The following is a 144,179-nucleotide window of genomic DNA, read 5'->3' as shown; positions in this document are numbered from 1 at the left end:
TAACAGAAATGTGAAAAAAGTACTGCACACAGTATACATTATTTAATGTTCTTATTAAGTGGGATTTGCTATACTTACAGAGAATTGAGAATTTACAAACGTTTTCTTAAATTATCCTCATCCAATGGTGTACCACATTATACCACAAGGGGACGGTATTTCTCTAAAAAAATTCACTGTCACAGACTAATGTAATTCACTGAGGTAGTGAGGAACACCTTTTAATGATGTCAAGATCAAAATAATTTAGCCTCCATGTTCAACTATAACTCAGAGCTATTGAAAAAAGTCAGTCTTACATTTCTGGAAACACGAATAATTCCTAAAATCAAATGTTCATGGGTTAACCCAGCACTAGAGATGGAATGTTACCAACCAGAACAGAAAAAACAAATAGGTAGTTCTGGCCCCAGCATAAAGCTGTCTTCATGCTAGAAGGAGGTTAGGGAGCATGTTGCTGCTTCAACAGCAGTAGCAATTAGGTGTAAAAAAAAAAAAAATAAAGTGTTACCTCAACATGCTAATAGAGTCCATTTGGGAAATATCAAGTAGACAAAATGGTTGTTTCCCCAGAAACAGGCAGCAGGAATCCTTGCAAAGAATTCCCTACTCCATGCTTAAAGCACTGGATTATAGGAACTTCAGTTTACTGTACACAACTACCAAAGATATATAGCCCAATACTTTTTATGGCAGCCCTAATGGCATTTTATTCATGGGTCGAGTCATAAGCCAATGAGAATAAACCTCTCTAATGGCCTGAAAAAGTAGAATACATAACACTATAGCATGAGATGGAACTACCAACAGCTTAAATGATTCTAAATATAGGTCAAATAGCAAAGCAGACCAGCCTTCTTAAGGCAACATGGTGTCATTAACATCTATAGAGTTCTCACTATGCCAGGCTATCTTAAGCTTCATTTAACTCATGTATTCTCACCAAGACTGTGAGATAGACGCTCGTACTGAGGCACAGGTTAAATAAATGGCAAGAGCTGGATGGAACCAAAATTAAATCTAGAAGGTCTACCTCCAGAGCCTGTACATTTAAATACATGTTATACTACTTATCACAAGGCTGAATTCTGGACTAGTATTTTTAGGTAGCCTGGATTCCAATCCTTCACTGCCACTACACCTCTGACGCTGGGAAAAGTGCATTGTTCTGCGGTCTTAGGGTCCTCTACACCCCCACTCACCAACTGCCCACCACCTTCACCCCCATAAAGGAACTGAACTAGATAATGTACAAGGTCTTTCTTTGGTTCATCAATTCATTACAATATTATGAAAGCAGCTATCAGATTGATGCAAAGTGTAAGGTCTTATATGTTTAGATATCTGCCTTCTATGATCACCAATAGCAGCAAAGAAAACTTGTTTTATAATATCTGTCAAAGGCATACAATGAATCACCAGTTTGTTTAAATAAAAGTATGGCTGTCTCTTATCTGCAAACAGATTTTTATATAGAGGGCTATATATGAGCATTATATGCCTATAAAGAGTGTGGGTGTACTGCCATCAAGAAAGTAAATGGAGAACCAAATATAGAAGTTCTAAGCAGAACTTCACAACTCTGACTTTAGCTGGCTCCAATCCCTCCACTGTGACTTAAGTAATGAGATGACTTTGAGAAGCTTCATAACATAACAGAAATTGCATGTGCTTTAAAGGCATTCTGACTACAGCTGGGCGTGGTGGCCCACGCCTGTAATCCTAGCACTTTGGGAGGCCAAGGCGGGTGGATTGCCTGAGCTCAGGAGTTTGAGACAGCCTGGGGAACACAGTGAAACTCCGTCTCTACTAAAAACACAAAAATTAGCCGGGCGTGGCGGCAGGAGCCTTTAATCCCAGCTACTGGGGAGGCTGAGGCAGGAGAATAGCTTGAACCCGGGAGGCAGAGGTTGCAGTGAGCTGAGATGGTGCTGTTGCACTCCAACCTGGGTGAGAGAGCAAGACTCTGTCGCAAAAAAAAAAAAAAAAAAAAAAAAAATTCTGACTACAATTGCTGACATTTTCATTAAAATTAGTATTAGGTAATCTTACAACCATTTTAAGAGGCCTTTGAATTTTTTTATGATTTTAGCTTTTATTTTAGATTTGGGTATATGTGCAGACTTGTTATTTGGGTATATTGTGTGATGCTGAGGTTTGGGATATGATTGATCCCATTATCCAGGTACTGAGACTAGATAGTATCAAATAGCTTTTCAATCTTTCTCCCCTTCATTTCCCAATCTAGTAGTCCCCAGTGTCTATTATTCATCTTTATGTCCATGAGTACCCAAAGTTTACCTCTCAACTTATAAGTGAGAGCATGTGTTACATGTTTTTCCGTTCCTGCATTAATTCACTTAGGATAATGACCTCCAACTGTATCCATATTTTTGCAAAGGACATGATTTCTTTTTTGTGGCTGTGTAGTATTCCATGGTGTGCATATACCACATTTTTTCTTTATCCAATCCACCACTGATGGACATCTAAGTAGATTCCATGTCTTTGCTGTTGTAAATAAAGGAGAGAGAGAGAGATTGAGATTGAGATTTGGTTGAATGATTTTCCTTTAGATCCCAGTAATGGGATTGCTGGGTCAAATGGTATTTCTGTTTTAAGTTCGAGAAATTCTCCATATTGCTTTCCACAGTGGCTAAACTAATTTACGTTCCCATAGACAATGTATAAGCATTTCCTTTTCTTCTCAGCCTCGCCAGCATCTGTTATTTTTTGACTTTTTAATAGCCATTCTGACTGGTGTGACATGATATCTCATTGTGGCTTTGATTTGCGTTTCTCTGATTAGTAATGTAGAACATTTTTTCACATGGGCATTGGCTGCTTGTATGTCTTCCTTTAAGAAGTTCAGTCTTTTGCCTGTCTTTAATGGGATTGTTTGATTTGTTTGAGTTGTTTACATTTCTTATAGATTCTGGATATTAGACCTCTGTCAGATGCATAGTTTGCGAATATTTTTTCCTATTCTGTAGGTTCTCCTAATAGCTTCTTTTGCTGTACAGTAGCTCTTTCATCTAATTAGATCCCACTTGTCAATTTTTGTTTTTGTTGCAATTGCTTGAGAACTTGGTCATAAATTATTTCCCAAGGCCAACATCCAGAATGGTATTTCCTAGGTTTTCTTCTACAATTCCTATATATTGAGCTTACATTTAAATATTTAACCCATGCTAATTTTGAATATGGTGACAGGTAGGGGTCCAGTTTCATTCTTCTGCATGTGGCTAACCAGATATCCCAGCACCATCTATTGATTAGGGAGTCCTTTCCCATTGCTTATTTTTGTCAATTTTGTCAAAGATGAGATGGTTGTAGGTGTACGGCTTCATCTTTGAGTTTTCCATTCTGTTCCATTAGTGTATGTGTCTGTTTTGATACCAGTATCATGCTGTTTGGGGTATTGTAGCCTTATAGTATAATTTAAAGTCAGGTAATGTGATACCTCTGCTTTGTTTTTGCTTAGGATTGCTTTCAATATTAGGGTTCCTTTTTGGTTCCATATGAACTTTGGAATAGTTTTTTCTAGTTCTGTAAAAAAAATTATGTTTGAATCTATAGATTGCTTTGGGCAGTATGGCCATTTTAATAATATTGATTCTAATTCGTGAGCATGGAATGTTTGTCCATTTGTTTGTGTCGTCTATGATTTCTTTCAACAGTTTTCTGCAGTTTTCCTTGTAGAGATCTTGCATTTCCTTAATTAAATGTATTCCTGGAGTTGTTTGTGTGGGGTGGGGGGGGCTACTGTAAATAAGATTGCTTTCTTGATTTGGCTCAGCTTAAACGTTATTGGTGTGTAGAAATGCTACTGATTTTTGTACATTAATTTTGTATCCTGAAACTTTATTAAAGTTGTTTATCTGTTCCAGGAGTTCTTTGGCAGAGTCTTTAGGGTTTTCCAGGTATAGAATCATATCGTCGTCAGAGGAAAGATAGTTTGATTTATTCTTTTCCTATTTGGATGTCTTATTTCTTTCTCTTGCCTGATTGTCCTGGCTAGGACTTCCAGTACTATGTTGAATAGGAGTGATGAGAGTGGGCATTCCTTGTCTTGTTCCAGTTCTCAAAGAATGCTTCCAGTTTTTGCCTGTGGTCTTCAGCTATTCTAACAGAACATCAATTCAGCATTAAATTATATGTTTCACATTTATCGTGAGTATTAAAATTTTTTAAATCTAATTTCAAACTAGACATTTCTACAAATTGAAGGAAATACTTCCTTAAGATACTGTAAGTTGAAAAATGTATTAAGTCTTTTAAGATTTTTATACGTTAAGTCAATTTATTTCTGCCATATTCCCATTCTGGCCTCAGATGTTGCCAGAGGCTTGTCCAAAAACAAAATATTTTCAAACAAAAATAAAGACCTCTCAACTAAGTTTCAAAACTGCCAAAATTTCAGGGTTGAAATAAATGCTAGGGATTAGAGAAAAATCCAAGGAATAATGGTTTAATGAAATTTAAAAATCTTTAGTATTTACTACTCTATATATGAAGTAGCAATATCATCACAGTAGACTTTACGGTTTGATTTATAAATTTACTTTGGCCTTTTCCCCCCATAATAAAACTACTATTGAGAAAACTAAGTATAGGGCAACTAGCTTCATTAAAGCTGAATAAACTTCCTTATTTCTCAATAATTCACTTCTTGGTGTTTGGTGCATATGCAAAATCAGGAGCTAGCTCCATAAAAATTAGTCCTATATGATAGCTCTAAGAGCTAAAGATGTTCTTTCAGAGGCTGAATATCTGTAGAAATTTTGCCATTCAGCTTATGTTGTATTTTCCTAGCTGTAAATAAAGAAGCATATTGTCTATGACATAAAAGCAAAAAGAACCATATTTTTTTATTATCAGTATAATTTTCTGTCAATCCTACAAATGTTAGGAAATGGTCAACATTTTAATTATCTTAAAGATTTGCATACATACTGGTGTCTTTTTAAGAGTAATGCAGAACTAATGGTCAAAATGTTCACAGAATTCTTCTCTGAAATCCATGTTTCCTATTAGTTCTCAAAAGGCACATTAGATTAGACCATAAAGCTTTTTCCAGAGTCAAACTAAACTAGAAAATAGGATCCCAGAGAGTAAGGATATAACAAGCAAACTATCTCTATTTGTGCCAAAATGAATTGAAAAAGTTTAGATTATTAGCTTCGTTTGAACTACTTTAAAACAGACAAACAACAAAAGTATATTTTAGGCAAGAGTAATCAACCTTAATAAACTTCAAGCCATTTTGAATTTTATTATCTTATTCTCGTCTTGTAGATTATGCTATATTTTTTTCATAAGTTGTCATGTTTGAAAGGAGAAAAGGAAACTAACATTATGTTTCAGCAAAGTGCCAAAACTGAATTCTCATTTAACACAACTTTCCAGCAAGGGATACATTACTTTCCAGAAATTTCTGATGAGGGACTTCACATTTAAAATCTTGGTGCTATACTATTTATTGATGTGACTAAAAAGGCTGACCTGGGAGCAACAATCTTTCCATAGTATATTTCTGAACTCTATGTGGAAAAAATGCCTGAACCAAGCTATTAATTCAAACTTTAAAAGCCATGGCATTCACTGACAAGAGCTTACCATTCAAATGTCTATTGACTGCCCACAGAGGCCCTGGTTGGGAACTGGAACAAAGGTAACACACGGTCGCAGCCCTTAAGGGGCTTGTAAGTTAGGACATGTGCATAAGCTTAAGACTTATGCACTTGACTTAGGTTACCATAAACATGTGTCCCCAGGAATGTTCTAACCCAAATTTCTCCCAAGTGCTTTCTAACTACAGATAACTAGAGCAAAATCTCAGACTTACTACTGGTTTTTAATATTTCCTTCTAGATCTCTTACATATCACTATAAACTGCCTCTCTTTGAGCCCTGTGCTGTTCCTTAGTGGTTGCAGGGACTTAGATCTCTTTCCCAATTACTGGGTGATGGGGTCCAGTTATATGAAATCAAGGCTTTCTGAACTAACTACAAAAAAAGCTTAGTGCTGCTGCTGGTGTTATACACAACTTAGATATAATACTGTAATGGTGGTTGTGTGGTATCATTTGAGGACTACCACAATAGCTTATTCTCTAGTTCTCAGAATTCCTCAATTCGCTTTTAACAGTGCCTGCAACTGCAATTGTAGTCATGCTTTTTAGTAGGCCTAGAACAGAGATGATGAATACCTGTTCTTTCCCCCTGTGCCACAGCAGGCATTATTCATTACAGCACTCCCTCCAGGTGAGGATTCTACCCTTAGAGGACTTCCCATTATAGCATTACACCCATCTATTGAAGGAGGTTCCTAGATATATCCTAAAGGTGGAGATTGTCACCTACAGACCAGCCCTGGCTGAAAAACCCATGTTAAAATGTAAATCTTGAAATCCAAAAGGGAATTGCCATAAAAGACCCCAAATGAGGGCAGTGTTGCCAATGAGAGAAACAGGGCATTACCCTAGTTCACTCCAGACTGGCACAAATAAGCAGAGATCTGAAACTCATTTTCTGACCAGGTCTATGTTTTCCTCAGGACACTGGAACTCCAATCTCGTAGCTCAGGAACTTGATGTGAAGACTGGTCCTAAGGGCAGTTTTGAGGGGCAAAGGTCAGCCCTCCTTCAATTCCAGAGAGCGCAATGGGAGTCAGCACAAGGAGTGCTGGGGGTCCCACTCGGGGAAGGCAATGAAAGAGATCTCATTTGCCATAACAATTAAGTAATGCATTATGATATCGCCTCTGGCTCCAAACAGCCCCCAATCTCATTCTCCCCCCTCACCGTCTAGGCAAAACAACCTTTAATCCATCAAAATAAAAAAGTTTTAAGTGTAAAATTTTCTCCTCTTGTTTGGAAGTAAAACTTTCATTAGAAAGTCATACAATCTCACTAGAACCAATTGTAATTCCCACTAATAGACATCTCCACATAAGGATAAACACTAGCATATGAAAAGCTTCATTAAATGAAAATCAAAACTCTGCCTTTTTGACCACATCTCCTTTACACTCTGTTCCAGGAACTTTGAACATAGCATACATGTTTCCCACCATGATTCTTTGGAGACGGCTCTTTCTGTAGCTATCCACATGGCCCACTGCCTCACCTCCTCTATGCCTTTGTTCAAGTAAACTTCTCAAAAGAAGCCTTCCTTGAAAGGCTATCTAAAATTATAATCTCCCACTGCCTCCCCGCCTGGCACCTCCAATGCCCTCTTATCCTGCTTTGTTTTGTGACATTATATTAAACTGTAATATTATGTGATTGTACAGGAAACAGTTGACAAAGACGACCTGATACTGTCCTTCAGAAAGACTTGCTTGGTGGGGGCTAACCCTTGGCTGAGCCTAGGAACTTGAATTTTTGAATGCTGTTTTACTAACTGACAAGGCTGCTTTGTGAGCCTGAGGCACTGAGCTCCGTTTGCCTGAGCTGTTTGTAAAAGCAATGATTTATGGTGAACATCTACTTTCCTTCAGGGAGTCTGGAATCTCAGTAATTGTGGCTGGTTGCACAGGCAAAGAATGCCTACATAATGAGCCCCTAATAAAAACTCTGCACTCAGTCTCAAGTGGGATTATCTGGGAGGAAACAATGCCACCCAGCATGTGTTGCTGCATTTCATTGCTACAGCAGGAAGTGGGTCCTGTGTAACACCTTGTACCTCCCACCTATTCTACCCCTCCCACTAGGCAACCCCTGGGGGAGAGAATGTTGGGAGGCTGTGTCTGAACTCCTATAGGGTCTGACTGTTGTCTTTTCTTCTTGCAGATCCTGATATGAATCCATAGCTGTGAATAGAATTACCTCTGTGTCCTCTGAGTCTTCCAAGCAAGAGAAACTTGAGTGATCATGGAACCCTCAAAAAAATATGTTCATTGTTCATCATGTTTCTTTCCCTGTTAGAATATAAGCTCCTCAGGGCAGGGATTTAAGACTATCTTTAGTTCACTGACATATCCCCAGTGCCCAGAGCAATACTTCACATAATAGGTATTCAGTAAATATTTGAATGGATGAGGAATAAAGCACATATTCTCCATTCATAATTTAAAAAATCAATGTTCCCGAAGCTATTTAAGGGGATATTTCGTCTACAATAGGAACACACATTCTGCTATCAAGAAAAGCTGCTTTTAAATGAAAGGCAAGAGCTGAATTACAAATATTATGGTGACAGTAAAAAGCAGATTGCACATTGCAGAAATGGCACAAACGAGAATGAGATCATTTGAAGAAATTCTCTTTAAACTCAGAAGAATAATGAGATACAAAAGATTTTGACAATGTTTATCTATCAAAATCACAAGAATCCAAGGAGAGATCCAGTTACCTACACTATACATAGTAGGCTCACAGTAATTGTTGAATGAATTGAAATAGAAAAAAAAAGTTGGTATTAATATCTCCTCAAATATAAGAGCAATTGGAATGTTTTAGGGAAAAAGATAATGAAACAAGAATTCAATAGACTAACAAGAGATCATATGTGATAACAAAAAGATTCCCAGATATTTGGTAATACAGAAATTATAAACTCTTTTTAAAACATTTACTCAAACAAATAATCCTGCTGACTAAAAAATTAACCAAATAAATTCAAGTCACAGAATAACCAAGATAAAATTATGAAATCAACAGCATTTCTGTCATATTAAGGAATAACACGGGAATTTAACTATTGTGACTTTAATTTGGTTTTGGCCAGGCTTTCACCTTTGTGGGTATTAAAACGAAAGAACAAAATGAGGCCTATAGACCACAAGACTACATAATTAGGAGTTACAAATCAAACTAAAATGATGCTAATTCAAATATGTTCTATCCCATAGCTTGACAAATATACCACTCCAAGTGAGTGAGGTCCCTGGTTTAGGGTGCTTTTTAACACAATGTTTTAGTTTATGAAAAGTGACTCACAGGGCATCCATAGTCTAGAACCTATTTTGGAGTCCCATCTACTTACCAGCCCTGGTAACAAAAAATATATAAAATCATCGGTTTACACATAGTTTATAACTTATAAGTTATCAAAATATCAAAGACAGTTGAGCTTATTTATACAGCTATCTTGGTATTCTATTGGTGAAATAAGATTTAAATAAGTAATAAAAATATATACAGTTTATAAATTATGGATTTATTCTAAGAATTCATTCCCTTTAGTTTATTTCAGTAAGTTACTAATTATATTCGGTTTAATACTTTAATTTGTATTCTATTGGCAGTAATACCAAATTAGACAACCTTCCTTGAGTCACCGTAGATCTTAGATTTTTTTTTTCAACAATTTCAATTTGGAGAATTTCACTGCAACTGGAAGTGTCAAAAATCTTAAAACAATGTTTGGATTCAGAAATGTGAATTCTCCACATTATGTTAAAACATTGTAATGGATCACATATCACAAATTAGTATCAATACTAGAAAATACTTATTTTCATCATTGCAACTCATCACATTTTAATTGCAATTTTCACTATTTTTAAAGCAATAGCTGATGTAAAGAATCATATTAGTTTTCACATTATATCTAGATCTACACATACATAGAGTAATATGAATTAATATTGTAGTATCCCTCCAGCTGCCATCAGCAACTATAGCAAACATTGTGCTAATTCATAAGTACCTCCAGAACTGTGAATGAGAGAACATGAAGAGAAGAAGACAGATGCTCAGTGATTAGTGGTACTGATAAATAATTCATTACACAAAATGCAATATATCTGTTATGACAGAAAAGATTTTAGTTAATGTGTCCTATGACCAAGAACTTACATTGTTCAAAGCCTCCTTTCACTCCAAAGCAGTGTCCATTCAATGTTAGTGGCATAATCCTCAAAACTTTTTATTGACTTTTGTTTCAAAGACATGAGGCAGGAGTTGGGGAGAAGCATCTCTCTGCTAATTGTGTTAGAAAAGTGGGCTGCTATAGTTTGGATGTGGTTTGTCCTCACCAAAATTCATGTTGAAATTCAACCCCCAATGTGGCAGTTTCGGGACATGGGGCCTGGTGGGAGTTGTTTGAATCTCTCATGATTAGGTTAATGCCCTCCCAATATGGAGGGGATTTGACCTCCCAAATCGCATCTTGAATTGTAACTCCCACCATTCCAATGTGTCATGGGAGGAACCTGCTGGGAGGTGATTGAATTATGGGGACAGGTCTTTCCTGGCTGTTCTCATGATAGTGAATGAGTCTCATGAAATGTGATAGTTTTAAAAACAGGAGTTCACCTGCACAAGCTCTCTTTGCCCAATGCCATCTATATAAGACGCAACTTGCTTCTCCTTGCCTTCTGCCATGATCGTGAGGCCTCCCCAGCCACGTGGAGCTGTAAGTCCTCTAAACCTCTTTTGTAAATTGCCCAGTCTCAGGTATGTCTATCAGCAGCATGAAAACAGACTAATACACCTCCCACAGGGTTAGTGAGTTCCCACCCTCACAGGAATAGACAAGTTCCCAAGAGTGGGTGTTAAAGAATTTGGCTTCTTTAGTTTCTTTTTAAAAAAATATGAGCTTTTTATTTGTTCACTTCTTGCATTTGAAGTACTCTTTGATGACATCCTTAGCCTAAGATTCTTTGCTATAAATTATTTATTACTACACAACTGCAACTAATCACTTTACAAGGTTTGCCCACTCTGTCAATTTTTCAGAGGTATAAGCATCTAGACATAGATGAATTTAGTGCCAAGCCCATCTTTGTGTACTTTCACCTAACTGTAATGAGCCTTGGTTTCCCTCTTGCTTGTATCACTGGGTGATCTCTGCACACGACCACTCCCTGCCATGAGTGGAAGCAGCTTAAGGACCTCACCAGAAGCTGAGCAGATGCCAGTGCCTCACATCTTGTATTTCACAACTTGTCAAACTGTAAGCTAAATAAACCTCGTTCCTTCATAAATTACGAGATAGGCCCAGGCTTCTGTTTTTCACAAATTACCCAGCTTTAGATATTCTGCAACACAAAATGGGCTAAGACATGGACATTTAAGTTCACAGATTATACTAAATCAGCATTGAGTGTAGAATCTCAAGTGACGTGGCAATCAAGCTCTTCAGTAAATTTATTCTTGTGTGTTCTTGAGATAGGTAGGAGCCATACAAAGCATGAATCTTAAGGAGAGGGCTTCCTTGGCAATGGTAACCAGTATATCCAGACTTTAAAAATTTATTTACATTTTTCTAAGAAAAAATTCTCAATGTCTACACATGAATGTCTGCCTAGAAAATACAATTGTATTGATGAAAAGACCATAATTAATAACCTGCTTAGTTATATACATTTTGAATGGCACTACATAACAAAAATGCCAAAGAAGCAATAAAGACAAAACCTTTTTAAACATGTGTGAATAAAAAGAAAGTCATATGAACAAAACTAATAGAACACTTCTAAATGGTATAAAAGTACACCTGAATGGAGAGAGATGCCATATTTTTGAATAGTGTGCTGGACCACTCTATTTTTAACTTGGTTAAGCTAGAGTCACGTTCCCAGATTAGAATTGGCCAAGCGAGGTATTTGCATGGGATTTGGGAAGTGGAAATGGATCAGCAGCTATTGCTCTTTGAAGCTGACAATGATTATTTGCAGTGATGGGCAGAGGTTTCAATGAGTTTCAGCTTGTCCTCCCCTTCTCTTCTGCTCCATGACCTGCTCTTTGACTGCTGATCCTACTAGCCAATATGAGTCCCAACCTATCAACCAGACACCTGGATATAGACCCACGTGACTGACAGGTAGTCCCAAAGAGAGCCACCATCAATTCTCCCCTCCCTGGACATGTTATTTTGCTCCTTTAATCAACAGGTAGAATTTGTTTCTCCTCCTTTTGGCATTGGGATAGACTTGTGACTTTATTTGACCAATAGAATGCAGTGAAGGTGATGCTTTGCAGCCCTGAGCCCAGGCTTTAAGAAACCCATGACTTCCACTTTTACACTTAGAAGCATGCTGCCATGCTTTAAGGAAGTCCAAGCTACCTAGCTGGACAGGAAGGCCCTGTGCATAAAGACTTGAGGCATCTGTCTTTGTCAGTTCAGCCTTCTATCTATAACGAAACACCATAGACTTAATGACTTATAAATAGGAATCTATTTCATACAGTTCTTGGGGCTGGGAGTCAGATCAGGGTGCCAATATGGTCAGGTTCTGGTGAGGGCCCTCTTCCAGGCTGCAGACTGCCATCTCTTTGTTGCATCCTCATATGGTAAAAAGAGAATGAGAAAGTTTGTTGAGGTACCTTTATAAGAGCACTAATCCCATTCATGAGGGCTCCACCTTATTAGCTCCTGAAGGCCCTACCTCCTGATATCATATTGGGGATTAGAATTTCAACTTATAAATTTGGGGGGCATACATTCAATCTTTGTGCTCATTGTTGCTAGGATGCTGTTAAAGTCTCCAAATATGTGAGGGAGGTCTTCTTGGACTTTCCAGCCCAGCTGCAGCAGAACTCCAAGTTAAATACAACCGCATGAGCAACTATCTACACAACATGGAACACTGGGCCTGTTCATACATTGTATTGAATGAATAATTAGAACTGAAGAGGCTTCAGCCTTTGAAAAGTTTCCCAAGGAATCTAGAACAATCTTGGCACTCATCTTAGGGAAAAAGTTAGGAGAAAATAATAAATACTGGATGATTTCAGATGTCCTAGCACTTTGCTCAGTAGCATAGAGCAAGAATCAGGGCAGGTAAAGTAAAATTTCTCTGCCTAGCACATAAATTTTGCTTTCAGAGTTGAGAAAACTCATTCCTTGGGACAAACAGCTACATTCATAAATTATAGCTGAAAAAACCTTTGAGCTCAAACAGAAATACATTTATTTCACAGATGAAGGGACTGATGCCCAATGGGTCATGTGATTTGTGCAGGGCCATATGTTGGTGCCATAGCTATTCCCAAGACCCAAATTCCACTCTATCCCAGGGTACTTCCCTCCCTATACTCTTTCCACACCAAACCCACTTAAGAATCAGCCTCTCCAGCTCCTGCAACTTTACATTTATGAACTGAAAGCAACTCAAAGGAGGTAAAGCACAGAGGCAGAGTGTGGTTCACATCATCTCCCAGAGCACTGTCCTCTCCACGGAACACACTCAAAAAGCAATGATCAAGAGAAGAAAGTGAAGTGCTTACTTGCCAACAGTTTTCTTCAGCTCTACTCAGCAAGGGCAATCTATTTACAAAAGTAATTTTGTTGACTAGATTAACATATTGACATGTTGAATCCGTTAACACACAGTTATTGATTTCTACCTATGCTACTAAGTTGTATGACAAGATTCCTATTCTTTGAAATTAAAGACTTATTTTCCAGTATAACTGAGGGGATTTGTTTGCTTCCTTAATTAATATGGTCATAAAATAGGAAGAATTTCTATTTGTCACCAAGAGAACAAAGTGTTTACTTATAAATAAAATGTTCCAACGTGGACAGACTGCACTTTGAATTGCCGTTTCATCTGCAGGAATGCTACTCCTGTTTCATGAAACCAGATTAAAGCCATGTTTATTTAAAGATGCCTGTTCACAAAAGGCAATGCCAGCATAAAATTAAAAAATTCAAAAGAGATCAGAATGTATTACTAACAAAAGGGTGCCCCAAGGTCATGGGTTTTTACAACACCCTAAACAAAATTCCCCCTGAAGCCTTTAGACCGGTGAAATTATGCACCATGTCAGAATATTTTCTTCTCTAAGTATGTATGCTGCTCATGTTTCTGGGAATTGTTCTGTCCTCAGCGTCACAGGGTCAAAGTATGGAGTCTCAGACATTTGCTAACCCTCCTTGGCATTCTTAGCAGTGAGCATCTATCTGTTTCTCACCAGTGGCACCTGCACAATTCCGCTAGAAAAACTATTCAGGACTATCCCATCAACTGCTGTCCACTAGATGTCTACAGCATCCTCAGTCATAGAGGCAACCAAACATTCTCATTCCTCAATTCGGCAGTCAGCTAGGCTATTCCAAGTTTCCACCTCCCAGCATGCCATGACCTGGACACTCTCTCAAGGCAGTAAATTTGGGCAATTGTAGGGCTCACCTCATTTGTTTCCCATTTCTCAGAAATTAATGTCTTGTATCATCTGATGTCTTGAAAAAACATTTCATATTTTTCCAAGTTTATTTCAGGCATAACTATAAATCAAGTCTGTTACTTCACCTTAGCTAGAAGCAGAAGTCAGTTTTTTTTAAACTTAATACAAATATGATTCTGACTTTAAAAAGCAAGATATAGGATGTGATGGAGATAAGGAAAAAAGACTTGTGGTTCAGGGTACGTGAGGGGGAGAGGAGACTGGGAGTAGAAAAACAGGAAGGCATTGAACACTAACCTGGCTCTATCCCACAATTTTTTCTAGGCATAGCCTGGAAAAGAGTTCAAGAACTTCAGGGTTATGTCAAGGCTTATATTTATGATTCAGCATTTACAGTAATAAAGTTATTTCTAAGACTACCCAGCTTATGCTACACAAAGAAACTTACATCAAGCCACCTTGTTTGTGACTGGTGCTCTGTCAACTGTCTCTAGATCTGCACTTGCAGATAGCAGTTCCCTGCAAGGCATCCACACTTTAATGTGGAGACAAGGCCATCAGCTCCCAGGAAAGATGAGATTTACAGGCACCTCATGTTCTGCATCCTGACTCCCACCATCTCCTCCCAACAACCTCCCTCAGGTCACAGAGCATAGAGTTACTGACCAAAATCAATCCTGGAAAGATGACTGTCACTCTATCCTCCATGGACTCATACCCCATTCTCTTGGAGAATTAAGTAGGTATGGTATGAGTTAAGATGAACCTATATATTCCAAAAGTAGATTTTTCCCAGTGCAGTGAGCAGAGGGAACATTTGAGGACACTTTTTAATTAGTTGAGTGCAATCTTTAAGTAAGAAACAGTGTTACACACCCTGTGATGTTTTCTTTGTAAAGATACTAGGACCTTGGCTTAAATGCATTGTAAGGCTAGATGAAAAACCTTTGGTAAAATAATGGACACTGATTAGTTCCAATGAGATGGGAATCTTCCACTGGCCTGTGGTTAAAATGAACTAGTCCTTATTTCTTTACTTGAATAAGAACTAGATTTCTGTCATCTGAATGTTAATCCATGCAAATCTCAGATGTTATTTGAATGAATAGGAAACTGTTTGCATGGCTGCGATTCAGACAACCTGTTTCTTGGACTTACATGCATGAGAGCCAGGCTGTAGTGGGGCAGGTGTGGATACGCCAGATGACACACTGAGTCAGACCATGCTCAGGTGATAGGTCCGATGATGTCAGTCATTGAGAGGGAAGAAGAAATACTAAATATATATGTTCTCCTTAAAGCAGTCTTAATCACTTAGAAGAGAAAAAAAAATCATGCCAAAGAATTCGGTTAATAGAGAATCTGCTGGGAAACAGCATAATATAAGGAGGTCTAACCTGCTCTTCAACTAAGGAGTACAGCAGCACTTACCATACCATTTCTGTATGAAGTAGCTTGATGTGTGGCCTTTTATGTAAGGGGGAGAGCTACTTCCAAACCTTCTATACAACTGAATCCAAGTGCATAGCCAGAAATAAAATGTACAAGCACCAGTAACTCTTCTCATCTTTAGCCATGCTGAACTGCAGTCTCTGAAACTCTACCTATAGGTTTTTAGCTTAGGAATTACCAAGACAAGTATAACCAGGGCATAAAGTGCTAAAAGAATATCCATCATTGTAAATGTAGTTTGCTGCCAAAAGTATGGTACATGATCAGCATAAACCTTTAGCTTCATTTGCCCTCCAGGTAGCACATACTCTCCAAATCCTTGCTGGGTTAGCCCAGGCTAGAAGATTTGGCTCAATTTCCTGCTTTGTATTCTAGTCAACTATTAGGGCTGTCCTGTTTAATAATTGTGAACTGTTTAATAATTAACTATTTGAAGCTGCTCATTTAGAGAGAGATGGAGCCCACTCTCCTCCACTTTCAGCTGCAGTCTGTAGTCTGATTAGGAATATGATCTAGAGAATTTGTCACACGTCTAGCTATGCATGTCAGCACCACCTACCTTGTCCTGCCACTATTTTCCATCTTCCCGAATAGACCACCATGCAGCCCGAGTGTATGCTGGGCATTCGACCGCCAACTTTGCTGGGGTGATCAGACCCAACACCAGGTCATAGGGGTGACGAAGTCCAGCGGAGTCAAAGGATTGGGCGGGGCGGGGGGGGAAAGGTGGCACACTAGGGGGCCATCGCTATTGTATGGAGGCTGCGAAGGCCCCGAGCTCTGGGAGCCCATGGTATTTATTGGTAATGCAACGAAGAAACAGGTGGTGAGAATGTGGAGGTCAAAAGTGCACATTGCGTTAAGCACATGATTTACAGCTGTGATCGTTTAGCATTTATAAGGAACATGTTCTGCTACTTGAGATAATGGTAACAGGAGCCTAGGAAGACTAGAAACAAGGAGCCAGTAAGTCTAGACACATTCCAAAGACATTATGCAAGCCCTGCCTCAGTTTCCCTCCCAACACTCAGCTTTTTCCCCCAACATGCCTTTTTTTGTAAGGGGGAAGGTATCATTACATTACTAGCAATTGTTAGCAAGGCGATTGCAGGCTGTGTAGTCCTTAATTGCCGGTGACCCAGCTTTTTTCTTTTAACCCTTATTCAAACTGGAGTCACTCTGGTTTGAATGCTTCCCACATACCTCCCCCACTTTGCCTTTTACAAGGGGACCCTCAATCCTAGGGGTTGCAGGAGGATGAAGGTCCATCTTCTGTAACTTCTTCAAATGCTGAATAGGGGCAATGATACTCCTGCCTAACTATTAGGGTCTCTTGTATTCATGGTAGAGAGGAGTCAGAAAGCATTGGTCCATTAAGCATTGTGACTCTGGTCAGTCCTTGTTCCATCTTCGCATTCAGATTCAACTGTCTCATGGCTCATACTGGGGGAGAACCCGGTCCATGGTTGGGATCCATGGGTTCCCCCCCGCCCCAGTCTCCCCAATTCTATGGTCGTACACATCTTGAGGTCATCCACACGGTTCGTTCATCTCCTGGCAAAAGCATACCCTCAATCTCCACGTTAGTAAATCTACTGAAATAGAAGCAAAAACTTTTGTGGTTGTAGCCAGGCGGCCACTGATGAGACAGGCCTTTTGTGATTAACTGAAGGCATAGAGAAAGCAAATCGAGGCTTTTCAAACCTTCAAATTCGCACTGTACAGGTGGGTCCACTAGATGCTGTGGCTCATGATAGATCTTCAGATGTTTGGTGGGCACCCACACAGGCACCTGAGGCAAGCAAATCCTCTTCCCCATAAAATTATCTTTAGGCAGGGATCAGAGGAAGCAGACTCAGAGGTAAGGAGAATTTTGGGGTCTAAAGGCTTCCTGATGTTTGATAGGTGTTCCCTCAGAAGTTATGAATTCCCTTTCTCTCCATATTGCTGCATGGGCATGGAGGACTAGGTAAGCATACTTAGAGTCTGCATGTATATTTACCCTTTTTCCTTCTCCTAATTCTAGTGTATAATGGCCCCTGCTTTTGCTAGGATGTCTCTAACAAAGGAGTGAGGTTTTCAGGCATAATTAGAAAGGCACGTGAGAAGAGTAAAGTTCCCCAGTCACAACTTAGTGGCTGGAAGATCTAGTGACTGCCTGTCCTAGGACCCCTCAGATAGTGACAGATCTGGAGGACAGTTGTCCGGGACAGGAGAGTAAGACTGAGAAGACCGTGCTAGTGTCCAGGAAACAGTTAACCTCCTGGACCTCAATGGTCAAGCATACCCAGGGCTCTGTGGCATGGGCTGGCGCTTACCCTGGGCACCCTCAGTCCTGCTGCTGGGTCATCTGGTTAGTGGCTTCTGACTCACAGGTCCTTTGTCCCCCTGGGGCAGAGGGCCTTCCAGCGACTCCTTTGACATAAGGTGCGCAGAAATAAGGGGTACGGGTGGCTTATTTCTTATTCGGACAGTCTTTTTGAAAATGTCCTTGCAGACTGCACTGGAAGCAAGCCCTATTAAAGGCATTCAATTTGCCCAGCCTTTCCCTTTTCCAGAGCCTCCAAAGTCCGCTTGCCTGAGGGTCATGACTAAAATGGTGGCTTTTTCTTATCCCATTTGTCCCATTCTGCCTGCTCCTCCTGATCTCTATTATAAAAAACCGAGGTTTCCAAGTTCAATAGGGTTTCCAAGTTTTGCTCCGGGCCCTAAGGCGGACTTTTGAAGTTTTTTCTAATGTCTGCAGCTGACTGAGTGATAAACTTATCCTTAAAGATTAGTTGGCCTTCAACATAGTCAGGTGACAGAGGTATGCTCCCTCAATGCCTCCCTTTGTCTCTCCAGAAAGGTAGGATTTTCTTCCTTTCCTTGCATTATAATGGACATCATTGAATAATTCATAGACTTTTTCCTCTCTTAGTTTTCCTTAGTCCTTCCTAGCACGCAAAAGTTAGCAAGTGTCTACAAGCACCAATCTCCATGTTCTGATTTTGCATCCTAATGAGGGTCTACAGTAGGAACTGCCTGCTGGCCTGTGGGGAATTGTTCTTTCCTCTGTTGTCATCCTATCGTTGACCTGAGATACCAGAGATCGCAAGACTCTCGGGGCTGCGGTTACAGTGGCACTTCTCTCATTTGGGGTTAGTGTCTGATCTAGCAGTAACATTAAATCTCTCTCCATGTCAAAGGATTATCCTAGCCCTTATAAAACATCAATATAGCCATCAGGGTTATCTGAGAATTTACCTGGGTCTATTTTGTTTGAAAGTCTGAGAGGGAAAAAGGTACTACACTCTGACTGGGCCGATTCTCCAGGATACACTTAGGGGCGTTTTTGCCTTGTGGGGAACGTTTCCCATCTGAAAAAACAGGGATGCCAGCACCCCTAAGTCGTTTTCCAATGAGCATTAGTCCTAGAGCGTTCCCTACGGTCCTAATGCTTATTCCTTTCCAGGGTGCGTAACCACCCATAGACCTCTGCTTATCAGATTAGTTACTCTTACCAATGTAGCAGTCCGGCACCTGTTTTCCCACCTTTCTTGACCACAGAGAAATGGGTCTGGGCTGCTAGATTCTAGTGGTCCTTTACCAGCATGCCCAACATTGCCTTTGCGCTCACAGGTGAGTCCTAGAGCTGGGCTGGGTTCCTGAGTATTTCATACCCACCCAGCTGCCCCATCAAGATTCACTCCCATGAACAGTTCTTAGGCAAATTCATTTCAGAGGGTGTAGGTAACCTTTTGAGTCAGGATTGGAAGTTTTTTGATTCTGAGTGCAAACAGCTCGCAGGTTTGAGCAGACGAATTAGGCAATTTTCTTAACTCTGCTTCTATAAATAGTCTCCCTATCAATTACTGAATATACTCATTGTGTTTTCACCCCCTCCCCCGTCACCCAGGAGAAACCATCTATTGTCCTGTCCTGAAGGGAGTTCCTCCTAGGGGTCTGGTCGGGCCTTTGTATGGTAATTAAAAATTTAAATCCCTCATTACAAAACCTGCTGGGTTAAGAGAATTTTCAGTGGTTAATGTTAAATCTTTTTTCCTAACAGAATAGCCCTATACTTTTAGATTTGAGTTAGTAAGCTACCTTTTTGTTTGACTTAGGATAGCTCTGAACTGGTGAGGTGTGCTCACAATGAAGTTTCCACTAAACGTTTTTCTACTTTCTTCTGTTAGCAAAGCAGTTGCTGCTACCAATGGAATGCATTTGGGCCATCCGCGGATTACTGGGTTAAGGATTTTTGATAGGAAGGCTACTGGTTGTCCGTGGTCTCAGTACTTTCGGCCTTGTTTACACTGATAAGGTAGTACTGGAGTGTTACAGGGCCACGGAGACCTTCAGTTATAGGTTTTTAAATTTACCCTGGCTTTTAAAGAAAAAAAAGTGTACCCTATTCCTTTAACTACTTGTGTATCTTTCTCCTTTGTAGATGGATTTTGGAAACACAGTGGAAGGACGTTTGCTATCCTCCCTGCTGGATTATAGTTACGGGAAATTGCATGCTTCGAGGTGTCCCTCAGCTGTAGCCTTTTGAGTAGAATTTTGTATAGCACCACCAATTGTTCCAGGTTTTAATTTTGCAACTATAGGAGCAGTACGTTTTCTAGCTAATTCATCTCCTAGCCCATTATGGGGAGAGGTGGCCTTTCACTTAATTCAGCAGGTGGAGCCGACGGTCTAGTAAGACCTACTTTTTTCAGTTTCCCTTTTAGTTCTCTCCGTTTCCTGTTCCTCACATTAAGAATCTAATTTTTTACACTTATCCTCTTCTTCCTCATCTGAGCCTACCTCATCATGTTTGAAATGGCTCAAGAGCTGCCTTTGTTAGTGTCCACATTGACCAAACAAACTGGAATTTCTGCTCCCTCTTCATACGCCTTTTTAAAGTCTCTTCCAATTCTCTCCCATTCACCCAATTCCATAGTCCCTTATTTTGGAAACCATGGGCAAAACTTTTACTGTAGGAAAGAGTGATAAGTTTTGAGTACTAACTTTCACTTCCCCTCTTCGTAATAAATGCCTTAAGAAATTTAAGCAGAATGTCTGCTTTTCCTTTGTCCCATTATTACCCTGCTTCTTCCAAGTGCTCAGCTTTCCCGCTGAGCTTCTTTTAGACATTCTCCGCTTTCACACGCTCATAGCATTCCTTCACCGGCGTCTTTGTCGCCCCACACTGGGCAGCCAGGAATGTTAAGGTGATCAGACCCAACACCAGATCGGGGGGGGGGGGGGGTGACAAAGTCCAGCGGACTCAAAGGATTAAGAAAAAGAGAAAGAGAAAACAGTGAGAAAGAAAAAGGTGGGATGCTTGGGGTGGGGGGGAGGGAATAGCTATCGTACGGAGGCTGCGAAGGCCCGTAGCGCCGGGAGCCCACGGTATTTATTGGTAACCCAACAAAGAAACAGGTGGTGAGAACGTGGAGGTCAAAAGGGCACACTGATTAAGCACATGATTTACAGCTGTGATGGTTTAGCATTTATAAGGAACATGTTCTGCTACTTGAGATAATGGGAATAGGAGCCTAGGAAGGCTAGAAACAAGGAGCCAGCAAGTCTAGAAATATTCCAAAGACATTATGTAAGCCCTGCCTCAGTTTCCCTCCCAACACTCAGCTTTTTCCCAACAAACTTCCCAGCTTAAAGGCAAACCATAGAGCAAATGGTCTTAAGGCAAAGTCTAAAAAGCTTTAGATTACCCATGAATAAGTTTCAAGCAATCCCTCAACCCCTAGTATTGATTTTATGTATGGATAGTTTAGGTCATATGCAAATGCATTTTGATCAAAGTCTCTTAGGATCCATAGCCCCAAAAAAGTTTATGTTCCACCATCCAAAAGACAGATATATTTTTCCTGTTCTGATCCCTCCCAGTCTCTCTCCTCCCTACTATTAAGGGCCACTAAAATTGCAATAAGTATAATAAATGAGCTGGACAGAATTATAACAACTTCAGAGTAGGGTTCATAGGTCAACCACATCATTCAGAAATGTCCCCTTTACTTCAATTTCTTGTTCACATTTTCCACTGTGGTTAAGAAAAAATCAGCAACTGCTATTATTTAATGATGCAGTATTCTGAAGCAGCTCCTTAATGGATGTTTAATTGATTTTTCACTCAAAACATTTACTTTGAAATTGAACAGGATGTTGATGAAGGATATCAGTTTCCAAGAATATTCTCTGCTGTAAATTTTATGCTTTGCTTTTCCTGCTATTTAATTTAAAGCTATCATAGTCTAAAAGGGGAAAATGTCCAAACTTGATCCTACTTAACATGGAAGAATGTAAACAAATGCCAATTTGCTTTTTTTATTTGAACAGCCATTCTCATACTTGGTTTGTGATCTTCAGAAACTAAAGTTTTTCTATCAATTCATGACTCATGACTTGTCTCAGTTATTACTGATTTCTACTGGATATTATTCACAGGCACAACAAAAAATCACACAATTTTTTTATTGCATTTTCACCTCAAATGTTAAAATAATTAATTTTCCCCAGATGTATTGAGATATAATTCATCAATAAAAATTGTGTGTTTATACATATATATGCAAAAGGTATATAAACTGATGTTTTGATATACATATACACCGTAAAATGATTACCACAATCAAGCTAATTAACATATTCATCAACTTATATAGTTACCCTTTTAAATTTTTAAATTGGCAAATAATTGTACAATTCATGAGGTACATGGTGATGTTTTGATACATATACTGATCAGATAAAGGTTATTGCACATTTGTCATCTCAAACATTTATCACTTCTTTGTGTTGGGAACATGCACCATCCTCCTTTAGCTATTTGAAACTATATATTATTGCTCACTATAGTCATCCTACAGTGGTATAGAACACCAGAATTTATTTCTCCTATCTATCTATAATTTGGTATCCTTTAAAAAATTTCTACAGTTACCTTTTCTGTGTATGTGAGGCCACATAAGACCTAGTTTCTTGGCAAATTTCAAGTACATATATAATGCATTATTATTTTTTTCTGCTCTACTTTTTTTATTATACTTTAAGTTCTCTGATACATGTACAGAATGTGCAGGTTTGTTACATAAGTATACATGTGCCATGGTGGTTTGCTGCACCCATCAACCGATCATCTACATTAGGTATTTCTCCTGATGCTATCCCTCCCCTAGTTCCCCACCTTCCAACGGGCCCCAGTATGTGATATACCCCTCCCTATGTTCATGTGTTCTTATTGCTCAACTCCCACTTATGAGTGAGAACATGTGGTGTTTGGTTTTATGTTCCTGTGTTAGTTTGCTGAGAATGGTAAAGTTTCCACTTCATCCATGTCCCTGCAAAGGACATGAACTCATCATTTTTTATGGCTGCATAATATTCCATGGTGTATATGTGCCACATTTTCTTTATCCAGATCCAGTCTATCATTGGTGGGCATTTGGGTTGCTTCCAAGTCTTTGCTATTGTGAACAGGGCTGCAGTAAATATACATGTGCATGTGTCTTTATAGTAGAATGATTTATAATCCTTTGGGTATATACCCAGTAGTGGGATTGCTGGGTCAAATGGTATTTCTGGTTCTAGATCCTTGAGGAATTGCCACACTGTCTTCCACAATGGTTGAACTAATTTACACTCCCACCAGCAATGTAAAAGTGTTCCTATTTCTCCACATCCTCTCCAGCATCTGTTGTTTCCTGACTTTTTAATGATTCCCATTCTAACTGGCATGATATGGTATCTCACTGTGGTTTTGATTGCATTTTCCTAATGACCAGTGATGATGAGCTCTTTTTCATATGTTTTTTGGCCGCATAAATATCTTCTTTTGAGAAGTGTCTATCTCTATCCTTCACCCACGTTTTCATGGGTTGTTTTTTTCTTGTAAATTTGTTTAAGTTCTTTGCAGATTCTGGATATTAACCCTTTGTCAGATGGATAGATTGCAAAAATTTTCCCCCATTCTATAGGTTGCCTGTAACTCTGAAGATAGTTCTTTTTTTTTTTTTTCCTGCTGTGCAGAAGCTCTTTAGTTTAATTAGATCCCATTTGTCAATTTTGGCTTTTGTTACCATTGCTTTTGGTGTTTTAGACATGAAGTCTTTGCCCATGCCTATATCCTGAATGGTATTGCCTAGGTTTTCTTCTAGGGTTTTTATGATTTTAGGTCTTATGTTTAAGTCTTTAACCCATCTTGAGTTAATTTTTGTATAAGGTATAAGGAAGGGGTCCAGTTTCAGTTTTCTGTATATGTCTAGCCAGTTTTCCCAACACAATTTATTAAATAGGGAATCCTTTCCCCATTGCTTGTTTTTGTCAGGTTTGTCAAAGATCAGATGGCTGTAGATGTGTGGTGTTAGTTCTGAGTCCTTTGTTCTGTTCCATTGGTCTATATGTCTGTTTTGGCACCAGTACCATGCTGTTTTGGTTACTGTAGCATTGTAGTATAGTTTGAGGTCATGTAGCATGATGCCTCTAGCTTTGTTCTTTTTGCTTAGGATTGTTTTGGCTATGCAGGCTCTTTTTTGGTTCCATATGAAATTTAAAGTAGTTTTTTCTAATTCTGTAAAGAAAGTAAATGGCAGCTTGATGGGGATAGCATTGAATCTATAAATTACTTTGGTCAGTATGGCCATTTTCACAATTTTGATTCTTCCTATCCATGAGCATGGAATGTTTTTCCATTTGTTTGTGTCTTCTCATTTCCCTGAACAGTGGTTTGTATCTCTACTTGAAGAGGTCCTTCACATCCCTTGTAAGTTGTATTCCTAGTTATTTTATTCTCTTTGTAGCAATTGTGAATGGGAGTTCACTCATGATTTGGCTCTCTGTTTGTCTATTATTGGTGTATTGGAATGCTTGTAATTTTTGCACATTCCTTTTGTATCCTGAGACTTTGCTGAAGTTGCTTATCAGCTTAAGGAGATTTGGGGCTGAGACAATGGGGTTTTCTAAATATATAATCATGTCATCTGAAAACAGAGACAATTGTACTTCTTCTCTTCCTATTTGAATACCGTTTCTTTCTTTCTCTTGCCTGATTGCCCTGGCCAGAACTTCCAATACTATGTTGAATAGGAGTGGTGAGAGAGGGCATCCTTGTCTTGTGCCAGTTTTCAAAGGGAATGCTTCCAGCTTTTGCCCATTCAGTATGACATTGGCTGTGGGTTTGTCATAAATAGCTCTTATTTTGAGATACGTTCCATCAATACCTAGTTTATTGAGAGTTTTTAGCACGAAGTGCTGTTGAATTTTGTCAAAGGCCTTTTCTGCATCTATTGAGATTATCACGTGGTTTTTGTCATTGGTTCTGTTTATGTGATGGATTACATTTATTGATTTGCATATATTGAACCAGCCTTGCATCCCAGGGATGAAGCCAACTTGATCATGATGGATAAACTTTTTGATGTGCTGCTGGATTCGGTTTGCCAGTATTTTACTGAGGATTTTCACATCAATGTTCATCAGGGATATTGGCCTGAAATTTTTTTTGTTGTGTCTTTGCCAGCTTTTCGTATCAGGATGATGTGACCTCATGAAATGAGTTAGGAGGAGTCTCTCTTTTTCTATTGTTTGGAATAGTTTCAGAAGGAATGGTACCAGCTCCTCTTTATACCTCTGGTAGAATTTGGCTGTGAATCTGTCTGGTCCTGGGGTTTTTTGGTTGGTAGTATAATGTCTTCTAGGTTCATCTATATTGTTGCAAATTGCAGGATTTTCTTCTTTTTTAAGGCTGAATAATATTCCTATGTGTGTGTTTTAGTGTGTATGTGTGTGTACCTTTCACATTTTTCTTATTGCTTTATTTGTCAACACTTAGGTTATTTCCATATCTTGGCTATTGTAAATAATACTGCAATGAACATGTGAGTGAAGGCATCTCTTTGAGACATTGATTTCAATTCTTTTGAATATATATGCAGAAGTGGGATTGCTGGATCATATGGTTCTTCAAACTGTGTCTAGCTCTCTCTCACTTCTCCCTGGAAATGAAGACAGCTCACTGCTTTGTTGATTTTTACAGGGAAATTAGGAAAGAAGAAAGACTTCTTCTTACGCTATTCTTAGACTTTTTTAAGTTCTTTATCTTTCATTTTTTTGTTTGTAGCCAAACGGTCACACTATCCACAAAATCTACCAGTTAATAGCCAGCAGTAAAAAGAAAATAGATTACATTTTCAGTTACAAAACAAATGAGGTTAAGATTTAAATTTCTTATAGTAATACTTTCTGTTTATTACATTAAAATTATAGATAATACATTAAGAAAAAAGTACATATTTGAACCCCAATTAACAAATATTATCTTTTACTGAAACATAAATCAATCTAAAACTACAACTTTCAACAAATAAGTTCTTTTCAGTTGAACTGTTTTTGCTAAAGAAAAAAGCTTATGAAGTCAGGGAAATGTGGGTGTGTCAGAATTTATATTGCTCTATTTTGTTGTTGATTTTTCAAAAGAAAGTATATACAAATACACACACATTTCTATGGGGAACTGTATTCAGCATTTCAGCATGAACACTTAGTATAGCAGAAAAACACATTTGTTAGTATAGCAAAATGTAGGCTTGAGTGTGAAAGGAGACAGACCATGGTTGAGAATGTAGTCTATGAGCCTACCTATAGGAGTTAAGCTTAAGAAAAACAAAATTAGAAACAAAACTAAATTGGGCCTGGTAGCATGCACCTGTAGTCCCGACTACCCTGGAGGCTGAGGGAGAATTGCTTGAACCCAGGAGTTTGAGATCAGCCTGGGCAACACAGCGAAACCCCATCTCTATTTAAAAATAAATAATAATAAGAAGAAGAAAGGCAAATGAAACAATAAAACAACACTTAAGGGGCATCAGAGAGCAGCCCTTTCCCCTCTTCCTCAATATAGGGTTACAAAAGATCCCACTCTACATAAACCCAGGGAGGAAGTAAGAATGTGCCTCTCTATACTGCTTTTCCAGCTATGGAATTGTAATCAGAATCATAAATGTCTTCAACATTGGGCAACCAACATAAATAACTGAAACTGTAATGTATTTGGTACCAGAGAGTGGTGGGGAGATTGGTAAACTGAAGAGTGCATATTCTACACCTAAAATCCTTCAAAGTAATAAAACAAAGAAAAGGACTCCATATTGGCCAAATGAAACACATCAACACAGTAAAATCAGCTGTTGTTCATCAGTTTTCTCCCTAGGACCTTCTCCTACTCCTAGATCCAAGCACCTGATGCAGTTCTCATGGGCTAGGGAGGGCCTCCAGCAGAATGTGGTGGCTTGATAGAGATCTTGTTAACTGAAATCAGAGGCTCCTAGGAATGATGATAAATGAGGTTACCATCTTGGACAGTGCCCTATCACCTCCTAAAAGCCTCAAGAATTGGTCAGGCTACTTCTACATTTAATACCACATCTTTTGCTTCTGTCTAGAGCCTTTCCCTCAACAAATGAGAAATTTAGTAATCTCACAGCATTTGCCCTATTCTCCTTGTCTTAAAGCAAGCATGAAACTATTTTTATGGTTTTTCTCACAGTTTTGGTAATTAAAGGTAAAATGTGCCTAAAAAAATTGCTTACTATCTATCTAGGGTTTTTTTTTTCTTTCTTCTGCTTCCACTCTAGTAGCAAAGATAATAATGATGCAGATGATAATGGAAGGTTTATGTAGTAAAATTTGCCTCATGTTCAGAAGAATCCCCAAGCATTTCGTAAGAGCAGATGAGGCATAGTTTGTAGTTAGGAAGCTGAACAGGCAAAAGGGAGACTTGTGGAGAGGTGATGAGGAATACTCTGAAACTACCCCGAGGTGGAGAGAGGATAAGGGTAGGAAAGGAAACATTTGCCTCAGTGGCTTACAGACTTACTTTCCCCTACATCTCCTCAATCTTTCTCCTCCTGTCTCCATGGAACCTACCTGAAAAGACGCAGAGAATGAACAATGGATGAAACAATTTTGAGAAAACTAGAGACAGGAAAGCCACAGGGGAGAGAATAGCCTGGGCCGATGTAGAGAAAAGGAAGGTAGAGATCTGAACTGAGGGGCAATATCTGTATCTACTCTTATGAATGGGACATCCATCAACTGTTTGGGCCAAAGTCCAGTGCTGCTTATGTCAGCCAAGCAAATGTTTCGTGGTCTCACCTACATTTATGGCAGACATTCTGCAAACATCATAGCAGAGATGTTAACTAAGCATTTCCAAAGTAATGTTCCACTACTTAATTACATAATTAGCCACTGCTTTAGCAAAGGTTTCCTCTTTTACTTCCTGTCTTAATAGCACAGTTTCTGTTGTCATATAATTCTAGACTCAAACAACTGAGAGTAACATTTGAAATATTCATTTGGCTTCAGACAGAAGGCTATGCACGTGTGTGTGTGTGTGCATATGTGTGTGTTTGTGTGTGTGTGTGTGTGTGTGTGTTCTGGCTGGTTTACATTACTGAAGTCAAGCAATTTTTCCATATTCCTTTGAAAAACCAATTTAATAGTGAAAACAGCAAAAGGCAAAAATTATGTTAACTAGTAAACAAATCAGTGCAAGAAAGTGAAGAAAAAGGGCAGGATTTGGTCTGTAACATTCATTTCTGTAAAACTAACCAGGTCATATTAACTGGAACCAATGACCTTTACTGTATCAACAGGATAAAGGAAGTCAACATCTGAGCTTGACAATTTTTCTTGGAAGCTTCTCTTCATAATTTTTAACTTGGTTGGTACATTTATGTTTTCTGCCAGTTAAAATTATGCAATATTCTCAAAGATTAAAATATTCACAGCAACTACGTATCCTTGGAAAAAATAAAATTGTGGGTTTTTAAGTGTTTTATTTAAGAATATCTTAAGTAGACTTAACCACTAAATATTCATTTTTAAAATCTCATAAGCATTTTCTAAATTACTATTTGGGAACATTGAGAATGAAGACCCAGAATTTTCTCCATTATGAAAACACAAAATATATGAAGTAATTCCTAATAGTTTACAACACAATAATTTTATAAGCTAGAAAATATCTAAACATTATGAAAGCCATTTCATGTTAATCCACTACAAATTGGTCTTTTGATGTGCTACAAGTCCAAGGCATTGGAAACACAATCAAGAAGTATCACTCTTACTTAGGTAATAAAATTTGATCAAGCTGTTATGTAAATAAAACAAAGAGCAAAGGATAGGAATAGATCATTTAAGAAGAAGTACTCCAAATGGACCACATAAATATAAATCCATAAACATATAAATAAAGGTATCATAACTCACAGTTCTTAAGAGTATGAAGCTTTAGACTCAGATGATCTAGACTCAAATCCAGCTTTATCACTCCTAGCTGTGTGACCTTAAACAAGTCACTGATCTTTCTGTGTCTCAGTTTCATCTTTGAAATGAAGATGATTAGATAGCCTAGTTCATGGGGATACTATTAGAATAAAAGACACAATCCACAAAAAGGACTTAGCAAATAATTGTCATGGTATATGCATTCAATAATTGTTGGCTATTACAGATAGAGTATCCTTTATCTGAAATGCTTGGGACCAGAAGTGTTTTAGATTTTGGATTTTTTCAGACTTTGGAACATTTGCACTACCCTATGGGTGTTATGTAGGCCTTTTGGCATTTTCAACAGTATCTTTAAACCACAGAGCAGAGAATAAAAAAAAACAACAGTGAGTAATACACATAGGTCTTGGCCTCATGTGGACATCAGCGTGTCTGGCCTGCACACATAACATTTTATTACCCTTTGTCTTTTCATCCCCCCTTGTGTAGAGAAATCTGGGCATGTGAGAAAAGATATATTGCAGCTGCAGGAGGATGGGAAATTGGTACTGAAAAAGTTTTGGATTTTGAAGCATTTCAGATTTTGAATTTTCAGATTAGGAATGCTCAATCTATATTACCATTCTTGAGTTGATTTTTTTATAAGGTGAGAGATGAAGATCCAGTTTCATCATTCTTCTACATGTGGCTTGCCAATTATTCCAGCACCATTTGTTTAATAAAGTGTTCTTTCCCCACTTTATGGTTTTGTTTGTTTTCTTTCTTTTTTTTTTTTCTTTGTCGAAGATCAGTTGGGGCTGTTAAGTATTTGGGTTTATTTCTGGGTTCTCTATTCTGTTCCCTTGGTCTGTGTGCCTATTTTTATATCAGTACCATGCTGTTTTGGTGACTATGGCCTTATAGTATAGTTTGAAATCAAGTAATGTGATGCCTCCAGATTTGTTCTTTTGCTTAGTCTTGCTTTGGCTATGCAAGCTGTTTTTTGCTTCCATATGAATTTTAGGATCGTTTTTTCTAACTCTGTGAAGAATCATGGTGGTATTTTGACGGGAGTTGCATTGAATTTGTAGATTGCTTTTGGCAGTATGTTCATTTTCACAATATTGATTCTACTCATCTATGAGCATGGAATGTGTTTCCATTTGTTTGTGTCATCTATGATTTATTTCAGCAGTGTTTTGTAGTTTTCCTTGTAAAGGTCTTTCATCCCCTAGGTGAGGTATATTCCTAGGTATTTTATTTTATTTTATTCGTAGCAATTGTAAAAGGGGTTGAGTTCTTGATTTGATTCTCATCTCGGTCACTGTTGGTGTGAAGAGGAGCTACTGATTTGTGTACATTAATTTTGTATCCAGAAACTTTGCAGAAATCTTTTATCAGTTCTAGGAGCTTTCTAGAAGAGTCTTTAGAGTTTTCTAGGTAAACAATGATATCATCAGCAAACAGTTACAGTTTGACTTCCTCTTTACTGATCTGGATGCCCTTTATTGAGGGCTCTTTTTAATTCAATGATAGGCAACACCTTTTTTCCAGTAAGTCCCTGTAGATCTTTAAATTAAATCTATTTGGATTGGCACAAAAGTAATCGCAGTTTTGCCATTACTTTGAATGGCAAAAAACATGATTACTTTTGCACCAACATAATATATTTAATAAAACAACTCTCAGGTATCTATTGGTTCTTTATTGTAAATAAGTCTTTGATATATAATAATCTACTTTTTTTTTCTTTTTTTCTCTCTCTCTTCCTTTTCTATTTGGAAATTTTCCTGAGACTTCATTCCTTTGACTCAAATCAGACTAACTTCATATGTTATGGTAGGGAAATTCCCTTGACCACAGCCATTTTTAAAAAAATAAATGAAACATAAAATAATAAAGTGTTAATAGTCATAACATAGTGGAAAGAAAACTGTAGTCCAGTCAAAAACCCTGAGTTATGCCATTTGGAGACCTCAGGCTCTTAACCTGACTAAGATTCAACATTCTCATCTGTAAATCATAACATCTTTAACTTCATCAGCCTCAATGCAGGCTCAGACTCTGGTGACAAAGCTCAGAAGACTGGTCTTTAATTTGTTTGTCCTCAAGGAATGGGACAACGTATTCTAGGAGCGTTTGGGGCTTTAGGAACAGATCTTTGGGTATTATTTTTACCTTTTATAATCGATACCATCTCTATTGTGATTCTAAGGGTAATTAGAGTACTACAAAGGATATTTCCTCCTAGAATTCTTGCTATAATCAGATAATTAAAAGTGTCTCTAAAGATTGCTAGGTTTCTAAAGACTCATTTCTCAAACCAGAAAGCCCTACAGGCAACTCAAAGTGAACGTTCCATAGAATCCCTGTATTCCCAAAGACTTACTCTGAGTAACCCTGGGGAACAGCATGGGGAGTACATGGAACACTCATTTGGATCATTAAAAGTAATAAATGTCTATCATTACTTGCTGTCATGGATGATGCAATCTGAGAAAGTGTCCCAAAGTAACAAGTGATGTTACTTAAAAATTAACTAGCTAATATAATATTTTGACTTTTATATGTCCTAAGATCCAGAAATTGTGATGTTCAGTTTGATGTCAACAAGGCAGAGTTGGCTGTAAGCAAATTTATGAAAATGCAAAAGGTTTTTTGGCCCCCTGAAAATATTATCTACTCTCTGCTTTGTCTCTTTGTGAAGACCCCTCAGTACTCAAATCTCTCTTAATGTCGCCTGGTGGGCTGAGTCCTCCTGTGTAATGTCCTCATCTGATTAGCCCACCTCAAGCAGGGCTTCATTACTGAGGTTCTTACTTCACACTAACTTCTAATCAAAAACTTATTATATATTCTACTCTTTTTAGATGTTTTTTACTTAAAATCTGTTATTAGTATTAAGTTAAAGTTAATTTTAACTTAACTTTAACTCTGTGATTCTATTATTAAACACAAATATATTAAAAACAAGTTCATAAGATCCCAGTATTTTTCCACAAGAACCTTTGCCAAGTTGGTGACCAAGAGCCCCCAACTTCAAATGCCAGAAGCAAAGATTCAGTTTTGTGCCAAGGCACAAAGCTGCTCACAAAGAGTACACAGTGAGACCACCAGGAAATGATCCCTTGAACTCACTCCTTTCCCAAATACAAGCAGATGGAATTCTTTATCAATTGAATTAAAAGATTATAGGAATGTGATGTTACATCCAACACTTTTTATTCTCTCCTGGTAAACATTTGGTAACCCGGCCTTTTGTTTCAGGACAACCCTGACTATAGTTAGCTGAGGAGACCAGGGTATGGGGATGCTCAGACCTGACTCTTAAGGTAATTTAAGGATTATTTTTTAAAGGGTATGTATGTCTAACTCATCTGGAAAAAAAAAAGTGGAAAAAAAAGATTTGGCATAGAAACCCTATTTAGAAATGAAGAGTGCATTTGACTAGGAGTGTTTTCATTTTTGTGTCTCCTGAGACTCAAAGTACAGAAATAGTGACTAGAGGGTATGTGGGTTTGATAGAAGCAAATAAGGCTTTTGAGTGGTTATCTGGTTCTTTCCCCTAACAATAAATTACATTGTTCTGTAATTGTTTCTTGTTCTTTTCTTATTTTGTTGCTTCCACATATCATATCGAAGCAATAAATCTTTCTCTCTCTTTTTTCCCCAGCTCATACATAGAATGTCTTCTGGTTTTTAGTTTCTAGTAAGCTAAAAAAGCTTTCTCCTTCCTTTCTTCTTGCAACCGGAATTTGGGGCTCCCCTTTGATCACTAGATTATAAATTAGGTCACTGGAAATACAGAAGTTTCAGCAGCAATAACTTTCACAAAATAGTTTTATATCTGTTGAGATAGTCAGGCCTTGCCGGCGGGGACCTTTTAGCTTGCACCATTTTCCCATTAGGTAGCACAGTGACCATGGCCTGTGATATGTAAGGACCTAAGAAAAGTGGGAATATAAAAGAGTTATTAACTGACAGATATAAAAGGAAAAACAGACAATTCAATAATGATAAAGACTTTAATACTGAAATTTGAATACTGGATAGAACAACCACATAGATTAATAAGAAAATAGAAGACTAAAATAACACTATAAACTACCCAGACTCAATAGATGTCTATACAGCACTTCATCCAGCAGCAACAGAATACACATTCTTCTTTTTTTTTTCTTTTTTTTTTTTAAGACGGTGTCTGGCTCTGTTGCCCAGGCTGGAGTGCAGTGGCGTGATCTCAGCTCACTGCAAGCTCTGCCTGCCGGGGTCACGCCATTCTCCTGCCTCAGCCTCCCGAGTAGCTGGGACTACAGGCACCTGCCACCATGCCCGGCTAATTTTTTGTACTTTTAGTAGAGATGGAGTTTCACCTTGTTAGCCAGGATGGTCTCCATCTCCTGACCTCGTGATCCGCCCACCTCAGCCTCCCAAAGTGCTGGAATTACAGGCGTGAGCCACTGCGCCCAGCCCAGAATACACATTCTTCTCAACTGCACATGGAAGATTCTCCAGGATAGTCCATAAGATGAGTCTCAAAAAAACTTCAAAGGTAGAAATAAAAAAAGTATGTTTTCCAATCAAAACAGAATGAAAGTAAATATCAGTAACAATAAAAATTGGGAAAAATCACAAATATGTGGAAATTAAACAACATGCTCCTAAATAGCCAATAGGTCAATGAAGAAATCAAAAGATAAATAAGAAAATATTTTGAGATAAATGAAAATGAAGATATAACATATCAAAACTTATGGGAGGTAGCTAATGCAGTGCTTAGAGAAAAATTTATGCCTAAAAATACCTAAATTAAGAAAGAAGAAATATCTCAACTCAAAAACCTAACCTTTCACCTAAAATGCTGGAAAAACAAGAGCAAAATAAACTTAAAGCAAGCAGAGAAAGGAAATAATGAAGACCAGAGTAGAAATTAGGAAAATGAGGATACAAAAACAATAAGGAAAATAAATGGCACTAAAACCTGTTTTTTTATAAAAATCAAAATTTGTAAATCTTTAGATGGATAAATCCAGGAAAAAGACTAAAATTACTAGAATCATAAATGAAAGAGGAGCTATTACTACTGGCCTTACAGAAATTAAAAAGTGTTCTAAAGGAATGCTGTGAACAATTGTATGCCAATAAGTTAGATTACTTAGATGAAATGGACAAATTCCTAGAAAGGCATAAACTACCAAAACTGACTCAAAAATATATAGGCAATCTGAATAGACCTATAATAAGTGAAGAGAGTGCATTAGTAATCAAGAAACTACCCACAAAGGAAAGCCAAGATCCATATGGCTTCACTGGTGATTTCTACAAAACACGTAATGAATTAATACGAATTCCTCACAAACACTTCCAGAAAAATAGAAAAAGAGGAATACTTCCCAACTCACTTTATGAGGCCAGTATTACCCTGATACCAAAATCAGACAAAGACATCATAGGGGGAAAAAAATCCTACAGAGTTATATCTCTTGTGAATATGAATGCAGATATCCTCCACAAAATGCCAGTACACTGAATCCAGTAACATATAAAAAATTATACATCATAACCCCATGGGATTAATAAGTTAGCTTAACACCTGAAAATCTATTAATATAATGCACCATATCAGTAAAATTTTAAAAATCACATAGGCATCTCAATAAATGTAGAAAACCATTTTATAAAATCCAGTACATTTTCATAAAAAGACATTCAGCAAACAAGAAATAGAAGGAAATTTCCTCAACTCAATAAAGGTCATCTACAAAAATTATACAGCTTGGTTAACATCATACATAATATCAAAAGACTACATGTCTTCCCCCTAAAATCAGTGTAAGAGATAAACAAAACTGAAAAGTTTTATCCTATTCTCACATAACTCATCACAGAGTGCAATACTCTGGTCACCAAAGTGTGTGTGGCTTTTCTCCCCAACAACGGGTTCTCCAACGAACTCCAACTGAGTGTCCTATAATTTATCTCAATTTTGACACTATCTAGCTGCCCACAACTTCAGGTGTCAATTGCAACTAGTAAGCTATCACCTATTTTGACTGACTGGCTATAAATTAGGGTTCCTAAAAACTCACAATTTGGATCTGATTAATTTGCTAGGAAGGCTCACAGAAACACTTATTTAGGTTACCAGGGATACACTTAGGTTTACATTTATTATAAATGATATTACAAAGAATGCAGATGAATGACCAGATGAAGAGATGCATAGGGCAAGGGATGGGGTTCAGGGAAACATGCAGAGCTTTCATGGCCCCTTTGGGCATACCTCCTTCCTGAGACCTCTGTGTGTTCAGCAATACAGAAGCTCTCTATACCCTGTCCTTTGGGTTTTTATGGCAACTTCATTATATAGTTATGACTGATTAAATTGTTGGCCATTGGTGATCAACTCAAATTTCAACTCCTCTTACCTCCCAAGAGGCTAAGGAATGAGACTGAAAGTTCCAACTCTCTAACCATAAGGCTGATTCCCCTGGCAACCGACTCTCATCATGAGGCTGTCAAGGAGCTCAGTAAGAGTTTCCTTATTAGAACAAAAGATGTTCCTACCCTGAAGGACATTCCAAGAAATGTAGGAGCCCTGTATCAGATGCCCTTAGTTTATTGGTGCTGCTATAAGAGAATACCACAGATAAGGTAATTTGTTAAAAAAAAAAACAACAGAAATTTATTCTCACAGTTATGAAAGCTGATAAGTCCAAGATCAAGGCACCATCATTTGGTGTCTGATGAGGGCCTTCTTGCTGCATCCTCAAATAGCAAAAGATAGAATGGCAAAAAAGAGAAGAAGAGAAGGAAGGCAAAAATGGGGACAAACACTGGGTCCTCACATGGCAGAAGGGTAGAAGAGCCTTTTATAAGGTGCTAATTCCATTTATGAAGGTGGATCTCTTATGATTTAATCATCTTCCTAACGTTACACCTGTTAATACTGTTGCATTGGGGATTCAGTTTCAACATGAATTTTGGAGGAGACACCATCATTCAAACCATATCATGCTCCTATCACTCAGGAAATTACAAAGGCCTTAGGAACTCTGTGTCAGGAACTGGAGTCAAAGACCAAATATTAGAACAAAAGGTTATCCTAATACCCCTACCTACAAGGGTTTTGGAGCTCTATGTTGGGAACCAGGGGCAGAGACCAATATATATTTATTATATCATAATATCAAAATCAGGAACAAGACAAACATATTCACTTTTACCACTTTCATTGAAAACTGTAGTAGAGGTTCTAATAAAGACATTTAGTCAAGAAAAAGAAATAAAAGGCATCCAGATTGGAAAGTAAGAAGTACAACTATCTCTGTTGACAGATGATATGATGCTGTGTACAGAAAGTCCTAAGAAATCCACTAGAAAACTACTAGAACTAATAAGTTAGCTCAGCAAGGTTGTAGGATATGAGGTCAATATACAAAAATCAATATTATTTCTACACACTAACAATGAACAATCCAGAAATGAAAATAAGAATACAATTCCATTCATAATAGCATCAAAATAATTAAATATGTAGGAATAAATTTAGCAAAATAAGTGCAAAACTTATACTTTGAAATCCATAAACATTTTTGAAAGAAACTGAAGAAGATACAAATAAATGGGAAAAGGTTCACATCATGGATTCGAAGACAATAGTGTTATAATGGCAATATTCCCCAAATTGATCTTCCAACTTTTAACACAATCTGCATAATAATCCCAGCTGACATTTTTTTAGAAATTGACCAACCAATTTTAAAAATTCATATGGAATTACATAGGGTCCAGAATAGACAAAAGAATCTTGAACAAGTAGGAGCTCTCACATGACCCAGTTTCAAAACTTACTACCAAGCAATGTTAATCAACACTGGCAAAAGGACAGACATACACATGAATGGAATCGAAATGGGAGTTCAGAATAAAATCATGCATCTATGGTCAACTGATTTTCAACAAGGATGCCAAGACCATTTAATGTGAGTATTTTCAAAAGAGAGTGCTGGATTTACTAGACAGCTACACAGAAAAGAATCAGGCTGGACCCTTTCCTCACACCATATGCAAAAACTAACTCAAAATAAAGACCTCAAAATAAGAGCTAAAACTACAAAGCCATTAGAAGAAACCAAAGAGTAAACCTCATGACCTTGGATTTGGCAAAGATTCTTGGAATATGACATCAAAAGCATAAGCAACAAAAGGAAAAATAAAGTGGACTTCATTAAAATTAGAAACATTTGTGCTTCAAAGGATACCATTGAGAAAATGAAAAGACAAACCACAAGATGTGAAAAATTATTTGCAAATCATATACCCGATAAGGAACTTGTATACCAAATATACAATGGACTTTTACAACTCAATAGTAAATGACAAATAGCTCAATTTAAAAATTGGCAAAAGATTTGAATAGGCATTTCTCCAAGGAAGATGTACAAATGGCCAAAAAGCACTTGAAAAGTTGCTCAACAACATTACTCATCAGGAAAATGCAAATGGAAACCACAATGAGATACCATTTTGCATCCACTAGGAATTTAGAATCAAGTGCCAAATATAACAAGCATTGGCAAGGATGTGGAAGAATCAGAACCTTCATACACTACTGGTAAGAATGTAAAATTGTACAGACACTTTGGAAAAGAGCCTAGCATTTTCTCAAACATTTAAACATAGTTATATCACACAGCAAGTCCACTCCTTGTATATGCTCCAAAGAATTGAAAACAGGTATTCAAATAGCTGAATACAGATGTTCATGCAGCACTGTTCACAACAGCCAAAAGGCAGAAACAACTCAAATGTCCATCAACTGATGAATGGACAAATAAAATATGATATATCCATACAATGAAACATCATTCAACCATAATAGGTAATGAACTACTTATTTGATACATGCTATAACATGTAGGAATCTTGAACACATTATGCTAAGTAAGAGAAGTCAGTCAAAAATATTACATATTATATTATTTCATTCATATGAAATGTCCAGAATTGGAAAGTCCATCGAGATAGAATATTGATTAGTGGTTGCCTTGGGCTGGAGAGCAGATGGAGGGTGAAAGCAATAATAGCTAAAGCACAGGGGGTTTTTCTGAGGTGATTAAAATGTCCTAAAATTGACTGTTATGATGATCTCATATATCTGTGAATGTACTAAAAATCATTGAATTGTACATTTTAAATGAGTGAGTTGTGTGGTATATGAATGACATCTTAATAAAGCTGCTTTTTAAAAAGCAGTGCTCTATTTTTTAAAAAGTTATTGGTTTCAAACACAAAGTAAAATATATATCTACAAAAGGAATGCTATGTTTCTTTCATTAAATTTAATATTACTAACAATTTCATTACCCTGGAGAGAAATCTGCAGGTCAAATTATCTCATTTCAAAATAATTCCCCAGTAAGCACAATGATTCTTTAGAAATTGGAACTAACTATAAATTAAACAATTTCAAAAACAAAACTATAAAAAGCATTTACATTCTGTTCACTGCACAGATATTGCATTTAATGTGGCATGTGGGCACATTTAAGTGAGTTTGATATAATGCGAGGCAGGATTTCCAAAAGTAAGTGTTAGGAACTAACAAAGTCTTAAAATGTCTCTCCTTTTACCATGCTGTTCCCTACAGGCACATGCTCATACCCTGTTTGCCAGTAAAAGAGCCTTACTGATTTCAATGCTATTCCTCTTAACTCACGTTTTGGTTTCCAGGGACTTTTAGCTTTTGCTTTCTCTTCCAGGTTCTGACCACTAATTCTTTACTTGGTATCTTTCATACACTGATGTTTGTACTTTCATATTAAGAACAAGGAAAATGTGAGCAGATAAGCCACTAAGAAATTAGCTCATTTTCATGCAAATATCTTTGTGTCAAGAAAAAATGAATTAAAGGACCATTCTATGGATTGCTGAAGTGCAATTAGGTATGGTATAGGAAATTATTCTTCCTCGAGTTAAAATTGTAGCTGTTTCAATATTTCTAATTTGGCCAATCACAAAGATAGAAAGCTAAGAGAGATAAGGGATCTAAACCCTTTATCTTTCATTTACTTTGTTGTGCGATCTTGAACAAGTTGCCTAACTCTTTGAACGTGAGTTCCCTTATCTGTAAAAACATGGAAGAATAAATTTACCTGTCTCTTAATAAGGAAAACCAAGAATATGCCTAACAATAGTAAGTAATCAAAAAACTTTTCTACCTTGAAATTCTGAAATCTCAATGTAAACTGACAACATCAGTGATGGCACCATTGAACCATTCAAGAAATGTTGCTTGCTCCCTAGTAACTAGGCAGATTTATTCTCTGTTCTAAATACCAGAGGCAGACCACACACTACTGGTAGTCTACATGTATACCCTCTCTACCCCCTCTCACTCTCCAACCCTGTATGATACCTAATGAAATAGTTCCAATAGAGCTCCCTGTGCAAATTGAGAAGAAGAAAATTGAGAGCAGGACAATCGCTGGAGTACATCTGACAATAAATAAGCAACAGTTGCTCAACTTTGCTCATAGTAAAAGAATATCTCTGGTCATTCCTTGCTTTTTGGTGTACTGTTTAACCTTCAAACTGCATTATGTGACACAAATATTTTTAAAAATTAAAGATATGCTAGAAACTCATTACTTGATTATGGGCACCCCATCCCTACTGAATTAATTCATGAATAAGCAAAGCAGAAAAAAAAATAAACAAAAGGAGCAAATGAAAGACCAAGTTATCCTCAGCTGACAACTAAAGAAAATGCAACTTAACTGAGGTCAGAAAAACATGTTAATGAAATTGTTGAGAGATGTCTTCTAAATGTTTAATTTGCCAAATGTGGTTTTGGTTCTCTCTCAATTTACATTTCTTTTTATTCCTCATTTTCTTTCACACATCAACTCTATGAAACTGCACTGTACCTATAATGGAATGGCACACACCTAGTGACAAAAATTGTCTAATGGGGCATGGTAAAGAAGATAGGTTTTGATTCTTTATGCACCTACCATGTACCCTTGAAAAGTTAAGTTTTAAAGAGCTAGCATCAGAGAGAGCTGGGGCTTGATTTAGTCAAGTCACTTTCTAATGCAGTCTGGAAATAAACCATGTGCTTGTTTGCTTTTTTGTTTTTGTTTTCCCTTCTGCAGCTAAATACTGTATACTTCGTACTAGAGGAGAAAGAAATCAGATAAAGATTTGAAGATGTCTTTGTGGTCAAAATTAGTTGTGAAATGATCTGTAGCATATCTTAAATCAATACATCAGAATCTATAAATAGCTCTTAAACCTAGAATGTATTATCTTAACCATGTTTAAGTGTACAGTTCGGTAGTATTAAGTATGTTCTTATTGTTGCAAAAAAAATTGCCAGAGCTTTTTCATCTTGCAAATCTGAAAACTCTATACTTATTAAATAATGTGGCTTTTCCTCTTCCCTTAATCCCTGGTAACCAACATTGTACTATTTATATGAATTTTACTGCTTTAAATATCTCACATAAGTGGACTCTTATTGTGACTTGGTTACTTCACTTAACAGGATATTTCCAAAATTCATCCATGATGTAGCATATGATAAGTTTCTTTCTTTGTAAGGCAGAATATTCTATTGTATGCATATGCTACATTTTGGTTATGCCTTCATCTGTTGATGGACATTTGGGTTACTTCACCTCTATGCTATTATGAATGATGCTGCTATTAACATGGGTTTGCAAGTATTTCTTTAAGATCCTGCCTTCAATTCTTTCCGATATATGCTGAGAAGTAGGATTCCTAGATCACATGGTAGTTCAATTTTTGAGGAACCTCCGTACTGTTTCCTATAGGGTTTGCACCATTTTATAATCCTACCAGTAGTGCACCCGGGTTCATATTTATCCACATGCTTTCCAACATATGTTATTTTCTGGGATTTTTTTTATGGTAGCCATCCTAATAGGTATGAAGAATTATTTTATTGTGGCTTTGATTTATATTTCTCAGATGATTAGTGATAATTGAGCATCTTTTCATATGAATGTTGGCCATTTTTATTTCTTCTTCGAAGAAATATCTGCTCAAGATCTTTGCCCAATTTTTAATCAGATTATTTGATTTTTGTTGTTGAGTTGTAGGAGTTCTTTATATATTCTGGATATTAACCTCTTAACAGTCATAAAACTTGCAAATATTTTCTCCCATTTTGCCAGTTGCCTTTTTACTCAGTTGATTGTGTGCTTTGATGCACAAAAGTTTTTAAGTTTCATACAGTGCTATTTGCCTAGTTTTCTTTTGTTGTCTGTGCTTTGTAGGGGACATATCCAAGAAATCATTGCCAAGTCCAGTGTTATGTTACAAAGCTTTTTCTCTACATTATCTTATAAGAGTTTTATAGTTTGGGATTTTACATTTAGGTCTGTAGTCCATTTTCCATTAACTTTTGTATATAATGTAAAAGAGGAGTCCAACTTCATTATTTTGCATGTAGATACCCAGTTTTCCCAACACTATTTGTTGAAGAAACTGTCCTCTTCCCACTGAGTAGTCTAGGCACCCTTGTTGAAGATCATCAACTATATATCCAGGGTTTATTTCTGGGTTCTCTATTCTGTTCCATTGATCTATTTGCCAATACCACACTTGGTTTTTGCTTGCTTGTTTGTTTGTTTGTTAGAGACAAGGTCTCTGTCACCCAGGCTGTCACTAGTGGCATGATTATGGCTCAGTACAGCCTCGAATTACTGGGCTCCAGTGATCCTCCTGCCTCAGCCTCCCAAAATGCTAGGATTACAGATGTGAGCCGCTGAGTCCAGCCCAAAATAATTCAAAATTTAAAGCTAAATCTAAAAAGTTAAAAAGTATCTCTTAATGGGGGAACATGCTATTGACATTTTTTCTGAAGTAATTCTTTATTATTCCTAATTATTCTTTATATCACAAAATATTTACCATCCCTGGCCTTAGGAACTAAATGCTGGTGACAGCAGCCCCCAACACAAGCAGTGTTTCTTCCCATAGTGAATAGTACAAAACTTGGTTTAGAACTGCTGCTAGACAGTTCAGCAGCATGCTACAGGTCAAGGTTAATCTCCACATTCAGAAGGCTAACATTGTTTCTGCTCTCTTCAGTTTGTTCAACTGTTCCTCCTTCAATGGCCTTTGTTCTCAGGTTGACCCCAGAGTAACAATGGCTGCAGAAATTCTAGACTTCACATTTCTACCATATTGTCCACAAGAAAATAGCATCTCTGCCCCAAGGTTTCCATCCAAATCCCAAGATTTGTTGTGATTGGACTCGTTTGGTCACATTCCATGACTAAAACAAGTATCCAGAGGGATGCAATGCTTTTATTGGTCTAGTCTTGATCATAGGCCCTCTGGTAGAGTGATGGATTGAGTTAGTGTCCCCAGATAAAGGTGCAATCCCCAAATAAAAATTAAAGACTATTGTGAAGGGGACAAGTTGGTAAATAGACATTGAAAATATAACTAACAAATTTATATTGTAAAAGTGCTACTCAAAATGCCAGTTCATGAATTATTTTTTACCAATCAACAATAAGATTAAAACAAAAAACTTGCACCAGAGTAAGTCAACTATGTGAATGAATAGACTACTTAATTTAGTCAATATTTATTTTATAACAAAACTACCTCCAATGAAATTGGCCTCATATGCTTCCTGATATGACCCACTGAGAAAACAATTCATCACTTTTGTGGTATTCCTGAAAAAATGCATACATAACATGAATCTAATCATGACAAAACACCAGACAAATTTAAGTTAAAAAGCATTCTACAGAATAACCAGTGTGTCTTCTCCAAAAATGTCAATGTTATGAAAGACAAAAAGGAAAAGAAACTGAGAAACTACTTTAAATTAAAGGAGGCTTGAGCAAAGCAAGATGGCAGAATAGAAGCTTACACTCTTCACCACCCCACCACCCACATGCTGGAACACCAAATTTTAACAACTATCTGTACACAGAAAAGCACCATTACAATAACCACAAATCAGGTGAGCAATCATAGTACCTGGTTTTAACTCCATATCATGGAGCAACCACAGTATCTGGTTTTAACTTCAGATCATGCCGTCATTGAGGTGGGCAGGAGAGAGAGTCTTGAATCATCAATGCCACACCTCCCCCATCCCCTGATAGCAGCTGTATGGTATGGAGAGAGAATCTGTGTACACTGAGGAGGGAAAGTGCCACAGCTGGGGGAATTTACATTGAACTTACTGCTGCCCTGTCACAGCAGAGAATAAAGCTGTGCTGGGTCAGCCAGCGCCCCCACATGAAAAGAGAAGTGGGACCAGCCCTAGCCAGAGGGAAACTGCCCATCCCAGCAGTCATAACTTGAATTTCTTCGCAAACTTTGCCATTATGCCACCATGGGCTAAAGTGCTCTGGAGTTCTAGATAAACTTGAAGCACATTCTAGGACACAATGTCTGCAATTCTTAGGGAACTCCTACTGTTAGGCTGGGCTTAGAGCCAGTGAATGAGAGTAGCACATGACCAAGGGAGGTATCAGGTGGCATGGCTAAAGGAGGGCTTATGCTACCCCTCCCCCAACCCCAGGCAGTACAGCTCATAGCAGTAAAAGTGACTCCTTCCTTCTGCTTAAAGAGAGGAGAGTGAAGAATAAAGACGATTTTGTCTTACATCTTGGACACCAGCTAGGACAGGGGACCAGGCAGAGTTTTGAGGCCTCCATTCCAGCACTGAGCTCCCAGAAAATATTTCTAGACATACCCTGGGCCAAACAGGAACTTGCTGCTTTCAGAGGAAGGAACCAGTTGTGGCAGGATTTGCCACCTGCTGACTAAAGAGCCCTTAAGCCCTGAATAACCACCTGCGATACCCAGGGAGTGCACTGTGGGCCATGGGCTCTGAGATGTACAAAATCAGGGGAGACCCATATATTCTCAGCTGTGGTGGCTATGGTGAAAGACTTCTTTTTGAGAAAAGCAGAGGGAAAAGTAGAGGGGACTTTGTCTTGCACCCTAAGTACCAGGTCAGCCACAGTAAAGTAGAGCAACAATCTGGCTCTTGGGGTTGCTAAGTCCAGGCCTTGGCTCTTAGACAGCATTTCTGGACCTGCCCTGGGCCAGAGGGGAGCCCACTTCCCTGAAGGGTGAGTCCAAGGCCTCACAGCATTCATCACAAGCTGACAGAAGAGCCCTTGAGCTTTAAGCAAATGTCAGCACTGGCCTGGCAAAATCTCCCATGGACCAGTGGTGGTGGTGGTCACAGAGTGACAGAGGCTCCTCTGCCTGTGGAAAGGGGAGTAAAAATAAGAAGAATTTTATATTGTGGTTTGAGTGCCAGCTTGGCCGCAGTAGAATAGAACATTGCATAAATTGCTAAGGTTTTTTACTCCAATCCCAGACCACATCTCTGGACATGCCAAGGGCTGGGTGGAAGTTGCCACACCGAAGTGAAGGGTTTCGGGTAAGGCCCGGTGCTGTGATGGTTTCATGTTTGACCCAGCACAGTCCCAGTGGTGGTGACCATAAAGGTGCTTGCATCACTACATTCCCAGTTCAGGTGGTTCAGCACAGAGAGTAAGAATCTGTATATTTTGGGATAAAAAAAAGGAAAAAGAACAAGTGTCTCTGCCTGGTAATCCAGAGAATCCTTCCAGATCTTATCCAAGGCCACCAAGGCAGAAATTCTATGAGTCTGTAAAAATCACAGCATTACTTACTGGGCTTGGGGCCCAGGTGCCTTCAAATCCCCGGAAAGCCTTCCCAAAAAGAACAGGCACAAACAAGCCCAAACTGTGAAGACTACAATAAATACATAACTCCTCAATGCCCAGACACCAAAGAGCATCTATAAGTATCAACACCATCCAGGAAAACATGACCTCACCACATTAACTACATAAGGCACCAGGGGCCAATCCTGGAGAAACAGAGATATATGACCTTTCAGACAGATAAAACATAGCTATTTTCACTTGAGTCCAGAAGTTCAAGACCAACTTGGATAACATGGCAAAACCCTATCTCTAAATATAAAAAGGTATAAAAATACTTGAAGAAATTCAAGATAACACAGAGAAGGAATTCAGAATTCTATCAAATAAATTTAATAAAGAGAATGAAATAATTAAAAAGAGTCAAGCAGTAATGCTAGAGTTGAAAAATGCAATTGACATGCTGAAGAATGTATCAGAATCTCTAAATAGCAGAACTGATCAAACATAAGAAAGAATTAGTAGTCTGGAAGACAGGCTTTTTGCAAATACATAGTCAGGAGACAAAAGAATGAGGAAAAAAGAAGCATTCCTACAAAATCTAGAAAATAGCCTTAAAAGGACAAATCTAAGAGTTTTTGGACATAAAGAGGAAGTAGAGAAAAAGATAGGTGGAAAGTTTATTCAAAGTAATAATAACTGAGAGCATCTCAAACCTAGAGAAAGACATCAACATTCAAGTACAAGAAGGTTTTGGAACACTAAGCATATTTAACCCAAAAAGACTACCTCAAGGTATTTAATAATCAAACTCCCAAAGTGGGGTAGGGGGATAAAGAAAGGATTCTAAAAGCAGTAAGACAAAAGAGACAAATAATATACAGTGGAGTTCCAATATGTCTGGCAACAAACTTTTCAGTGGAAACCTTACAGGCCGAGAGAGTGGCATGACATACTTAAAGTGCTGAAAGAGAAGAACTTTTACCCTAGAATAGTATATCAAGTGAAAATATCCTTTAAGCATGGAAGAGAAATAAAAACCTTCCCAAACCAAAAGAAAAAAAAAGCTGAAGGATTTCATCAACACTAGACCATTCTACAAGAAAAGCTGAAGGGAGTTCTTCAATCTGAAAGAAAGGGATGTTAATCAGCAAGAAGAAATTGTCTGAAGGCACAAAACTTACTGGTAACAGTAAGCACACAGTAAAACATGAGTAGTACAACACTGTAAATGTGGTGTAAAAACTTCTCTTGACTTAAAAGACTAAAAGATAAATGAATCAAAAAATAATAACTACAACAACTTTTCAAGACATAGTGCAATAAGACATAAGGAAAAACAATAATGAAAAAAGTAGGGGGACAAAGTTCAACTGTAGAGTTTTTATTAGTTTTCTTTTTGCATGACTGTTTCTTGTTTATGCTATCAGTGTTAAGTTGTCATAAGTTTAAAATAATGGGTTGTAAGATAGTATTTGCAAGCCTCATGGTAATCTCAAGCCAAAAAACATACAACAGATCCACAAAAAATTAAAAGCAAGAAATTAATGTATACTACCAGATAAAATAACTTTCACTGAAAGGAAGACAGAAAGGAAGGAAAGAAGGAAGAGGAAGAGAAGACCACAAAAAATAAATAAAGAAATAAATAAAGTAGCAGGAGTAAGTCCCCACTTGTCAATTAAAATTTAATGTAAATGGTCTAAACTCTCCAAACAAAAGACATAGAGGGGCTGAATGGATGAATAAACAAGACCCAATGATCTGTTTCCTAAAAGAAATACACTTCATGTATAAAAATACAAGTAGGCTGAAAATAAAGAAATGGAAAAAGATATTCCATACAAATGGAAGGCAAAAATGAACAGATTCACTATACTTATATTAGCCAAAACAGATTTCAAGACAAAAACTGTAAGAAGAGACAAAGAAGGCCATTATATAATGATAAAGGTATCAATTCAGCAAGAGTATATAACATTTGTAAATATATATGCACCCTAATCTGGGCTACCCAGGTATATAAAACAAATATTATTAGAGCTAAAGAGAGAGACAGACCCCAATATGATAATAACTGGAAACTTCAACTGCCCACTTTCTGCATTAGGCAGATCCCCCAGACAGAAAATCAACAAAGAAACATCAGCCTTAATCTTCACTCTAGAACAAATGGACCTAATAGATAGTTACAGAACATTTCATCCAATGGCTACGGAACACACATTTTTTTTCCTCAGCACATGAATCATTCCCAAGGATAGACCATATGATAGGCCACAAAACAAGCCTTAAAACATTCAAAAAGTTTAAAATAATATCAAGCATGTTCTGTAACCACAATACAATAAAGCTACAAATCAACAACAAGAAGAATTTTGGAAACTATACAAACACATGGAAATTAAATAATATGTTCCAGAATGACCAGTTGATTAATAAAAAAATTAAGAAGAAAACTGAAAAACTTCTTGAAATCAATGATAATGGAAATATCACATATCAAAACCTATGAGATACAGTGAAAACAATACTGACAGAAATTTGTAGTTATAATCTCCAACAGTAAAAAACTGAAGAAAAACTTCAACTAAATAAAGATCCATGTTAAAGAATGAGAAAACAAGAGCAAACCAAACCCAAAATTAGTAGAAGAAATACTAAAGATTAGAGCAGGAATAAGTAAATTTAAAATGAAGAAAAAATACAAAACATCAATAAAACAAACATTGGTTTTTTGAAAAGATAAACAAAACTGACAAATCTTTAACCAGAATAACAAAGAAGAAATAACCAGAGTAACTAAGAAAGAAGACCCAAATAAATAAAGTCAGAGATGAAAAAGGAAACATTATGACTGATACTGCAAAAATTTAAAGGATCATTAGTGGCTATTATGAGCAACTGTATGCAAATAAATTTAAAAATCTAGAAGAAATTGATAAGTTCTTAGACACATACAACCTACCAAGATTGAACCATGAAGAAATCCAAAACCTAGGCAGACAAGTAATGAAATTAAAGCCATAATAAAAAGTCTCCCAGTAAAGAAGAGCCTGGGACCCTACAGCTTCACTGCTGAAGTCTAACAAACATTTAAAGAACTAACACCAATCCTACTTAAACTGTTTTAAAAAACGGAGGAGGAAGGAATACTTCCAAATTCATTCTATGAGGCCATATTACCCTGGTGGCAAAACCAGAAAAAAGCACATAAAAAGAAGAAAGAAGAAAGAAAAAAAGAAAGGAGGGAAGGAAGGAAGGAAGGAAGGAAGGAAATAAGGAAACTACAGGCTAATATCTCTGATGAATATTGATGCAAATATTTTCAACAAAATACTAGCAAACTAGCAAACCAAATTCAACAATGCATTAGAAATATCATTTGTCATGACCAAGTGGGACTTATTTCAGGAATGCAAGGATGGTTCAGCATACCCAAATAAATCAATGTAATACATTATATCAACAGAATTAAGGACAAAAACCATATGATCATTTCAATTGATGCTAAAAAAAAGTGTTTGATAAAGTTCAGCATCCCTTCATAATAAAAATCCTCGGAAAAAACTGGGTATAGAAACAACATACCTCAACTTAATAAAAGCCATATATGACAGACCCACAGCTAGTATTGTACTGAATGGGGAAAAACTGAAAGCTCTTCCTCCTAGATCTGGAACATGACAAGGATGCCCACTTCAACCACTGTTATTCTATGAAGTACTGGAAATCTTAGCTAGAGCAATCAGACAAGAGAAAGAAATAAAGGGTATCCAAATTGGAAAATAAGAAGCCAAATTATCCTTGTTTGCAGTTGATAAGATCGGATTCAAAAGCAACAACAAAAAATAGTAGCATTTCTATATGCCAACATGAACAATATGAAAAAAATCTGAAAAGTAATCCCATTTACAGTAGCCACAAATAAAATTAAGTACCTAGAAATCAGCTTAACTGAAGAAGTGAAAGATCTCTACAATGAAACCTATAAAACACTGATCAAAGAACTTGGAGAGGATACCAAAAAATTGAAAGATATTCCATGTTCCTGGATGGGAAGAATTAATATTGCTAAAATGTCCATACTACCCAAAGCAATCTACAGATTAAATGCAATACCTATCAAAATACCAACAACATTCTTCAGATAAAAAGAAAAACCAATCCTAAAATTTATACAGAGTCACAAAAGACCCAGAATAGCCAAAGCTATCCTAAGGATAAAGAACAAAACTGGAGGAATCACATTACCTGACCTCGAATTACACTACAAAGGTATAGTAACTAAAACAGTATGGTACAGGCATAAAAATGGACACGCAGACCAATGGAATAGCACAGAGAACCAAGAAACAAATCCACACACCTACAGTAAACTCATTTTTAATAAAGGTGCTAAGAACCTACATTAGAAAAAAGACAGTGCCATCAACAAATGATGCTGGGAAAACTGGATATTCATATGCAGAAGAATGAAACGTGATCCCTATCTCTCGCCCTATACAAAAACCAAATCAAAATTGATTAAAAACTTAAATCTAAGACTTCAAACTATGAAACTACCACATGAAAACTTTGGGGAAACTCTCCAGGACATTGATCTGGGTAAAAATTTTCTGAGAAATATCCCATAAGTATAGGAACCAAAGGTGAAATGGACAAATGGGATGACATCCAGTTAAAAAGCTTCTGTGCCACAAAGGAAACAATCACCAAATTAAGAGACAACCCAGAGAATGGGAGAAAATATTTGCAAACTACACATTTGACAAGGGATTAATAACCAGCTCCCTATATATTATAAGGAGCTCAAACAACTCTATAGGAAAAACTCTAAAAATCCTTTCTTAAAATGGGCAAAAAATCTGAATAGACATTTCTCAAAAGAAGACATACAACTGGCAAACAGGCATATGAAAAAGTCCTTGTCATTGATCATCAGAGAAATGCAAATCAAAACTACAAAGAGAAATCACTTCATTCCAGTTAAAATGGCTTTTATTCAAAAGTCAGGCAATAACAAATGGTGGCGAGGACGTGGAGAAAAGGGAATCCTCATATGCTGTTGGTGGGAATGTAAATTAGTACAGCCACTATGGAGAACAGTTTGAAGATTCCTTGAAAAACTAAAAATAGAACAATCATGTGATTCAACAATCCCACTGCTAGGTGTATATAACTGAAAGAAAGGAAATCAATATAGAGAAGACTGATATGTACTCCCATGTTTATTGCCGCATTGTTCATAATAGTCAACATTTGGAAGCAATCTAAGTGTCCATGAACAGATGAATGAATAAAGAAAATGTACTTATATATAATGGAGTACTATTCTGCCATAAAAAAGAGAATGATACTCTGTCATTTGCAACAACATGGATGGAACTGGAGGTCATTATGTTAAGTGAAATAAGCCGGGTAGACAGAAAGACAAACACTGCATGTATTCACTTATTTGTGGGATATGCAAATCAAAACAATTGAACTCATGAAGATACAGAATAGAAGGCTGGTTACCAGAGGCTGGGAAGGGTAGGGAGGGGGGTGATGATGGGGATGGTTAATGGGTACAACAAAAATAGAAAGAATGAATAAGACATAGTATTTGACAGCACAAGAGAATTATTATTGACTGTAGTCAATTATATATTAAATTATTATTATTATATATTAAATACATTAAATTATTACTGACTATAGTCAATAATAATCATTTCCTCTCAAATGATTCAGATGTGTATGTGTCCACACATGCACACACAAGTGCACATAGAGGCACACAGAGAGAGAGAGAGAAGGGAAAGCAAATGTGATAAAACAAGCTTCTTTAAAAGCATGTGAGAATTTGTTGTATTAGTCTTGTAATTCTTCCTTAAACCTGAAAATATTTATTTAAAATTAGAATAAAATATAATTTCAGAATCCATAAAAAGCAGCAATAATGGATAAGTTCCTATTAAAATAGTAGATCAATTTGTTTAAAATTCATGTTATTACTTATAATACAGTCAATAACTTAATTGCTCATTTTAAAATAAGTAAAAAAGTATAATAGGATAGTTCTTAACACAAAGGATAAATTCTTGAGGGGATGCATACACAATTTTTCATTATGTGATTATTACATATTGCATGCTTATACCAAAACATCTCATATACCCCAGAAACATATACATCTACTATGTACCCACAAAAAAAAGTTTTTTAGAGGAGGCTAAGGAGATATGACAACTAATGCAACCTGTGATCTAAGATTTTTTTTACTACAAAGGATGTTACTGACAAATGTAAAAATGTACAGGTGTGTAGATTAGATGGTAGTGTTTGGTCAATGTTAGTTTCCTGATTTTGTTAACTGTCCTATGGTTTTATAAGAGAAGATATTTGTTTTAAAGTATTTGATATGGTTTGGATTTGTGGTCCCACCCAAATCTCAGGTCGAATTTGTAATCTCCAGTGTTGGAGGAGGGGTCTGGGGGAGGTGATTGGATCACGGGAGCAGATTTACCCCTTGCTGTTCTCATGATAGCGAGTCAGTTATCACAATATCTGGTTGTTTAAAAGTGTGTAGCACCTCCCCCTTCACTCTATTTCTCCTTCTCTGGCCACATATGATGTGCCTGCTTCCCCTTTGCCTTCCACCATGACTGTAAGTTTCCTGAGTTCTCCCAGCCATGCTTCCTGTACAACCTGCAGAACCATGAGTCAATTAAACCTTTCTTCTTTATAAATTACCCAGTCTCAGGTTGTTCATTATGGCAATGCCAGAATAGACTGAAACAATATTTAAGTATAAGTAAGCATCATTGTTAGAGCTTTCTCTCAAATGATTCAGATATGTGTGTCCACGCATGCACACACAAGTGCTCACAGAGACACACACAGAGAGAGAGAAGAGAAAGCAAATGTGGTAAAATGTTAATTTTGAAAAATCTTCTTTAAAAGCGTGTGAGAATTTGTTGTATTAGTCTTATAACTTTTCTGTAAACCTGAAAATCTTTATTCAAAATTAGAATAAAGTATAATTTCAGAATCCATAAAAAGCAGCAATAATGGATAAGTTCCTATTAAAATAGTCAATCGATTTGTTTAAAATGCATGTTATTACTTTAGCTATTCCCTCAAAGTCTTATTCTTATTTTTGGAACAAATAATTTGATATATGTTATAATTGTGCACATGTATGAAGAAAATCAACTATTTGGAATATACGTGCTCTTTTCTTAATAGGAAGCCAGAAAAACAGATATATAAGTGCAATCCTAGAATGTGGATACTGAAAACTTTGCACTCATTTCATGAAATCTGGGTCTGTAAATGCCTTTTATAATTTTCATTCAGTAATACAACTTAAACAGATATATATTTGGGGCATCATAACATTTCTTCATAGAAGTCTTATGAACTGATTTCACTGCTTTCCGTTATTTAGGCCCATAGAGAAGAGGCAGCTTTGATTCTTGTTCTTTGTAGGTAACCTGATATTTCTATTCTGTACCTGTAGGATTTTTCTCTTTATCCTATCATGGTATCCTAGGAAGATATTTATTCTTTGTCCCCAATTCTTGTACTCTCTGGAGTGAAGAGTGTGTCTTTTGTATGCTAAGGACATGACTTGAAGGGAAGGCACCAGATGGCTTCAAGATTTGGCTGGTCTCCAGTAAGACCAAGCCTGGGCTAGAAATGGAATTTTCAGTTCCATCTGAAACCTGCATGGAGAGGACATGGACTGGATATTGGGTTAATCGCCAATGGCTAATGATTTGATTAATCATGCCAATGTAATGAAGCCTCTATAAAAAACCCCTAAATGATGGGGTTCAGAGGCTTCCAAGTTGGTGAGACACATGGAGATGCTAGGAGGGTGATGCGCCAAGAAAGGGGATAGAAGCTTTACACACAGCCACCCCCACCCCTTACCTTATCTTAATGCAACTTTTTCATTTGGCTGTCTCAGAATTGTATGTAGACTTTGTAATAAACTGATAAAATGAGAACACTTTCCTAAGTTCTGTGAGTCCTTCTAGAGAATTATCAAACTTAGAGGTGGAGAGTGGTCACGAGCCCTGGTGGAAGAGAACAATAGGCAGAAGAACCCGAAATCCTGCATGACCTCCTGGAGCACAGACACCCCACCAGCCTGGACCAGTCAAGCTTTAAATTGAAAGAGAAGTAAACCACTGTGCTCTTTAGATCTCTTTGTTACAATTTTTTAGCCTATGCCCTACCTAATACAAAAAGGGAACTTATTATAAGGAAACATGGAAGGACATATAAAATTAAATCTAGAAAATCATAAAGAACTAAACCTTTATCTGACTGTCTCTGGTTCCCACATCCCCCCTGGCAGCATGTAATATTTTGTCTTTATTCCTTTTTGCATGTCTATTTTATTCTGCTTCCTCTAGAGATTGGCTTTTTATATTGTCTGTATAACCTGTAGAGAATGACTATCTCACTGTCCCCAAGTTTGCATGTTCCTCCAAGTCTATCTAGTCTTCTTTTCTGCCCAATTCCAAGTTAACAGAAGAATGTAGTTGTATCAGCTTGGGACTAGTGCCTACCTCTGTCTCAAACTATAGTCCCAACCACTGTGTCACACAGATCAAACATGGTTGTCGGAGGGCATGAAGAATACAGTAATTATAGAAATCTGGTCATTGCAACCTTAATCACTTAAAAAAGTGTAAAATCTGTCTTTCCACACTCTCCCTCTTTCATCATTTGCATACAGACGTACTATACTCCAACCGTCCGCTTCTTCAATCTCACCATCCCCATACTGTAGGCAAACAAGGACTGAGGTATGGAAATTGATGTAATTGTTCCCTCATATCCTTCAGCTTCTAGCTACATGGAAGGCATCCTCTTTAAGAACCCTTAAATTATTATGAGTAAATCTAGTTTTGGGGTAGATTTCCAGGTTTTCATTGTAGTAGGATTGCCAAATTAAATACAGAATGCCCAGTTAAATTGGGATTTCAGACAAATTTTTTTTAGTATAAAGTTGTTCCAAATATTGTGTGAGACATACTAAACATTTTTGTCGTTTACCCCAAATTAAAATGTGAGTGTCCTATACTTTTATTTGTTAAATTTGACAATGTTAATCTGTAAAAACTGTTCTTTTTACTCAGCTTCAGAAGCTTCTTCCTGTAATTTCCTTACTCTTCAGTGATACTATTCTTCTCATCTTTTTCTAGAATGCCTGGATTCCACAGGCTCAAATGCTGCTTGCTCAGAACAAAAGTTATAGAACTCCTAGAGTTCAGTAGTCATGCCCTTCCAAAGAGGTTCCCTAGCAGGCCATCCCTGTTCTTTCTTTCACTTTGCTGCCATGATCCAGGGCTTGCTTTATTTTCCCTCAGGGGCCAGGCCCCCATCCCAAACCCAAACCAGCCAATATTAACATAATTTCTACAGAGATAACACTCGTTCATAAAGAAAACAGAACAGATTTCTTTCTCCTTGTCTCAAGCATTTCCATACACAGTTTCTCCTTTGCTTTGCAAAGGAGAAAGGAGGCGGCTTCCCTCTTACACTGAGATGGGATGGGATCCAGGGATTCCATCCCATCAGACTGAAGAGGTTAGTTCAAATGTCATTCCATCTCTGCGGGGCCACTTTCACTTCCCCAGTGCCATTCCACCAACAGCCTTTGCTGCAATGCTGGAAGGCCTTTGGTTTACTACATTGGTATTATAAGACTCTAACAGCTGATTCTGCACCACAAATCAATCATCCTGAATGGAAGCTCTCAAATGTAACCCCAGCATCATGCTCCTTTTTCTGGAATGGGAGTACCATTCCTAACAAAATACATTGAGAATCCAGGCAAATGTTCAAGAAATGCTTTACTTCCAGCAAAACAATAAATTCCAACTCACCTAGAGCTCATGAGCTGGTAGAATTAAGGAGTGGTTTTCCTAGTTTATTCAATGTGTTAGAGAAAGTGAAGGTGTTTACTCACGAGAACAGGCTATTATGAAAAGACATGGTAACTGGTACTTGTCTTCAGAGATCAGATACTCACTTGTCTCCTTAGAAAAGGAGACTTGGACCCAATGCAGAATAAAAGTTATTGGGATATGAATTTGATTCATTATCTTCCTCACCTTTTTCTACCCTGAAATAGTAATCCAGGAATTGTGATACAAACTATAATGAGGGTTTGTTGGATGCAGTTCAGTATAGGTGAAATCAGATTGAAATTTGTGTTTCTTGTTCTACGTGTGGCAGGATATTTATATTTGAGGAAAGACAGCTCTTTAGTAAAAATGCATTTTCCTGGGCTTTCAGGTTATGCAAAGCAAAGGAGAAACTGGCTATGGAAATGCTTGAAACAAGGAGAAAGAAATCTGTTCTGTTTTCTTTACGAACAAGTGTTATCTCTGTAGAAATTATGATGATATTGGCTGGTTTGGGGTTGGGGTGGGGGCCCGGCTCCTGAGGGAAAATAAAGCAAACCCTGGATCACGGCAGCAAAGTGAAACAAAGAACAGGGATGGCCTGCTAGGGAACCTCTTTGGAAGGGCATGACTACTGAACTCTAGGAGAAACGGTGCCTCTTTGTTTTAGGATTTCCTTTTTTGAATTATAGTCTCATATATGCTTATCTATGCATATATCATCTCATAATAAGCTTGAGTAAAGTTTTTATAAAATGCTACAGCTGTGCTATAGGCAATTAAAGGTTAGGAGTCATGCCAATCTTTGAGGCATAACTAAAGTAGAAAGCAAACAGCAACCAGATGAAGTGTTTACAAGATGATAATAGGTGATGACTAGAAAAGTCAGAAACAGTCTTTTTGTGGAGAAAAGTGAGCAACAACCAGCTAAAAATAGTATGCTCATATTTATTGAGCCAGACATTTTTGAACTAACATGTTCTAAACATTTTCACAGATTATCTCATGTAATCTAGGGAATATTATTATTCCTGCTTTATAGGTAGGAAAACAGGTAAAAAAAAATGCTAAATAACTTGATCAAGATCAAACGGGGCAGTAAGTGGCAGAGCCAAGGTACATATTCTGGCCGCCTTGCCTCAGAGTCAGTAACCTCAACCAACATAATATCCTGTGTACATGCCCTCCCACCCCCCGCGATGTGGGTGTGATATCACCCTCTCCCCCACTGGATATTACGAACCACCTCGCGTGGCGGCGGGCGGTGTACATCCCCTCCCTCGCGATGTGGGGAGTGATATCAACCTCTCCCCCCCACCCGGATATTATGGACCACCACCCCCGCGAGGTTGTTCGTAATATCCAGGGTGAGAGAGGGTGATATCACTCCCTACATCGCGGGGGGGGGGTATTATACACCGACCCCGCGAAGTGGTTTGTAATATCCGGGGGGGAGGGGAAGTGTGGTATTACTCCCCAAATCATGGGGAAGTAGGGTGTATACCCCCGACCACGATATGGTTTGTAATATCCAGGGGGGAGAGGGCAATATTACTCCCCACATTGTGAGGGAGTGTGCAGTCCTTTGCAATACCTACCTTGGAATTAGGAGTAAACTTATCCTAGAATATTTTGAATAATTTCACCGGGTGTACACCTACTGTGACATTAGGAGTAACATCTCCCTACAATATTATGAATAATATCACAAGGTATAAACCCACCGTGACATTAGATGTAATATCTCAGTAGGATATTATGAATAATATAACTGGGGGTGTACCCTGTGTGGTATTAGAAGTAACATCTCCCTTGGATAATACAAATAATAACAATTAATAATTACAATAATAATGTTTAATATGATATTATTCATAATATGCTAGGGGAATATTATTCCTAAAGTCACAGTGTGTGTACACCATGTGTGTACACCCTGTGGTATTATTCGTAGTATCCTAGAAAAATGTTACTCCTAATGTCACAGTGGGTGTACACCATGTGTGTACACTCTGTGATATTATTTGTAATATCCTAGGGGGTGTTATGTGGGTGTACACTCTGTGATATTAATATCTTAGGTGATGTTACTTTTAATGTCACAGTGGGCATACACGATGTTTGTACATCCTGTGTTATTATTCATAATATCATTAGGGGGATGTGACTCCTAATGTCAAAGTGAGTGTTCACAATGTGTAGGTACTCCCAGTGATACTAAAAGTAATATCCGAGAGGGGTGTTATTCCTAATGTCACAGTGAGTGTACACCATGTATGCACACACCCTGTGATATTATTTGTAATATCCTGGTGAGATGCTACATTTAATGTCATAGTGGGTGTATACCCTGTGATATTATTTGTAATATCCTAGGTGGATGTTACCCCTAATGTCATAGTGGGTGTACACTATGTGTATACAGTCTGTGATATTTTTTGTAATATCCTAAGGGGATATTACTCCTAATGTCACAGTTGGTGTACACCATGTGTGTTCACCCTGTGGCATTATTTGTAAAATCCTATGGGGATGTTATGCCTCATTTCACAGTAAGTGTACACCATGTGTGTATGCCCTGTGATATTATTTGTATAATTATAGGGGGATGTTCTTCTAATGTCACCATGGGTGTACACCATATGTGTACACCCTGTGATAATATTCGTAATATTTTCGGGAGATTTAACTACTAATATCATAGTGGTTGTACAACCTGTGTGTATAACCTGTGATATTATTCATAATATCCTGGGGATGTATTACTTCTAATATCACAGTGAGTGTACACCCTGTGATATTATTCATAATATCCTAGAGAGATATTACTCCTAATATCACAGTGCATGTATAACCTGTGATATTAGCAGTAATATCCTAGGGGGATATTATGCCTAATGTCACAGTGTGTGTACACCCTGTGATATTATTCATAATATCATTGGGGAATATTACTCCTAATGTCACAAGTGATGTATAACCTGTGCTATTATTCATTATATTCTAGGGTGCTGTTACTCCTAATGTCACAGGGGGTATACAACCTGTGATATTGATCATAATTTCCTAGGGAGATGTTACTTTTAATTTCACAGGGAGTGTACATGCTGTGATATTATTCATAATATCCTAGCAGGTTGTTACTCCTAATGTCACAGGGGGCGTACACTCTGTAATATTATTTATAATATTTTAGAGGATTGTTACTCCTAATGTCACAGGGTGTGTACACCCCACGATATTATTCGTAATATCCTAGGGGGATGTTACTCCCAATGTCACAGGGAGTGTACATTCTGTGATATTATTCTTTATATCCTAGATGGATGTTACTCCTAATGTCACAGAAGGTGTACACCCTGTGATATTACTGGTAATATCCTAGAGGGATGTTGTTCCTAACATCACAATGGGTGTACATCCTGTGATATTATTCATAATATCCAAGGGTGATGTTACTCCTAATGTCACAAAGAATGTACCTCCTGTAATATTATTTATAATATCCTAAGGTGATATTACTTATAATGTCACAGGTGGTGTACACATGGTAATATTATTTGTTATTTTCTAGAAGTTTGTTACTTTTAATGTCACAGGGGGTGTACATACTGTGATATTATTCATAATATCCTAGGTAGTTACTACTTCTAATATCACAGTGGGTGTACACCCTGTGATATTTTTCATAATATTCTAGGGAGATATTACTTCTAATATCAGTGGGTGTACACACATGGTGTACACCCTGTGATGATATTCATAGTATCCAAGGGAGAAATTACTCCTAATATCACAGTTGGTGTACACCCTGTGATATTACTTGTAATATTCTAGGAAGATATTACTCCTAATATCACAATGGGTGTATGCACTGTGATATTATTTGTAATATCCTAGGGGAATGTTACTACTAATGTCACATGGGTGTAAACCCTGTTATATTATTCATAGTATCCTACTTGGATGTTACTCCTAATGTCACAGGGTGTGCACTCCCTGTGATATTATTCATAGTATATTACAGGGATGTTACTCCTAATGTCACAGGGAGTGTACACCTTGTGATATTATTTGTAACATCCTAAAAAGGTATTACTCCTCATGTCACAGGGGGTGTATACACTGTGATATTATTCCTAATACCTTATGGAGATATTACTCCAAATGTCAAACAATGTGTACACCCTGAGATATTATTCATAATATTTGGGGGGATGTTACTCTTAATGTCAAAGGGGGTGTACATACTGTGATATTATTCATAATATCCTAAGGGAATGTTACTAGTAATGTCATAGGGGCTGTACACCCTGTGATATTATTCATACTATTATAGGGGGATGTTACTACTAGTGTCACTGTGAGTGTACAACCTGATATTATTCCTAGTATCCTAGGGGGATGTTACTCCTAATTTCACAGTAAGTGTACACCATGTGTATACACCCTGTGATATTACTCATAATTATAGGGGGATGTTACCTCTTATGTCACAGTGGGTGTACACCATATGTGTACACCCTGTGATAATATTCGTAATATTGTTTTTATTATACAGGGGGGAGAGGATGATATTACTTTCAATATCACAGAAGGTGTATATCCCCTTGTGATATTGTTTGTAATATCCATGAAGGGAGATAATATTACTCCCAAAAGAGTAAATACCCTGTGTGTACACCCCCCTGTGATATGGTTTGTAATATCTGGTGGGGGAGAGGGTGATATTACTCACCATATCGCGGGGGGTGTACACCCTCCTGTGATATGGTTTGTAACATCCAGTAGGGGGAGAGGGTGATATTACTCCACATATCATGGGGTGTGTACACCCTCCTGTGATATGGTTTGTAATATCCAGTGGGGGGAGAGGGTGATTTTATTTCCCATATCACGGGGAGTGTACACGCCCCCCGTGATATAGTTCGTAATATCCAGATGGGGAGAGGGTGATATTACTCCCCATATCATGGGGGGTGTACACCCCACTGTGATATGGTTCATAGTATCCAGGGGATGAGAGAGTGGCCTCAAGGGATCCACTTGCCTTGGCCTCCCAAAGTGCTGGGATTACAGGCATGAGTCATTATGCCCACCTACATTATTTTTTGTTGTTGCACTGTTATTTTTCTTTTTTTAAGAATATTTTTTATCTGCAGTTGGTTGAATCCACAGATACAGAACGAGTGACTATAGAAGGGTGACTATATTCATGCCCTTGGGTTATTCCCTACCCCTGAACATTGGCTGACCCTGGTGACTTGATTCTAACAAATGTAATATGGCAAAAATAATGGGATGTCACTTTCGAGACTAGGCTATGCCCTTTCTCACTTGTTCACCCTGATGGAAGTCAGCTGCTATGTTGTGAGCTGTCCTAGGGTGAGGTCCACATCAGTGGCATGGAGCCAATGTCCCTGGGCAACAGCCAGCAAGAACCTGAGCCCTGCCAACAACCACATGAGTGAACTTGAAAGCTGTCTTAGTTTGGGCTGATAAAACAAAAATTACTTAAACTGGGTGGTTTATAAACAATAACATGTATTTTGCGCAGTTCTGGAAGCTGGGGAATATAATATCAAGGCACCAGCTGATTTGGTGGCTTGTGAGTGTCCGTTCCTCATAGAGGGCACCTTCTTGCTGCATCCTCACATGGTGGAAGAGGCAAACAAGCTGCCTTGGGCCTCTCTTACAGGGGCACTAATTCCATTCTCGAGGGCTTGGCCCTCATGACCTAATCACCTCTCAAAAGACCCCACCTCCTAATACCATCACCTTGGGGGTTAGCATGTCATCATGTGAATTTTATGATGACACAAGCATACAGACTACAGCAGATGCCATCCCCTCCCAGTTGAACATTGAGGTGGCTAAAGCCCTGGCCCACACCTTAACTGCAGCCTTGTGAGAGGCCAAGGGTGGGCCAGAGGACCCAGCTAAGCTATACCTGGATTTTCACCCTACAGGAACTGTGAGATAATAAATGTTGTTTTAATGTGTTGTGCAGCAACCAGTAACTAATACAGTTGACAAATTTAAACTTAGATAACCTGGCATTGAACACCATGTTATAGCCACCATGTTCCACTGGGAATCGGTCCCCTTGGCTTCCCTCACAGAGACCAACATTTACAGCCAGGCCCAGTGTGCTGCCTCTGCTTCCCAGGGGCCCAGGTGGTGCCGGGAGTCTAGCACACAGCATACAACACAATCAACTCTAAGGTACTAAACAAAGATTCCTGTCTTCTTGCTTGCACCACAAGATCATTATTGATCATTCCTGTTGGATTGTGACTCAGAAATGTCAATTCTTCCTACCATTTCATTTGTTTTCATTCTCCACTTTCTTTTTCTTCATTGCTTCCACACTCCGTTTTGCTCTTTTCTACCCTTAAATCTATTTTCCTCTTCATTTCTATCTTCTCTCTCCTGTAAACTGTTTTCTCCTGCTTGTGCTTTCACTTACAGAAGAAGGCACTATTTACTTTCTGGAAATATTAACATTGGTCTGAGAAGGACTGTTTTTTTGGAAACAGCATCAGGAAGAAAAGCACAGGTGGGGGGTGGGCTAGGGGCAAGGCAAGAGAACCTTCTTAGTGGGTTTTTTGTTGTTGCTTTTGTTCCCACCCATCTCTCGTATCAAAACATCCCCTATGGCAGTTAAAAGCTGTTGGCTACCCCAATTAAAGTGTTTTTGTAGAAACTGTCAGAAATAGTTCCAAGAGCACTTTTAAGTTATTACATGTGGGTTGCATAAGCACTGGAGACTCATTAAAACATTCAACATATGATATGAATTAAGTGACAAATCAGTGAGTCAAAGCTTTAGCTTTTCAGTGTGACTAATGCGATCCTCTGAAATTTAGGTGCCATGCAAAAAAACATATCTTAAAAAAAAATTAAAGAGTATGTTTTGTTCCCTCTAGGAATCTATACTCCCAGCTTTAAAAAATATGGATATAATTGTATTTGGATTAATTGTGCTTTTAAATATATCTGTAACTAACAGAACCAGCCATATTACAAATTGGATCTGGGACACAAACGTAATTCTTTATTTTGTTTAAACAAATCTATCTTCCTTAAGAGCTCCACCCACTGGGTTGTGCAAACGAGAGGAAAAGAAATCTATTAACCCATTTCCCTAAATCCAATGGACTGTAAGATTTAATAGCACCTTTCCATATTCCTTATGATAACCCAAGGGGCATACTGGGTGGGACATTTCTTCCTAGAGCTGCACAGACATTTAGCACCCATACTTTCTCCCTTACCCTACTTCCTTCCCCTACAAAATGGCAGCAGCTGCCTCTCCTGGCATGGGGGCAACCTTAACTGACCTTATACATTTCCAAACACCCCCTTGAGGGTAAGTACTGCCCTCCCCACTGAACAGCAACAACAAAAACTCTAACTGATGCTGAGGTATTTCAGTAAAGCTTCTAGCGTGTCCAATCCATCCTTTCCTGCCTCCTCTCCAAAGTAGCATCTGAACTTTACAGGAAAAGGGATTAGTGAGAGTTCTTTGATGAGTTCAATGTCCCTGGGTGCCTTGGTCTCCAAGGAAATGGTCATTATTCAGCTTACTGACCTTCCCAGTAATGACAACAGCTGGTGTCATTTATGAGCTGGTCTCCACATATAAAGTCAACTCTTGTTCGTATATACTTAAATGAGAATTATTTTCAAATGTAACACTTCAAATACAGTCTTATTGCAAAATTGATTTGTCCAATTATACCCTGGTAAAAATGAAGACATATTCTTATTTATCCTATGCAAAAATTATATTGCTATGAAAAAGTAAAGAGACTTGTAAAAATAATTTTCTCAATTCTTATATGTCAGTGAAAATCAAACCCCAAAACACCAAGAGTCTACTTAATTGAGGATTTAAGATAGCTTCAGAAGAAAAAGAATCTGTTATGTATCTATGAAAAAATAGAACATAAAATTAATGCCAAAAATATTCTTAATAAACCACATTAAAATTTCCCTCATTAGCTTAAGTATGCTGTAATTAATTCTTAGTCCACTGGGCCTTGGATCAAGCAGTTGGATTTGATAAAGCATAACTGTTTCTGAACAGAAACGGGTTCTGGAAATCCTGACTTTGTCCACTAGTACAGCCTGAAAGTTTTCTAAGCAATCTTATCTTGGAAGATTATACTCAAGACTATTCTTTGAAATATCCATAGTTCAGAGTACCTAGCACAGTCTTTTCTGCAGTGCTCTGAGATTATATTCTCTGGAGAAACAAAGCCTAGCCTGTTGTTTTAGGCAAGCTTCAGAGGGAAACAGAAATCTGCTTGAGAATTAGGCTGAATAGCTGTGATCGATTTATTATAATACCAATACTATCAGAATGAGTCGGAATAAAATTTTCCATTAGCATTTCATAAGTGTTTAATCAACACTTCCTATAAAGTGAGAACTTAATATAAACAGTGAGGGCAGTGATAACTCTCCAGAGTCTTCCCTTAAAATCTAAAATCTCTGAAATGTTTATATTAACTGAACCTAGGGGAGGCTGAGTATCTCTTCTGATTTGACAGTTCTTCCCATGCAACTCTTATAATAGTGTTGAGCTAGTTTAAAAATATGGAGCATACCAAACATATCTAATTACTTCTAGCATCTCCCTATGCTAATACCTATTGTGGCAGGCATAGAAATGCACCCTTCCGATGTTCAGAGTTGTGGCCTCCAGCTGTTAAGTCCTTCAGATCTGCCTCAGGGCCCGGGTCATACTCTTCTTGGGGTTACCCCAGCCAAAGACCAAGCAAGAATGTGGTATAATGATGTGTTAGTCTGTTTTATATCACTATGAAGGAATACCTGAAACCGGATAATTTATAAAGAAAAGAAGTTTATTTGGCTCACAGTTCTGCAGGCTGTATAAGCAGGGGACGGGCATCTTCTTGACTTCTTGTGAGGCCTCAGGAAGCTTTTACTCATGGCAGAAAGCAAAGGGAGAGCAGGCGGGTTACATAGCAAGAGAGAAAGCAAAAGAGAGCAGGAGGGGGCACACTCCTTTTTTTGTTTTGTTTTGTTTTTTAAACAACCAGCTGTCACATGAACTAACAGAGCAAGAACTAACTCATTTCTGTGGGGAGGGCACTAAGGCATTTATTTGGGATCTGCTGCCATAATCCAAACACCTCCCATCAGGCCCCACCTCCAACCTTGGTCGGGGAAGGGGGACCACATTTAAACCTGACATTTGGAGGGGACAAACATCCAAACTATATTAAATGGCCTAAAATGTCACCCAATGTAAGACTCTTCTAACAGGCAATCCTTACTCTGGACCTCTCTGTTGGGCTTTCAAAGACCTGTCAGATTTCATCATGATCTGCTGAGTTTTTCTGCTCAATCTTGCTTTCTGTCTTTTCCTTTCACAGGTATTACTTTCTAATACACTTTTGACACCCCTGTTTCTATCTCAGTATCTGCTTCTTAGAGGATCCAATTGATACAGTGATTCCAGGAATGATTCAAAAAAAAAAAAATAAGTGGTAAGTTGAGACTTTGACACTGGACCCCTCATTATCTGAATGACAAACAAGAGCCCACTGCAGGTGGCATATGGGGCACAATTAGTCCCTGGCACAATATAGTAGCCCAGCTGCTAAAATACTTCACTGGTAAATAGTACTGGAACATAATACCAGATAAATAAGAATTTATTGACATTGGGGCACTCTCTTGGGATATAAGATTAAACTCGCTGGAAAGGATCTGAGGAGGTAGAGCAAATTTGTTGCTAGGGTACCTCTAGACACCTGGAGAAAGTGATGATGGCCCATGCTGAGGAAAACTGAAATGCCTAAATTGTCATTGCGGACAATGGAGGAAGGCAGTAAGAGGACCAGCAAAGCGGACATGCTGGAGTGGATGTGAGATCAGAAAGCCTACTAGAAAAAATTATTTTCCACAGGAGGCCATGAGGACACATCATTCCCCAAGGTCATCAGGAATTTGCTAGTAAGCGGGGCACCAACATCACCAAGACATCCAGCGCTGGCTCTTCTCAACAGGTCAGTGCTGACTGTAGGAGAGGCTGTCATAGAACTTGGCTCCTTAGTAACAATGAGGATCATGGAGCCCAAGAGCAAGAGAGGTTGAAGTAAAACTTAATACTCAATGCTGGGGGTGGGGTGGGTCACAATTATCATTGTGCCCAACAATGTCAGAGCAGCAGCTAAGAGAGAATTGTGAAGACAGTTAATAAAACATAGTGTCACTAGGAGCAAAATACATGGGCTTCCAATGAGGATGCTGCTTGATACATGCAATTAAAGGAAAGAATGGATGAACAGGAGGCTGAGGGTGGTCACACCAATAAAAAGTCACAATATCTTGCCCACTTCCTGGATCTGTGCCAGTTGTCAAGCTATCGAGACTTGTCTGGGTCTCAGGAAGAAATATCCTGTGATATCAAGTCAAGTATGACATGTAATGATTCCCCTAGTCCTTCCCCAAAGAGATCCATTTCCACGTACTTGAATGACCGTACATTCGGAAAAGGAGTACCCACACTTCCTGAGAACTATTGCACACAGGATCAGAATTAACACTGATACCTAAAGATCTGAAGAAACATCATGACTCTCCTTTCGAAATGAAAGCATACGGAGGCCATGAGTCATGTCCATGAGTCTGTTCAGAGTCTGCTCACAATGAGTCCACTGGGTTCACAAATCAACCCAGTGGACATTTACCCCATCTTCAGGTGTTTAATTGGGACTGACATATTTCACAGTTGGAGCAACTTCCATGTATTGTTCTTGGCCTATGGAGTAAGAGCTATCATAGTGAGCAAAGCTAAAAAGAAGTCTTTAAAACTGCCTCTCTTGCCCAAGAGACAACATCTAAAACAATATAATGTGCCTATAAAATGGTGCAGATTAATGATACCCATAAAATATACATAAAAAATAAAATATAAATAAAAAAATAAAAAAGATGCAGGGTTGATAGTTTCCATCATATCTCCATTTAATTCAACAGTCTGGCCTTTGCAGAAACTAGATGAACTATAATAGAAGAATGATTGTAGACTACCAAAAATTTAACAAAGTAGCAGCCCCGGTTGCGATTGACATGCCAAGCATAGTATCATTGATAAAGCAGGCTAATATGGCTCCAGGTATATGGTATGCAGCTATCGGTTTGGAGAATTCATTCTTTTCTATCCCAATCAAGCAAGATAATTTAAAATAGCTCATGTCCATATGAAATAAATAGTTCATGTCCATATGAAATATAATATCAATATACATTGAAACTTTTCCCCAGGACTATATTAAGTTTCCTACTCACACTTACAGTCCAAAGAGATAGGAATCATCTGGAAATCCTGTAGAATATTATATTGATTCATTATATCAATGACATCATGCTGATCAAACATGTTTAGCAAGAGGTTATTAGCATGCTCAAGGTTTGTGCTCCAGAGAGTGAGAAATGAACCCTTGGAAGAATCATGGAGGGACCTGGTTCTTTATTAAAGACATTAAGGGCCCATTGTTCAGAGGAGTGCTAGGATATCCCCTCCAAAATACAAGACAAATGGCAGCATCTTACCTCCAATATGAAAAAGGAAAAAGCACAATGCCTAGGAGGCTGCTTTGGGTTCTGTAAGCCACATACTCTACACCTAGAAATATTTTTCTCCTCCATAAACCAGGTGACATAAAAAGCTGCCAATTTTGCAGCCTGGCACAGGAAAGGGTTCTACAGCAGGATTGAGCTGTAGTGAAAATAGCCTCGACACTGGGCTATATGATCTGGCAGATCCTGTGATGTTAGAGGTGTCAGTGGTGGAAAAAGATGTAGTATGGAGTTTATAGAAATCTCAGTGGGAAAATCACAGTTCAGGTGCCTGGGGATCTAGATGAAGGCTGCAAGTCTTTCGAAAAATGGCCCTTCTAATGCTACTGGTAAAGAGGAAATGCTTACTGTGGGACACTAAGTGACACAAAACAAAATGTACCTTGACTCCAGCCTGGGCGATAGAGCGAGACTCCATCTCAAAAAAAAAAAAAAATTGGCTTGTTGGACATACCATGTTATAAGTTCTGGGAAGCTGAACTGTAATCCATCGTAAGATAAAAGAATTACATTTGGGATGAAGCATAAAGAAGATCACAATCAATCTATAGGATTAGACAGCATATACTCTTACATCACTGTTAGAGTTGCATCAATACTCCTTCAGCTCATATTGGTGACCATATGGAGCAGAGGTGTGGTCTTGATCAATAAGCTAAAGAAAGAAAAAAAATGGCTGAGCTTAGTTTATGAATGGGTTGCCCAAGTATGTGAATGAAAGCTGAAATTGGGCAGCAGCTTATATTACAATCTCATTAAAGAATAGCCTTGAAGACAGTGGAGATAAACAGTCTTCCTAGTGGGCAAAGCTTTGGATGATGCACCTTGTCATCCACTTTCTGTAGAAGGAGAAGTTGCCCGGGGTTAGAATATAAATATACTTAGAGGAAATGACAAACATCCTGGCTGGCTGGTCAGAGGCCTGAAAATAATGAGTTTAGAAGATCACAAATAAAGAGTCCTGAGGGTCTTAGAGGAATGTGGATATACACATTGGTGTGAGCAAAAAGTGTGAAGATATTTTTATCACACATCAATGTCCACAAGAAAGTATAATCTATGGAGTAAGCACTAAAAAAAAAAGTAGAAAAATTACTCAGTTAGTTGATGTCAACCTGTCTTTATTAGTGGCCACCTCAAGTGCTGGTAAAATTGACACATGAACAAAATGGCCAGGGTGGCAAAAATGGAATATATGCACAGGTCCATCAGCACAAAGCCCTCTTACCACAGCTGATCTACTTACTTACTGCCTCATCTGAATGCTTAACCTGTGAAACTGGTCCTTAATTTGACACCGTATCTTTAGGAGATCAAGTAGACACTTGGTGGTAAGTAGACTACATTGAGATCTTTCCATTCTAGCAGTTCAATTTTATGGGAATATTTATTTGGGGTATGCATTCACATTTTATACTCACCAAGACTCATCCAGCACCAGTATCTGTGGACTTCCACAATGGTTGATCCACAGGTATGGAATATAATACAACATAACATCCAAGCAGGACTTACTTTATAGCAAAGGTAGTACAAGCCTGTGACCATGGGTTCCACTGGATGTATCACATGCTGCATGCCCAGAAGCTGGTGGCCTAATAGAGCACTGGAATGACCTGCTGAAGATTCAGTTAAAGTATCAGCTAGAAGACAATATTCTGCAAGAATGAGGTACTGTCTCTCAAGATGCAGGGTCCCTAGTAAGAACAACACTTGGATCCAGGAAACAAGGGATGAAAACAGGAATGTAACCTAACTCACCATTTTTCCCAATGACCTGCTGTGGGACATAGTATTTCCCATTCCTGCAACTCTGAGCTCTGTGGAATTGGTGGTCCTAATCCCCAAAGGTGATACATTCTTGCTAGGGGACACAGTGTCCCACTGAACTAAGCTCAGCAGGTGCCTGGAAACACAGGACTTCTAGAGTTCAGGGGCTAGTAGGCAAGAAAGGAATCAATGCTTTGTCAGAGGTAGCTAAATCCAAACAGCAGGAGGAGATACGCTTGCTGTTACACAATGGGAGCAAGTAAGAATATATGTGGTACTTAGGCGATCCACTTTAGCATCTCTTGGTAATCCCTTACCTTATAGTGACCATCAATGAAAAAATGCAGCAGCACCTGCCTGAAAAGAAGATCACTACCAGGTGCTCAGACTCCCCAGGAATTAGGATTTTTACACCACCAGTTTACCACAGAGAGCAGTAGAGCAGTAGCTGACAGCAAGGGAAATTTAGAATGAATAGTGGAGAAGAGAGGCAATAGATTCAGTGTGGCCTCAGGACCCAAAGATGGGAAGTGTAGTTTGTCTCACTAACTTGCCACTTCTAAATTTTTTTTAGGAAGAAATGTGCACTAGAACCCTGGAAAAGTTGTTCCTGAAAGGTGTATGGAGACTGGGTGTATGGAGACTGTGACAGGCACAGAGAGATGCTGCTCAGATACCTCTTCAAGAAAGGACTTGCTTGTAGCCTAGCTGCAAGCAGTGTGGTTAGGTGACAGCCTTCAACTGTTGACATCTTCATGTCCACCTTGGGTTTTTAGTTGAGGCCACACTCTTCTTGGGGTGGCTCTAGCCAGTGACTGAGCAAAACTGGTACAAGGGCCTAGCCATTTCATCCCATTGTAGGCCTCTTCATCTTTATTCTGGAGTTACTATTTCCTCCATTTTCCTTTCACCTTTATTATTCATAACTCTTTCTCAGTGTCTGCTTCCTGAAGGACCCAACTGACAAATCCAATTCTTTTCCAGCTCCATCTAGTTCTCCTCTGCTCAACCCTAACTTTCCTATTTCTGTTGATAGTTGTAGAGGTAGTATATTCGTCAGGGTTCCCTAGAGGGACAGAACTAATAGGATATAGATAGATAGATAGATACACACACACGCACACACACACGTATATATATCCTATTACATATATATCCTATTTTTTATATATATCCTTATATATATATCCTAATATATATATCTATATATATGGATATATATATATAAAGGGGAGTTTATTAAGTATTAACTTACACAATCACAAGGTCCCACAATAGGCTGTCTGCAAGCTTGAGGAGCAAGGAGAGCCAGTCTGAGTCTCACAACTGAAGAATTTGGAGTCCAATGTTTGAGGGCAGGAAGCATCCAGCATGGGAGAAAGATATAGGCTGGGAGGCTAGGCCAGTCTTGCCTTTTCATATTTTTCTGCCTGCTTTATATTCGCTGGTAGCTGATTAGATTGTTCCCACCAGATTAAGGGTGAGTCTGTCTTCCCCAGTCCACTGACTCAACTGTTAATCTCCTTTGGCAACACCCTCACAGATACACCCAGGATCAATACTTTGCATCCTTCAATCCAATCAAGTTGACATTCAGAATTAACCATCACCGGTAGTATTGTGGGTTTTTTAATATATGAATACAAATGTTCATCTCCAGATCCATCTCCTGTGCCCTGTATTGGTGCACCAAAATGCACCATCAACAATGGCCAAATATCTTAAATATGAAATAAAATAGATAACACTATTGTATACTAGCAATTATCTTAAATGCATCTTGTGAATCAACTAATTCAATTCTTAAAACTACTGCCTGGATGGATACTATTGGTATTTCCATTTAACAGATCAGGAAACGGCCACAGAATGTGAAGTTACTTGCCCCAATCATCCATAAATAATAAAAGGACTCAAGATTCAAAATAAGTAGTCCAACTGCAGTGTTTTTATTCTTAATCATCACACTCTGCCTCCAGAAAGGAGTGGAAGCACAGCACCCTAAAACTGTAATATAGAAGTGTGTGGAGAAACCAGGCCTGGTTTATGAAAGATTTGATAACATAAAGATATTCTTGTTTTAGGAAGAGAGTTTCCAAAATAGCAAGTAGTTGAACTTTTAGGTTTTGTTACTAGTGAAAAGTGAAGTTTAAAGAAACAGTTTGTTTGATGCCCTAGTTCTGCACGCTGTACAAACTGCTACTTCCTACTCAGCCAGGCAATCTCGTTATTCTCAGGTCATACCAATTGGTACCTTAACCTAAAAGAGAGGCAACATAGTCTCTATAGAATTAGTTTTTCCTCATTATTTCACTCTATTTATGATTTAATATTCTCCCATTCTCATGGCCTGGATATCTTGGAATTTATTAGGCACTTAACTCTTGGTCAAACTCTTATAAAGTCTCAGGAAAATCTCTCTTAAGATTTTTCAAGGAAAGTGACAACTGACTGCTTTTTTAAAAAAAATTTCCCCAAAATGCAATGAAATAGTTTTAAAGTAAATTCGGCTAGACCCTGAACACTACTAGGCTGCGAGTGAGCAGCGTGGACGTTAACTCGCCGGCGCGCATCTGTATGAACTACAATTCCCATCGTACACCGCGCCATTTCACGCTAAACTACAATTATGCTTTCCTCATTTCCGTCAGCACAGGCGCTGGATTTCGGACTTTGTAGTTCATGCCAACTTCTCTTTTTTGTCGCCATTTTGGCAAGAAGACAGTGTGCCTGGATCGACTACTTTGACTCTGGTATTATGATATGGTATTTGAAATAAATTAAAGGGATAACGTGTCAAGCCAATTGAGCGTCAAGTTTTTAAGTATTTCACTATTCGCCTTCTTCCTACCGTCGGTGCTCGGGAAGAGGAAGTGACGTACGTCCGGTGTAATGGCGGCGCGGTGGAGCTCTAGGTAATTATCGAACTCCGTGGAGTCCCCGCAGGCAGAGACGCGGAGTGGGGGTGGCGGGTCGCCGGATCGGGTGGGAAGTAAAAGACCCCCAGGAGTGGGTGCGGGCTCACTGATACGGCGTGAGCGGCATTGGAGTGTGCGTGGGTCTTCTCGTTACGCTCGGGCCCGCAAGAGGGGTGTGAGAGCGGCTAGGTCCAAGCAGGTGGGGAGGGAATGGGCTGCCATGAACTAACTGCCTGAGCGGACCGGCTGACCTTCCTTGTGAAGTTCCTGGAGCTGTCTGAAATCCTGCACCAACGCTGGTGCTGTGTTGTTTCTTGTGCAGTGTGTTTTATACTTAAGAGCCTCTGGAGTCCATTGGGGCTTGCCAAAGCCCCTTTCCTAGTGCCCGGGTCCCAGGGCCAGGGGAGTGGGATTAATGAGATCTAGTTGATTAAAAGTTAGTTGAATTACTTGCACTCTTATTCCTCTTGCCGGCATTATATCCCTTTGACTATTTGTTTTAAATTGCATTAGCGGCTTCTTTTTCATTTATTTGCCCTGTAAGTACTGATAGTGTCTAGTGTTTAGTCTTGAAGACACTTCGCTTCTCATGTGCCCGCTTCATCTGTCATTCTTGATCCTTCCATAACTTGAACTATTTCCAGTGAGATAATAACTGCCAAACTTGGGTCTCCAGGCTCCACCTCTCTAACGAGCTCTGGGTCCTACAACACAGCATTATATAACGGAAATATAATAGTTAATTTCACTGAGTTTAACTGCAAAAACCACGGTACCTATTTCCATTTAATCCTAACAATTCTTCTGAGGTAAGTGGAGAAGGCAGGATTTGGAGAAAGGCTATTCTAGATTCAAGAATTAGGTAAGAGTTTCCTTTGCATTTTTAGATGTGCAGAGACTCGAAATAGCAGATAAGCAAGCAAACTTGGTTCTCAGCAGATCAGTTAACCTACCTCTTATCTGTATTTAGACTTACCTTGTTTTAGGATTGCTTGTGAATTCAGGAGTTAACATAAATTATCATCCTACTATGGAAGGGCAGATTTAAAATTGACATTAAAAGTGTGGTTTTGACCAGGAGAGGAGAAGCATTGTTACAGGCGTTATCAGTAGGTGGAGGAAAGCCACTTGTGTTGGTCCTGGGTGATGGACTAGTAGACCAAAGATTTCAGTTTTATCCAGCTATTATTAGGTCTATCACTTGGAGCAAGTTACCTAAAGTCTCTGGTGTCAGCTTCATCATCTGGAAACATGTAGGTAGTAGTACAATACCTGCCTCACTGTATTGTCTTTTTTTGAGTATAAAGAAAAATAATGGAGATGAGGCACTGAGCACAGTGTTAGCGTTGTATTATTGTAAATTACTACTGTGATACAGTTGATGAGTTCTCTCTGTTCCTCAGTTCTTGTTCTCTGGTTCTGAATGTTGCCTTTCCACCTGTAAGTGTCCTTCCAGTTGTTTTTTGTTTTTTGTTTTGTTTTGTTTGATACCGAGTCTTACTCTGTCGCCCAGGCTGGAGTGCTGTGGCGCTATCTCGGCTCACTGCAAGCTCCGCCTCCCTAGTTCATGCCATTCTCCTGCCTCAGCCTCCCGAGTAGCTGGGACTAAGGTGCCCGCCACCACGCCTGGCTAATTTTTTGTATTTTTGGTAGAGACGGGGTTTCACCGTGTTAGCCAGGATGGTGTCTGTCTCCTGACCTTGTGATCCACCCGCCTTGGCCTCCCAAAGTGCTGGGATTACAGGCGTGAGCCACCGCGCCCGGCTAGTGTCCTAGTTTTAAGTGTCCATGCCACTTTAATGGAGTCTTTCCCAACTCAGTTGACTGGGGCTCTTAGACTGTCTTGGTTATAAGTTAAAGGCCAAGAACTTTGATCTAATACACTGGTGTATTGGTTCCAAAAATGTCTTCTGAATCAGCAGCATCATCTCCTTGAAGCTTGTTAGCAATGTAAATTACTGGGCTTCACCCAGTTCTGTTGAATCGGAAACGTGGAAATGGAGGCCCAACAGTCTGTCTGTCTGTCTTTTTTTTTTTTTTTTTCGAAAGCATTGGAGTAGTTCTCATGCCAATTAGTTTGAGAACTTCTGCTCTGGCTCATCCTTTAGGGGCATGCTGTGGTTCATCCTCCCCCTGTCCTCAGAATCATGTTTGCTGCCCTCTTTGCTCCAAAGTACTTGATGCATGGCCAGCCAGTATTTATTATTATTCCACCACATCCTTCCCTGCTTTGGATAGGGTACCTCCAATCACTTTTTGGAGTTCTGACACTTCCTAGACTACCTAATTGTTTTTCTAAGCCAGCTTTCTTAGCTCTGTTAGCTTTCCCAGCTGCTGAATTTTTAGAAGTTAACTCTCCTGGGGGGAGGGGGGGGCGAGGGGCGGGGGCGGCGATGGCTCATGCCTGCATTCCCAGCACTTTGGGAGGCCAAGGCGGGCGGATCACTTGAGATAGACCAGCCTGGCCAACATGGTGAAACCCCGTCTCTACTAAAAATACAAAAAAAAATCAGCAGGGTGTGGTGCTGTGCGCCTGTAGCCCCAGCTACTCGGGTGGCTGAGGCACGACAATCACTTAAACCTGGGAGGCGGAGGTTGCAGTGAGCCGAGATCTCTCCACTGCACCCCAGCTTGGGCGATAAAGTGAGCCTCTGTCTCAAGAAAAAAAAAAAGAAGAAGAAAAAAAGAAGTTAACTCTCCTTCCCAATGATTGCACATTGTTGAGTGACCTACAGTGGCTTGTACCTGAGACCACCCAAAAGACAACACAGTGACGCATTTTGTATTTCAGATGCCCATGCCTTAACTTGAATAATATTTTCAATTTATTGTCCACTTGTATTTAAATGGAATTTTGTACTACTCATCATATCCCTAACTTGGTCATGGTTTGTTCATGGTGCCTGGAGCTAGTCCAAGAAAGAAGTGGCTATTGGTAATACATTCATGCATCCCGCTTATAACTTTGAAGCCTCCCTTGTCGAATTTCCCTACTTTTCTGTTTATCTGAGCATGGGAGGGTGGTGGAACAATAAAGCCAGAGAGCATACTAGTTTCAGCAAACTCCCAGACTTACACTTTTTCTCAGTATATACATTTCCCAAGTGGACATTGGAAGAGACATTTGAATGCCTACAACAAAGCACAAACTTTAAGCATGGATTATAGCTAGCCTTTATATAATAAAGTTAATAAGTCTTTCCTAGTGAACAGATACCAAAAACGGGGTATGGGCTGCCTTGGCCTTGGGACATATTAACTCCTGTGGAATGGGTTAGCTAGTGGGGAGGAGGAACTCGGTGACTCATGTTTAACCTGTCTTTCAGCCTAACTTATAAATGGGTGGAGCTAGACAGAGTTCAGCACTTCCACCTGAAAAGTTACCCTGTGAGTCCTTCCTGAAATAGTTTGTCAGGATAGCTTTATTTTAGACCTGGCTACAGGAGCCTCTGTAGTAGAATGCAGTGCTTACATGTCTAGGGGCTAAATTTCTCTGTGGAGGCCAACACCTCCAAGTTTTCTTTAAACCAGAATGTGGTTTACTACGTGGCTCTCTAATTAAATAACCAGGTGACTTTCAAAGCTGTGCCTTGAAAATTGGCAGAATGTGTTCACCCATATACTTAATTAGGCAAGCTGAGGAACAGATTTGGGACAGGAGAGAGTGGTTTGAATGTGTGATGAAGGCATATGGCATATTCAGTAATTAGGGTTGATTTTGTAAGTTAAAAGAACTGCACCTTCAGGGACAGATTTCCTTTTGCAGTGCCTGCAAAGGAACTAGTATTTTTTTCATCTCACTCAATGAGGAAGTGTTTTCAAGCTGTTCCACAGGTTAACATGGAGTGAAGACTAATAGGGGGTGACATCTGATAGTGTTGTCTTGATGTACTAAGACTTGGAAATCTTAGTATTTCCAAGAAGTAGGAGTTAATAGGTGAGACAACGCTGCTGTTGTATTCCTTGATGAACAAGTTGACAAAATGGCATTATAGGAAGTTCTATGTAGGCAGAAATTGGAGTAATCAGCAGAAATCTACACTCCCCATTTTTTATTTAATTTTAGACTTGGAACTTATTAAGTAGCAGACACTGTCCTAGGTTCTGGATATGTAGCAGTGACCAAGAACCTTGAGGATCCAGTGTACTCATACAGAGCCTTTCATAGTTTAGCTTAATGAGTCTCTCATGTTCCATCTTATTCATGTTCAGTTTTTCATGTACACCTTGGAATCCCCAAATTCTCTGTCTCTGAGTCTTTACACATGCTTATCGTATTTCCTGAATGACCTTTTCCCCTTTCTGTATGGATAATTCCTACTTGTTCTTTAAGACTCAGCTTCAAGACCTACTTCTTTCTATATGTCCCAAACCCTCTTTTCCAGTAACACTTGTTTATGACATTGTTGTAGCACTTAGACATTTCTTCTTTACCCAAGGACAGAGTCCTCAATGCCTTGTCTGTTGTGTAATGTATATATCTCCCCACCATACATAGGCACTGCCTTTAGTAAAGACCATGACTGTACTTTCTTTCTCTTAGCTTCATACTTCCTCATTTTCTCTGTAAGCACTTTTCTTTTTTCTTCTTCTTTTACTATTGTTTTGAGATGGGATCTCACTATGTTGCCCAGGCTGGGACTCTAGGCACATGCCACTGCACCCAGCTTTTCTCAGCCACTGAATATAAATATCAATTATGGCCCTAGCCTAAATGGAACCTTCCCCCAGCCTCCTATATACAGTGACAGAATGAGGGGGAAACATGGGCAGATTTGGTAGAATCAGTAGGATTTGGTGACTTACAGGGAGTAAGGAAAAGGAAATTGCCACCTGGGAAGCTTTGTAAGTCATATCTTAGAAGAAGAGCTGGTTTGAGATGGGGAGAAGGAAATAATTAGTTCCACTGTGGATTTCTTTAGTTCAGATGGCCTTTGGCACATCCACTTAGAGGTTTCCTGTAGCAAATTGGACATCATGATTTGGAACTCTAGAGAAGATTGGCTGGAGTAAAAAGTTGTTTTCACATGTTAATTAAAGCTATGGGGATGGAGATGATCTTCCACAGAGAATATGGAGAAAGAAAAGATAAGGACTATTCATTCATCCATTTAACAGATATGTATTGAGAGCCTCTAGTGTTGGGAATGTAGCAATGAACAAAACATAAATTCATGAGCAAATACTGAACTCTCAGGCATAGTAAATATTAAAGGGATGGACAAATGAAGGTGGTGTCCCTGTAAGTTGACAAGTGAGAACTTCAAGAAGGGGATTAGGTGCCAAATGCTAGAGCAATGTCCCATAAAAGAAGGAAGCTGCCCCTGGATTTAGCAACAAGAAAAAAAGTTACTGTGTAACATTGGTAAGTGCTGTGGAGTAGTGGGAAGGGAAAGCTGAATTACAGTGGGTAGGAGAGGTTAAGAATTAGAGACATCAGGCTGGACATGGTGGCTCACTCCTGGAATCCCAGCACTTTGGGAGGCCCAGGTGGGCAGATCACTTGAGGTCAGGAGTTTGAGACCAGCCTGGCCAACATGGCGAAACCCCATCTCTACTAAAAATACACAAAATTAGCTGGGCATGGTGGTGCGCACCTGTAATCCCAGCTATTCAGGAGGAGGCTGAGGCATGAGAATCACTTGAACCTGGGTGGTGGAGGCTGTGATGAGCTGAGATCATGCCACTGCGCTCCAGCCTGGGTGACAGTCAGACTCTGTCTCAAGAAAAAAAAAAAATTAGAGGCATCAAGTGTGAACTTACATATCACAAAATAGCTGTGTAGGGATGAGACAGTAAAACTAGAGAGGGGACAGGATAAAGGGAATTTGCCCCATAAATGTCATAATTTATCTTTAAATGAATCATTAAAAAGTTCAACATGTAGAATTTTTCTTTAAAACCAACTTAAATAGAAATCAATACTGTACTGTAAATCAAGAGACAGCTTATTGAAATGTTGAAACTAACAAAAATAGACAAATTTCTATTCTCATAGATCCTGCATTCTGTTGAAAAGAAGCACATTGGGGAATCTTCCTATGCGTAAAAAAATTAATAGTATTTCCAAATGATTGGATCACTTAACTCTTTATTTGGTTACTTAAACAGCCTAAAATAGACTAGCTTCATGATACAGGAAATGAATGGGGTAATACTACCTCCCAATTTATAACGTGAGGTTTTCAGTATAGATAATGGTGTCACTGGGTTCATTAAAATGTCTCTTTTTTTTTTTTTTCACTCATCTGTGTCTTACTGTCTTAAAGTGTCTGAAAATTTGGGCTGTTTACTCTCCACACAGAGTTGCAGACCAGTCAAATGCTTTTATATTACTTACTTCTTACAGAAAATGATGTCCAGAACTATCTGCACAACTTCTAGCCCTGTACTTGAACCTGGCAATCTAGTCATTCAAATGGTTATGAGTCAGCACACCTGGCATATGCAATGACTATGAAGCAAAAGGGAGGACAGCTCTGCAACTCTTTATTTGTAATTCTTGGAGCCAGAAGTGTTTTGATTTCAGTATCTTGTAGATTTTAGAAAACTGCAGTGCCTATACTACATATTAAGTAATCCCCCCTTTTGGGGTCTGGAGTAACATCCTCTAGTCAAAACACATTAATATTTCTGCACTGTATCAAGTCACATTAAGTATCAAGTCAGTATATGCTAAGTTTTGCTCTCAAGTGAGTTGCCACATGCTTAAGAATAATCTTTGTATTTTCAGAGCTTTACAGATTTTAGAACTGCAGATAAAGGATTTTCAACCTGTACCTGGTGACTTTTCTAGAAAGAGACAGGAGTATTTTGACCCTTTTGTTTTCTTGAAATTGTGATTCTATGCTGACATCAAATTATAATTTTTTGGCCTTATGAGGTATATCATGAGGCAATTTTTTCACTAATACGTAAATTAAGACAGGAAAAAATAGCAAGAAATGGTTTTTCTAAACAAGTAAGTTTTCCTTCAGTACAGATATGGAAAGTACATAGCAATCTTGTTTTATATTGTTCAAGAGCAAAGCCAATCTGTTACTCCTATTTGTTCCCTGAAAAGGAAAATCCGTTCCTTGGGGGCTTGGCTGTTGAGGTATTTTCTGAGAATTCCATTATGTCCCCTCCCATTATATTTTGGCATTTAGAATAATTTTAAGACAGTTTTTATTTTGTATTGTATAATATTACCACTTTCCCCATTGGGCAACTAAGGTTTTTGTTTGGTTTTTGTTTTTGTTTTAAATATGAACTCTGTTAAAATGTTTGAAATTCACCAAACCTGTTTTTACTATTTAGAAGCCAGAGGAGCCAACTAAAGGTAACTCACTGTTGATTCCCCTTTCCTTTAGCAATTTTACGACAATATGTTTCAGCAAGTTCCTCTAACTTGGACTGAGAACACCGAAGTGACAATGGTAGAAGTGTTTTGCTACGGAAATCATCTGGAAAGCAGTGCATTTCAGCCATTAGTTGAATATTTTCTCATTTTCTTAATTTTTGAGATGATTGCAGAATTCACAGTTTTCTGGTTAACAGTCTGACGTACTTATATATGTTATTAAATATTTTGCTTTCTAATGCTTGATGAAACTGAGAGAAAAACTATCTTTTTTTTAATAGTGCTCTCGTGAATACTATATCTCCTATTGGAAAATATCCTTTCTTTGGGAGAGCAGGTGTGGTTTTGTTGAGTTGCTTTCTTGTGAGAAGGGGAAAGAAATTTAATAATTCACCATAAAATTCACATAGTGATGCTTAGAAGAGCAGAGAGTGCTATAAACTCTAGATAAATTGCTCTCATTTCAGGAATTTCCAATTAGTGTAAGTATTACCATGCATATGTTGAACTCAGAATTTCCGAACAGGCATATTCTGCATAAATCTGGACAATGACAATACTTTATTCATTTTTTGTTAGAACTATGATAGCAGTCTACTTTACCATATTGTCATTTTCACACTTACGTTGTGAGACATGGAAATGTAACAGATTGTACTTTATTGCCAGAAATTATTTGCTGATGAAAGTTGAAAGGGGAAAGATGATATCGATCAGAAGAAAACTCATTAAATTGAAATATGTAAATTGAAATATGTAAATTTAAATAGAAATAAAATGCACAGAAATTGCTTGTTCTGAAATGTGTAAGTAGGTTGGGAAGAGGAACCGGGTGTAAGACTCCAGGAGAGTAGCAAAGGAAAACGCTAAATCTTGTGCAATGGGGTCAAGTGATTTTTTATTTTTATTTTTTGCTCATAGTATACCTAGTCACAGTGAATTCTAGGTATGCTAAATTAAATAAAAAGGAATCCTTAAAAGTACTATGAATGTTTGAAAAGAAGTAGTGCTTCGTTATATTAAATCACAGTCTTTGCTATCTGGAACTTTGAACGAATGGATCAGTTTAGGCTAGGATAATTTTCTGGATAGTAGAGTCTGTACTTGTTTACATTTTATAATTTACCATTTTGGCTTCAATTCGTTAGTGTTGGCGTTTTCATTGGGACAAAATATATGGCTTTGGCATCAGATAAACCTGGCTTTGAAGTTTAGCTTCTGCCATTTACTAGGTGTAATTTACGTGGACAAATTGCTTGAATTCTCTGTACTTCAGTTGTTTCACTGAAAAACATGGCTTAAAAAAAAATCACCAGAACAGGGTAATTATGAGGATTGAGGAAGATTGTATAAGTGATTATAAATTGTGGCCATAATTTCTCAGGTTTAAAAAACACTTCTTACCTATGAATTATTAAGAATTAATACATTTGGATGTTCTGTTTCCCTTTCCAATTGATTTACAACTAAGTTCTTCACTATAAAGTAGGTAGGCTGTGGGGTCTCTATATTCTGCCTAAGTGGCTCATGGTTTGAGAACAAATTGAGAACCAAAGTTTCTTATGTAGAATTGAAAAGCTGAGGAGACTTGGGGAAAAGTTGGATTTTGGAGTTACCTTGGGAATACTTTCATAAAACAAGTATGCATGGGTTTCCCCTACACTTTCTGCCCATTTTCTGATTTTGTAAGTCAGAGGTGGGCCCCAATATATGTACAAGTAATTCTCCTGTCATGCATTTTTTCTTGATTCAAGTTGTTTTTAATATAGTGACATCAAACTAGTTTTACACTGTTAAGTAGTGATTTAAAACTGACCTGTAGGAAAAAAGCCCAACCTGTCACCTTGCTTGAGTGGCTTAGTGTTTTGTTTATCATTATAGATTTGTTTCTTATACCTAGAATGTAAGCTTCACATGAACAGATTTTGTTACGGTAGTTCATTGCTGCCTATCCAATGCCTAGAAAGATGCTGGGCAAATAACAGAAGTGCTGTATTATTTGTTGGGGAACAAATGTACGTATAAATAACACTGGGTTTAAAGGTAATAAAGGATATGTTAGAAATGTTAAATGGTTGCGCTAGTAGAGGTAGGGAAAAAAATACCAATATCTTTGAGCAAAAGTAAGTCGAGTAAAGTTTTGAGTTTTATGGCTCTCTATACCTTTATAGCCATTAAAACAGGAGCTTTGGAAAGAGTCATGCAATTTGGTTTCAACAGAGTCATCTTGTTGAGGCAAATGGTCCTAAAATCCAGCTGAGATAAGGGTTATCCCTACAGGGCTCTCATCCTCAGGTGAGGGAGGGGGTAGCCTCTGTTGTAAATATTTTTTAAAATTCTATTTTAATTTGTAGCCTTTTAAGCTCCATTTTGTACTTTTTTTTTTTTAGTCATTACTCTAAGGAACAGTATATATGTATATATCCTTAACTTTTCATGTGCTACTTAGAGTCGATATTGTATCACCTCACGAAAGATGTAGAAAACCTTGCATAGTGTAGATCCATTTTGGTCGCTAGTTCTATATACTATACATATATATACTCTGGCTATATATATTATAACCCCTCAAGACATAATTTTTGCTGTAAAGAGTCATATGTATTTTAGATAAATTAAAATAAAACAGTATTTTGTATTTCCTGAGAAAGTTATCATTTACAGTATTCTTCATTTCTTTCTGAAAAACAGTTTCCATCTAGCATCATTTCCCTTTAGCTTGAAGAACTTATTTTAGCATTTTTTGTAGTGCAGGTCTGCTGGTGATAAATTCTCTTAGTTTCTTTCTCTTAGTTGTTGTTTTTTGTTTAATCAGTAAACGTCTTCATTTTATCTTCCTTTAAAGATTGTTTTTGCTGGAATTCTTCGTTAACTTTTTTTTTTTATCTTTTAACACTTTTAAAAATTGTTTCACTATTTTCAAGTCTCTCTAGTTTCTTTTTCAAAAATTTTGATATAAAATATATAGAGATGTAATTTACCATCTTTACCGTGTTTAAGTGTACAGTTCAGTGGTAATAAATACATTTATACTCCTTTTTCCTTCATCCTCCACACCCCACTCCCCTTTCTGGCCTCTGATAACCGCCAGTCTGCTTTATCTTCATGAGATCCACTTTTTTAGCTTCTGCATGTAAGTGAGAACATGGTCTATTTAGTTTCTGATGAGAAGTCAACAGTAATTTGAATTGTTATTTCCTTGTATATAATGTTGTTTTTTTCTTTTCTGCTCTCAGGATTTTTCTCTTTATCTTTGGCTTTAACTATTAACCATTCTACTGTTAAGCGTATTCAGTGAATTTTTTATTTCATATATTTTTCAGTTTTAGAATTTCTGTTTGGTTCTATTTTATCGTTTCCCTTGGCTGAAATTTCCCAGGCATATTTTTCTTTGCATCGTTCCATATGTTTTAAAAACCATGCTTTAAAAACCTTATATACTAATTCCAGGATCTGGATCATCTCAGCATTGATCTGTTTTGATTGTCTTTTCCCTTAAGATTGGGCCACATTTTTTAAATGTTATTTTTAATTGTCTCCTGGATATTATTTTTATGTTATAGAGATTTTGGTTTCCTTACATTCCTCTAAGGAGTGGTGACTTTTTAGGCTGTTAACTTGGTTGGACTTAAATTGCAAACTCTAGTCTCTTGAGCAGCAGTTCAAATCTTAGTTCAGTTCTTGGCAGGAATCTGTCTTGTACATGTGTTGGTTCAGAGGTAGTCAGAGATGTGGGAACAATTTATACCCAGCATATGGGGTTCCCCTCCACTGACTCTCTCCCCTCCTGGATTCCCCCTCAGTTTCCAGCAGCTGTGGTTGCCTCAGACTCTGTCCTCTTGTTCTTCAAGTGAGAATGGCTGCAGCTTTTCATCAGTTTTAGCCACCCTTGCGTGGTACAGACTGCAGCTTGCCCTCAGACTAAAGCTATATTAAATGGGATAACTCACTCATGTTGCTCCTTTCTCAAGGCATCTACTCTCCTCTAGACTCAGCCTGCTTTTGTTCATTCTCCAGTGCCTTCAGGTGGTTGTTGTATATTTTGTCAAGAGTTTATGGTTGTTACCTGTGAAAGGATTAGGTTCAGTAGGAACTTCCTAGCCATTTCAGAAGTGGAAGTTCAGTTACCATTTTAAAAAATTTGTTCAGAAGTGCTACATAAACTACCCAGTGGCCCTGGGAATCAAAACACCCTTATTATTTAAGTTCTTAGAGGAAAACAGTGTAATTCTCTCTAGTCTGGAACCTTTCTTTCGCCTTTGAAACATGTTTTTTATTTGACTTTTGATAACATAGGCTTATTAAGATGGTAACTCTTGCATGATATCAGAATAGACTGTTTAAGGTAGAGGGGCATGCCTCTCCTCTCTGCTACCATCACAGAGTCTGATTTTATGAAGTGTTTTACGTAACTTATTCTGGATTTTCTCAATTATTTATCTAAGGTATAGCATCCAGTAGGAAAAGTTACTCTGAAACTAAGTTCAAACAATGATGTCATAGTTGTGGGCATAATAAGGTCCTAGATAGACTAGTCTGTGGGCATCAGGATTTAGGACCCAGAGTAATCTTTGTTTGTTTGTTTGTTTGTTTGAGACGAAGTCTCACTCTGTTGCCCAGGCTGGAGGGCAGTGGCACGATCTCAGCTCACTGCAAGCTCCGCCTCCCAGGTTCACGCCATTCTCCTGCCTCAGCCTCCGGAGTAGCTGGGACTACAGGCGCCCGCCACCACGCCTGGCTAATTTTTTGTAATTTTTCAGTAGAGACGGGGTTTCACTGTGTTTGCCAGGATGGTGTCAATCTCCTGACCTTGTGATCCACCCACCTCGGCCTCCCAAAGTGCTGATAAACTTTAAAAAGATACATAAAGAAAAGATTTGGGGACAACTTGCCAGCTGAAAACAAGGCTGAGCTTTCTAAACAACTGCAATAATAACTAATTGAAGAAAGAGCCTGTTAATAAGCGTATTATGTAAAGTTACACACATTTGTCTCTTTAACTGTAAGCCTCGTACATAAGCAGTGATGTGCTTTAGATTGTAGTTATATTTTATAGATTGATAAGTTTGCCTTTACTAACCTTGACACCATGCCAATCATTGTAATAGAAACATTTCTTGACCTAGTAATTCGTATACATCCCCATCTGCATTAAATGACAGCAGCTCTGTATCACTTTATAATGTCAAGACTATTTGTATGTGTGTGCCAGTGAAAGGAATACTTAACAGGGTGTCCTTATGGTAGGTTTCTAGTTGTAAGTCTAGCTGGCATTATAATTTAATTATTATAATTATAATTGAAATAGGATATCTGGCTTTCAGTGTTCTCTTTTAAAAGAAGGAATTGGACCAGATAATCTGTTATACCCTTTCTGACACTCAAATTAATTTTTTTTCCAGTTGTATTCAGTTATTTTGCTACTAAGCACGTTGCTTTCTCTGCATTCTCTGTATCTTTTAATCCTTTTATTTATTTTCTATTTTATTTTTGGGATTTCAGTGCCTTATACTATAAACCATTTAGATATGTACTTCCAATAAAATATTTGAATGCAAGTTCTTTGTGAACATAAGTATCAATTTAGCATCTTGCAGAAATTGCTAAAACTTACTTAGAGTATTAAAACACATCTGAAGATTTTAGATTTAATGCTGATGACTAGGTTTATTCTGAGCTAAATACTTAAGTTCTCATATGTGCATATATCTGAAGCTTTGTGCCATTAATAGATCACATTGAGACATAATTATTGTAGTTTAGCACCTTAAATTTCTATGTGGATTAAATTTATTTCTTAATGATCATTATTGCAAGGATATTGGGTATTTCATTCTTAGTCTGTATAGAAACATTGGATTTTTATACTCAGTTTATATAGAGTTTCTCTTCTATCGTTTCCTCAGTTTTTTTTTAATAATATCACACTACTATTTTATGATGTAGGTATATATCTCCCTCACTATGAGAACATTTTTAATAAAGTTATAGGACATCCCTTTTTAAATTAACTTTTGTTCCCCTTGGTCCTTAGAATAAAACCTTCTATTTGCTCTCTTGTTCATGGATTTTTTTTCTACTTGTGTGTGTTAGGTATACATTATTATGTGTAACTACTTAAGGATTTTTACAATTTTTATTGTATTTGTTTATGGATTAAGAAAAATAAGGCGGTCAAATGTCCATTGTATAGAAAAAATATATCATCATTTTTCACACTTTATTAGTGTTAATAAAGCTTTCTTTGGTATATTTTATAGGTGATGTTTGCAGACAGAAAAAGTAAACTGTCAAGGAATTCAGAGCATTGGGTACTTGTTATTTGGACCAGTTTGAAGAATCTTTGATTTATTGGACCAACTGGCAACAGAAAATGAAAAGTAGTGTGGCACAGATAAAAGTAAGTGTTTGAAACTTAAAATAGAGGATGTAAACTTATAGTCAATTACCTATTCTTTAAATATAAATGCATTTATGTAATTAAGACATCAGAGCCAGACAGTAGAATGGTATTTAGGTTGGTGCAAAAGTAATTGCAGTTTTTGCAATTTTTAAAAACCACAATTACTGTTTGCACCAACCTAATACATCCATCTAACTTAAACAATTTTAAATGTAGATACTTAGCTATATGGAAGTATTAGTGTGCAAGAGGGCAGTTGAGAACATACAGAAGTGTGTGTACGTGTGTGTGCGCGTGTGTGTGTGTGTGTGTGTATACACATGGATGCATGCGTCAGGGGCCTGCATATATCATGTGAATGATCACATGTAAAAGCAAAACAAGTAACAAACAGTGCAGGGAAATTTCTGCATGTCTGTTTACAACGTGAGCCTCTTGGATATTTCTTATGAATAGATGGATGGTCTCTTTATTCTGTGCTGTACTTTAGACAGTGTGCGTTCATTTATTTAACAAATGCATATTGAGTTCTAGTGATGGTTGTAAGAACTTTGAACAAAATAGTTTTATATGTGTTATATTGATTGCTAGATGTTATAGTGGTTGTTCTAAGAACTTTGAACAAAATAGTGAATAAAACAAATCCTTGTTTTCATGGAGTTTACATTATAGTTGTTGTGGGGAGGAGATAAAATAAATTATAAACTTGATAAGTTATGTAGTATGTTAGAATGTTAAGTAATAGATTTGTCCTATGGAGAAAAGAAGTAGAATAGGGTAGGGGGATTCAACATTGAGGGGTTGCAGTTTTTAATAGAGGGATGAGTAGGGCCCATTGAAAAGATAGCCATTTGAGCAGAGACTTGAAAATGTGAGAGTTAACTATGCCGATATCTGGGGAAAGAGTGTGCCTGGCAAAAGGAACAGCAAAGGCAAAGAATCTAGAGTGGAGCAGGTATCAGAAGGGGAGAATTGTAGGAGGTGAGATCAGGGCAGGAATAGAGACCAGTAATTCCATCTGCTTTCAAAACTGTTCTGCCTGTGAGTGGACTTGGCAGGAGAGCAAACTACTCAACTTCCTTTTCTCTTCAACTGCATGGATTTAAAACCAGGACATCACTTTTTGGGCCTTGGAGTCAGTAAAGGGGGAACTGTATTTTTATTTGATTATAAATGTAGGCACTCCTCCCTTCCTATCCTCTTACAGCTGTACACACCTAAAGTTCCTTCTTTAAAGAGAAGCAGTAGATTGCAAGCTCCTTGACGGCAGGCCCTGTAGTGGGTGCTTATTAAGCTGAACTGATAGACTTGTAGAGTAAGGCAGCCTCTGCTGCAATCTTTTCCAACCTCTGTCAAGTGTGAGAAGACACTCACCCACCTCCCTTTTAAGTAGACATCCAGCCTTTGCTTGCATATCTCTTTTGGCAAGGGGCTCACAGTTTCCTAAGGTAGTTCCATCTGTCAGTAACCCTTGTATATTGTTCTCAAATCGGCCTTTTTGGGACTTGTACTTATTGTACTCATAGGTCCATTGTTACTTAAACAGTTAATTTATTGAGGACCTAGTAGGTGGCAGATTCTGGGTTAGGAGCTGGGGACGTAAAGGAGACCTTGTACAGAACTGGCTCTTGACAGAGCCATGTTAGACAAGAGCGCTCAGATCTTTAGACTAATGCCTTTTACTCAAAGGGAGAAATGTTTAGCCTTTCTCAGACTCCTCTTTTGGTTCCTCTTAGTCTCTGCTTCTCCACACTTCCCTCTTGTGGCCCAGATGGGTCTCCTGTAGCATTTTCTCCCCCAGCCTGCCCGTGGGTGGCTTCATTTAGCATGCCCTTCACACTTAGTGGCTTGGCTCTACCAGCCAGCTCTCTTTGGTCTGCTTCCATTTATCTCCTTTCTGTTAGCCACAATGGGTCCACTAGCTGGGTTGATGCTGATTCTTTCTTTAGGTGAAACTCAGCTCTTCCCTTGATGTTCTGAGGACTCACCTATTAGGTTCATAAGGCTTCAACTGAGAATCCCCTGTTTTTCCCTTGAACCTCACTGTAGCTTCCTTAACAAGCTCCTACCTCTTCCAGCACCTCCTCCCTCTTTCTTTTAAAGTCTAGTGGATCATGAAAGCCACTGGACTCAGGCTTCTTGTTCCCCTTGTCTCCTCATCCTGCTCTCCCTACATTGTTGGAGACTATGAGTTACTACATGATGTCACCATATTTGTTTTGCTTCATGAACAATTTCGAAAAATTTGAAAGGTAATTCTGACTGTATAGTATTTTCAACTACTGCACTGGCTTACAATCTAAACTCTGTGATAAAAGAAATAGGGAAATTCAGGTTCTTAATATTTGATTCATACCTGAAAGTGATTCTTAACTTGGTGAAATCCTATTCATCTACCAAAGCCAAATTCAAGTCCCCATTTTCCCACTTTCATCCCTTAGCACTCTATGCCACAGTGATTGTTTCCTACTCAAGATCTCCTGTTAGCACTTACTGTGTGTGCCAGTCATTTGTTACTTGATCATATTTATGAAATCCTTCTTCACAACTTCAATATTTTTGGTCTCTTCCTCTTGCTCACAACAGATGTTGCGGAGATGTGTTAAAAATCATTAGTACAGAATTGGGGCCTTCTCCTTAATGTAATCAAAATAACTTTCTTTGCCTTGTAAAAGAAAAAGGAGATAATGCAGTTTTATTGTTCTCTGTCTTCTCCTCTCTCCTCTCCCTGCCCCCTCCTTCTTCTTTCTCTCTCTCTCTCTCTCTCTCTCTGTCTCACTCACTCACTCTCATTCTGGGGAACATATAATCTAATGTGTTTAATCATAGAAATCTTTATAAGCCTGTCTGTCTTCTACAAGATCATAAGCTCCTTGGCCTTTCTTATCTATTGTATCTTTCAGAATGTCTACACAGGGAGGACTATGTCTTATAATAAGTGATCAGTATAAATATTGTATTTTATGTTACCATTGAATTGAGTGAATCTTGTGCTTTGTATTTGACCTAAGATCTTTATGTGAAGTTTTATAGAAACCTATGTCATATATATTGAACATTTCTATTTCACTGTGTTGATGAGTGAAATAATTTTTAAAACTTTCTTATATTAGATACAGAATTTTAAAATGGTTGAATTTAATGCAAAGTAACAGCTAAACTATGGTTACTTTAAGTTATCAATTTTGATTACATGCTTATTCGCCTATATAAATTAGTTAGTGGATACTATTCAAAAAATTCAATAATGAGACTATTTTGCATTGTACTTGTGATTTTGTTAGACTCAAACTGCTGTTAATTAGATAGTCATAAAATCAGAGGAAGTTGGATCTTATATTTCTACTCAGAATAATTTTCTTTTTTAAAATATATCCTTTCTTCATTAAGGAGGCAAGCATGTAAGTTTGCAGAACTGTTACTCATTGTTTGATTTAGTTTATCTTAGATTTCAAGATTAAGGTATGTTAAATGCTATTTTTCTTTACAGTATGGTTAATTAAAATTATTTTAATTCTTAAAAAAAGGCTTGTCGATATTTGAATGTTGACCAGTTATATAAAAAATTTTACCTATATACAGAGGTAAACATTTTGGTTCCTTAATGTATTTGGATTTTTTAATTAGGATGTAGTCTCAAACTGGATGGTTCACATCTCTGTCTCATGTCGGTCTCATGTTACATGAAGTTACTTATTTGTATATTGATTGTTCTTCAAAAAATTTAGAATAGTGCTTATACCCTAAAAGTAATGTTGTTCAAGTCCCTAGAGCCTACCACAGTATAATACATATCAGACACTCAATTGATGTTTGTTGAAAACAAAAATTAACTTTTATAAACATGTTAGAGTCAGTTTCTTCCAGCTATTTTACCCTGTACTAAAGTTGTGGTTTTCATAAGCCAAAGGAGATAGGAGGTAAGTACAATATTGTGGCTGAGGCGAGAGGATCACTTGAGCCTGGGTGGTTGAGTCTGCAGTGAGCCGTGATCATGCCACTGCACTCCAGCCTGGGCAACAGAGCAAGACCTTGTCTCAAAAAATAATAATAATAATAAAAATTATAACTTATTACATAGAAGTAAAATATAAACTAGATGTCATCAAAAATTTGAGAATTATCTTTTTCTACCTTGAATTTTTTTGGCTAGAAAGAAGTATTTGGTTCTGCAAAGCCGTAAGAATGATACAATGGGTTTTAGGGACTCAGCGGAAAGGGTCAGGGAGAGTAGGGGGGTGGTTAGGGATAAAAGACTACACATTGGGGTACAGTGTTCATTATTCATGTGATGGGTGCAGCACAGTCTCAGAAATCACCACTAAAGAACTTATCCATGTAACCAAACACCACCTGTTCCACATAAAACTATTGAAATAAAAAATAAAATAAAAAGAAATAAAAAATAAAAATAAACAGAAAAAAAAAGAAGTTTTTGGTCCATAATGAAAACAGGTGCCTGCCACAGACAGGCCTATCTGGGATGGTCTGAAGATTTTGTTTTATCTTATAGACTGTTTAGGTTACATGAATTATTCTTAATGATTTAAAAAATGTTTTGATACAATTTCTAAAGTACTTCCAACTTTCTAAGCCATGTATTTCAGTCTGTGTTATTAACATAAATAATTTTTGAAATGTTTTCCCCTTTTCCTCTTTTAAAGCCTTCTTCTGGTCATGACAGAAGGGAAAACCTTAATTCATATCAGAGGAACTCCTCTCCAGAAGACAGGTAAATAGTTTAATATGCTCGGAATGCAATGTAAATTTTTATAGTAAGGTTTATGTAATAATTTAGCTCTTAGATTTCTAATTTTAGGGTGGATAACTTCTTTTTAATGGTTTTATAACCAATATTACTTGAATGGGCTGTAGGAGGAATCATCCTTAAATGACTCTTCTAGGAGTTTCTAGTAAATAATTCCAGATATTATGTAATTTTTATGTGAAAGGGAGTAATTTTTAATGTTTCAAATACTAATGGAATGAAAGTGTAAAATGGAAAACTGAGTTGAAATTACAGTATTTAGAAGTGCTGCTTTTGCTACTGTTAGTATTATCTCTTACATGTACATAGCTCTGTATTGTCTTTAAAATATTTTTATATGGATTATAACAGGAGTCCCCAACCCCCAGAGCCATGGACCAGGCCGCACAGCAGGTGAGCAGCAGGCCTGCCAGCATTCCCGCCTGAGCTCCGCCTCCTGGCAGATCACCTGTGGCATTCCATTCTCATAGGAGCACAAACCCTATTGTGAACTGCGCATGCGAGGGATCTAGGTTGTGTGCTCCTTATTAGAATCTAACTAATGCCTGATGATCTGAGGTGGAACAGTTTCATCCTGAAACCATCCCCTCACCCCCCAACATCTGTGGAAAAATTGTCTTCCACAAAACCAGTCCCTGTTGCCAAAAAGGTTTGAGACCGCTGGATTATATCATATTATAACTATGTTAAGGTCAGTGATCCAAAAATGTTAACATTAACGTGCATTATGAATTCATATTAGCACTACAATTATTTCATTTATGATCATTGAAAGACCATTAAGCATATGGTCTATTAAAAATAATGACTGTAAAAAAAATTTTTTATGCCCATTAAAAATAATTTATGAAGGAAGAAGCACCCTTCAAACTTTCTTTCAGTTGTCTAGGCTTCCTTATTCCATATGTACTTTCTTATTCTACTCTGCTAGATATCTCTAAAAACTTTGCTTTGTGAACATCAAGTTAATTGCCCTGATTCATGATTACTTACTATCTTTCACCGATTGTCTACTCCCTATATATTTAAAAACAAAAAACAAACAAAAAACTCTTTACACACAGACACACACACACACACAGGTATTTGTGTGTATAACTTAATTGTAGATGTGTATATAAAATATGGATTATGTTACTATGTATCTATTATGTATATATTTAACTTCTCTTAAGGTTCTCTGATTTTATTGACTTTTAAGATTCAAATAACAGATCTGATGCTATCCATCCTTGTTTGCTAATAATTTCAATCCATTCTCATTGCTGTCCAGTAATGCATTTTCAAGATTAACAGCTGATGAATATGGTCTTTTGGTATGGAATTAAACTGATCCTTATGGAGGCCAGCCAATGACCTTGGTCTCATACATTCAGTGTTTTGATAAACAAGCCAACTAAGCAAAAGGAGTCATTTGTAGGATAGCCTTTTTCATGCTAACTATATATGATATCCAGATATATGTCTCCTATTGAGAACAAAGTGAATCAGGATAATTCACTAAACAAGTAAGTTTGGTTAAGTGAATCCTAGGAGTTGTTTTGCTGTGTACAAACTGAAAGCTTTTGTAATTCTGATGGAATGAATGGGTGTTAGCAAAATGAGCTGTTAAGAACAGTTTGACACGATGTTCAGTCATAGAGTTGCTTTACCATTACCAATATATGACTTTCCTAAATATTTATAACATAGTTGTTTTTAATTTGCAACTTGGTTTTCTTATTTTATGTTAGATATGAAGAACAAGAACGATCCCCCCGGGATAGAGATTACTTTGATTACAGCAGATCAGACTATGAGCATTCAAGAAGAGGGCGTTCTTATGATAGTAGCATGGAGTCACGGTTAGTGTTGGGAATTTCTAACTTGTAGAAAATTGTATTTGTTTAAACTCTCTTTATGCTACATTTGTAATAAAAACAAAAATAATACTAGCTAACGTTAATTGGATGTTTTTAGGTGCTAGGCTTTCTAATAAGGGCTTTATATGAATTAACTTCTTATTGCAGTAAATATGTGAAGTAGGTGCTAGTATGTCTGCTTTACAGCTGAAGAAACTGAGGTCTAGAGAAGTTTAGTAATTTGTTCATGTTTTGAAACATAATAGTGGCAAGCCTAAGTCTGTCTGACTCTAAAGCCCAAGCTCATTCATTGTATTGTACCGCAAGAGGGGTTGGTTTATGTGATTTTTTGAGATTCTTAACTCAATGAAAGAAATTAATATTGTATGATATAGAGTGGTCTAAATTTACTTTCCTGCGTAATGGCAGAGGGACATTGAGACTTAAGTTTCCAATTTGTAGTTTTTTTCTACATGTGAAGGATTCTTACTTGAGCTTTAGAGAACTTGGTTACCCACCTGTTCCTCTGGCTAACAAGACTTGCAATATTTCCTTGGTTGAGAAATGGGCAAGGGAACTGAATGGAAGGCAGATAGTAAGAAACATTGGAATGAGAGTGTTTGGAGACTCCTAGGGGTAATATTTAAGAAGAGTCAGACATTAAGTGCCATTCATGTTTCATTGAAATCTAGGCAGAGTATTATAACCCCTTGTTATTGATATATATTTATTTTCAATTCTTTTTCTCCCTTGTAGAAATTAGTAATAGTTTTTACAGTGAGAATACATCAGTCCCCACTTATCCATGGGGAATGTGTTCTAGGACCCCAGTGGGTGCCTGAAACTGCAGATAATACCTGAATCATATATATATATATACTATGTTTTTTCCAATACATACATACCTATGATAAAGTTTAATTTATAAATTAGGCATAGTAAAAGATTAACAATAGTAACTAATACTAAAATAGAACGATTATAAGAATATACTCTAATAAAAGTTATCGAATGTGGTCTGCCTCTCTCAAAATATCTTATTGTACTGTAGTCACTTATTTTTGGACCGTGGTTAATCACTGGTAGCTGAAGCCTCAGAAAGTGAAACCACAGATAAGGGGTGACTACTGTGTTAGAAAGATGTTGGCGTTTTAGTAATTCCCTTTAAAACTTCACTAAAGGGCCTCTGTATTTGCTCAGGAGAAAGTATAATGGAATTAAAAGTTACTTAGTACGTGTGGGAAGAGACTCTCCAGGTAGAAGTAATGGTAGTCTCAAAGAAAATAGTGGGGCAGATACTTGAGATGCTCAATATAGGGAAGAGATGTTAACTAGCATTCTGCAGATGGAAATACTCTCAAGTACTTAAAACAGAAGTCACTATATGGGTAGTATTTCCTTAACTTGCATGTATCTTTGCTTAGGAGAGGAGTAGTGATGCAGACAATTTCCAGGTCATTTGAAATTGACTTTGGGATGTCTATATTTTACACTTTTTAATGAGGCGGTGTTGCATAGTAGAAAGAGAATAGATTCCATATTCATGCAGATTAGAGTTCAAGTTTTAGTTACTAGTTACAGAAATTTGGTAAAATTTCTTAACAAACTTCTTCTGAGCCTCAGTTTCCTTATCTATAAGATGAGGATGATAACATGTATCTTGTCTGGTTGTTTAGGTTTAAAAATAATGTCTGTCCTACTACCATGTCTGAACATAGTAGATACTAAGAAAATGACAACTTTAAAATATTAGTTTCTTGAGCATATCAGTTTGAGTAGTGATAAGCAGTGAACCCTTGGCACTTTATATGGAAAACAGTGGAAGAGTTCAGGTAAACTATTGTTGAACAACGTGGTTGATTCTGAATGTATTTCTAATTAATCTTACAAAACTAACATTATTTTAGTATTTTATAAAGGAACTGTGATTTGTCTCTGTAACAACCATTTTCATTATCCCTTCATAGACATCTTTCTGCCTTTGTCATTGTTTTCATAAAACCAGCTTTCTCCTGATTTTCCTGTATTCCCTTATTAGTCATCTAGTTTCTAAAACTTGACTCTCATGGTTTATCGTTGACTAAAATCAATATCTTTTTTTGATATCTCTCAGATATTATCCACCCCTTTACTACCAATATTATACCCCCCACAGGAATTTTGACCAAATTCCTCTGCAGTTTGGAGTTTGGAGCTAAGCACATCCTTTGATATCCACAGCCAAAAATTTCCTTCTCATCACTTTCTAGTATATACCTAATCCTATAATGTCAGATTATATTAACCTTCAAAATCCAGGCTTGTCTGCTGTCACCTTAATGAGAATGACTACTAGAACCATAATTGATAAGCTAAGCTTTTTGTATATTTTCCCAAATACTGTTAAAACTCTTAGAAACTAGATACTATTTTTTCCAATTTACAGATAAGGAAATGGCTTTGAGTTTATTAAGTAGCTTACCTGAGGTTGCATTTAAACATCTGGTAGATGTTGAAACTGGAATTTGAACTCAGTTCTGGCTCCAAAGCCTCTGTATTTTTCACAATCCCTGACTGTTGTACTTCAGTATAACTCTATGTTAGGTCTAGTATATGAAAATGAAGTCTCATGTTATCCACACAGTCACACTATGAAGTAAGCAGGCTAGGTATTATGCAGAACATAAAGGCTAACAGTCCAAAAATGTTTCTATTTAAACTTTTAGAATATTTTGTTACTTCTGCACTATAAAGGAACAAACACAATAATGGTAGGGATCTGATTTTATCAGCCAGCTAGCTCTCTTACCTGGTGTTTCTCAGAAGAATCATAACCAATGTCAGGAAATCCCTGCTGTAGCTACTCTCTTGGAACATGTATATTCACAAGAAGAAGCAATTCAGTTGCAAATTAGTGCAGAGAACTTAGAGCATCTGCCTTTGTGACTAATTGAGGTTTATATTTGAAATCACTCTTTCCCCCATCTGTTCACTCTTGGTGTATACAGATTGTCTATCCTCCCTAGGAGTCATTTAAGTCTCTTATACCTCAGTTTCAAAACTGTTCATTCAACCCAACAATCTCATTACTGGGTATATACCCAAAAGAATATAAATAATTATATTATAAAGACACATGCATGTGTATATTTATCGCAGCACTATTGACAATAGCAAAGCCATAGAATCTACCTAAATGCCCATCAGTGATATACTGGATAAAGGAAATGTCGTACTTATACACCATGGAATACTATGCAGCCATAAAAAAGAATGAGATTATGTTCTTTGCAGGGACATGGATGGAGCTAGAGGCCATTATCCTTAACAAACTAACACAGGAACTGAAAACCAAATACCACATGTTCTCATTTATAAGTGGGAGCTAAATTATGAGAACACATTAACACATGGAGAACAACACACACTGGGGCCTTATGGAGGGTGAAGGGAGAGTGGAGGGTGGGAGGAGGAAGAGGATCACGAAAAACAGCTAATGAATACTAGGTTTAATACTTGGGTGGTAAAATAATCTATACAACAAACCCCCATGACACAAGTTTACCTATGTAATAAACCTGCACTTGTACCCCTGAACTTAAAATAAAAGTAAACAAATGAACAAAAAAAATCTGTTCCTCCACAGCTACCTGGGAAGATGACTGCTTTTCAATCTCCGTGTAGGTTTTATTACTATATATTTAAAAGACCATCTCAAACATACTCCTTAGATTTAGCTAAAATCTATCCCACAGTTTCCTGGTAATGCAGTGATAATATGAAATTTACTTTTATTTACTATATTATATATAACTCATGGTTACCCAAAACACAAACAGAATGATCTGGGTTTCCAAGGCAGTATATGTAAAAAGCAGCTCAGTGGATAAACTTTGCTCTGGGGAAAGATAGCAAAAAGCAAGGATTCGCTCTTTCCCGGTAGTTCTTGATGGTTTCAGAGAACTGTACCTTGATTGTTTTAAAAGCCTCAGCTTAAGAAAGGATAATCAGGTACGTTAGTAGGGAAGACATTGTGGCTAGAAAAGTTTTTCCCCCCACATTGTCTCAAATAAGCAGAAGCTTCCAATATTCTGAGATTTCTAATGAAAATATTAGTTCTATCAAGAAACAACTTCAAATATTATATTCTATAGTAGTCTTACAACTAAAGTAACCACTATTGGAGATTAACTCTGGTTTCTTCTCCTTTATACAATTTGTCATATACACCACAGGCTAATTTGTCTTCTTAAAACACTCTTTTCATGCCACTCTCTTACTGAGAAACTTTTAATGATTCCCCATCACCTCCAGTATAAAAACCTTAAAGTCTTTACATATGTTTTAAGATTTTAGTCTAACTCTAATTCATCTTTCCAACAACCATGACACATAATCCTTTGTTTCCTGATTGTCCTACTCATTCTGACCTTAACACCCCTGCTCAGTCTTTCAATAATTATTCCCTCTTCTACTAGTTGCAAAATGTCATCCTTCGTCTCCCCTTCCTCCTGCCGACTTGCCCCCAGTCTAAATCCTGTCAAGCCTTCAGGACCTAATTTGTTGAATTTTCTCTGTGAAACACTTTGTCACCATTCTAAACCACTTTTCCTAGTCTGAATTTGTGGGACCCACTTATGATCTCACTCATTTGTGTGCAGTTAATTGCTAAGAGTGTATTTTATATTGTCTTTTCTGCTCTTAAAAAATTTATATTACAGAAACAGGGACCGAGAAAAACGCAGAGAAAGAGAAAGAGATACGGATCGGAAAAGGTCTCGGAAATCCCCATCTCCTGGGAGGAGAAACCCAGAAACATCAGTAACTCAGAGTTCCTCTGCTCAGGATGAACCTGCTACAAAGAAAAAGAAAGATGAGCTGGATCCTCTTCTTACTCGCACTGGTGGAGCATATATTCCCCCTGCAAAGCTCAGGATGATGCAGGAACAGATTACAGATAAAAACAGGCATGTTTATATCAATCAGTATACAAAGCCATGAAATTGTCATTGAAAAATAAGTCAACTGTGGTTTAATTAACCCTGGTTCTTGAGAATTTACATTAGTCTATAGTGATAGAGACCTCAAATTAGAGACCTCTTTACTTTATAGCTCCATTGGAGAGCCACACACTACGTGCCCTTATATTAGCACATTACTTCTTTTTTCTTTTTTTTGCATGAATGAATTAAAAAGTTTGAGGAAAAGATTGCTTACCCTTTTTATAGTATTTTCAAACTATTGTTCCTTTCATAGTTTCATGGATGCATTCCTATTGATAATGTCTGTTTTTTGTAGAAAAGAATACTGACATTTTAGTTCTAAAATTGACTTTTCCTGTTGTAAACCAGGAGTCAGCAAACTTTTTCAGTAAAAGCCCACACTGTAAATATTTTACACTGTGAGTCATTTTGTCTCTGTTGTTGCTACTTAACTCCGCTCTTGAAATGTGAAAATAGTCATAGGCATTGTGTAGAAAATTATAAGCATGGCTGTGTTCCAATAAAGCATTATTTACAAAAGCAGGTGGTCAGCTGCATTTGGCTCATGGGTGTAGTTTGCCAACCTCTGTACTTACTTATAAAACTGAAGCTGGCAATTATCTCTTTTTGTACATTTTCTTCAGATCATGATCTATTAGACTATACATTTTTGCTACTCTAAGGCAGACAGACAAAATTTATATATGAACAGTCACACTTAAAACACTCCTCCTTCCCTTTTCAGAATAATTGAGATGGTGAGGAGCTATTTAGGAAAGTACAGCTAAGTTTTTAAGATATTTTTCTCTAATAGGATGAGTTGATAACTAGGGAAAGTATGGTCCCAGATTGAAATGATTATTCAGTTGCCAGATAACTAGTTAAAAGATTGGGATAGAGGGTATTAATAGTTATAATTTAAGAAAAACAGATGCAAGGTGAGCCAGACAGGAATATTTCCACATCTTTTCATGAGTGTTTTAGTAGCAATTTGAAAAGTGCCAGAGAAGCTTATTTAAGTTAAATCTAAATTTGTTTCAAGGATTAGCTTGAAGTAGAAATGTCATGATCCACCCACCTCGGCCTCCCAAAGTTCGAGACCAGCCTGGCCAATATAGTGAAACCCTGTCTCTACTAAAAATACAAAAATTAGCCAGGCGTGGCGGTGGGTGCCTGTAGTCCCAGCTACTCGGGAGGCTGAGGCAGAAGAATGGCATGAACCCAGGAGGCGGAGCTTGCAGTGAGCCGAGATCGCACCACTGCACTCCAGCCTGGGCAACAGAGAGAGACTCTGCCTCAAAAAAAAAATAAAATAAAATAAGAAATGTCATTTATCTAAAAGAAGCTATGAAGATTTGAAATAAATTAAAACCGAATTTAAGAGCCAGAAAGGGGTATTTGGTGACATTAAATTCAAAACTAATAAGTTTTTCTTTATGTGTCATATTTTAGCGCTTGGCAGTGATATTTGAAGTGTTAGGTTGAAAAGGAATTTGGAGATGGCTTCTGTGGTTAGTAGGACCTTCATTATCATGTAAACGTTTTGCTCATGCACAAGGCAGTAGTGGCAGCATTACTGAAAGGTATTCACTTTCTCCAGTCCAGTCCAAAGCAATCCTGATTGTAAAAGACTAGAAACTTTGTCAGTCCAAGTCTTGCTTCCTTTTAAATAAAGCACACAGGAGAGTCAGCAATACATGCAATTTAAAGCAGATTCCTTTAAGATAATTTTATATACAGTTGAAGTCTGTTCGTAGGCTGTAAAGGGTACAAGGAGAAGTAGACATCTGTAAGAGAAGGCCATAGTCTTTGCTTTCAGTAGATACGTGAATTGTGGGCTTCCTAATTAGGATGTATAATTGTATTTGATGTAGCCGTTTGATTAGTTTAATAAGATAGGTTGTGATTGTATATGAGCAACATCTTATTAATCAGGCCACTTGTTAAGCCATGCATCTTGTGTCTAGAGAGAGTGGGATACCAAAAGGTTGGAGTTATGAAACAGTGGAATAGTCCACCTTGGGTACAGGCAGTAAGGGGGTACATACATAATTTATAGAGAATTTAGAAACAAAATAAAATTAACTGCAAAGTGAGTCTGTTTTTTATCCTCACCATGCTAGCAATGCTAAACAATGTCAGTGATAACAATACTCGTTCCCACCAGGAACTGCTCTCACCAACCTTCCTTGTTGTACCACTCCAGAACAGGGATTCTTAACCTACAAGCCCCTCAAGAGGTCCATGAATAGAATTCAAGCAATCAGTCCATGAATGTGTTTGGGGAAAAAATTGAATCTTTATTTTTACTCTTCTCCAAAGTTTAGCTTTTTTTTTTTTTCTTTTGAGAATGTAGGCAATAGATCAGAGTATTGACAGTCTGTTACAGGTATTTCATGATACGGATTATGGCCATGCTACTTAGAAATTTAAGTAGTTATTAAGCATACTGCCAGTTCTTGTTGTTTAATGTGTTATGAAGCACATAGAATATTATATCAAACTTTTGTTCTTCTCATGTTTCAAAAACTGAATTTTAGTATGATTAGTATCCTTTGTAATCCTATTCATTGTATATATCATCCCAAAAAGTCTACTGATTTCACCAGACTTCCCTAGAGAGACATGTATGGAAGAAAAAAGGTTAAGACTTCCTGCAGCTGAAATCAGATTCCACAGAAAAGCAGTTACAAAACCCATAGAACTGTAGAGCATTGAAAGATCTTAGACATTGTCCAATTCAACCTAAAGAAACTCAATGAGGCCAAGTAATTTCCCCAAAATCTAGGGTAAAAAGCAGTACAGCTATCTAACATTCAACTGGTATAGCTGTAGGACTACTACATCAACATAGAGATTGTCTTTAAAATACACTGAATGGTAATTCAGCCCCATGATTTCATGTGACTCCCTTTTCCTGTAGTTACCATTTCTTTGTGGCTTAAAACATTTAATTTTGTTGTCTCTGTCATCTTTTTATGAGAAGGGACATACAAATTTTTTTTGTGGCTTATATTTGGGTATTTCATGTTACCATTTAAATTTTTTTAATTGCATTTATTTTAAAGGTTTCCATTAAAGACAAGTTTAAATCAAGCATTATATGTAAAATAAGCATGTATTGAATTTGACTAATAAATGTACTAGGCATAAGAACGAAATGTTATCCTTATATATCCTTACATAATCTTATTGTATTATTAAAGGAAAATGGTGTATACTTAAGCCTATGTATAGAAAATCAAATATGGTTCAGGATATAATCTATTTATCCTGATAGGCATCATATATTTTACTGTACTTGGGGGTCGTTTCATGAAAATAATGTTAAAAATTAAGGAACACTATGTAGTTTTTATGTTCTTATAGCTTATTATTGTAAATAAGTTTTAATCTTTATTAAAATCACTTCTTTTTAGCTTAGCATACCAGAGGATGAGTTGGGAGGCCCTAAAGAAGTCAATTAATGGCCTTATCAACAAAGTCAACATTTCCAACATAAGTATTATTATTCAAGAGCTTCTTCAAGAAAATATAGTTAGAGGAAGGTAAGTATCAGCTATTTTATTTGTAGTATTTCTAAGTAATTTTTTCAAAGGAATATAATATCTACATGAACAATAATCATTGATTTATTGTGCTACTTCATTTCAAAGGTCATTGAGAATATTTATTTAAAATGCAGGAGTTATAAAAATATAGACTGCTAAGAAATAACTTGTGCCTTGCTGTTAGAGGTTGTATGGAATTTTTGCTTTTTGAGAAGCTTTGATTTCATATAATGGTTTTTGCAGACATTTACTTAATGCCTCCAGTAATTTAAACTCATGAGGAATAACGAATGTTAAAATATACTACCTCAAACTAATTTAATTTTTTATTTCTTTTTTAAATTGACAAGTAAAAATTGTGTATATTTGTGGTATACATCATGATGTTTTGATATATATGTACTTTGTAGAATGACTAAATCAAGCTGTTTAACATGCATTCACATGCCTGTCATTTTTTGTGGTGAGAACACTTAAAAATCTACTCTGTTTTCAGCTTTCAAGTATATAATATATGGTTATTAACTATGGTCAAAATATTGTAGAATGGATCTCTGGAACTTATTCCTCCTGTCTAACTGAAATTTTGTGTCCATTGACCAACATCTAAATTCCCCCAACCCCCAGCCTCTGGTAACCATCATTTTATACTCTGATTCTATGAGTTCAGTTTTTTTTAGATTCTGCATATTAGTGAGGTCATGCATTATTTGTCTTTCTGTGCCTGGCTTATTTCACTTAGCATAATGTTCTCCAAGTTCACCTGTGTTTTCCCAAATGACAGGATTTCCTTTATGGTTGAATAGTATTCCATTATACATGTATACATTTTCTTTATCCATTTATTCACAACAGACACTTTAGTTGTTTCCATATTTTCACCATTGTGAATAATGCTGCAATAAATGTGGGAGTGCAGATACCTCTTCAACATACTGATCTCATTTTCTTTGTATATATACCCAATAGTGGGATTGCTGGATCAAATGGTAGTTACAATCAAAAAAAATTTTTTTATATTGATTTATTTTAGAGATGGGGGTCTTGCTTTATTGTCAGGCCGGAGTACAGTGTATGGTCATAGTTCACTGCCCCCGTGAATTGCTGGGCTCAAGGAATTCTCTCACCTCAGCATCCTAAGTAGCTGGGACCGCAAGCACTCATCACCACACTGGGCTAATTTTTTAATATTTTGTAGAGAATGAGGTCTTGCCATCTTGCCCAGGCTGGTCTCGTACTCTTGAGCTCAAGCAGTCCTCCTCACTTGGCTTCCCAAAGTGTTGGTATGACAGGCGTGAGCCACCACACCTGGCTGGTAATTCTGTTTTTAATATTTTAAGGAACCTCTATACTATTTTCATAATGGCTGTATTAATTTATATTTCTACCAACAGTGTACAAGCGTTCTCTTTTCTCCATGTCCTTGGCAACACTTGCTATTTTTCATCTTTTTTATTACAGCCATTGTAACAGTTGTGAGATGTCTCATTGTGGTTTTAATTTGTATTTCTTTGATAATTGGTGAGGTTTAGCATTTCATACATATATATGCTATTTGTACATCTTTTGAAAAATGTCTGTTCTTGTCGTTTGCTCATTTTTTAGATTGGGTCATTTGTTTTCTTACTATTGAGTTGAATGCCTAATGTGTTTTGGATATTAACCCCTTATCAGGTGTATGGTTTGCAAATGTTTTTTCCCATTCTGTAGGTCGTCTCTTCACTCTGTTGATATTTTCCTGTGCTGTGCAGAAGCATTCTAGTTTTATGTAATCCCATTTGTCTCTTTTTGCTTTTGTTGCCTGTGCTTTAGGGGTCATATCCAAAAAATCATTAACCATACCAGTGTCTCAGAGCTTTTCCTTTGTATTTTTCTTTTAGAAACTTATAGTAGTTTCACAGTTTCAGGTCTAATGTTTAAGTCTTTAATCTGTTTTGCGTTGATGTTTGCATATGCTGTGGGACTAAGGTCTATTTTCATTCTTCTGCATCTGGGTATTCTGTTTTCTTGGCACCATTTATTGAAGACACTGTCTTTTCCCTATTGTGTCTTCCTAGCATCTTTGTCGAAAATCAGTTGACTGCCAATGTCTGGATTTATCTCTGGTTTCTTTGTTCTCTGTAGCTCTATGTGTCTGTTTTTATACTATTGTCATTCTGTTTTGATTACTATAACTTTGTAGCAGATTCCAGGTCAGGGAGTGTGATGCCTCCAGCTTTGTTCTTTTTGTTCAAGATTGCTGTGGCTATTTGGAGTTTTTTGTGGTTCCATGTGAGTTTTAGGATTGTTTTTTCTATTTCTGTGAAAAACGTAACTGGAATTTTGATAGGGATTGTAGTCTGTATGTTGCTTTGGGTACTGTGGACATTTTAACATACTATTTCAGTCCATGGACATGGGATGTCATGCATGTTCTTCCATTTTTTCATCAGCAATTTGTAGTTTTTAGTGTACAGATCTTTCATCTCCATGGTTAGATTTATTCCTAAGTTTTTTTTCATAGCTATTGTAAATGGGATGTTTTCTTGATTTTTCAGAAAGATAGTTCATTGTAAGCATATGGAAGCACTACTGATTTTTGTATGTTGATTTTGTGTCTGCAGCTTTACTAAATTAGTTTATTAGTTCTAACAATTTTTTGGTTAAGTCTTTAGGGTTTTCTATATTAAGATCCTGTTTACAGCAAACAGGCTTCTCTATTTTTGATTTGGATACCTTTTATTTCTTTCTCTTGCCTAATGGCTCTGGCTAGGACTTCTAGTACTGTGTTGAATAGAATTGGAAAGAGTAGGCACCCTTTTCTTATTCCTGATCCTAGAGGAAAAGCTTTCAGCTTGTCACTGTTGAGTATATTAGCTATGGGTTCGTCATATATGGCCTTTATTCCAATTTAATTTCTAGTGAGAGTGAAATGGGAATGTGAGAGAAATGGGAAAGATGAGCAATACATTTTAGAAAAGCAGAAGGGAATCACCGTATTCTATAATATGTGGCTTTAAGCAATTGGTGGTATTTAAAAGGGTCAGAAAATAGAATTACTCCATGTTGTATTTATTATTTTAAAATCTGAGGGCTGTTTTCTCATGTCATTTTACATGACTATGATTCATCTTTTAAAAAATATGGAATGTAGTGGCCAGGCACGGTCGCTGTAATCCTAGCCTGTAATCCTAGCACTTTGGGAGCCTGAGGCAAGAGGATCACTTGAGTCCAGGAGTTGCCTGGGCAACATTGTGAAAACCTGTCTCTATGAAAAATACAAAAATTAGCTGGGCGTGGTGGCACACAGTAGTCCCAGCTCCTCCAGAGGCTGAGGTGGGAGGATTGCTTGAGCCCAGGAGGCAGAGCTTCCAGTGAGCCAAGATCGCCCCACTGCACTCCTGCCTGGGTGACAGAGTGAGACCCTGTCTCTCCCCAACCTCTCCAAAAAAGGTGGGGGTATAAAGTAGGAGCAGCAAGTTTTAGAGGTAGAGAAAGTTGATCAAGAGACAGCCATTATCCTCAAAAGTGGGCAGAGATCTCTCCAATTTACTTAGAAAAAAAGTAGACTTAGAAGAGTTATGGATTGCTAAAGATACTATAATTTATAAGCTGCATCCTTTTTCTCATTTTCCACTCTAGTGATTCAGTTGTCATATCTAAAACTACCATTAAGACTTTTTTTCCTGACTTTTGGCAATCCAATAATTACTTGTCATTACATTGCTAAAAATAACTTTAGTTTGCCCAATTTGCCTTTCCCCTTCCTCATCAAATGCATATAGAAACATGACCATTTTCAAAACGAGTTACAAGTAGGTACCTTTTAATTTCCTGTTACTGTTTTAGCATTAATCTGGCATTGCTTTTAATTCATTTCTTTATTTCTCACAGGAGTATTCCACATCTTCATTTTATTCTACTAAAATTAGACTGAAAGATTTAAACCCAAATTTGTCTTTAATCACAAAATTAATTTTATAAAAATGACAGATCTGTAGTAGAAACTTTATGTTGTCTACCTTTTATACTTTTGAAGCAGGTCTGCTTTTGTTTACTTTTTTAAAAATGTTAAAGAAATTATTTATATGAACCTTAAAAGCCTCAAATTCATGATTAGATATAACAGACTGGGAAAAGAGGAATTATATGTAGAGAGAAAAATTTTGGTGATAAATTGCAGTAAAATCCTCATTCTATTTTACAAAATCACAAATTCACATTTCGTTTTCTGAAAAACAATTTTTATTTATTAGTAAGACAAACTCTTTCCAGTTAGTTCTGATTTAGATTTTATGATTACTTATAGAGAAATATTACTGAATTTTAATAGTTTTTGTTTCGTTTAATTAATTTGATGGTTATTGTTGACTCCTTTTTAAATTCTTTTTTAAACAGAGGACTGCTGTCCAGGTCTGTTTTGCAAGCACAGAGTGCTTCTCCAATCTTCACCCATGTTTATGCAGCATTAGTGGCAATTATCAACTCAAAATTTCCACAAATTGGAGAATTAATCCTCAAAAGGTTAATTCTTAATTTTCGAAAAGGCTATCGAAGAAATGACAAGGTATATATGAATGGCTTGTAAGTAGAATGATACATAGGAACAAACTAATAAACCAGTATCAACAAAAGTAAGCAAGGTTGATTTTGACACAGCTACATAACATAATGCTTTTTAAAAACTGTCTTTCATGAGAACTTCTTTGTTCTGTTAAATATCCCTGGCCACTATTGATGAGCCACAAAAATGATGGCTATAACTGTAGAACTATAACTATTTAACCAGAAGGGATACTCTTTCATGTGTTTTATTTTGTAACTTTCTTATAATGTAAAAATTATACTTGTGTGGTACATGTTTTAAATAGATGATGTTAGTAGGCCATAGATTATGTAAATAAATGAAAATTGGGTTTAGTTTATAGGTTAACTTTCCACCTTTATTTTTCAGCAACTTTGCCTGACTGCTTCAAAATTTGTGGCACATCTTATTAACCAAAATGTGGTAAGTAATTATCTTCAATACTTGGTCCCATTAAGTAGCATTAGACCAGAGGGTTGATGCCACTTCACTGATACCTCTCTATTTTTGCTTTGCTTTATAGTCCTTGGGATAAATATGTTGGATGATATTTTCATTTTAAAACTATAATAAATATATTTAATATTCTTTTTCTTTTTTCTTTTTTTGAGATGCAGTCTCGCTCTGTCGCCCAGGCTGGAGTGCAGTGGCACAATCTTGGCTCACTGCAAGCTCTGCCTCATGGGTTCACACCATTCTCCTGCCTCAGCCTCCCGAGTAGCTGGGACTACGGGCACCTGCCACCACGCCCGGCTAGTTTTTTTTGTATTTTTAGTAGAGACGGGGTTTCACCATGTTAGCCAGGATGGTCTCGATCTCCTGAACTCGTGATCCACCCACCTCGGCCTCCCAAAGTGTTGAGATTACAGGTGTGAGCCACCACACCTGGCCGTATTTAATATTCTTTAACATAACACTTTGATGATGATCAAAACACTTTAGATATTTATCAAATTAATCTGACTTATTACTATACATGGTTACTTGACTGCAAACCATTCCTTTGAAGAACCATTCCCTTCATTTTTATAAAACAATAAAGTTGGTATCTCCACCACTTCATTCCCTGCTGTTCATGAGAATCTAATAAATATCTGATATTCTACAAAAACCTCTATTCCTTGCAACCACACAGGTATAGTCATATATTTTTAGAATCACTTGATAGAATAGAGTTGATCGATTTTAATCTGTTTCAAATGCAGGTAATTTTATCATGCTGTTATTCAGTTTGTGTTTATTTTATATTCATTATTTGATGGTTTTGATTTAGCTTTTATTTAACCATGAAAGTGGTAAAATTGTTCTTGCTCATACTCAAAAGTTTCCTTCAGATATATATTATCATTTCCAATTTAATATCATGTATAACAGGAAGAATTTTAAAGTCATGCTTAGTCTTATTTCACTAATATTAAATATTTTGATTCTTATTTACATGAAAATTCTTTCACTCTTAGAAATCTTTTAGATTTTGACCTAATTAGTCATCATATTATTACAGTGATAACTTGCTACTTAAGACCATGGAAACTTAATTTCACATCTGTAACCAGAGATATATTTCCGTTTTTAAATGTGTATTACACTTAGACTAGAGATTTTTGGCGTTGCCATAAAACACTCGATATGATAAATTTTTTGCATCTTCCAGCTGTGGTACAGGGCAGTATTTTCTTGTCACTGACCTAAGACTGTTTGACACCCCTCCTCCCCTAGTAAAAAGAAATAGTGGGTGTCTTTGATGTTGTGCACAGCTGGAAGAAGATATCTCCTGAGTTGAGATTTAGACTTCTTTCCTCACCATCTTAAATCACTGTCTGACTTTAGAAAGGCATATGTATGGTGTTTTAAACATTCTTTGTAGTTCGTTTTCTTCTCTTAGCAAAGCTTCTCAATAGAATTTTATTCCCACTCTTCCTGGCATTGTTTATAAATGTCAGTTTTTGAACGTGGCCAGTAATAGTTTGATTTAATTTTTTTAAAAAAGACTATTCAAAACTGTTGTGTTCCAGAAGTTGTTAAGATATTTTGTGATAAAATTAGTATTCATGTAACTTAAGGACTATTTGTGTCTAATAGAGTTGCTGATAGAATGAATTGGGAAATGTATATAAAGAATTGTGATCATGGAGAAGGGTATTATAAATCATATTACTATTTCTTATGTAGTAATTATGAAAATAGTTACCTTATTAGAAAGTAGTATATGATTTTTAACATATTTTATCTATGACACTTTCCGTACATAATGGCTAAGAATATTTCTTCTGAAGATAATTCAAGTGGTTGTATTCAGCATAGAAAATTAAGATTTTTGGAACAGTCATCTGAAAATTCTTAGTAGATAGATAATAAAAGTGATAGAAAAATTGCATCCCATATTTGGAGTATTTCCATGTGCTTTATAAAACTTTGCCCATCATATGTGCAATATAATTATTGTAAACAGATTTACTAATTTTTAGAAATTATAAAAATAATTTAATGTATGTAAAAGCATTTTGTTTCTTCCTTGTATATGTATTTTATTTAAGGCACATGAAGTTTTATGCTTAGAGATGCTCACTTTGCTCCTGGAAAGACCAACAGATGATAGCGTTGAAGTAGCTATTGGTTTTCTTAAGGAATGTGGCCTCAAATTAACACAAGTGTCACCAAGAGGAATCAATGGTAAGTGTACATTCATAGTTTGATGTTAAGTTTTTATTATAATATTTATTGCTTATTTTATTGTCTTTTCTTTCTGTTAACCTTTAGCTATATTTGAACGCCTTCGAAACATTCTGCATGAGTCTGAAATTGACAAAAGAGTTCAATATATGATTGAAGTGATGTTTGCTGTACGGAAAGATGGATTCAAGGACCACCCCATTATCCTAGAAGGTCTTGATTTGGTGGAAGAAGATGATCAATTCACCCATATGCTCCCTCTGGAGGATGACTATAATCCAGAAGATGTTCTTAGTAAGTCCGGGGCATGTTAGTTGGAAAGAGGCTTACCAACAAATGTAAATATAGAAAATAAACATTAACTTTTAAATTTTTTTTAGATGTTTTCAAGATGGATCCTAATTTTATGGAGAACGAAGAGAAGTACAAAGCTATTAAGAAAGGTATGTAAAATTTTATAAAATAATTTAGTTTGGATAAGTAGAAGCAATTTAAGTAGTTATGTAATACTGATAGGAAATATTTAGAGATCCCCACCTAATGAATCGCTGCTCTTATAAAGTTATTCTCTTAGCTGTTTCCTCGGGCATTATTTTTTTCCTGGTGCTTGCCCAGGGTTTTTTACTTCATTCTGAGTTACTTACCCCATTGTTCTTTCCTCTTTCCCTCTAAACTATGCAACACTTACGTCTCACCCATCTTAAGAAATATTCGTAGATTAGTGGTGGTCTTTATTTAGCTTCTCTACCATTTACATTCTGTGCCACCCAGTTTAGTATTCAATTAAGTGGTATACTTTATTGTAAAGTGCTATACTTTATTGTTTCTTGAGGTCAGGTTAATATCCTTCTGGTAGGATGAATCGTATTGGTGCCTCTCTGATAAAATAAATTGATCATTTTCATTTGTACATCATTGGTATATTGTAAGTACTAACTTTGGACAGGTTTTGATGTGTAATTTATCTTTGACATTACTAGCTGAGTGACCTGTAGCAAGTTACTTGTTTGTTGGAAGACTAAATGTTACCTTTCTATGGAAGGATATATAAAACACAGTGTTGTGTATTATCACCTACAATGATAGCTATTATTAGTTACTATTTTCACATTTGTATTATTTTCCTCCTAAAGCTAACACTCAGGCCTACTTACATAATAATTTTATGGGCTTATTTCTCTTGAGTTGTAATTTTACTGGAGAAGTATTTATTGCTGTGGAAGCAATAAATATTTACCTTTGTATTAAACCCCAAAAGTTTGTATTAAAAGCTCTCTGATTATAATAGAAATGTAAAGAGTTGGTTAGCTTTGCAAAATCTTTTATCAGGCTAACAGCACCATTGGGCAAAACATAATTTTAGTTTTTGTCATTTGTTTGCTTTTAACATAAAGACCAGCCTTATGTAGTCTCATATACAGAGAAAGGAGAAACCTAGAACTCTGTCTCTGTCTGCATTCCATTGTTCAGTAGGGCTTAGAAGTAGAAGGTTGAAATGAAAAGTAAAATTGGGAGAAATCTTCCATTCCTCTGCATTATCCTAAAAACCTGTTATAATAATAATAATGAGTTTCTCTTCTTAGATGCTGATTTCCTAGGAGCTTTTCACTGTAATATGCCAGATTCTTTCTTTCTGTTGTAATTTCATTTCCAAACAGAGAACTCCATAGATCCATTTTGCCTTCTTTTCTTATGAACCTCTTTTCCTACAGTCTCCCTGAAAAATGCCAAATGTTTTTTGTGAAATTCTTAGATACACCTGATTTGATTTCTTTCTTTTTTAAACTTGAGAATTCTCTATCCATTTCTTTAGCATCTAGGCAATTGGCCAATGCCTGGAAAGTAGTACTTTCTTTTATTATAGCAGTTCTCAAATTCTTTCGTCTCAGGATCCCTTTACACTCTTGAAAATTATTGACAACTCCAAAGAGCTTCTTTTTATGTGGGTTGTATCTATTGCTATTTACTATATTAAAGGTTAAAACAATATAAAAGAATATTTATTAAATTATTTCAGAATAATAGCAAACCTAGTATATGTTAACATAAATTACATATTTTTATGAAAATCGTTATTTTACGGGCCGGGCATGGTGGCTCATGCCTGTAATTCCAGCATTTTGGGAGGCGGAGGTGGGCGGATCACGAGGTCAGGAGTTCGAGACTAGTCTGACCAACATGGTGAAATCCTGTCTCTACTAAAAATATAAAAATTAGCTGGGTGTGGTGGTGCATGCCTATAATCCCAACGAGTCAGGAGGCTGAGGCAGGAGAATCGCTTGAACTGGGGAGGTGGAGGTTGCAGTGAGCCAAGATCACGCCACTGCACTCCAGCCTGGGTGACAGAGTGAGACTCCGTCTCAAAAAAAAAAAAAGAAAAATTGTTATTTTTACAAAACAAATTTAGTGAGAATGATGTTTTTTATATTTTGTACTATATATATATATTTTATAAAATTTTATTTGTAAAGTTTACTGTCTGGCCTAATGGGAAGCAGCTGGACTCTCATATCTGTTTCTACATTCAATCTATTGCAGTAGGTGGTTTTAATTGAAGTATGTGAAGAAAATCTAGCCCCAGATAGATATGTAGTTAGAAAAAGGGAGCAATATTTTCACAGCCTTTTCAGATAAATGCCAATATTTAACAACTAGTAATTTTAAGATTAATTGCAGTGTGAATTCTGAAACAATATCAATGAACTTTGATAGTGTTGCATTAGAATCCATTTGTCACTTTAAATAAATCTTTTACTCATGCATGATTTTGTAATGTTGCATTAGTCATTTAGAAAATACTAATTCGCTGAGTTATGCACATCTTTTAAATGTTAACATTAATATTATCAAGATCAAATTAACATGTTGATATAATACCTAGATAGCACATTTAATAATATTACCACCGCTCTCGTCCAAAAAAAATCTAAGTATCGGGGAACTCACAAGCTCACAGAGATGGATATAGGTTTTTCAAAATTCTTGAAAACCCTAATGTTTTCATCGTCGCAGATATTGTTAGTTGTTTTCCCCAAAGTGACAGTCTCAGTTTGTTTGCATTTGAGAAATTGTTGGCCAAATATCTAACAACTATAGTTAGTTGGCCATTTTTTTCAAGTAAAAATGAAAAAAATAGCTAATTCATCTTGCAAAGCAAGCAGTCACACAAGTGGTTTTCCTTGACATAACTGTCACCATTGTATATATGTCTTTAACAGAAGGGCTATATATATGAACTTTATATTTCATCACTCAGATTAGGATAAAGTCCTATATTCAGGGCTGAGATTTAATAAAATTCATCAAGGACATTCTCAGATGAAACTGGCTTTCTACTTCAAGAGGGTGGCAGTGAAGAATACATTGATTACTAGTGAAGTTTGATGTCTTGTTTAGTGCTTAGGTTACAGAAGTTTTAACCTCCATTGCTTTTGGATCATCATCACAGATGTCAGCACAGTGAAAGGGCAGATACTGTCTTGGTATTATTATGAAAATAGTTTTGACCTCCAGACCACCTGACAGGTCTCAGTGATCCCCGATGGACTCCTAGACCATGCTTTGAAACCACTACTTTATTCAGTTAATGAAATCCAATTGTCCTTGCCTAAGTGATTCTAATAAGTAGAGTCTAAAGTGGAGAGATGAGAAGAGGATGATGTAAATGATTAGACAATTCATTTGACCTTCATTGTTTTGTAAAACATTCTTCTAGAGCTGGCATAAAAAAATGGCCCCAGCAGGAAGTGGGCACAGCTTTAGTAATTAGCACCTTCGACTGACCCAGGTGTACTTGTGTTTTAGATCTTAACAGCATTTGGGAAAACAGCAGGAATGCCTGTCTTCCTACTATTGAATACTAAATAGTTTCTTTTAAAAGTCTGTCTAAGCCATGTTGCATAGTAATAAACTAGATACTTCAGATTATCTCTTGAATTCACATTTGTTTGAAATATTCTTGAGATTTATATGTCAGATAAGGGCTGCATGACTACTCTTCATTTTTGTAAAATGATTTGTGTCTCATAATGTGAAGTTCTCTGCTAACTTTCATTATGTGTCTCCTGATTTATACTGCTTAAATATAAAGAAATTAGAATTTTTCTTAAAGTGAATTGGTCCCAGAACTTTGTATTAAAAACCCTCTGATTATAATAGAAATGCGAAAGTAAAGAGTTGGTCAGGTATGCAAAGTCTTTTATCAGGCTAACAGAGCACCATTGGGCAAAATAGAATTTTAGTTTTTGTCATTTGTTTGCTTTTAACATAATGACTGGCCTTATGTAGTCTCATATACATCACTATTTTCATCCAGTTCTGAATATATCATTTGTATTTTTAAAAGTGATCATCTAATACAGTGCTTGTCTTACCAGTTGTCTTAAAGGCTTTTAAACTTCTGTTTCTGTTTTACATATGAAAAGTCTTTGAATTTATTGTAATGTTCAATTTAGAGATATGTATTTTAATAAAAATCTCATTACTATTTATTTCGAGTGAACACTAAATTATGCAATTATTTTCTCTCCCTTCTTTGTCTTTCCAAGTACATTCTTAGCCTAAATTCTTGTTTTCTGTATCTAGCCTTAACTTTTTGTAATGGACTGTCTTCTTTCTGATGATGAAACAATATTTTGACTCCCATATACTAACTTCTATTCCTAATATTTGCCAGTGCTCTTGCTCTTTTCAAAAACCATCGTCTACTTTTTCTTTGTTTTTCTCATCTCCTTGTTTCATGGGCACCTTTTATGTGGCAGAAGAGTGATACATACAGCTCTCTTTAGTCAAATCAGTTATAATGCTTTTTGACAACCTAGGCAATAACACGAGGCTTGGTGGTTATCTTTGTTGGCTAGCAAACTGTTACACCACAGTGGATTTCAACAAACTGAGAATTTATCTTCTTAGAATGAAATACATGTATATGACTTGCACATTTTTTTCCTAAACTTACTTTGTACTTTACAGAAATTCTTGATGAGGGAGATACTGACTCGAACACAGACCAGGATGCTGGGAGTAGTGAAGAGGACGAGGAAGAAGAAGAGGAAGAGGGAGAAGAAGATGAAGAAGGTAAACATGTAGCATATTCAAATAATATTATCAGATACTCAAATTAATTCTAATGTAATCTTCTAAAACAATAGTTCTCAATCTTTGGGGAGAGCAAGGACAGCTGCTGATGGCGTCTAGTGGGTGAAGACTAGGGCTGCTGTTAAACAGCCTACAAACCACAAGACTGCCCCCTACAACAAGATATGATCTAGCCCAAAATGCCAGTATTGCCAAGACTGAGAAACTGCTCAAAAAGTATTAAACAAATTCATTTTTTAACATCAGCACAATTTTAATTTAGTATATGCCTTTGATTATATCCTAGACAATGAAAAACATGTTTTCTTATTGAGTTCATGTGATTTATGTAGCCCTGGCAGGAATGTGACAAATGAGAGTGACTGCATATTTGCTGTTCATTTTGGCAAAATAGAGTGAAGATGCCAAAAGCTATATTTACACAGAAGTAGTATGTTCTTCCTCTTCAGCTTTGATTACCTTATTTCACAGAAATAAGCTCGGAACTTTACTTTGGTTAAGGCACAGTTAATAAATACATCAGAACATAAATAAACTGGTCATTATTTACATGTATTGCATGTGTGAAGATATTAAAAGTATACATTTGCCTTTTAGGGCATAATAAATACTCTGTCTTATAGTACAATTGTTCTTCTATAACATATTTTGTAAAAATAGATTTAATTTTTTCCAACTTTTTTTATTAAAGTTATCTTCTATCCATGTACTACATTTTACTGTTCAGATAAAAACTATTAAATGTTTATAAGGAAAGTTTTCATGCATTAAATAAGAGAAAATTTTAACAAATATATGTATTTATGTTGGACTCATCCAGCCGGTCGTGATGATCTAGTGTTCTCTGCAACTGAATTTTTACGCATGAGTTATATAGTGCGTCTAAATTACCAAGATATTGTTTATAACTCTAGAAATAATATTTTACCAAACAACAGCATGAGTGCAGCCTTTTATAGTGTCTAAATGAGCAGATAACAGATAAACAAAAATAGTTTTCTTGGCTTGGTACTGGACTTCTTTGAGCTAACATTGTGATATAGCAAAAGACTTGAAATAGTTACTTTCAATTCTATAAATACTAATTTACACAGTAAAAAGATAATATTATTAAATTTGTATTGATTCTAAATAGATTTTTGAAGAAAATGCTATACAGAGTTACATTTTAACTTCATCACATTTATTTTTGCAGTTGTGTAATTTTGTTATGTTTCTTTCAGGACAAAAAGTAACTATTCATGACAAAACAGAAATTAACCTGGTCTCATTTCGTCGTACAATTTATCTTGCTATTCAGTCAAGGTAAGGCATCATATCTCAGTTCATCCTTTTTTTGTTTTTGATAAGGGATGGGTAAAGAGATCAGGGATACATTTTAGGGTCTCATAACAGAAAACTGGACACCATTTCAGCATTCTTAGACTCTCTCCCCCATCCCATGCCCAAGCTCATAGTACGTTTCTGTTGGTTCTTTGCTTTACAGGCAAATTGTTTTTACTTAATGGGAAGGTCTAATTGTGTTACCTAATTAAATGGTTTTTTAGCTATATCATTTCTTATAGTTAAGTGCCACTAATAAAAACTTGAAAATAATTCTGTTTTACAAGATAGCAGAGTACCTAATTTTATAATGAAAATGTAATATTTAACATTTTAAAAATTTGGTTTCTAGTTCTGATTCTAGGCAAAGAAGCACTGTTGTGATGACTGTTGGACAGTGATTTGCTCTGCAGATGTCAATGAGTATAAACAGAAATAGGAATTAGACTTAGGAAGATTTTGAGGACTCTTTGAAGTAATGCTAAGTAAGAAGTAGTGTGATGTGATGTCATGAAAACAAAACCTATTCCCTTTGAAGGATGTGAATTTGGTTTTGAAGAGAAATAAATGAGGATGTTAAATCTTAGTGCATCTGGTAGTTTGTATGTGAATCAACCTATTGATTTAATAGGCACACTGTTTACATTTTACACTGGAGGAGGAATGTTTTCTCAGTTTTCTTTCATTACTAGGTTTAGTATATTTCCATTTAGTATGATGTAATAGCAGTAATGATTCATAAGTAGGAATCATCTGTTTTCAGTCTGAACATTTTTTGGCTTTAGGTTTATCTTCAAATAGAGGAACGTTAAACAGCAAAACATTGGTTGGGAATTTTTTTGCTTTATCCTTACTTATTTTCTCTTCACATAAAAAGTATTAAATATTTTTTCATATAAACTTAAAGTGAAAAGTGAGAAATATTTTGTCAGAGGTAAATATTCTTTGGGTTTGACCTTTCATTTGTTTGTCCTTTTAGAAATCCAACAGTCATCAGTTGTGAGCAGCAGATTTACTGTGTTAGTATTGCAGTTACATTAACTTTGAAGAGTTACAGTGGAGCTCTTTGAATAATTATTTAAAAGAAACGTAACCTTGATAATCTCTGAATCACACAAAAGACTTGAAAAATTAAAGCATTAAAAAACAAGTAATAGCCACTACTACATAGTGGTGTCAGTCCTAGTAGCAGTAACTCCTGTCTTAGATGTCGATTTTCTGTGGGGATTTTTTGTTATTTTTTTTAAACATTATTAATTTTAATTAGTTAATTTTTATTTATAATTGACACATAATAATTGTATATATTTATACCCTAAGGGTGATTATACATTGTATAATCAAATCAGGGTAATTACCATATCTATCTCTTTAAACATTCGTCATTTCTTTATGGTAACAACATTCAAAATCTGGCAACATTGTTATTTGCTATAGCCACCCTGCTACGTAATGTGAATCAAGGGCTTTTTTTCATGCTATTTGACCCTTGTTTTTATTACTGTATTTCCTAAAGATATAAATATGGACACATAATTATATACAGAATTGTTTAGTGCAAAAAAAAAATGGAGACAGTCTTATTTTCTACCACAAATAATCAAAATGTCCAGTCTATGCCACCACTGAAAATTAGGTTAATAGAGAATTGTTTTAAATGTGAGCAAACAGTGTGATGTAATATTAAGTCAGATAAAAACTATGTAACTATATAGAATTGTGCTTGTAGTATTTTCTTAACTGTAAAATTAGGCAGATTCTAGAAGTAATATGTTAACATATCAACAGTGATTATCTTAAGGGGAGGTTTATGTTTATTATATACCAGGCTAAAAATCAGGAATAGGATGTAATAATCAAGCCAGGTGGCTATGAGGGCATCTTAAACAGTCCACTTTTGAAAATCTTGTGAACAAAAACGAAGTTCTGGCAACTGAATTGTGTGGAAATTTTATTTTTTAAATTTGTTTTTGTTGACTAATCTCACCAGTAGTCTTATCTTCCTTCTGTTATGGCTCCTTAAATACCCTTTTTTATATGCATAAAACGTTAAACTACACAATTGCCTTTGCTATTAAAAATAAAACATTCCTCTTTGTTCTTGCTTTTAAATGATATTCCAGTCTGATTTTATTTTATTGAAGTTGTAACATCAGCGGGAGATGGACTACCATGTCCCCACCTGTTTAGAGTTTCTGATATTGGACACATCAACAAAACCATTTGTAAACACAACTTGGAATCTGGCATCATGTAAAGAAGACAGTAATTCAATAAATGTCTTCTTTTTTCTTTACCCTCTCCTCAGTTGCTATTAATTTGTGTTAAACCTGAAACTCATTTGGTTTAGCAACCTAAGATGAGAACTAAAATATCAAGAAAATTTAATTCATTTAATATTTATAATTAGTACAACCTAAAAACTATCTTGGTGTAGGGGGGTCATTAAATACTTTCAAAATAAAACAAGAACAGGAAAAACAGACTGTCATATAGCTAACTTTCTCCCTGATACTTCACTTAGTAGATAAAAGAAAAGTAGTAACATTTCTTCATCAACTACTTGACGGTTTTTCAGAAATTTCAGGATTTTGTCTCAGTACTAATTTCGTTTTTTAAAAGAGCTGGAAAAGAAAAAGTCACATCTGTTTTAAATGTTTTTGGTTTTGCTGCATTATTAAAATGTATCAATTACCGTTTAGTATTTTAATCTTAATGTTAGATACTGTTTAATATTATCTGTTATATAATCTCTTTCCTGATAGGTTTCTTTTTTATTTCATTGCCTTGTACCATCCTGGATTATTACCCTGTTGTGCTTAGGAAACCCTCTAAGTAATAGAAGCTGAGGAATATAGATGAACTGCAAAACTAAGTCCATAATCATTACTTAGTGATGATTTTATGCTGTATTATCAAAAGTAAGGGTGTGGGCATTCCACAGAAATGCAAATATAGTAGCATTATTTCTGAATCAATAAACAATTAACAAATTGAGTTTGCTAATTCTCTTAGGTGAACTATACTGATGATATTTTAAATTCTGTTCATATGAATACTGGGTAAAAGCATATTTTTTTCTTGCAAGTTATTTTATATTTACTATTTTTATATGCGGTATTTATAAAATGTAGATGCCCTGTGTTTAGGATGAACCAAGCTAACTTGTAAAAGTAGTGATTAAGCACTAATGTTATGCTGAACTCCTGGTACGCCTTTCACCTCTTGGAAGCAGTATAGAAAAATATAAGAAATTGGCAATGTCTAGTAAAAGTAGATAGAGTTATGATAGAATAATATATCATTTACTCTTCCACACTGAGATTTTAATGTAAGCAGAGAAACTTGACCTGTGGTTGCTGCTGTCTCAATTAGGACTTTTCCTGGCTTCTCTAAGCACGTGATATACATTTCAAGAAATGACTTTTCAAATTAAGTATTAATTATAGCCTTTTCTTATGAAATATTGGGTGAGAAAGTGTAAATATTCCTGTGTTCAAGTTCTACTTCTGGGACGATGTGGCCAGGAGCAAATTTCAAATACTAATACCTAAGTCTCATTTTTCTCATCTATAAAAATGAAAGTCAAATTAGATTGTCTCTAAATCCTTCTGAAATCCTGTGTATAAACCTAAATCAGTATAGTATCCTTTAGGTATTTTTACCTCCAGTTGTTTCTAATTTACGTGTACATTTGTGAATAAGAATGTATTTCTTAAAAATTTTAGGTAATTGTAATTATTTTTTTAAAGTATTAACTTTTAAAAGCTTTTATTTCTTTGTCCTCATTGTTAACCATTCTACCTGTTGTTTTATCTAAGCTTTTGAATAGAGTTATTGATTTTTTTCTTTCTTAGATTTATTTAACAACTAATTGTAGAACAGAACAGCTATGTCTCTTTAAAACCTTGAGCATTGGGAGGCACTCTTTGAGATCTGGACCTGATTACCCAGATTTAGAGTACTTAGATTTGTGCTGTAATATGGGATTATCAAGTCAGAACATTTAATAAATTCATTATATACAGTTATTATCCTCCAGTGCTTGAAGGAAAAGATATTGCTAACACTTAAGAATTTACTACCGTCATATTTGAGTGACCAGTTTGTAGTGGGAAAACATTCGATAAGCATTATCTGATTGCAGAAATGAGAGAAACTTACACATCATGTGTTTTGTTTCTTAAAATGAAGAAAATCACATAGAATAGAAACCCTTTTATCTGATTAGTTATGGCTTGAAGTTGGTTGGTTTGAGAAAGTAATACAATTCAATGCATATACCTCTTATTTTTATTTTTGCCTTTTTAAGATTGAGATTTTATTCACATGCTATGATACTCACCCTTTTAAAGTGTACATTTACAGTCATGCGCCATATAATGGTTTTTCAGTCAACAATAGACCACATAGGCAATGGTGGTCCCATAAGATTGTAATACCATATTTTTACTAAACCTTTTCTATGTTTAGGTGTGTTTAGATACATAAATACTTACCATTGTGTTAACAGTTGCCTACAGTATTCAGAAGTACAGTAACATGCTGAACAGGTTTGTAGCGTAGGGGCAACAGCCATAGCATGTAGCCTAGGTATATTAGATTGTACGATCTAGGTTTTTGTAAATACACTCTGTGATGTTCTCACATGAAAAAATTTCCTAAGAATGCATTTCTCATTAGATAACCGTGTCATTAAGCGATGCATGACTGCAGGTGGTTTTATTATATTTACAAAGTTGTACAACCATCATCATTGTCTAATTCCGGAACATTTTTATTACTCTAAACTAAACCCTGAGCCTATTAGCAGTCACTTTCTACTCATTTAATCTACTTTCTGTGTCCATAGATTTGTCACTTCTGAATATTTTGTATGAATGGAATCATACTATATGTAGTCTTTTGTGTTGGGATTCTTTCACTTAGCATAATTCAAGGATTCATCCATGTTGTATGTATTGGCACTTATCTCTAGAGTTAAGAGCTATATTTTCCGTATATACACAGTACAACAATATGAAATTACAGTTAAAAAAGATGATTTAAAACCATTATTAAAGTAAGATTCTTGTGTATAAGAGTGTACCGTCTATGTTGCAAGCTTTTAACCTATTGTGATCATTTCCACAGTTTAGATTTTGAAGAATGTGCTCACAAATTGCTGAAAATGGAGTTTCCTGAAAGCCAAACAGTATGTTAATACTTTTTCTATTAGGAAATGTATATACTGGTTTTAAAAATGTTTAAGGCTGTTAATGGGTAAGTTTTGTGGATTGAAGCAATACCTCAGTACTAAATATTTATTTTTTAATGTAGGTTTTATATCATTTTAAGATAACACAAAGCTTAGGGTGTTTCAGATGTATTGCTCACTCCAGTGAATTAAATTTTCTGCTCAAATGAGATATGATAAAAAGAGAGTCTCTGAAACACTGCACTTTATGTAGAATTTCTGAGTTGTTGCCTATAAATCAAATTTTGACTTAAATATAGTAGGAAATTTGTTCTTTAATGGATTATGTGGTCCGTCTTCTGGATGCACTGCAGGGGTATCCAATCTTTTGGTTTCTCTGGGCTACATTGGAAGAAAAATTGTCTTGTGCCACACATAAAATACACTAACACTAAAAATAGCTGATGAGCTAAAAAACCAAAAATTTGCAAAAAAATAACATAATGTTTTAAGAAAGTTTATGAATTTGTGTTGGGCCTCATTCAAAGCTGTCCTGGACTGCATGCAGCCTGTTGACCACAGGTTGGGCGAGCTTGTGACTAATGCATTCTTTACAGTAGAAATGATAAAGTTCACAGCACGTATTACATTGCTCTAGTTGGATATAGAAAAATTTATATAATTTTTTTCATTCTTTTTTTTTTTTTTTTTTTTTTTTGAGCCAGAGTCTCACTATGTCGCCCAGGCTAGAGTGCAGTGGCATGATCTCGGCTCATTGCAACCTCTGCCTCCCAGGTTCAAGCAATTCTCCTGCCTCAACCTCCCTAGTAGCTGGGATTACAGGCACCCTCTACCACACCTGGCTAGTTTTTGTGTTTTTAATAGAGATGGTGTTTCACCATGTTGGCCAGGCTGGTCTCAAACTCCTGACCTCAGGTGATCCGCCTGCCTCGGCCTCCCAAGGCAGTGGGATTACAGGCGTGAGCCACCACTCCCAGTCTTCATTCATTAATTCCTTTAATGAAAATGTATTCAGCAGATACTATATGTCAGGCACACCACAAGATAGCTCCATCTTGGCTCCATGGGACTCACTGTCTTACAGCTTGGTATACTTCACTTTTCAAAGTATGAGAACCCTACTGCCAAGGATAATGAAGATCAGATTAAGTAGATAAAGTTGCCCTTTCTTCTGTTTTTTTTTTTCTAATGTATATTATATATATTGCTTCCTTCCCATCTAGATATTACATCCTTAGAAAAAACTGAGCCATAGCTTTGGTGATTGTATTTTTCTCACTTTGCTTTAAATGTGGTAAACCGGGCACAGATGCCAGAGTGAATGTATCAGCTCTGATGGGCTGTTCAGTTTCTAGTTCTTCTAGGTCTTCTTGATTATCGGAGCTAAGTTACTGTTAGATATAAATTCTTTGTCCAAAGCCTTTAAAAATGTTTATGTGTTACAGAGGTTGGCAGCCTGCGGTGGAGGCCTGCTGCCTGTTTTTATGAATAAAGTGTTATTGGAATATAGCAAGACTCATTCATTGATATATTGTCAATGGGCTGTTTTCACACCACAGCCGCAGAATAAGTAGTTTTGACAGAGATCATATGGACTCTAAAGCCTAAAATATTTATTATCTGGCCCTTTACAGAAAAGATTTGCCAGTCTTTGTTCTAGAATATAGATTAATTCTTGAAATATAGTGATACGGAATTTTGACAAAAAATTATCTTTTTAAATGTGAAAGATTCCTTTTTTTCCCTTTCAAAGTTTTGTTATTGGTATATTAGTAATAGTGTGCTTGTTTGTACACTGGCCATGCTTGATATGCCATCATTGGAAGGAAATTAATACATTAAAACCTTTAAAATTATAATTGTCACTGAAATTACTGTATGATCTTGTCATGTTATTTGAGGAAGATAATTAAGCCATCATAAATTGTATTAATATTCATTGAGAAGATAGTTATTCCAGAAATAACCTCAGTATATTTTGATAATATTTGGAAAAGTATCTTAGTACATTTATTTTCATGTACTCAAAAGACTCCTAAAATTGCTGTAATAATTAAAATGTTAAAATATTTAATTCTTATAAGCTAGAGGGAATAACTCTTATAATTGCGTTTAGTCTAGGGAAGAAGGTAATTTGTTTTGCAAGTAGTGCATAGCAGTGCTATCAGCATATTACCATGTTTTGTTGTTTAAAACCTGATTAACTGTTATATTATAAAATGTAATGTTGGTAAAAAAAAAAAAGTTGAAAGTGAATTTTCGTATATGAAGTTAACATAATTTGGTAGAATTTAGAAAAGTCTTATTTTTTTAGTTTTTAGTACTTTATGAAATTTTGATAAAGTATACCTTTTCAGAACTTACACATTTATAAACATTTAGTGGAGATAACTTGAGACTTATCTTTATTTTTATATATATTTATATATATATATAGCACAATATAATGGCATCTGAAAGTAGCCAGCCCTATGTTGTAAAGTGAGGCCTTTGAGCTTTGAGTAGATTGTTCCTTGAGTATCAGTATCTAAAGCGGTGCTGTCCAATACAACTTCCTGTACTGATGGAAGTATTTATATTCTGCACTTTCTAGTACAGTAGTCGCTAGTCACATGTGGCTTTTGAGTACTTGAAATATGACTAGTAATGTGGCTGAAGAACTAAAATTTTAATTTTATGTATAATTTAACATAATTTAAATTTAAATAGCCACTAGCCATAATGGCTAGCGGCTACCATGTTGAACAGCATAATTCTAGAGTATCTGTTCTGTGCTTCTCCAAGGTTCCCTTCCTACCTCTTGCTCTAAGTCCTCCTCTGGAGTCTCTGACAATACTGTTAACATATGCAGTAAATACTTAATTATATAATTTTTTTAAATATTTACTATTTTTAGTTAGGTTATATCCTGTGTTAGTAAATATGACAAAATGTCAAAATTGTTCATTGAAAATATAAAGGTAAAAATTAAAAAGCAACACGTTTTTATATGCTTGCTTTCTGTTTGCACAAAGCAAGTATATTACAGTTACTCTATTTGGAAAATTGTTTTAAGTTTCTGGTAAATCTTTATAGAAAAGATTACACTGATCGTAGATGAATTAACACCTTTTTTCATTTTGTCTCTATTCACCTTACGTTGCTTGAGTTTTTTCATCTATGACATTGCTATAATCAATACATATTTCATTTGAATTATTTCAGGAATTAATATGTTAATTAAGAAACTAATTTGTTAAGTAGAAATCATCTGTGATGATAGTATTTCTTGACTGGGCATTTATCCATTAGTTTAACAGAATTTTCAGAGAGGTTTACATGGCGCCTGAATAGCTAATTGGAATAATATGGAATGATTATTATGGAATGATTCCATTTATTTGTATAGATCCATATAGATAGGTCTATATGAATAACATTTATTTTGAGGTGAGAAAATTCATCCACAGAGGTGTTTTTTGATGTTTCTTTATCAACGTTAACTTTATGTTAACGTTGAAGTTGTACCTACTTATGCCTCTGTAAAGACTAATAATGATCTGCCTTTTCCATGCTAAATATATTCCTTAGCAATTGAGTTCATATCCTTGGGACATATGTAACTGAATTGTTAGATGTTGTGTTGGTGAGTCTATATTTAAAAGAATTCTGCATAGAATCCTTTAAGAATGCTGTGTATTAAATCTCTCCCTCATATGTCTGTTTCCTATACTAGATTTTCTTGATGTGGTTCATACTTATCATGAATTTAGAATTTTATAATTAATTTAATTAGCATAAATGACCGTGGAAGCTGTCAGCCAGACCCAAGGCTGTAAAAAATGATGAGTTTAACATAGATTGAGGTTTTTATTTTATTTGCAAAATTTTTGAACTGTTTTAAACCCTTATTTAAAAATGCAGGCAGTCACTATCATACTGGTAAATTATACAATATTTAGTCTCTTTGTGTTTTGAATCATTAATGTATTTTTTTTCCCAAATAGAAAGAACTCTGCAACATGATACTTGATTGCTGTGCCCAACAGAGGACATACGAAAAATTTTTTGGCTTATTAGCTGGGGTGAGTTCCAGCCTCTACTGAGGGAATTCTTAAAACGAATATTGTAAATTAATGATTTCTGCTTTATGGTCTGGTCTCATTTAACAACATATTACCACTTTTGCTAAAAGCAAATTATTCTCTCCTTCCTTAGGTTTCCCACTCTCTTCACCTTCCTCTTTTTCTACTTCATTTCTGCAGTGCTTTAACTTTGCATATCACTTTTCCAGAGCTTTTTGGAATTTTCCATGATTTGTAATGACTTCCCAATAGACGACAAGTAAATGCTGTCTTTTCAAAATCTCAAAGCAGTGTCTAAAGTCAAGTACATGTTCAGGCAGCACAATTAAAGCATGATCTAAAATATTTCTTTAAGCTCTACCCTCATGTGATCAGCTACATGTATGATTTTGTTTTAACATGTAGATCTCAGGTAATTAGAAACCATATATATTAACTTCTTTTTTGAGCATCATATGGCACAAAAGGATTTAGTGATATATGCTCTTTGAAAATATAAAGCATACTAATAAAGTTTTGATTCAGTAAATTTAGGATTTAATATGCTCATAATTGTATTAACATTCAATTTTTAATGGTACTGATTTTTTATTTATTAGCGATTTTGCATGCTAAAGAAAGAGTACATGGAATCCTTTGAAGGTATATTCAAAGAACAGTATGATACCATCCATCGCTTGGAAACAAACAAGTTGAGAAATGTTGCTAAGATGTTTGCTCACCTTTTATACACTGATTCACTTCCATGGAGTGTAAGTACATGGGTCAATATTTATACTTCCTTCCTAATTCCCTGTTCTCAAATAGATTTTCGTATAAGCTAGCCATATTTATCCTATTATGAAATGTGCTTTAAAATGAAGTGTGTAGAATTGCTGTCTTTGAGATTATCATCATGTTATAAGGAATCAGAAAGCTAGGTAAATAATATACAAGAAATACTATCTTTGTATTATATTAACAGTCCAAACATGCCAGTGTTTCAATAGTGATGGCTAGGAGTGTCTTCAGGAAAAGTACTGCAGATTTTCATCTTCTCTGTGTACACACATGTGCATGCACACTCACATCCACATATGCCACTATTTTGGTGGTAAATGTGTCTCTGAATTACTCTCCCTTGATTCCTGAGGGAATAACTCTCCATGGTTCTCTTGTTGGGTTTGAGAAAAAATGATTGTTCTAGAAGGATGTGTTCTTTTTAGCAGACATTGAAGTTGGGTAAGCTATAGAGAGGATATCCTATAGTCATAGAACAAAGAAAGATATATTCTTGATAGGGAAATGTGCACTGGATTGAAATTTGAAAGGCGTTCATTAAGCTGGCATTTATTTTACAGCTGTTTTTCAACCAGTGTTAGTTAGCCACCACTTATATACTGAGTCATTGAGAGAGGTACTGTGTATTCAGAGTGAATTATACATGGCCCCTCCTTTCAAGAGGGTTACAGTATAAGACCAGAGGTAAGATAGGCCCATAGCAATGATACAAAATAAAAAGTCTTAGATTCTAAGAAAAGCAAAATTACTAAAGGAATTTGAAAGAAAGAAAGAGAGAAGAGAAGGATGAGAAATTACATCCAGGAGGAAAGAGCAGGATTATCTTGTAGAATGCCATCCTACTAATGGTAGAATGAGGCAATATCTCAAACTTAAAAACATTGGTTAGATTTTTATAGTACTTTAAGTACCAAGTATGTCCAGCTACATTAATAGGCATTTGTAATCTAACCTAGGAGACTAATTGTAATAATTTTTGACTTCTTTTTTCCCCTCTTTGAGAAAATGAAGTGAGAATTTTAAACAATTAACCAACTAATGGGCCCCCCAAACACATAACCCATAAAAACTAGAGGTTACTTTTATTTTTATTTGCCCTAAAAATATTTCTTTAGGCATTTCAGTTTTTAAGCCACAGTCTTAATATTCAGAATAAACCATTATACTTTCTGTCTTTTTTTAATCATATATTATATGTGCTAAACAAAATTGTAGCCTAATGTGCTAAGTGGCATTTTGCCCCAAACCTTCATATACACCACATTTTGATGAGTAAGGTTTAGGAGCTAGTAATCTTTACCATTATATGCTCAAGAGAGGATATCTTCCCTGCTATAAAAAGCACGTTACTCAAAACAGAGAATGAAATCTATTTCTGTCGCATCTTAACATTTTGAAAGTTAGTATAGAGAAGTAGTTTTAAACTTTATGTCAGCATAAGGGGAGATATTCAGAGATAACTCTGGTTGAAGATGGGAATAAATAGTAATTTTGAGAAACACTTAAACCTACAAATATTGGTCACTCTGTCCTGTCTTTTATAAATTAAAATATACTTGTCTTTTTTGATTTTAATTTTCAGGTTCTTGAATGTATAAAACTGAGTGAAGAAACCACTACATCATCCAGTAGAATTTTTGTCAAAATATTTTTCCAGGAACTGTGTGAATACATGGGTCTTCCTAAACTTAATGCAAGATTAAAGGATGAGTAAGTTTGCCATTAAGCACTTTTTATTCTTATTGACCTCTGGTTTTCTCCCATTGTAGCAGACATAAGCCCATCCGAGATTGTAAAAACAAGAGCTAAGCCCCCTGAGACTTTCTTCATCCATTAATCACTGTGAATCTCATGTTATGTCACACAGGACAACATGCAACTTTTAGTGGTGGTTTTTAGTTTAAGTGGAGTTCAAATTAATGCCTTTTTAGATTTTCTTAGAAAATACAGAATTGTTTTTGTATGCTCACTTGAATTCTCCAGTGATATTTATAATTTTATTTTCTTTTTACCCTAATTTTAAGCCTTAGAATGATAACTAATATTATCAGTGGACAGTTTTGAGTATATATTTCATCTATTAATAATTGTTCAAAATATTACATAGAACTAGAGCCTTATTTCAGGACTATTATGTAATCCTCTCTCACCTTTCTTATTTCCTATTTGTTCAGATTGCCACTTAGGTTGACTTCTGCTCCATTGACACTACTGAAATCATCCTTTCAGATTTCTCAGTGACCACCTGCCATATTCAGTTGTCTTTCTCAGGCTGCACGCCTCTTCACTTCTCTGCCTCACTTATGCAGTTGACTACCTACTCACTGTGGCTCCATACTTTCTTCTCACTTCCTCTCTCAGTCTTCTCCTCAGCCTGCCTCTTCAGTGTTCCTGGGTTCCACACACTGTCTCTGGACTATTCCATCCACTTCTCTTGGCTTCATATACTTACTTATTTGGTCCCTGTCTACTTGACCAGGCTCGTCTTCTCTCTCTTCAGCAAGCTGCACTCCAGCCATACCAACACTGCCAAGCTTGTTAAACACATCTGGCTCTTTCATGCTTCCTTACCTCAGTTTCCACTGCTGGCATTTTCCTGTCTTATTGATCTATCTGGGAAACTCTTAATCATTCTTCTTATATTGTACCTTTTTCTGTGAGAAAGTTTTTTCTGACTCCACTGAGTAGTTACTCAGTGTGGTGCTGAAAACCAAATGTCCAAAACCACCTTGTATTGTTAGTGTCTTTCTGGTTGTCTCACTCCATATATATTGTAATTATATGGTGGTCTTCATCCTTGATTTCTCCCTTTTGTTGATGACTTCCACCTCTCCCCCAGTACTTGGCACAGTTCTATGTATGTGTGTGTACGTGTACATACAACAGAGAAGGTTTTTAAAATTTTTTGTACATATATTCACTATATATACGTGTGTGTGTATATATATATACACTATATATATTCACACGTGTATATATGTGTATATATTTATCTTTCTATATGTGTGTGTGTAAAAAAAGTTTTTTAAAAACCTCCTACATTGTATAATGATAGAAATCAAGTTTGGTACATTATTACTTGACCCTACTCATTTCATTTAGATAGCACGTAGCCTAAACTAATAAATGACGTCAACTAGTTACTTGGTTGTATTTCATTTAGTAATTTAATATATGAAAAATCTGAAAAATGACTAAGGATTTTACCTTTTTATCTTTAAGCAATGTGTTCTCTTTTGTTTATTTTTTTCCTTTTTAGAACTCTGCAGCCATTCTTTGAAGGATTATTACCCCGAGATAATCCAAGAAACACTCGGTTTGCCATCAACTTCTTTACTTCTATAGGTCTTGGAGGTTTAACGTAAGGATTATTCTCAGAATTTATGTTCAGATTATAAAATTATCTCATAATTGTCTTTGAAATAGAATCTAACAGATTCTATTTTAAATTAGGGATGAACTGCGGGAGCATCTCAAAAATACACCAAAGGTCATTGTGGCGCAGAAACCAGATGTTGAGCAAAATAAATCCTCCCCATCCTCTTCCTCTTCAGCGTCCTCCTCTTCAGAGTCTGACTCATCCGACTCTGATTCTGACAGCAGTGATAGCAGTTCAGAGTCTTCCAGTGAAGAGAGCGACTCTTCATCCATCAGTAGTCATAGCTCTGCCTCAGGTATTGAAGCTTATTTGTAATTTGGCTTGCTCTTTTCTAATAAATATATTGCTGATATATATGAAGGAAGAAAATAATTTGATTGCTTATTTGTCTTAGAGATCAGTTGTTTAAAAGCCACAATTAATACAAATGGTCCCATCTATCATTCTTGCAGTCTGTAATACAACATTTATAATGCTGGGATTACCTTTTGACATCCTCATCATAGAAATGAAAATATTTCATTCGCAGATACTTATCTGAGTGATGACTGATATGAACCATCCATTCATAATGTTTATAATCTAGTTTATAGGAGCTATCCTGATGTTTTTATTTTAAATAAATTTTAGTTTTTTACTTTTAATATTAAAGCTGTTTGTAATTGAGATATATCATACATTCAATGTGGATCTCAGACGCTATATGAATTTTTATAAAGGGAACACATCCTCATAGCTAGCACACAAATCAAGATATACCGGTACCCCAGAAGTTCTCTGTGTTTCCTCTCCCAGTTACTACTCCTTCCATCCTCATGGCAGCTACTATTCTGATTTGTAATTTCATAAATTAATTGTGCCTGTTTTTACCTTTAGCATTATGTATGATGGACTCCTTTTTATGTCTGGCTTATTTTTTTGCCATTATCTTTGTGAGATTTAGATGCATTACTGCATTTAGTTATAGTTAATTCAGTAATATTGCTGTGTAGTTTCCTACTATATGAATATACCACAATATATTTATCATTTTTGCTCAACAGACTTTAGATTTTCAAGTGATATTTCCATGTATATTCTTGTACATATCTTTTGATGACCTTATTTATTTATTCACATTTCTAATGGGTGTGTACCTATAGGTGGAGTCAGTGTGTCATAAGATGTGCATATATTTAGCTTTAGTGAATACTGTCAGTTTTCCAAGTGGTTATTCCTCTTTGCACTCCCACCGGCCATGTATAAGAGTTTCAGTAGCTCCCATTCTCATTAATACTTCAAATTGACCGTCTTTTTCATTTCAGCCATTCTGGTGGATGTGTAATGGTACTGCATGGTGGTTTTAGTTTTAATTTGCATTTCAACTAAAGAAGTTAAATGCCATTTTATCCATTATTGGCCATTTGGATTTTTGTTGTCAAGTGGCTGTTCAAGTATTTTACCAATTTTTTTTAATTAAGTTGTTTTCTCTGTTGATTTGTAGGTTTTCTTTACATATTCTAGATATGATATCTTTTGTATATATATGTATTGCAAATAACCAGTCCCATTCTTGTCTCTCTAGCCCTGCAAGGCTACCAGACCTCTGGTGTCTCTGTCCCTCAGTAGCATCCCTGAATCAGCAGATGCTCCCAGGGAGAAAGTAGCTGTAGAACATCACTTACTTCTCAATGTTTCTGCTTTCTCCTGCATCTTGGCCCCTCTAGTCCTTGTTTTTCCACTAGCTCTCTGATGCCTTTATATTTTTTACTTTGTAACTGTAACCTTTTATTCTGAGCTAATTTTAGATTTAGGAAAGTTGCAAAAACAGTACAGAGAATTTCCATATACTCTTCATTCCAACTTCCCCTAATGGTAGCATCTTACATAACACTGGTTCATTTATCAAACTAGGAAATTAGCATTGGAACAGCATTATTGACTAGACTACAAATGTGATTTGAAAATCAGTTTTACCACTAATGTCGTTTTTCTTATTTCAGGATTCTGCTAGCATTTAATTGTAGTCTCAGTTTTCTGCATTCTATGATAGTTCCTCTCGGGCTTTCCTTGTTCTTAATAGCTTTAACACTTTTGAAGTCCTCTGGTCACTTATTTTGTAACCTGTCCCTCAGTATGGAGTTTCGTCTGATGTTTTCTCCTTATTAGAATGAGATTAGACATTTTTGCCAAGAGTACATTAGAAACAATGTGTTGTTCTTAGTGCATCTTTATCAAGAGGTTCATAATTTTATTTTGGGTGACAACCTTGATCACTTGAGTAAGGTGGTGTCCACTGGATGTCTTCAGGGAAACTATTTTTCTCTGTGAAAATGTCTTGTAGGGAGGTAACTTGATACTATGCAAATCTCTTTTTCCTCCAGCTTTTACTCACTAATTTTAACATCCATCTTTGGATGGTTAAAAAATCACCTAATGGTGATATTTTATTTGTCTGTTTTCTTCTACATCTAGTAATTGAATTTCTTCTATAAGAAAGTGTTGTCCCTCTTCCCTCATTTATTTATTTAGTCAACTGTATATATCAATATAGACTCACGGTTATTTATCTTATCCTGTGGGTTAAAGTCCAATACTGTCATTTATTTTGTTCAGATCATCTTAGCTTTGGCAATTAGGAGTTCCTTCAACTTGATTTCTGTGTGCTTTTCAACGTTTTTCAATGCAACATTTTAAAATTGTATCTGGCATTTCTAGTTATTTTCAGCAGGAGCACAGGTTTGCCACAGTCTTCTCTATCCTACCTGGAAGTGGAAATGCTATAGTAAAAGATGTTTTCAAAGTTTGATCTGGTTCACAGTTTCTGAAAAGATCTGTGTTGTTTTACCCAAGGTCAGCTCTGCTTTCTTTCATTACAGTATCTTGGTCCAAATAAGGGATTGTCTGCTTATCCTACATGCATGTCATTTCTCATTTTGTTTTGTTTGGATGCAATATTTCATCAAATATGGCATCAATACTTTCCTCTGTAGCCTTAAATTGAAAGGCCAATCTTTACACCTCTGTTCCATAGCTTGTTATGTTTCAAAGTGTTTTACATACTGTGTGACATCCAGAATTGTGGGGCTGTTTTTTTTTATTATCAGAGAAAGATTGTTTGCTTACAGGAACTTTTATTCATGAATTGAAGTGTACAAACATTGTTCATTTAACATTCACCATTTTTATATTCTACAGAATTTGTTATTTCATGGTATCCATTTTGAGAACAGATGATAACACAGCATGAATTGCTGCAATAAGGAAGCTTGCTGATTCAAAATTAATTTGCCTTCTCATACAATTTCAGTAGAGAACTTTGTTTTATTAATAAAATATTAAATAGCATAAAAGCAGCATGAACTGCCCCAAAATTAGGAAATTATAATGCAAACATAGCAAACGGAGAAGAGATTGCCTGTTGTTATATGGCTGGGTTTTAATATCAGTAAAGCCCGACAGTGGTGTACAGTAGGATCAAGGGGATGCTGGTTTAGCACAGAGCCAGATGGTTTCTGCTTGGGTAGCTGCAGCTCAGCTGAGCTGTTTGATAGGAACCAGAGAAATAGGTCCTTAGTGGCAAACCAACTGACTGTACCATGTGCCAAAGATATGCATTTAGCGGAAGAAATAGAGGCTGGTACAGTGAGATTTAGGTAGAATTAGGGTGACAAGAGGCACTTTTCTATCATATTTTCTCTTTCTTGCCTATGTATGAATTTGACAGAAATTTTTGTTATCTTAGCATCTTTGATTTGTGCACCCAAATTAAATAACAGATAAACTGATTAAGTTTGTTTTATTGCTTAAAGTGGTTATTTCAGTATAACCATTTTGTATTTATAGTTGTGATTACATCAGCAAAATCAAATTGTTTGAGGTCTTTTCAGAAGAGTTTCTACAGAAACTAAGCCTTTGTGGCTCTAATAAAGCCCATGACTGTAAATCTTAACATATCTGCTCTTGTTGGTGCAGTTAGTGCCTCTCTGATAGTAACAGAGGGGAGAACTATTGTTTTTGCAGGAAGAGGCCTTTCATTGAGAAATACATGTTCATGCTGTTAAGCAAACCCAGTTGTTCTACTCCTCCTATGTTTAGGAAGTGAATGCTAGTTTGGGTGATCATTGTATTTTGATCTGACTTAATAGTCCTATGAATAACACTCAATGGGCTGGAATTTCAGCTTTTGGATTCAATTTGTTAAGTAGAAATGTACCATTTGAGTCGCTTTCTAAAATTTTTACATTTGCTATAAAATTTCCGTTTACTGTCTTAAATCTCAAGATCAAAACAGTACTTTGGTAACTAATGTTGAGATATTATATATTCCCCTTCCTCCCTCCCCTCCCCTTCCCCCCCTTTTTTTTTGGACAGAGTCCCACTTTGTTACCCAGGCTGGGGTGTAGTGGTGCATTCTTGGCGTACTGCAACCTCTGCCTCCCAGGCTCAATTGATCCTCCCACCTCAGGCTCCTGAGTAGCTGTGACTACAGGCTCACGCCACCACAGCTGGCTAATTTTTGAATTTTTTGTAGAGAAGGGGTTTCACTACGTTACCCAGGCTGGTCTCCAACTTCTGGGCGCAAGCAATCTGTCCCCCACCCCCTCTGCTTCCCAAAGTGCTGGGATTATAGGCATGAGCCACTGTACCTGGCCTGAAATATTGTATATTCTTAAAAGGCCGAGGCAGGCAGATCACCTGAGGTCAGGAGTTCGAGACCAGCCTGACCAACAGGGAGAAACCCTGTCTCTACTAAAAATACGAAAATTAGCCAGACATGGTGGCAGACGCCTATAATCTCAGCTATTCGGGAGGCTGAGGCAGGAGAATCACTTGAACCCAGGAGGTGGAGGTTGCAGTGAGCCGAGATTGCGCCACTGCACTCCAGCCTGGGCAACAAGAGCAAAACTGTCTCAAAAAATAAAATTAAATTAAGCATTTGGTAAGACTCAGTGTCATCAGACTTTCTATTCAATCAATTTGGCTTTGCACCTAGTTTATCTGAGTTAGTAAACCTACACTGTATCAGTAAATGTGATTGTTATAATTATGAAATTAAGATTGAAATAAAAGCTAACTGTCTTTTATTTTACACACGCAGCTAATGATGTAAGAAAGAAGGGACATGGGAAGACCAGAAGTAAAGAGGTAGATAAATTGATCAGAAACCAGCAAACAAATGATAGGAAACAAAAAGAAAGAAGACAAGAACACGGGCACCAGGAAACAAGGACTGAGAGAGAAAGAAGGTCAGAAAAACACAGAGATCAAAATTCAAGAGATTCAAATTGGAGAGATCCTATAACAAAGTACACATCAGACAAAGATGTTCCTTCTGAACGAAATAACTACAGTAGAGTTGCAAATGACAGAGACCAAGAAATGCATATAGATTTGGAAAATAAGCATGGTGATCCCAAAAAGAAGAGAGGAGAGAGAAGAAATTCTTTTTCTGAAAATGAGAGGCATACACACCGAAATAAAGACAGTGAAAATTTCAGAAGAAAAGATAGATCAAAGTCAAGGGAAATGAATAGAAAGCACTCAGGCTCAAGAAGTGATGAAGATAGATATCAAAATGGTGCCGAGAGACGATGGGAAAAATCTAGCAGATACTCTGAACAATCCAGAGAATCAAAGAAAAATCAGGACCGGCGGAGAGAAAAGTCTCCAGCAAAACAAAAATAATTCTACAAAATGACATAAACTGGACATGCCTTATATTCAGTTGAAACAAATTATTTTTTACTTTGACGAACTTTATAGAGAATTCTTGTATAACGTATTGGTTTGTATTTGTAAATTTAAAAAATGTTTTCATTTTAACATGTTTTATAATTGATACATCTCAAGGCCCTACCCATAAAATTATTTGAAAACTTTCACCAGAAAGGGATGTAAGTCTCGCTTATATTTTGTGAATAAAATGATCAAAAGCTCATTGATTCAGTGATGTTTTTTCAATTGACAAAATATTTTTTTAATTGTTTAAGAAGCTGTTATAGTGAATTATCAGTGCTTTTTTGTTTGTAACTGAAGACCAAAACAGGTGAACCTTTTCAGTTTAACAGTTTTGCTTTGTTAATGAGATCTTATGAATCTTTTTCAGGTAGTCACTTTTTTTTTTTTTAAGTAGAGGATTTGTTACAATTTTCATATTAGGCTTTGAACAAAGTATGTAATGTGTAATTTTTTTCACAAGTGTTGGTAAAGCTAGGTGTATGTTAGTCTTTAAATCAATACACAGTTATTTATAATTAGAACTTCTCCCACAGGAAATATTTCTTCTCTCTGGACTCCTTGATATCATTTAATTGAAATTCTTTGTGATTAGTGCATTTTTCTCAGCCTTGAAGTTATATCACTGTTGATGAATTAATGTGTATTTAATTTTTAGTTTAGGTTAATAGATCATTGGAAAACATATAGTTGTGAAATATGCAAGCAGCCTAACTGTAATTTCAGTGTTTTATACGAATTTTAAGGGTTTCCATCATTGTAACTGTTAACTGATTAATTAATATGACCACATTAGTTATTACTTTTGAAATAAATATTTCCTCTAAGATATTAGACTTGCTGACAAACATTTTAACTTCCTTGCTAAATATAGACTTCTTGTGTTTGCTCACCTTAAAGGTGCATATAGTTCATTTTAGCCAATGTTTGGTTTCAGGAATAGTGGGACCACCATTTTAATGTTTAGTTTTTGGGCATATGCTGATTCAAAATGTTTCCTATTTCTGTTGTTTAACTTGAGTATAAATAACAATAAAATTCATGTAAAGAAATATCCGCTCCTTCTCCCCACCAACTCACAAAAAGCATTCATTCGAATGAGACAGCTTGGATAAATTCCTTTTAGTGTTTTCTCCCTTTGTGGTGGTTAAAATTTGGTGTCATTGGAAGGGACCATCATGGACAGTGCATTCCACAGAACTTACAAGCTGAGCAAATTGGATTTAACAAACATGTAGGCCATGAGCCCTAAGGGAAATAGTTTTTTTTTTTACCTGAACCCTCATCTTCAGGGTTGGTAAAAAGGAAAAAACAGTAGACTAGAAATTTTAGTTTATTTTCTACACTTTAACCTTAGTTCATGACTTTTACATGTAAAAATGGGAACCCATTCATTTTATTAAGTGCTTAAGACCTTAGAATTATTAGATTATTTTTAAAATGTTATTAATATGTGTTAATCTTCTACTGTTTGCTCAGGTTTGTTTTAGATACTAGAGATAAAACAGTGAACAGAGTCTCTACTTGTTGAGACTTATAGTTCAGGGGAGGGAGATGGTAAACAAAGACAGTAAATAAATAAATATGTGATATATCCAGTAGTGGTAAGTGCTATGAAGAAAAGTAAAGCAGAGAAAGGCGAGACTGAGTGATTAGGGGACAGGGTGTATAGACAGAGCAGTTCTTTGATGAGGTGATGCTTGCCCAGATATCTGAACAGAGTGAGGGCTTGAGACATGTGGATTGCTTGGGAAGAACCTTGTAGGCAGAAGGAACAGCTGTAATACAGATGTTTTTTGACAGCAAATATTGCCTGGAAATTTTTGTTAACATTTCCTATTCTGCTTAACTTGTGTTTTGTCTTGTGTGTGTGCTCCTCACTATGTTCTATACTCTTATACAAGCAATTAATACCTAACTACCTCTAGCAGAAGTATTTTGAGTATAAGTGAGTTATATCAGAAGCAGAGACTAGAAGCTTGATTGAGGAACTATTCTGTTCTGCTTTGAAAATGCATTTCTGCAGCATCAACTATGATGTATTCACATGTACTGTCTGCCGCTCAGGCAGATTTTTCACCTTCACTCTTTTAATATGTAAACAAGAAACATGTTGCCTATGTTTGCTATTTCTATATTTTTACACTATTTCAGAGTTAGTATTTTTTAAGGATCAACTGAATTCTAGATACTTTGCATGCTCATTCCTTTTCAGGTTCTCAATTTCCTTGCTTCCAAAGTTCTAATTCTACATCCCTAGCTACCTACTCCCATTGTCATCCCCATTAGGTTGGCTTTCAAATCATACCACCTCTGAAATCCCTCCTTGAAGCATCATACTTTGGCCACTTCCCAACCAGTTCACCTGCTTTAGTACCACTATTCTAGGAATCCTTCACCTCAGCAAACCTTCTGATCCATTGACTTTGTTATAATCAGTTACCAATCCCCACCCCAGCACTTCTTTACTTCCCTCATTCCGTGATCTATCATTCGAATAGATAAATGAACAAATAACGAATTTAATTCTTTCAAAACAACCCCATGAGAATTGGTATTGTCTTCCTACATCACAGAAGAGGAGACTGGAGTCCAAAGAGACTAATTAGGCTCAGGCCACAAAGTTGATAAGTAGCAGGATTTAACTCAGATCATCTTCATTCCAAAGCACAACTGGAGGATGAATAAAAGCCAGAGAGAAGAATTTGAGAATCAGCTCTGTCTCCTAGCAGCTGTGTGAACTTAGGCAAATTATTTCACTTTTCTGACCTTCTGATTCACCTTTAAAATACTTTTGTCTACCTTACACAGTTGTAGTGATTATTATATGAAATAATGAAGTCAAAGGCCCTAGAATACCATGTAACACAGTGGGCATTTAGCAGAGTTCTTTTTCATAGCATACAGCAAAGATTTGGAAGAAAATTCAGGCTCATCAACTGGTTCATTGATTGCTTCATTCCATCTGTAATGCCATTTATAGTTGAAAAAAAACAGAATCATGTTAAATTAGCACAGCAAAATGAATTGATTGTTTTGGAGTCAAGGTGTGACAGAGTAATTATCCATCACTTCTATCATAGTACCTGTTTCCCAGATGTACGTATCCTGTTAGCTCAAGCAACCTACTTCCTGTGTCTTATACCACTACTTCACATTTCTCAAATGTATTATCAGAAACAAAGGTTTTGGCTATCCAAGATAGTTATGAGTGAGGTTTTTATTCTTGACTTGCTTTGTTTACACCATTTTGATTTTGACTTAACTGACATGTAATCCCCCCCAAAAAAATTCATAGATTAGCAGATTAAAGTCTTCCCCATAGATTTTTTTAGAATCCTGATGCCTTTGTTTTCCAATCCAATTCTCACTTCTTCCAATATAGTCAAATGTCTTTTCTGTCTGATCTTTCAAGTTCTTTCATTCTGTTCTGTGTATATTCCACGGAATATTTATTCAGCCAAGCAAACTTTAACACCCACTGATACTTTAGGAGAGAGCTCAGAGTGCCCAGTGTGACATCTTGGAAACCTGTTCCCTTAACATGAACATTTTCACATTATACACTTTGAAACACTCACTGAAACATCTCCAAATGGTGTTCCTGGCTCTCATTGTGATGTCTTGTGTCCCCTCAACCTTGAATATGCTCTACAACTTCCATTTATACTCACCCACATATTACTAAACCTCATTAAAAACCTCTGAGTCTGTTGCATATCTCCAGTTAGAACTTCAGTTTCTTGAAGTTGGTTAATTGCATCTATGCATTTTATGTTTACTAGACATAAAAATGAAGACAAGTCTCTACCACTCCCACCTTCCCCTCCCGCCACCCAAAGTTCATGATTTATGGCGAGAAACTAAGCTCTTGAGTTCATCTCAGATCATCTTAGGCACAGGTAAGAGGCAATGAGATAACAACCCAAAGTCACACAGAGGTGTGCATGTCTGTGTATTTACTGCAGAAAAGAGCACAAGTTCCTGTGGCTGAAATGGAGGTATCTGCTTTTAGGAAAAGACTCAGATTTCATATAGAGTAACTTAGTACCATTTAATTTGAATACTATTTGGCAACTGCAAATTAAGTCTGACTGGATTTTTAATCTTACCCTTACCCCTTTCTGACTGTTGACATTTAGGCAGGTCTTTGAACCTCTTAGTTTTTTACCAGTACAATGGTACAATTATAGCACCTCCCTCAAATGGTGGGTGATCTCTGTGGCATACTTAGTGCCTGCAACTAAGTGCTCAGTGTGCTATTATTGCTGTTACTGGTTTTATTATTAACCATTTTCATTAAAGCTGACATAATACCATTAGACCAGGAATTGCAAACTCTAATACCTACAGGGGCCAGGTGAAAATCACAAATGAGACAAATTGGGTAGTGAACTGGAGTCATTTAAAGGCAGCACCATTTACTCAGCTTCATCCAATTCTGCCTGTTAAAATGAAGACAAGGTTGACCATCTCCCTGGTATTTGAAAGAATTAAAGAATCCGAATTTTTATGGAGCTTCTGATTTTTAAATGTTGACTATTAAATAGGCCAGAATTAAGCTGTCCAAACAAAATGATCTACAGGCAAACTAACTTTACAGTAGCTAATTTGTGACTCCACTCTAGACCCTCAAAAACTATTACTTAATTTTGGAATGGCACTGTTAGACATAGAAGGTCATTTTTTGGTTTCTGCTCCTCATAGAGTGGGAAGATAAGGTCCTTCATCTTTCTTGAAACACCTTTTACTTTGCTAACCTCAGTAATCCCCGCTAGCTAAATTGCTCTAAAACTTTTGTCAAGTTTTAGTTCTGTACTTCATTGGCCTACTCCCTCCTTGTAATCCAGGGATGTAAAATACAATTCGTTTTTCCTAAAATCTGCATATTTTCTAATCTCCTGCAATTGGTTCCACCAATCTCCCCTCACCTGAGTTTTCATTGCTAGTCTATATCCAAATCACCAAATTGCTTTGGAAAACTTTGGCATGCACCCCTATCTTCCCACACAAACTGCTGTCACCATAGTTCTGGCCCTTTTTACTTTTTCTTTTCTGTTTCAACTGTTAGACAATAGTTTATTGTTTATCTCTGCTGTGTGTCATGTACTATGCTAGTTGCTGAGGATATAGCCATGAGCAACGGGGACCTCTTCTCAGTTGAGCCTAAATTATTACAGGAGGAAGCAGAAAATAGGCAAGTTTTTAAAAAAATAAAAACTTATACTTTGAAAAATGTTAGCCATTCAGAAAAGCTGAGAGACCACTTATGTATCATCCACCTAGATTCAGATTAATCGAAAGCATTATTTTCACCTTGTCACTGCCTTATACATTGAAGCAATGACTCTTCCAGCCCATAGGATAAATGTAAATTTCCACCCTGTTACTTTAGTTTCTTTAAAGTCCAAGTTCAACCTGTGTTTTCTTAATGTTTGCTCTAGGAGCTGCCATCCTTTAAGCAAGACGATGTGACAGGCTTGTCAGTGTCTGATTTTTACAGGAACAACTGTAAGGTAAGAGATATCCCAGTTTTACAGCTTGCACGCTGCTGTTTACCCAGCTAAGACATGGCAGAGCCAGGACTGCATCAGCCACGTGATCCCGCTTGACAAGTGAAAACGTTTTTTGCTGATTGCCTTGCTGCACAAACACTGCTGGACAGGGCTGGTTATTTACTGTCCTGAAAAGACATTGTTCTTTCTCATCTCTGGATGTCTGCCTCCAGTGTACCCTCCACTTGAAATATCCTTTTCTGTTTGCCTATCCAAATCTTTCAAAATTCAGCACATCTTCCTTGCTACTCTCATAAAAGTAAGCAATTCAAGCCCCATGTGTTAAAAGACCCTGTAATCAGTACTTAATGCATTGTGCATTCAGATCATTTTTATCATCCTTTTTTTAAAATTTCAGCTTTTATTTTATTTTATTTTATTTTTTTCGAGACAGAGTCTCACTCTGTCACCCAAGCTGGAGTGCAGCGGTGTGATCTTGGCTCACTGCAACCTCCGCCTCCCAGGTTCAAGTGGTTCTCCTGCCTCAGCCTCCCAAGCAGCTGAGATTACAGGCATCTGCCACCATGTCTGGCTAATTTTTGTATTTTTAGTAGAGATGGGGTTTCACCATTTTGGCGAGGCTGGTCTCAAACTCCTGACCTCATGATCTGCCTGCCTCGGCCTCCCAAACTGCTGGGATTACAGGCGTGAGCCACCCTGACTGGCCTCAGCTTTTATTTTAGATATGGGGATACATGTGTAGGACTGTTACATGGGTATGTGAGACCCAGGTAATGAGCTAGTACCCAATAGGTAGTTTTTCGACTTATGCCGCCATCCCCATCCCCTCCCTCCCCTCTCTAGTAGTCTGTGGTGTCTATTGTTCCAATGTTTATGTCCATATTAGCTCCCACTTATGACCAAGAAATGTGGTATTTGGTTTCTGTTCCTGTTATCTGCTTAGGATAATGGCCACTGGCTGCATCCATGTTGCGACAAAGGACATAATTTCATTTTTTATGGCTGTGTAATATTCCATGGTGTGTGTGTATCATGTTTGTTTTATCCAATCCACCATTGATGGACACCTAGGTTGATTCCATATCTTTGCTGTTGTGAATAGCATGGTGATGATGATATGAGTGTGTGTGTCTTTTTGGTATAATAATCTACATTATTTTGGGCATATATACCCAGTCATGGGATTGCTGGGTCAAATGATAGCTCTGTTTTATGTTCTCTGAGAAATCTCCAAACTGCTTTCCACAGTGGCTGAAGTAATTTACGTTCCCACCAACAGTGTGTAAGTGTTCTGTTTTCTCAGCCTCGTCAGCACCTGTTGTTGTTTTTTTTTTTTTTACTTTTAATAATAGCCATTCTAACTGGTATGACATGGTATCTCATTGTGGTTTTGATTTGCATTTCTCTGATGATTGTGATATGGAGCATTTTTTTCATGTTTGTTGGTCACTTGAATGTCTTCTTTTGAGAAGTACCTGTCCATGTCTTTTGCCCATTTTTAATGGGGTTATTTATTTTTTGCTTGTTGATTTGTTTAAATTCCTTATAGATTCTGGATATTAGACCTCTGTCAGATGCATAATTTGTGAATATTTTCTCCCATTCTATAGGTTATCTGTTTACTCTGTTGATGATTTATTTTGTTCAATAAATGGTGCTGGGATAACTAGCTAGCCATATTCAGAGGAATGAAACTAGACTCTTACTTTTTACAAACTTTTTTACAAAAATTTTGCAAAAATTACCTAAAGATGGATTAAAGATTTAAGTGTAAGACCTCAATTTATAAACGTCCTAGAAGAAAAGCTAGGAAACACCCTTATCATTTATCTTACCCCCTCAAGCAGATTATACAATCATTGGGGGCAGGGGTTTTGTCTTAAACATTGCCTTTCCCTCTGCATCTTGCTATAGGCCAGAGTTTCTTAACCTCAGCACTGTTGACATTTTGCACCGGTTGACTATTTGTTGTATGGGGCTATCCTATGCAACATGGGATATTCAGCAGTGTTCCTGGCATTACCTGCTAGATGCCAAGAGTACAAATCTCCCAGTCCTGTAGTACATCTCCAGACACTGCCAATTATGCCCTGGGAGGAAACATTGTCCCAGTTCATTACCATTGTCATAGACCTAACATTTAGGAATTACTCCAGTGGATGGCAATGATGGTGCTTGTCCTACACAGCATCACTTTTGTATACTCAAATAAAGCTCTGTAGACTTATATTGCCCTCTTGTTTTTGTGAGGACAAAATTTGTTTTAAATGAGGAACTCATTTAATAGAGTGGTGTACAGCAATGTTCCAACTGTTTTTATTTGTCAAGATACTTTGATATTCTAGGGAAATAAGTAGGTTTTCTGCAAATATAAGCATTATTATTTGCCTGTTAATATGATTGTCCCATACAGGTTCTGGTTTCTTACTGTAGCTGTAACCAACTTTTATCTGAGGGACAACTAGCTGTGACTATTGAATTATTTTAATGCTATGTTAGATAATTAGATAATTAGGTTATCTAATACCTGAATACCTTCATTTTGTCATGTCTGTATTTTTTTAATGTTTTAATAGACTTAATTTTTTAAAGCAATTTTAGGTTCACAGCAATATTGAGCAAAAGGTACAGAGATTTCCCAGATACCCTTTGCCCTTACATGTGCATAGCCTCCCCGTTATCAACAACCCCCACCAGGGGGTGCATTTGCTACAGTTGACAAACCTACATTGACACATCATCACCCAAAGTCCATAGGTTATCTTGGAGGGTTCACTCTTGCAAGAACCTTAATTTTTTTTTAACCATCTTTTTATTTGTAAAGACAGGGTTTTGCTATGTTGCCCAGGCTGTTCTCAAACTCCTGGGCACAAGTGTTCCCCCCGCCTCAGCCTCCCAAGTAGCTAGAACTGCAGGCACATACCACCTCACACAGCTAACACCTTAATTTTTGATCAGACACTTCAGTGACAGTCAAGTGGTTGTTAAAGTGAATTACCTAGTTGTTTTATCAGTAATTTCATGCATTACGATACCTAAAAGATTGAGCAAATGAGATTGAATCGACTGCAAGTCAGCTTCTCTCCTGGTAACAGGAAATCCTGGAATGAGTATCTTTGGTATGAGTTAGGAGTCATTGTGAGTTCCATTCTTTATATAGCACCCTATTTTGTTTAACCATAGATCTTCCCTGCCCTAAAACTATTTTTGTGACTAATATACGTGAAGCCCCTGTGAGAGCTGTACTGAACATTTGCTGCTTTTTTGTCTGAGGATTGTTCCTCTCTCTGATGAAATGATTCTAGTGAACCAGCTAACAAAATAACTTCCTGGCCTGGCCACTCCTAGTACCCCATTCCCCTGGGCACTGTAATTGGTTCAGGAAGGAGCATATGACCTAAGCTGGGCCGCAAGGAGTTCTTCTCTCGTAGTTTTTCAATTTGGCCATGAAACACATGGCCATGTCTAAAGGCATAGCAGAGCAGGAAGGGTGTTTATTGCAGCTGGAGCAGTCACTGACCCATAGAAAAAGGTAGGGTGCAGTAGGAGAGGATTAGTGCAGCTCAAAAGGAAGCAGGACCCAGAGAGAGGAGCAGAATCTGAACAATTTTGTTTGAGTCCCTGAATTGAGTTGTGGCTGAAGTTAGCCTCCCAGTTATATGAGCCAGTGAATCTTCTTTCTACTTAAGCTACTTTGATTTGGATTGGTACCACTTGCACTAAAAGTATCTGTATTAATTCAAGGATTTTCCTGTTGATGGATAGTTTGAATCATTTGGTACAATCAGCTATTCCCACCATACTATACTTTTGCTTGCAGCTCTTTAACTATAGATGGAAATAAGTACAGAATCAATAAAGATGCCTATGGAAAAAATACAATAAAGGACCTTTGGGTGTCTCTTAATACTTTATGGAAACATCTAAATGAGAGATTTTTAGATGAGGTTGATTGTTTCACTAGAAATCACTGCTCCATTTTTATAAACTACAGAGAATCTCTCCTTTAACAACACCCTTCCTGGGCTTTGAAATGCACTGCACAGGTGCAACAATTCAACTCACAAACAAAAATTAGTTTTATATTACCAGTGAGAAGGACTAAGCATAGCTATTTTGGGAGTTGTAATACCTCCTTTAAACCACAAAGATACTTGAGCACATTACCTTAACAACCAATGTATTCTGGAGATCATTTTAGAATATGAAATACTGAACAGCAGGAACGTTGTGAACATTTTCAATCTTCTTACACAATATAAATGTAGTCTGAAAATCCTATTATACACAAGTACAACAAATACATACAGACCCTTAAAATACAGGAAAGAATGTGAAAAATAAGTATTATCACCATTCCTCAAGTTTCTAGAACAATTTTACTCTTCTCCTTAATATAATTTTTTGTCCAGAAAAGGGAAAGACTAAACTCATGGATAGTTATCCAAAGAGGTAAAGGAGAGAAGAGAAAATTGTTTGTGGTAAATGAAAGATGCTGCCTACGGTAGCACAAATAATCCCATTCATGGCTGCCAGCTTGCTACGCATTGCTTACTTATGCTGCAGGCAACTATTGTTGAAATGACAGGAGGACAGGAAGGCACGAGAAAGGGGCAGACAGCTACTGATGAAAGAGTCATCAACTACTGTAGATACTTCTTGGAGATTGGAAGTTGAATTTTACATTTCTTTATATCCTCAGGTTTAATAAAAAAAATTGCTTGTAGGTGTTCAATAAACATTTGATAAATGAATGGGGAACAGTTCAGTTGTTTTCCTTGAATCCTAGGCAGGATGATTTGATACACTTTGGATTCTTGAGGTTTTGTGAAATTTTAAATGCAGGGCAAACTACTATTTACCCAATTGAAGTCCAAATGTAAGCATTTTATGGTAAACCAGGAGAAAGTAGAAGGCAAAAATGCATTAGCTTAAAACCTAGGACACCAAAATGAAGATAAAATGTATGCATGAAAGTGTGTTAAAGAAAATCATTGCCCTGCCCTGCAGATGCTATCCTGGACTTGCCAGCCCCATAGACGCAGTTGCTGTGCTGTGCCTGTACTATTGGAGCAAAGAAAAAGTGGCTATTTCTATGCTCAGTGTTCACAAACCAGTGAGCACTAAGAATGGTTTATAGCCTGACATTTCTTAGAAAAGAAGAAGAAGAAAACTGTTGCATAGTATCAGCTAAATTTGGACATAAATGTTTCCTATGATTCAGTAATTCTTTTTTTTTTTTCTTTTTCTTTTCTTTCTTTCTTTTTTTTTTTTTTTTGAGGCACCATCTCGGCTCACTGCAACCTCCACCTCCTGGGTTCAAGCACTTCTCCTTCCTCAGCCTCCTGAGTAGCTGAGATTACAGGCATCTGCCATCACACCTGGCTGATTTTTGTATTTCTCTTAGATACGGGGTTTTACCATGTTGGCCCAGCTGGTCTCAAACTCCTGACCTCGTGATCCACCCGCCTCAGCTTCCCAAAGTGCTGGGATTACAGGCGTGAGCCACTGCGCTTGACCTGATAACAGCAATTCTACTCTTAGATATTTATTCAATAAAAACGTGCACACAGGTGCAACAAAAGAAATGCACAACCGCCAAAATTGAAAATAACCCAAACATTCAAATTTGTGTTATATTCATGCAATGGAATATATTATACAGTAATGAAAGTGATAAAACCACAGCTACATGCAATAACATGAAAGTGTCTAACAAGCATATATGCTGAATACAGAAGCCAGACAAAGGAATGCACGTTATATGATCCCATCTACACGAAGTTGTAAAACAGGCAAAACTAATAGAGTCAGAATAGTGGTTACCTTTGAGAAGGAGAGTGGGGTAATGTTGAAGAAGGGATAAATGTTGGGAAAAAACTACTGGGGTGTTAGTAATATTCTCTTCTCAGACATAAGTGTTGGTTACACAAGTGTATTCATTTTACATTGAATTGTGAATCCTTAGGATTTGTACACCTTCTGTTCAGTAGAAATAGCAAAAGAAGCTATCTAAAAGTCTCCTAGAATAACCTTTGCTTTTGACCTTCTTTTCAACTCAAATACAGCTGAAATTGTTGCCTCATCTTAACTGCAGACAAAGATGCATGAAGTGGGAGATTATAACATGGCCACAAATTTCTCTAATCCCTCTTATCATCAAGAGATATACTCCTTATCATCAAGAGATATACTCCTTCACTTCACCCTTGGGACCAAAATAGATACCCAATACCAAATCTGAGTTTTTATCTGAACCATAATTAGAATTTCAACTTTTTTACCCC

At 36.7% G+C, this 144,179-nt stretch overlaps 1 protein-coding gene and 1 non-coding gene across 4 annotated transcripts; both read left to right on the top strand.

The window, feature by feature from the left end:
- Nucleotides 1-70,402: 70,402 nt before the first annotated feature.
- On the top strand, nt 70,403-132,578 carry CWC22 (CWC22 spliceosome associated protein homolog). Of its 3 annotated transcripts, XM_515952.6 has the most exons (20): nt 70,403-70,712; nt 84,318-84,457; nt 89,125-89,192; nt 90,962-91,072; nt 95,770-96,015; nt 99,450-99,578; nt 103,959-104,127; nt 104,515-104,568; nt 106,683-106,818; nt 106,906-107,112; nt 107,199-107,261; nt 111,790-111,894; nt 113,139-113,220; nt 118,372-118,432; nt 122,422-122,499; nt 123,099-123,251; nt 124,862-124,989; nt 126,539-126,640; nt 126,733-126,953; nt 131,739-132,578. In XM_515952.6, exons 2-20 carry the CDS (start codon nt 84,431-84,433, stop codon nt 132,323-132,325), a joined length of 2,727 nt encoding a protein of 908 aa, XP_515952.3. In that variant the 5' UTR covers nt 70,403-70,712; nt 84,318-84,430; the 3' UTR covers nt 132,326-132,578. The 3 variants fall into 3 exon arrangements, with proteins under 3 accessions (XP_515952.3, XP_054535135.1, XP_016805609.1); XM_016950120.4 differs by lacking the exon at nt 90,962-91,072 and having other exon boundaries at nt 70,438-70,712; XM_054679160.2 differs by lacking the exons at nt 126,539-126,640; nt 126,733-126,953 and having other exon boundaries at nt 70,429-70,712.
- A 10,326-nt stretch (nt 132,579-142,904) lies between these two features.
- Nucleotides 142,905-143,042, top strand: LOC112208490 (small nucleolar RNA SNORA43). The gene has a single exon (XR_002942968.1). It is a non-coding gene; the product is annotated as a small nucleolar RNA SNORA43 (small nucleolar RNA).
- Nucleotides 143,043-144,179: the final 1,137 nt, after the last annotated feature.

This window comes from Pan troglodytes, chromosome 13, assembly GCF_028858775.2.
Source record: "Pan troglodytes isolate AG18354 chromosome 13, NHGRI_mPanTro3-v2.0_pri, whole genome shotgun sequence".
Lineage (NCBI taxonomy): Eukaryota > Metazoa > Chordata > Mammalia > Primates > Hominidae > Pan > Pan troglodytes.
The sequence above is the reverse complement of the archived record's forward strand: the minus strand, read 5'-3'. Positions and strand labels throughout refer to the sequence as shown.

Excerpts from the sequence above, each read along its gene's own strand:
- CWC22 (XM_515952.6), top strand. The coding sequence starts at position 84,431 with ATGAAAAGTAGTGTGGCACAGATAAAA. Across the intron at positions 107,262-111,789 it reads GTACAAAGCTATTAAGAAAG|AAATTCTTGATGAGGGAGAT; the intron begins GTATGTAAAATT and ends TGTACTTTACAG. Across the intron at positions 118,433-122,421 it reads AGTTTCCTGAAAGCCAAACA|AAAGAACTCTGCAACATGAT; the intron begins GTATGTTAATAC and ends TTTCCCAAATAG.